Source organism: Salvelinus fontinalis, chromosome 9, assembly GCF_029448725.1.
Source record: "Salvelinus fontinalis isolate EN_2023a chromosome 9, ASM2944872v1, whole genome shotgun sequence".
In the NCBI taxonomy this organism is placed as follows: Eukaryota; Metazoa; Chordata; class Actinopteri; order Salmoniformes; family Salmonidae; genus Salvelinus; species Salvelinus fontinalis.
Window position 1 is genome coordinate 60753937 of NC_074673.1, and position 118405 is coordinate 60872341.

The 118405-nt window shown below is 41.4% G+C and overlaps 4 protein-coding genes and 1 long non-coding RNA gene across 12 annotated transcripts; 3 read left to right on the plus strand and 2 right to left on the minus strand.

Moving 5' to 3' along the window:
* Positions 1-6889: 6889 nt before the first annotated feature.
* plscr3a (phospholipid scramblase 3a) lies at positions 6890-10635 on the minus strand. 3 transcript variants are annotated; one of them, XM_055934990.1, is made up of 8 exons: positions 10400-10634; positions 10092-10168; positions 9630-9709; positions 9432-9474; positions 9092-9312; positions 8511-8672; positions 8094-8255; positions 6890-7626 (listed from the first exon to the last, which is right to left on the minus strand). In XM_055934990.1, the coding sequence occupies exons 3-8, from the start codon at positions 9684-9686 to the stop codon at positions 7567-7569; spliced, it is 705 nt and encodes a 234-aa protein (XP_055790965.1). In that variant the 5' UTR covers positions 9687-9709; positions 10092-10168; positions 10400-10634; the 3' UTR covers positions 6890-7566. The 3 variants fall into 3 exon arrangements, with proteins under 3 accessions (XP_055790965.1, XP_055790964.1, XP_055790966.1); XM_055934989.1 differs by having other exon boundaries at positions 10092-10229; XM_055934991.1 differs by lacking the exon at positions 10092-10168 and having other exon boundaries at positions 10400-10635.
* Positions 10636-16595: 5960 nt separating this feature from the next.
* Positions 16596-23430, minus strand: LOC129862902 (uncharacterized). Of its 2 annotated transcripts, XR_008760848.1 has the most exons (5): positions 20800-23430; positions 18280-18438; positions 18071-18207; positions 17451-17780; positions 16596-17237 (listed from the first exon to the last, which is right to left on the minus strand). It is a non-coding gene; the product is annotated as an uncharacterized LOC129862902 (long non-coding RNA). The 2 variants fall into 2 exon arrangements; XR_008760847.1 differs by having other exon boundaries at positions 18280-23429.
* Positions 23431-30115: 6685 nt separating this feature from the next.
* LOC129862903 (CTD nuclear envelope phosphatase 1A-like) lies at positions 30116-39347 on the plus strand. Its single transcript, XM_055934992.1, has 9 exons — positions 30116-30569; positions 30930-31135; positions 33481-33547; positions 34502-34620; positions 34799-34870; positions 35359-35475; positions 36039-36150; positions 38323-38407; positions 38531-39347. The coding sequence occupies exons 2-9, from the start codon at positions 31031-31033 to the stop codon at positions 38589-38591; spliced, it is 738 nt and encodes a 245-aa protein (XP_055790967.1). The 5' UTR covers positions 30116-30569; positions 30930-31030; the 3' UTR covers positions 38592-39347.
* Positions 39348-47487: 8140 nt separating this feature from the next.
* Positions 47488-79862, plus strand: LOC129862904 (G protein pathway suppressor 2-like). 5 transcript variants are annotated; one of them, XM_055934997.1, is made up of 13 exons: positions 47489-47628; positions 49722-49839; positions 50677-50786; positions 50878-50990; positions 51272-51351; positions 51495-51574; positions 51866-52043; positions 52351-52434; positions 52624-52700; positions 52920-53015; positions 53316-53399; positions 57094-57164; positions 62538-62625. In XM_055934997.1, the coding sequence occupies exons 2-12, from the start codon at positions 49746-49748 to the stop codon at positions 57121-57123; spliced, it is 1026 nt and encodes a 341-aa protein (XP_055790972.1). In that variant the 5' UTR covers positions 47489-47628; positions 49722-49745; the 3' UTR covers positions 57124-57164; positions 62538-62625. The 5 variants fall into 5 exon arrangements, with proteins under 5 accessions (XP_055790971.1, XP_055790972.1, XP_055790968.1 ...); XM_055934996.1 differs by lacking the exons at positions 57094-57164; positions 62538-62625 and adding an exon at positions 79606-79862 and having other exon boundaries at positions 47488-47628; XM_055934993.1 differs by lacking the exon at positions 57094-57164 and having other exon boundaries at positions 62538-63119.
* Positions 79863-81076: 1214 nt separating this feature from the next.
* On the plus strand, positions 81077-92987 carry LOC129862906 (guided entry of tail-anchored proteins factor CAMLG-like). The gene is made up of 4 exons (XM_055934999.1): positions 81077-81395; positions 87020-87492; positions 87653-87718; positions 91564-92987. The coding sequence occupies exons 1-4, from the start codon at positions 81233-81235 to the stop codon at positions 91762-91764; spliced, it is 903 nt and encodes a 300-aa protein (XP_055790974.1). The 5' UTR covers positions 81077-81232; the 3' UTR covers positions 91765-92987.
* The last annotated feature ends 25418 nt before the right edge of the window (positions 92988-118405 follow it).

Here is a 118405-nt window from a genome sequence, read left to right on the forward strand (position 1 = left end):
GGTCCAAACTTTTGACTGGAACTGTATATATATTTTTATGTATCACCGCCAGGGGGCAGCTGGAAGCAGTGTTTGCAAGCTGTGCAATAACTTAGGCTGCATGTCCACAGGGTGTCAGTTCAAGGATCTTACTTGCGGGCTACAGCGCGTCTCGTGTGAATTCTAATGTGGATAATAATAAATGGTCAATATTTGTAGGGGGTAGATTTGTTTTTTGTTTGTGAAAATATTTTTTTTTAGATCAATTGTTTTATTTTATGTTTAAGGCAAGCATTAGCCAAAATACATTAATATTTATCTCGGTACTACCTGTGTGGTCCAGTGGGTTCAGCTGGCTATGGCACACAAAAGAACAGTAGGCATGGGTTTGAATCCGTCCCACTACTGACCTTTGAATTTTGGGAGGAACTTGTACTTTTCTAGTTACTCTGTGGGCTGTACTTGTACTCCTACGGAATTTCTGAAGGAAGTAACTTACTTTTTACTCTTTTACATGTTACCAAATCATTTCATATACATATATTGATATTATTATATCGTCGCTGTCGGATGAAAACCTCCTTATCAAAATGTTGGTTTTTATTCATTTATCTATTTAAATTATTATTATTATTATTTTATTTTTATTTTTTATTTTTTTACCTGAATCTATAATATTGTAACGACCCTGGGTTTATAAGCGCAAATGTCGACTCTGCCGCTGGAGCGTGCTTTTGCGACACAGTCGATAGCGCGCTGGACTTTTGGCTAGAAGGTCGAGGGTTCGAGACCTGCTCCCTGCTGTTTCATCACATTGGTGTCAGAAGTGATCGGACCTTGCATCCACGACAGTGCTGATGATACTGTTATTTACTGTTGTGCCTCGTCTCTTACAAAAGCTTTCCAGAACTTGCAAACTGCTTTTTATACTGTTCAACATACCTTGTGTCAATTGAAGCTTATCCTCAATACTGACAAAACTAAACTAATGGTGTTTTCTAATGCAAGAAATAGACCTCTGAACCGTTCACCTATTACTACCTGTCAGGGCAAGGAGATTGAGGTTGTAACCTCATATAAATATCGTGGAATTCTAATTGATGACGGCCTCTCTTTTAAATTGCATATTCAAAAAATTGAAGCTGAAATTGGGATTTTATTTTAGGAATAAGGCCTGTTTTTCTTTTGAAGCCAGAAGGAGGCTAGTATCAGCTACATTTATGCCTTTACTAGACTATATACTAGACTGTATTTTATATATGAATGCTTCCGCTCAGTGTTTGAGATCAATTGACACTCTTTACCATGGCACTTTGAGATTTGTTTTAAACTGCAAAACCCTTACGCACCACTGCACTTTTTATACCAGGGTTTGCTGGCCTTCTCTAGTCACTCGTAGGCTCAGTCACTGGTATACGTTTATTTACAAAGCCATTTTGGGTTTACTACCTTTTTATTTGGGCATTTTTATTGTTCAGAAATGTGGTGGGTACTCTCTTCGTTTGCTGGACTTTATCCTGCTAACTGTTCCAAATGTCCGAACTGAATTTGGTAAAAGGGCTTTTATCTGCGCCATTGTCTTGGAACACCTTACAAAATACTTTTAAACTGGAAGAACTTGTCCCGATTGGTGTTTTTAAATCACTGATGAAGGATTTTGAGGCTGATTCCCTGACCTGTCAATGTTTTTAATTTGCTGTTTTTGATTTTGTTATACTCTTGTGAATTCAATGGTTTTTACTAGATTACTTGTAGTTTTTCATGTTGTCTGTCTGTAATTTTTGTAATGACTTGGTGCTGCCTATCTTGACCAGGACGCTCTTGAAAAAGAGATTTTAAATCTCAATGAGCCCTTCCTGGTTAAATAAAGGCTAAATAAATTAAATAAAAATAAAAAAGTGCGTGTGCTTGGTCGGTAAGCGCGTTCCTATAAGACGTTGAGCGCGTCCTCGCAAACTAGCGCGAGGACGCGCTCTTTGAAAGGAGGGAGTATTGTAACAACCCTGGGTTTAAGCGCGAATATCGACTCTGCTTTTGTGGCACAGTCGATAGCGCGGCGGACTTCGGGCTAGAAGGTCGAGGGTTCAAGACCTGCTTCCTGCTGTTTCATTACAGTATTGGTTCCCCTTTACGTCTGTATGAACGTTTCACAACTCCTTGACCAAAGAAATGTATTAAAAATAGCTTGTCATCAAACTCTTAAGTCCATTGGCTCTCAAAGTTGTCTGTCAAACCCAGTTGTATCTCCTCCACAATTCTTGAAGTGAAGCAAACTTCACTCCTCAAGATTTGTTTGTTCTTGGGTTCTCAGCCAGACACAATCATAGGTAAGTTGCACTTTAATTACCTTCTGCCTTTGTAATAATATATATTTCTGGAGTAAGATAAGTATTTCTAAGATATAATTCTGCTGTTGCAATTGTGTTTTGAGGACAAGTGGAAATCAATGGGCTAGGTAGCTGCTTTGTCTAACCCAGAATCGGACAGAAAAAGTTTCATATCCGTTTAGCTCCCCATATGATCTCTGTTTGTTGGCCAACAAGCCACCTTGTCACTGGCATAAAGAGTGAGCATATTAATCGGGTTTGTGTGGCAATAGGTAACTAGCTATCCCGTTAATTGGCCACTGATAAACTGGCTAGTTAGCTGCAGTGTTAACCATATAACTAACGTTAACTAGATCAACGGGTCAGTCCAGCGCAGCATCCTCCCACGCGTTGATTTTTCTCGCTCTCAATCTCTCTCTTTCTGTGTGTGTGTCTAAATGTTCTGTTTTTATGACAAGGTTTATAAGCACCTCTGTCATACAGTCAGTGTGTGATCTGAGTCAGCTTTTGTGCCATACACTAGAAATCATATATTTTTTGTCTGTTTATTTACAGTTTGTAGCGGCACAATCGAGGGGAAGGAGAATGGACCATCCAAGATAATAAAATACCCAGCAAAATGGAAAGGTGAGGTTCGGAAGAGATGGAGGGTAAATCCGGTTTTGTCAAAAATAGATTTTTATTAGCAGGTTAGGATAATTGATGTAGCAGGTTAGGAGGAGTAGGTCAAGGTTAGGAAAATGGTTAGAGTTAGCTAAAATGCAAAGAAATCTACTTTTGATGTCAATTTAATTCCATGGTGAAATGTCTCTGATTTGCATACTAGTAACATGATTGATAGTGACATTTTGGTATTGATTGTTGTGTAGACTGTCTTGTTCATTCTGAGTGAAAAATGTAACATCACACTTGGTGTAAATCTTTTTAGTATGCATTCACCATCACATGTACTTGAAATTATATAGTGAAATAAAATGTTGATGCTATTAAAATTGTAAATTATTCCTATGTCTTGAGTAAACGTATACCTTTTTATGAAATTGTGCACATTGGTATATATTAAGGCAGTTATACAATTTTATAAACATTACAATACATGTATTACAGAATTCACAACACACTAAGTGTGTGCCCTCAGGCCCATTATCCCATCATAACCACATATCTACAACGCAAAATCCATGTGTACGTGTGTGTATAGTGCGTATGTTATCATGTGTGTGTATGCATGTGTCTGTGCCTATGTGTGTTACTTCACAGCCCTCACTGTTCCATGAGGTGTATTTTTACCTGCTTTTTAAATCTGATTCTACTGCTGGCATCAGTTACCTGATGTGGAATAGAGTTCCATGTAGTCATGGCTCAATGTAGTACTGTGCGCCTCCCATAGTCTGTTCTGGACTTGGGGACTATGCATGGGTGTCCGAGCTGTGTGCTAGTATTTTAAACAGACAGCTCGGTACCTTCAGCTTTTACAAAAACAAGTAATGAGGAAGTCGATCTCTCTTCCACTTTGAGCCATGTGAGATTGACATGCACATCATTAATGTTAGCTCTCCGTGTACTTTTAAGGGCTAGACGTGCTGCCCTGTTCTGAGCCAACTGCAATTTTCCCAAGTCCCTCTTTATGGCACCTGACTGAACAGTAGTCCTGAACAGTAGTCCAGGTGCGACACAACCAGGGTCGGTAGGACCTGCCTTGTTGATAGTGTTGTTAAGAAGAAGGCAGAGCAGCGCTTTATTATGGACAGACTTCTCCCCATCTTAGCTACTGTTGTATCAATATGTTTTGACCATGGCAGTTTACAATCCAGGGTTACTCTAAGCAGTTTAGTCACTTCAACTTGCTCAATGTCCACATTATTCATTAGGAGATGTAGTTGAGGTTTAGGGTTTAGTGATTGATTTGTCCCAAATACAGTGCTTCAAGTTTTGGAAATATTTAGGACTAACTTATTCCTTGCTACCCATTCTGAAACTAACTGCAGCTCTTTGTTAAGTGTTGCAGTCATTTCAGTCGCTGTAGTAGCTGACGTGTATAGTGTTGAGTCAATCGCATACATAGACACACTGGCCTTACTCAAAGCCAGTGGCATGTTGTTAGTAAAGATTGAAAAAGCAAGGGGCCTAAACAGCTACCCTGGGCAATTCCTGCTTATACCTGGATTATGTTTGATAGGCTTCCATTAAAGAACACCCTTTGTGTTCTGTTAGACATAAAGCTTATTTTTCTCAAATGTTGTGCACTTTTGTTTACATTCCTGTTAGTGAGCATTTCTCCTTTGCCAAGATAATCCATCCACTTGACACGTGTGGCATATCACGAAGCTGATTTAACATCATGATAATTACACAAGTGCACCTTGGGCTGGGGACAACAAAAGGCCACTCTAAAATGTGCAGTTTTGTCACACAGCACAATGCCACAGATGAAAATGTCCCAGTTCTTCCGTGGCCTGCATACTCACCAGACATGTCAAACCTGGTTTAAAAAAACATATAAAGCTATTATTTACAGCACAATGCCTCTCCCCTATTTGATAGTTTGTGTGCATGTTTTGACATGTAGGCTACGTGTGCCCTTTTAAAATGTATGTAGTTCCGTTCTTGTCTATTATTGTTTCATGTTTTGTGTGGACCCCAGGAAGAGTAGCTGCTACTTTCGCAACAGCTAATGGGGATACTAATAAATTACAGATTGAGCATGTTTGGGATGTTCTGGATCGACATGTACGACAGTGTATTCCAGTTCCTACCAATATCCAGCAACTTCGCATAGACATAGAAGAGGAGTGGGACAACATTCCAGAGGCCACAATCAACAGCCTCATCAACTCTACGCGAAGGTGATGTGTTGCACTATATGAGGCAAATGGTGGTCACACCAGATACTGACTGTTTTTTTTTATTCACACCCCTTCCTTTTGATTTTAAGGTACACTATATAAAGAAAAAAGTATGTGGACACCCCTTCAGATGAGTGAATTTGGCTATTTCAGCTACACCCGTTGCTGACAGGTGTATAAAACTGAGTACACAGCCATGCAATCCCCATAGACAAACATTGGCAGTGGAATGGCCTTACTGAAGAGCTCAGTGACTTTTAACAGGGCACCGTCATAGGATGCCACCTTTACCACAAGTCCTCAGTTTGTCACATTTCTGCCCTGCTAGAGCTGCCCCGGTCAACTGCAAGTGCTGTTACTGTGAAGTGGAAACGTCTAGAAGCAACAAAGGCTCAGCCGCAAAGTGGTCACACAAGCTCGGGACCGGCGAGCGCGAAGCTCCTAATTTTTTTTGTCCTGGTTCGGGCTAGGCCCCTTAGTTCCAGTGAAGGGAAATCTTAACGCTAGAGCATGCAATGCCATTCTAGACGATTCTGTTCTTCCAGCTTTGTGGCAACAGTTTGGGGAAGGCCCTTTCCTATTTCAGCATGACAATGCTCCCAAGCACAAAGCGAAGTCCATACAGAAATTATTTGTCAAGATTGGTGTGGAAGAAATGGACTGGCCTGCACAGAGACCTAACCTCAACCTCATCGAACGCCTTTGGGATGAATTGGAACACCGACAGTGAGCCAAGCCTAATAGCCCAACATCAGTGCCCGACCTCACTAATGCTCTTGTGGCTGAATGGAAGAAAGTCCCCACAGCAATGTTCCAACATCTAGTGGAAAGCCTTCCCAGAAGAGTGGAGGCAGTTATAGCAGCAAAGGGGGAACCAACTTCATACTAATGCCCATGATTTTGGAATGAGATGTTCAACGAGCAGGTGTCCACATGCCTTTGGTCATGTAGTGTATCTGTGACCGACAGATGCATTTCTGTATTCCCAGTCATGTGAAATCCATAGATTTCTTTTCAGTTGACTGATTTCCTTATATGAACTTGTTAGGAATTTTGTTAATAATAACTAAAACAATTTCTAGATTTAGATAAAACTATAACTAATTGAACTGTGCACGCCTAGTGAAAAGAGATTTGTGCTGTGGGTTATAAAGTAAACAGAAAGGGTTGTTAAACTATGGTTGAACTGACCCAACTTGTTTAGATAAGGCAGTGAGTAACTTTTTAGGTCTTCCATTATCTTGAGTTGTCTGCTAAAGTGGTAATAAATTATAGTGAGCCTTCAGGAGAATAGATTATATTGTGTGTCGTGTGTGCGCTGGGAAGTTGGAATGAACTTTTGAACCTGTTTTATAAAGGTCAGGAGGAGGAGATTTATTCTGTAACCTATGACGTCATATCTTGTATATAAACTGTTGTTTATGGTCAAATGGTAGCGTGCTCCGAGAATAAATACTATTATCTAATTTTAAGACTGTATCCTGTCTATTTTATGTTAATAAGTATCTTACAAATTCTTATAGACAGATTGATTTTAATTAATGAGTACATTAGAGGAATTATTTAATTCCCTCAACAAACTAACTCAGTAAAATCTTTGTCTATTGCATTTATATTTTTGTTCAGTGTATCTAATAAAAATATATTCATGTTTTATTTTTGATTTTGATTTTTACAAATATTCAAATTTTTCCCACATTAACATTAGAGTATTTTGTGTAAATTGTTGACCAAAAATGACAATTAAATCCATTTTAATCACAGTTTGTAGCACAACAAAATGTGGAAAAGTAGGAGTGAAAACCTTCTGAAGGCATTGAGGAACATAGTGAAAAGATGGTAAAATGTGTTTTCGGGAAAATTTGAAACTGCCGTTTGCACAGTCAGCGTATTACTGCTGTGAGAGTGTGTTGCAGTACTTTGGAAAGCTAATGCGGAGTGCACCAACAGATTTAAATCATTTACAGAAACAGATTTCTACAAACGTAAAATATTTGTATTATTATGTTATCATCCTTGTGGTATTGAGAGATAAACATGGAAATACTTTTACTGATTGCACATAAATTATGATAATTCATACATGATAGAGTGCTTGCTTTGTTATTCAACTGATCTTGTGTCCTTTCTGTCATTCAGTGAACCCCATTCATTGCTGCTCGCAGCTATATTTGAGAATGTGCTTCATCCTTTACATCAGAGACCCAATATTATTACATGACGTTTCAATATTTTCAAAAGAAAAATCCCACACAGTGTTACAAATGTTTGAATACAGATTAATATATAGAATTAATAAAGGACATATTTGTTTTGTCTTAAATGTCATGTTATGTGATTCCTATGCATCCAATAGCCATGTCATTATAAATTATAGTATCATGTAATTTGTACATGATCAAAAACGTTCTCTCTCATCCAAATACAGAACACCGTTGATCACCGTCACCACTGCTTTCAAAGAACATGAAATCCTGTTTGGAGACAAAGAATAAAGAAAGAAAAAAAATGGATACACAATGAATAGGCATGACGGAGATCATCACACTATCATAAATACGTAATTGTTTGATTCATCTTAATGGACAGGATTTATAATGGCTTTATATTGATGCACTACAATAGGGGTGTCAGTACTGACTAATTGATTGGTTTGCCAGTAATTTTTCAGCAATGGCTGCTTCACTAGGTCACTGACACAATGATAGAGAAATTCCCTTATCGATTATAGCCTGTGTACTGTATATGCGAGCTCCTACAAAGAATTCCAATGTAGGCTATGTCTTTTTAATAATTACAAATGCCAAATGAACTTGAATCTGACTTAGCTCTATAGATATGGCTGGGTTTACACAGGCAGCCCAATTCCGATCTTTGCCAATAATGGGGCCACAGATCACAATTGGGTTGCCTGTGTAAAGTCGCAGCCTTTGTCACTTACAATAAGGATGCAGGCCCCCATCAGCACAGCCTTCATCTTGACATCCAGGTCCATGGGGAACTGGATCCCAAAGTTGTCTGAGTCAGTGAAGGCCTCCTTTATCAGCCCACTCCACTGCTTACTTATTCTCCCAATGGGCTGGTCGCTGTCCTTGCCCATCACCTGTTATAGAAACACAAAGGACTCTAATCAGGGTGATGTTCATTAGGCAGCAAATGGAAGAAAACGGATTGAAACAGTTACCTGGACTCCATTTTCCCCCGTTTTGCTACAGTGTGCCCTAATGAGGACAACCTAGGGTTTAACAGACTCAGGGCCACTTGAACACTCACAAATAGAGAGAGACCACAGTCCTCTCCCTAACAGCCAGTGATGTGCTATGCAGACATAGAGGAGTAGATGAGGTGAACTCTTCACCTCAAAATCAACATCTCCACAGCAGCTGCAGGCACAGAAAGGACCTTCAATCGTCAGGAGAGTCTCTTTGGCAGCTCCTAGGATGGACAGTTTTGGCTTGAAGGGATGCCAGTTCTGAACCACATAACCTATGGTGGTGCTAGGAGGGGATTGGACCTCCATCTAGGACAGACCAACATTCACAGATACAGAGGAAAAAAGGTCAAGGGAGAAAAATTCATTCAAACGTTAGAGTATCCTTGAAAAAGTATCTTCAATGTTATTTTCATCTTCAATTTTGCAATGATAAAATTGAGCAGACCGTCTCTGGTAGTGTGTTATAATTGTGTTATAAGTGGCAATACCACTTGCGAGCAACAGGGGAAGTAGCAGGAGGTCCCTGTTATAATAAGTGTATTATAAGCGATTTCAGGCAGCTAGGAAAGTAGCAGGTGTCTGTTATACATGTGATGTGAGTCTGTTATAGGCTGCATTATAAGCAGTTAAAATACATCTTCCAGACAGCAGAGGAAGTAGCAGGAGGTGTCTGTTGTAAGGGTGTTATAAGATGTTAATATGTGTGTTATGAACGGTTCGAATACCTCCTGCAGGCAGCAGGGCCAGAAGCAGGAGGTGCAGCGGAAGGGCTTGACCAGGTGCATGACCTCCTGGCCACTGTGGTCTTTGATCTTCATCTCAAACATGCGGTTGGGACCGCAGCAGTTCCGGGTGCAGCAGTCACTATCCTCCTTGGCCGTGTAGATTTCCTGTCCCAAACTGTTCTTGATTACATACCGGTTTTTAGTCTCAAAGGAAGTGATGGCTAGAGAGAGCGGGAGCATAGGACGAAAGGGTCATGGGGGATGCGAGAGATCGGAAGTAAATATCATGTCGGTGTAAGTACAATTAATGGCATGCTGTGTATAACATGGGCTGCCTTACCCTCCAGCAGTTCCACTTTCTGATGGATCAAGATTTGATCGAGCTGTAACAAACAGATAAAGGTAGGATTGGGTACAGAGTTCCCTACCGTGGCCAGCTCTCTCTGTCTCCTAACGAATTATCTTATCCCATAAAAGTTAACATTTTACTTTTTTGAGGTAACAGTTCCATAAACAAAATGTAAGACTATTGTCTTACCTGTGTTAGGTACTCTAGGCCAGGGGGCACTCCTGTTGCTCGAAAGTTATTTTCCATGGCGCGGTAGGATCAGTAGCGGCCTGAGCACACCCACATTAGTCAGGTGAAATGTGGTTTACAAGCTCAGTTTACAACCATAGGACTGAGCTACATGGTTAATCATTACACTACTCAGTCAATAGCACCATTCAAAGTCGCTTTCCAATTCATGTGTACTATTCCTTCATTTTACGTAAATACTATACCAAAACAAAAGATAATGGAAGATGGACTCTTTGAGAGAAGATATCCCTGATCTTACATCCACTTTTTAGGTGTCATGGCAATTTTACAGAGCTCCGCTCAAAGTATTACATACAGCATATAATAGTACTATATATATATTGTAAGAACTTACAATGGAACAACAATTTTAGAATACCAATGAACACATATCTGTGCCGGTACTGAGAATCAACTTACATCCAAATTCCTTGCTATCTGTTGCGCAGAGCTTCTGAAGGTGTTGCTCTCTGTATTGGTGTTGTTCTCTGTATGTGCTAAGTAATCGAAGCAATCAGAAGTGATGCAATCTGTGTAAGGTGTGTCTTATTGACATGACTGTGAGATGGGAAAAAGTATTTTCAGTCCAAGATCAATAGCACCCACATTGAAAGCTCTTTTTCCCCCTCTTTGATTTTTACACAAGCATATATTTACTGAAAGAGCTCAGGAGAAATGCATATACAGTATACGTGAGGTTAGAACATTTTGTAAAAGAGTACAGTTACCTGCTTGACGTATAACTCGTCAAAAGAAAAGCACCAGCCCTCTGTCGCAACAAGTGACAACTTATGTTTCTAAATTTGAATGCACCCTTTGGAAAGCATTTTCTGTAAAACACTGCCTGGGGGGGAAAAAACAAAAAGTCCCAGATTTGTGTATGTGATTTAGTGCCTATCTCAAATGACACAAAGAGCTCTTTCAAAACAAAAATACTGTCTCTCAAGACAAAACAAACAGAATTGTTTTGTCGTTGTCAAGGGGCAAAGGGATACAGTCTGTCACGGCTCCTCCTCTACATTGCAGGGGCGGTTCCTCCTGCAGGCAGAGGAGTGTCTTTAGTGATTGGAGCCACCTGGGCTCAGGGTATAAAACTGCTTCACTAGTCACTGCTCTCTCTCTCTCTGCTCCTCCAGGTATGATCCTGTTTTGTTTGTTCCTTTGTAGTTTTGCATAGTTTTCACTCAGTCATATTCACACACACAGATTCATGCACTTTACATACACCTTACATTATGATACTTCCACACCACATTCCTTTTTCTTTGTTTAAAGTTAATAGTTTGGTTTATAATAAAGAACATTTTTAATTGGCCTATACCTGTTGTTCGTGTCCCCTCATTTTTCACACAGGCTATGAGCCGGCCTGTGACAAGTCTTAAACCCAGGAACTATCTTCAGGTGTCTTTCTTTTGTTCAAATCTTCAGTCATGTCGACAGTCCATGCACTTATGACAGAATATGTCTGGCACGTTTGACTTCTTAATATTTGCGGAGGAGAGGTGTACCTATATCTCATACTGGTTGCACTCCATGGGCAGATTTGCCCAAGTCACTCAGTCAGAATAAAAGATCATCGATCACAAAAAAAACGGAAAGACAGTGAGACCAAAAAAAAGGGCTCTTGAGACCGACGCTGCTAAATTATGAACCAATTTATTTGCTAAAGGTTCTGATTCTGCTGGTCCGAGTGCTATGTCTGTGAGAAATGACAGGTTAGCTGCTGCTGCCGCTGCAGTAGAGGACAGAAGTGCAGTCGGGGTAGGAAGAAAACAGAGAAAGATACTGAGACAGATCAGTTAGGCCTAATATTTTGGTTTCATTTTGAATGAAATAGTAGGCTAATTAGAGACAGGGGGCTTCGGGGGAACGTTTAGACACTAGGCTACTTGCAATACAGCCTAACAAGTCGTTAGATTGGCTTTTATAACACATACAGTACCAGTCAAAAGTTTGGACACACCTACTCATTCAAGGGCTTTTCTTAATTTTTTTAATAACAGTGAAGACATCGACACTATGAAATAACAAAAAAAAAAGAGTGTTAAACAAAATCTAAATATATTTTACATGTGAGATTCTTCAAAGTAGCGACCCTTTGCCTTGATGATAGCTTTGCACACTTGGCATTCTCTCAACCAGCTTCACGAGGAATGCTTTTCCAACAGTCTTGAAGGAGTTCCCACACACTAGGTGACCCGTTTCAGGAAACTAGGCATATGTTGTGGGCCACTTCATACCTTAAGGGCACTCTTCGGCATTTCCTGTTTGATCGATGAGGATCCCCATGTTGCAAATGTACGGTCCCTGGTGTTATTAAAACAGGCCGACGGCCTTGGGTCGTCCCCCAGGGGCCATTTTTCGGGAAGTCATCAAATAAAGTATTTTGGACAATTGGTTTACGCTTTGTAAAATTTTTAATTTTTGGAAATGTTTGTCACGCGGAATGACGCTGGAGGGACGAAGCAGGTACGGGGGGGAGTAAACATTTCATAAACAACTGACATAGACGAGACAGGAACAGCGTCAGAAACAAATACAAAGACAGAAGACAATCAATGCAGCAGCAGGGAACAGAGCAAGGGAACAGACAAATATAAGGGAGGAAATGAACATGTGAGTTCAGGTGAGTCCAATAACGCTGATGCGAGTGACGAGGGAAGGCAGTTGTGGTTGATGGATGGCAGGAGCGTGTGATGCAGGGTAATCTTGAGCCCTCAAGCGCCAGGGGAAGGGAAGAGCGGGAGCAGACGTGACAGTTTCTGCTGTACCAGAAAATTCCACCAGATGGTGACTGGCAGCTTATTGGAAATGGACAAAACATCCTCTCGTAAATGGAAAAGACTTCGAAGACAAAACTCGGTGAGCACAGGTTTGGCCAAATGTACTTTTAGCCCAGAAAGAAGATGGTGTCGAGGCCTCAATGTTCTTTGAGTTAATACCCATTTTCGGGGATTAAAGGTCGAAATCGGTAATACGGCGCTAATTTGACCGCTTCACGTCAAAGTACATAAACCTACGGTGTAAGGAAAAATAGAACAAACCATTTATCTATCGTTATTTTACAAGAAATCGTACGACGTCCATTTGATGATGGTTAAACAAATGTGTGTTCACTTTCTCCAAAAAGTTATAGATCCAGTTGCGGCGTGATAAGGCAAATCCATTAAGGTGGGTTTCGGAGCTCTAAGTGATTTCTGGGATATTCTGTTCTGTTTCCGTTTTGCTTTGATACAAATCTCACCAGATTGGGTTTGAGGGATGATCAGGATTTCTCCCTAAGGATCAGCCCTCTAACTCCCTGACCTTGTGACGAGGTAGAGAGAGTGTTAGGGGAGTATAAGCCAATTTGAAAAAATGGTTTCAGTAGAACGTGTTGTTATTTTCTTTAATATTTGTCTTAGAATTTTGTATTAAGAATATTGGTAGAATTAATCATTTGTCATACAGTAAAGGTGACTCACCACCTAGATTTGGTCTTACGTAGCAATATGTTTTTGACATTGGATAAAAGTAGAGACTCAGAGCTACAAAATGGTATATCATACACCACATTTTTGAGGAACAATGGGAAAGTAATTCTGCTTTGAAAGTTGATTAACTTGTAAACTCACTTTTGAGAATATGGCCTTTGAATGTTTTGGTATCTGTTGAAGAGCTCTTCTTTGTCTACATTCAGCATCGTTCACACCCTCTTAAGCTTTAGCCCCACCCATCTCGTTTCACTCTCAGAGCGCAAACTTGACACTCTGGACGATAATTTGTTTACATCTGGATAACATGAAAACAGCTTAACCAGCTCTGCTGGCAACAATTTCATTACGTGTTGTATACTTTAGCTTAAGACATGTAGCTAGCTAGCTAGGTAAACAATGAACCTAGCTAGGTAAACAACGTGTAAGATAGCAAATGTTATGTAACGTTAGCTAATGAGCCAGCCAGCTAACGTTAGCTAGTTAAACAACAATGAACATAGTGCCAAATCATGCTGTTACTACCCTGCATGAATCTGCTGGGAGCTAACCATCCAGGTTCAATGTTAGCTAGCTAACATTAGGCTCTAACTAGCAAAGCAAACGGTTCAGGGATACGAAAAATAATGTCATACACATAACGTTAGCTAGGGAGCCAGCCAGCTAACGTTAGCTAGCTAGCTAACAGTACACTTTAGCTTGAAATGAAACCACTTTGTCAAAATTAGAAATGTGTAATATCTGAAAATGTAGCTAGCTAGTCTATCTTACCCGTACACATCATCATGCATGTGTACGGGTAAGATAGACTAGCTAAAAGGTAAGATAGACTACCTGTCATGGATGCCATGGTTGCCCTTAGTTTGAAGATGTAATCCGGAGATCTCTTTAGCTATCATACTCAAATTTCACTGCATTTTCAGCCCACTCATTATCTCAGCCAATCATGGGTAGTGGGAATGTTGCTGACTTTTTCTGTTGCTGTCTTGTTCAGTTGTGTTGTGACAAGGTGGGGTGTTATACAGAAGATAGCCCTATTTGGTGTAAGACCAAGTCCATATTATGGCAAGAACAGCTTAAATAAGCAAAGAGAAATGACAGTCCATCATTACTTTAAGACATGAAGGTCAGTCAATGTGGAGTTTCTTCAATTGCAGTCGCAAAAACCATCAAGTGCTATGATGAATCTGGCTCTCATGAGGACCGCCACAGGAAAGGAAGACCCAGAGTTACCTCTGCTGCAGAGGATAAGTTCATTAGAGTTACCAGCCTCAGAAATTGCAACCCAAATAAATGATTCACTGGGTTCAAGTAACAGACACATCTCAACATCAACTGTTCAGAGGGGACTGCATGAATCAGGCCTTCATGGTCGAAATTGCTGCAAAGAAACCTCCACAAAAGGACACCAATAAGAAGAAGAGACTTGCTTAGGCCAAGAAACACGAGCAATGGACATTAGACCGGTGGAAATATGTCCTTTGGTCTGATGAGTCCAAATTTTAGATTTTTGGATCCCACCACCGTGAAGCATGGAGGAGGAGGTGTGATGGTGAGGGGGAGCTTTTTGCTGGTGACACTGTCAGTGAATCTTTTAAATTCAAGGCACACTTAACCAGCATAGCTACCAAAGCATTCTGCAGTAATACGCCATCACAACTGGTTTGCGCTTATTGGGAGTATCATTCGTTTTTTGACCCAACAAACCTCCGAGCGGTGTAAGGGCTATTTGACCAAGAAGGAGAGTGATGAAGTGCTGCATCAGATGACCTGTCCTCCACAATCACCTGACCTCAACCAAATTGAGATGGTTTGGGATGAGTTGGACCGCAGGGTGAAGGAAAAGCAGCCAAGAAGTCCTCAGCATATGTGGGAACTCCTTCAAGACTGTTGGAAAAGCCTTCCAGGTGAAGCTGGTTGAGAGAATGCCAAGTGTGCAATGCTGTCGTCAAGACAAAGGGTGGCTACTTTTAAGAATCTTACATCTAAAATACATTTTGATTTGTTAACTTTTTTTGTTACTACATGTGTTATTTCATAGTTTCGATGTCTTCACTATTATTCTACCATGTAGAAAATATACAAAGTTAAGCAAAACCCTTGGTGTGTCCAAACTTTTGACTGGTACGGTATATGTACTCTGTGGTGTACTAGTGTGTTAATTTTCTCACTTAGATGGCGCTTTCAGAAGTTCACGATTATATTTTCAAAATGGGTAACATACTTTGCAGGGACACAATAATTACAAGTAAGTACACCTCGAAATACACTTCATTTTAACTATCTAAATCCTGTGTACTCATGCAGATATTACATGTACTCTGGTGTACTAGTGTGTTTATTTCTCACTTGGATTGTGCTTCCAGAAGCTTTAAAATCAGGGACAGGTTGTCAGGATGGGTAACGTCCTATATAAGTACACATTAATTACAAGTAAGTACCCCTCAAGACACACTTAATTTTAACTAGCTAAATCCTGTGTAATCCCCAATATCATTTGGGATGCTTTTAGTGATTTAGTGATTTATTTTATTAAATTTTTTTAAATAAAAATGTATTCAAATTTCTATCTTATGAAAGCTCATAAAAAAATCTTTACAAGGTAAAAAAATATATACAATTTCTTTACTTAAACAGGAATATGATCTTTTACTTTTGAAGAGAGCCAACAACTACAGGTTAAACTAAAATAAAGCATACTACTTAATGTCAAGCAAACATCTTGCAGCCCTCACAAAATGAATACATGACAAACTACATAATTTTTAAAAGGCAACGATACAAAAGGTTTAATTAGAATCAACATGATTCATGACTATTTTAAAAGCTTCTATGAAAATGTATGTAAATCAACACTTCGACTGATCCTACAGCCTTCTTAGACTCAACAACCCTGAAGCAATTATCAGCAGAAAAATAGTAACTGAAAACAGATCACCCAGAAATAAGTATCAGACACTTAAAACATTTGCGCTGAGAAAAGCACCAGGAATTGACGGCTTTCCCATGGAATTCTATTTATAATTTTGGGACAAAGTAGCGCCCCTACACAGTAAATTTCAAAGTGTTAAATCAACACTTTAAGTGTTCAATTTAACATTGTCAGCGAGTACATATGGTCCCACTCTACACAGAGTAAAAAGTACACTGATCAAAGTGTTTCATTTCTAGTGTTGATTTAACACCGAGGAGTGCAAAAAGTTAACACTGCACTACACTGGCCGGTGTTGATCAAATTTAACACTAAGAGGTAATCAACACGCTGAATGTTATAGTGACACTCACTAGTGTTGATCTAGGGTGACTCCTATTAGAGTAAAAATGTGTTTACTCTATTCAGTGTTCATTTATTTACTCTTCCCCCATGTAAATGGGAATTATATTTTGTAAAAGCACTTGGAATTTCACAATAAACTCAAGCAAAGCGGTTTCAATATTCAAATATGTTTATTATGACCAAACCATAAGTCTCAGCCCTGGCTTCAACTGTTATCAAGTGACAGTAGAATGTCAAAATAATCCCTTGCTCCATATGACATGAGCAAATTAAGAGGTTGGTTGGAAAATGCTGACATTTACATGAAAAACAAATATGTTTCTCACAACCTAATCATAAGTATCAGCCCTGGCTTACACTGTTATCAAGTGACAGTAGGGGACAATGTAGTCCAAAAAATCCCTTGCTCCATATGACATGAGCAAATCAAAAGGTTTGTGGTACATGATGTCAATTACATGAAATACCTTGCCTGGTCTTTTGCGGCCTTGTGATGAAGGAGGAATCAAAAGGAGCAGGAGAAGGATGAAGGAAAGGTTATCATCGTCTCATCCTCAACAAAGAAAAGATCCTGATTTAAAATGGTCAATTCCATCAGTGGCATTAACATTTCAGAGTTATTTGAAATATAAATGATAAATGATGATAATCTAACCCATCAGCATTCGTGTCAGCTCCCTCATCAACTGCAGAATCTGCCATTTGGATCAGCTCCTGAAGTTCAGTTCCCTGAGTGGCCTTGTTTAGCATGATGATCTTTTGCTTGAATATAGTTGGTCACCTCTCCAAAAACAGCAGCACAAAATCCTATTCAATCTGAAACAAATTAGACATTGAACAAAACATTAGTTTTGTGCAAGTCAATTTATTTCTCACAAAACATTCAATTTTAACCTCCAAAACAGAGTTTGAGTAAATCACCAGCCTACACATTAATTTAACTACTATTATGGAAGTGTTGTTTTTGTTTAAATTTACTGGCCAACCTGAATTGGCATCTAGAGATTAAAAACACAATAAAAGTCTTACCAAGCCCTTCACATCCAGAAAGCGTGGAAATTCAGTTAGGATGGTGGAGCATTTACTCGGGTCGTGGGTCATCTTCTTCCTGTACTCAAAGGTCAATCTCATCTTCTGTTTGTCTGTTTCTTCATCAGAAGAATGCTTCATAAGAGAAATGGCCTCTCTGCACCGGTCTTCACTCAGGGTAGCCAAAGTGAATGGACTGGACTCCCTCTCAGCAGCTGGCCCTCCATAGTATAGTTGAGTGGGCCGTCTCTCAGATGAAGCCAAATTCCTCCGAACGGTTTTGATTCTATACTAGAGGTACCCTTTAATATTAGGGTCGAAATATTGTTCCTTAAGAAAATGAACATGGTTACTAATCTTGAAAGAAAAAAACAAATAACCAAATCCCATTTGCTTTGGTCCCGAGTAAGCTAAATATCAGGAGTGGTTTTTTAAATCAGTATCATGCCCATCGAATTTGATACAAGAGAAATCTTCTACCAATAGCAATGGATGGTCAGCATTAGCCTAACCAATTACGTGACTGAGATACTGATAAGGAAGTCATTTTTAACATTCAGCAGATATGAGAGCAAGTAATCCTCAACAATTTTCATTATGAATCTTTACTTTAAACATACCCGTGAGAGTCTGTCATCGCCGAAACAAGAATGTTGATCATCTTTCGTCTGGTGCTGTCAATCAGGCTTTTAGTTTTGGAGTATTCCTTGATGGCAACCTCTCCACCAGGCTTTTTCTTCAGTATGCTCTCTATTAGCTGTAAAAAAAAAAACAGCAGTGAAAAATCCATTTGATGGCAAGTGAATTGAAGAATGAATTACAAACTTACATTGTTTGCTTCGTCATCAGATCTTTGATGCTTTCGTGAGGGGCTTCCATCTTCGCTCAAAATGATTGCATCAACCGACTCATGGTCTTCATTTTCGTATTTCACCTTTATTTAACCAGGTAGGCCAGTTGAGAACAAGTTCTCATTTACAACTGCGACCTTGCCAAGATAAAGCAAAGCAGTGCGACAAAAACAACAGTTACAAACAAACGTACAGTCAATAACACAATAGAAAAATCTATGTACAGTGTGTGTAAATGTAGAAGAGTAGGTAGGTAAGGCAATAAATAGGCCAAAACAATTACAATTTAGCATTAACACTGGAGTGATAGATGTGCAGATGATGATGTGCAAGTAGAGATAATGGGGTAAAAAAAGAGCAAGAAGATAATTAACAATATGGTAGTTGAGTTTGCTATTTACAGATTGGCTGTGTACAGGTACAGTGACAGGTACAGTGATCGGTTAGCTGCTCTGACAGCTGATGCTTAAGGTTAGAGGTTGATATAAGACTCCAGCTTCAGTGATTTTTGCAATTCATTCCAGTCATTGGCAGCAGAGAACTGGAAGGAAAGTCATCCCCAAAGTGTTGGCTTTAGGGAGGACCAGTGAAATATACCTGCTGGAGCACATGCTACGGGTGGGTGTTGCTATGGTGACCAGTGAGCTGAGATAAGGCAGGGCTTTACCTAGCAAAGATTTATAGATGACCTGGAGCCAGTGGGTTGGCGACGAATATGTAGCGAGGGCCAGGGTGAAGGAGAAGTTGGGGGAGGGGGACTTGGGCAAGTTTCTGCTGGGGGTGCAGAGCTGTTGGCCGGGGTAGGGGTAGCCAAGTGGAAAGCATGGCCAGCTGTAAAAAAATGCTTCTTGAAAATCTCGATTATGGTAGATTTATTGGTGGTGACAGTGTTTCCTATCCAACAGTGCAGTGGGCAGCTGGGAGGAGGTGTTCTTATTCTCCATGGACTGTTTAGTGTCCCAAAACTTTTTGGAATTAGTGCTACAGGATGCAAATTTCTGTTTGAAAAAGCTAGCCTTAGCTTTCCTAACTGCCTGTGTATATTGGTTTCTGACTTCACTGAAAGTTGCATATCGCGGGGCTATTCAATGCTAATACAGTACGCCACAGGATGTTTTTGTGCTGGTCAAGGGCAGTCAAGTCTGGGGTGAACCAAGGGCTGTATCTGTTCTTAGTTCTACGTTTTTTGAATGGGGCATGCTTATTTAAGATGGTGAGGAAAGCGTGTTAAAAAAGCAACCAGGCATCCTCTAATGACGGGATGAGGTCAATATCCTTCCAGGAAACCTGGGCCAGGTCGAATAGACAGGCCTGCTCGCTGAAGTGGAGGGAGCATTTGACAGTATTGAGGGGTGGTCGTTTGACCGCGGACTCATTACGGACGCAGGCAATGAGGCAGTGATCGCTGAGATCCTAGTTGAAGACAGCAGAGGTTTATTTAGAGGGGAAGATGGTCAGGATGATATCTAAGAGGGTTCCCATTGTTACGGATTTGGGGTTGTACCTTGTAGGTTCCTTGATAATTTGTGAGATTGAGGGCATCTAGCTTAGATTGTAGGATGTCCGGAGTTTAGGTTTAAGCATATCCCAGTTTAGGTCACCTAACAGTACGAACTCTGAAGATATATGGGGGGCAATCAATTCACATATGGTGTCCAGGGCACAGCTGGGGGCTGAGGGGGGTCTATAACAAGCGGCAACGGTGAGAGACTTGTTTCTGGAAAGGTGGAATTTTAAAAGTAGAAGCTCGAACTGTTTGGGTACAGACCTGGACAGTATGACAGAACTCTGCAGGCTAACTCTGCCCCCTTTGTCAGTTCTATCTTGTCAGAAAATGTTGTAGTTGGGGATGGAAATGTCAGGATTTTTGGTGGCCTTCCTAAGCCAGAATTCATGGCTAAAACATCAGGGCTGTCGGAGTGTGCTGAAGCAGTGAATAAAACAAACTTAGGGAGGAGGCTTCTAATGTTAACATGCATGAAACAAAGGTTTTTACAGTTACAGAAGTCAAAAAATGAGAGAGTCTGGGGAATGGGAGTGGTGCTGGGGACTGCAGGGCCTGGGTTTACCGCAACATCACCAGTGGAACAGAGGAGGAGTAGGATAAGGGTACGGCTAAAGGCTATAAGAACTGGTCGTCTAGTGCGTTCGGAACAGAGAGTAAAATAATCAGATTTCTGGGCGTGGAAGAATAGATTCAAGGCATAATGTACAGACAAGGGTATGGTAGGATGTGAGTAAAGTGGAGGTAAACCTAGGCATTGATTGACGATGAGAGAGGTTATGTCTTTAGAGGCACCAGTTAAGCCAGGTGAGGTCACCGCATGTGTGGAGGGTGGAACAAAAGGCCTATCTAAGGTATATTGGGCAGGGCTGGGGGCTCTACAGTGAAATAAGACAAAAATCACTAACCAGTAAAGCAATAGACAAGGCATATTGACATTGGGGAGCGGCATGTGTAGCCGAGTGATCATAGGGTCAAATGAGTAGCAATAGACCTTATTCAGTAGTCGCTAATACGCTATGCGAGCTGGAGACAAGGCGATTCAGACAGCTAACGGGCCGGGGCAAGCAGATGGGCCTCCAGCGACATTGCAACGGAAGAGCCTGTGGAAACCATTTCGGACGGTTACGTCAGCAGACGAGTCGTGATGGATCGGAGGGGCTCCGGGTCGGCAGTAAAGGGTCCAGGCCAATTGGCAAAAGAGCTGGTGTACCTCTTTGGCTATTCGGGAGATGGGTCTAGCTCCAGGCTAACTGGTGCTTGCTTCGGGACAGAGACGTTAGCTGGGAGCAGCCACTCGGATTACAGCTAGCTAGCTGCAATGATCTGGTGTAAAGGTTCAGAGCTTGCGGTAGGATTCTGATGCAATGGTCTGAACCACCCATCACAGAACTGGCAGAGACAGGACTCATCCAGGAAGATTCTGAAATACACAAAGATGATAATACAGGCATGTCACGTGTATGGTTATATTGAAAGTGATGCCACAAGTAACCAAGACTTGAAAACCAGCACATACTTTTAGCATCATTGTTCAGTGTGAGCTTGAGAACACCAAGATCTGTCCGTTTCACCACCTCCTCTAACACATCCCCATCAACTTCAGTTCCAGACCCATCATACGGCTTTGCCTCTGATAAACGAGTAAGTGGGATCTCAAATTTCAGGAAAGCTGCGATAAACATTAAAACAACCTACAATTACAATCGTAATGGTAAGAGTAATCAGACTGACTTGTAAATGTATGACCACAATACTTTTATTTCCAATCACAAATTAAAAGTTTACCTCTAATCAAAAAGGTTTTCAAGTGTCAGGTCAATGATCTTGACATATTTTTGTTCACCATTGAATTTCACCCTGATCAGCATGACTCGGTCTGAAAGCAGTTAATGGTATGAGATAAGGCCAAAATTGATGAAAAGGCATTACATTTGTATTTCAAATCATGACATTATATCAGGACGGCTACAAACGTTTTCACCAATACCCCTTTACTTAGCAATGCTAATTTCAAAGTATATTCTGAAAATATTGGATCATGGCCACAACTTGTCTGATATTACTTGAAGCAGGTCCCAAACTACAGCAAACAGACTATTAAATTCATATTCACTATCCCGAAATATGTGCAGCCTAATTAGGCCAGTAAAATACACTCGTAATTCCAGCTAGTCACCATATTATATTGTCATGTTCTAGGAGCAGTCTTACAAGCCCGCCAAAATCAACTGGTGATAAAGCGACTGGGAAACGAAGTTAGCTAGACTAGCTAGCTGCCGATGCAATGGTCACAATATGTATCTATAAGCATCACCCTAAAGTCAAAAATGCAGTTATAATTTGGCTAAATAAACAACTCACCTTAAATCAGATTAGTCCTCAATATATAGTAAGCAGCTGAAATAAAGAGAACAAACTAGCATGAGGCTAAAAAAGCTTGGTGCTGAAATGACACGTGCGCCCATGGAACCACCATGTGGAGCAGACTAACTGCACAGGACATCTAGCAAAGACGTGCAAAAAGTGAAACGCAAGTAACTCTAACACTAGCTGCACACAATCAAAACTGTAACTTTTTATGTTACACTGAAATCTGACAAAGTATCAAGTATTTCAATTCAAATAGCTTAACTAATTATCAGCGAAATAATTGTTTAAAAACTCACTCAAAAATGTGGATTTTGTTTATTCAACAATGGCGTCGAGAAAAGAGGAAATTTGAACGCAGAAACTGAATTTATGGGCGGCGTTGTGATGAGGTTTACATTTACTGCGTAAAGATCTACACTAATAGAGTACAATTGTATACCTTAGCAATTAGCACCAGTTATCGGCACTGACGCTAGGGTTCATTTGGCACTGCCAGTTGCTAAAATAACTATGGGAGTCGACCGCTTTTAACAGTGAATTTAACACTGGTGATTTTACTGTGTATTTACACAAATCACTCCATTCAGTGCTTCCTAGATCCATGCTCAGCAAAGCTGTCAAGGCAAAGGGTTGCTACTTTGAAGAAACTCAAATATAAAATATATTTTGATTTGTTTAACACTTTGTGGGTTACTACATGATTCCATGTGTGTTATTTCATAGTTTTGATGTCTACGTTGTAGAAAATAGTAAAAATAAAGAAAAACCCTGGAATGTGTTACGCGGAGCGGAACAGGTGAACCCAAGAGCAGACTCAGATGAGGAGACTGGGATGAGGTAACCAAGGTATTTATTGAAACACGGGGGGAAGATTGAGTTAATACAATACGCAAAAAAAACAAGATTTAGATTTAGCAATAATGGCTGTTGATGCTAAAAAGGCCTTCAACCGTCTTGAATTTCCTTTTCTATTCTAAACTTTGGAAGCGTTCAACTTTCCACCCACTGGCAATTGAACCGCTTGTAGGAAAATATAGACAGGACCCAAATGTAACAGACATCAGTATTGGTAAACATGACTATAAACTGAACTTATTTGCTAATCATCTCCGGATATACCTGACCAATATTGAAAACTCAATGCCCCGGCATCTCAATTGCTTCTCTCCCTCCTTCGGCGAGTGTTCAGGATCAGAGCCTGAACCCATGGAGCTAGGGGTCACACGCCTTCCCGCGGATACAGACGGATACAGCTGGGGCTCTGTCTGTACTGTGGCCAGGGAGGGCACAAGCACCAGCGGTGTCTGTTACTTCAGAATCTGGGATCCACTAGGTCAGAGGGACCGTCATGTGATGTTCCATCCCCTGGACCGGGAGTGAGTATTCCAGCTACTGCTCTTCCTGTTAAACTCTTTACTGACTGTCCCTCATGCCCTGTGTCTACAGCTTTAGTGGATTCCGGCGCTGCTGGGAACTTTATCGATCAGACCCATGCCTCCTCTCTCAATATTACTACCTACCCGCTCTCCTCTCCTTTTCAGGTTCAAGGTCTCGACTGTCGGCCTTTAGAATCCGGAACCATCCCACACATCACCCAACCACTCACCCTCACCGTGGAGCCCAATCACCAGGAAAACATCCCCTTCATCACCATTGCACCAGTTCAGAAGATCATCCTCGGCCTACCTTGGCTTCAACGCCATAACCTTACCATCTCATGGTCGAGAATGAGAATCACCGACTGGTCACCTGAATGGTTGCACATTTAACATTCTGGTGGAAATGTGGTAAAACGGATTTGTTTCCTACGTTACAGTCCCCGGCCACTAGGAGCACCGCCTCTGGATTAGCGGTTTCCTGTTAGCTTATGGCGGTATAAAGCTCATTGAGTGCAGTCTTAGTGCCAGCATCGGTCTGTGGTGGTATGTAGACAGCTACTAAAAATACAGAAACTCTCTAGGTAGAGTGTGCTCTACAACTTATCATGAGATACTCTACCTCAGGCGAGCAAAACCTCGACTTCCTTAGATATCATGCACCAGCTGTTATTTACAAATATACATAGACCACCACCCCTTATCTTACCAGAGGCTGCAGTTCTATCCTGTCGATACAGTGTAAAACCCGCCAGATGTATGTTGTTCATGTCATCGTTCAGCCACGACTCGGTGAAACATAAGAAATTACAGTTTTCAATGTCCCGTTGGTAGTTTATTCTTGCTCGTAGGACACCAATTTTATTTTACAATGATTGCATGTTTGCCAATAGAACGGATGGCAGTGGGGGTTTACTCGCTCGCCTTGAACTCTCAGAAGGCAGCCCGACCTCCGCCACCTTTATCTCTGTCTTCTCTTCACGCAAATGACGGATTTGAGCCTGTTCCCGGTAAAGCAGTATATCCATCACGTCAGACTCGTTAAAGGAAAAAGCTTCTACCAGTTCGTTGTGAGTAATCGCTGTTCTGATGTCCAGAAGTTATTTTCGGTCATAAGAGACGGTAACAACAACATTATGTAAATAAATAAGTTATAAACAACAACTAAATAACAGTAGGTTAGGAGCAAGTAAAACGTCAGCCATCCTCTCCAGCGAAATTTACTCAGTACTTTGTTGAAAGACCTTTAGCAGCGATTACAGCATCAAGTCTTCTTGGATATGACGCTACAAGCTTGGCACACCTGTATATAGGGAGTTTCTCCCATTGTTCTCTGCAGATCCTTTGAAGAACTGGCAGGTTGGATGGTGAGCGTTGCTGCACAGCTATTTTCACGAGATGTTCGATCGGGTTCAAGTCCGGGCCACTCAAAGATTTGTCTCAAAACCACTCCTGCGTTGTCTTGGCTGAATTTTTAGGGTCGTTGTCCTGTTGGAAGGTGAACCTTCACCCCTGTCTGAGGTCCTGAGCGCTCTGGTGCAGGTTTTCATCAAGGATTTATCTGCACTTTGCTCCGTTCATCTTTGCCTCGATCCTGACTAGTCTCCCAGTCCCTGCAGCTGAAAAACATCCCCACAGCATGATGCTGCCACCAGGTTTCCTCCAGATGTGACGCTTGGCAATCAAGCCAAAGAGTTCAATCTTGGTTTCATTAGACCAGTGAATCTTGTTTCTCATGGTCTGAGAGTCTTTAGGTGCCTGTTGGCAAACTCCAAGCAGGCTGTCAGTACAAGGACACCGGTACATCCTGGTGATAGTGGATTATGCCACCCAGTATCCCAAGGCCATTCCACTATGGGCGGCGGTATCCAAGGGTATCGCCCGGGAGCTGTTCCACCTCGTTAGCCGGGTGGGCATCCCGAACGAGATCTTGAGAGACCAAGGTACGGAGTTTATCTCCCACGTCATGAAAAAGTTGTGTGCCCTCCTGCAGATCAAGCAGATCTAGACCTCCGTGTTTCACCTGCAGACGGATAGGCTCGTCGAGCGCTTTAATAAAACGCTCAAAACAGATGCTGCGGAAGGTCATCGAGCAGGACGGGGTGAACTGGGACCCACTACTACCCCACCTAATGTTCTCAATCTGAGAAACCCCCAACCGTCCACTGGGGCTTCCCCGTTCAAACGCCTCTACGCGAGGAGGCCATGAGGCATACTGGACCTCGCAAAGGAGGTGTGGGAAGCCCAACTGACCCCGTTACGCAGCGTGGTAGAGCATGTGGAGATGATGAGGGAGCGGATAACAGCCATATGGCCCATCGTGAGGGAACATATGGAGAAGGCCCAACGCGCCTAAGCCCAGGTCTACAATCTGGGAGCCCAGCCCCGAGAAATCCAGGTGGGAGACAGGGTGCTGGTCTTAATCCCCACGGCTGAAAGTAAGTTCCTGGCAACAAGGCACGGACCATACGAGGTGGTCGAGAAGATGAGACCTGTCAATTACCGCGTACAGCAACCGGGGAGATGGAAAACTCAGATTTACCACGTAAACCTGTTAAAGTGGCACGAGAGAAAAGCCTTGGCAGTGTTATGGTCGGGACCCAGGACACCAACGGGACCAGTGGTGGTCCTGAGCAATGAGGACCTCGATTCGGCCCAGAAGCAAGAGCTCAGGGAGCTTGTTGATCGGAAACACGGCGGTGTTCTCCGAGAAGCCGGACCGCACGACCCTCATTGAACACCACATCCATACCCGGCCAGGCGAAACGGTAAGAAAGAGGCCATATTGGATTCCGGAGGCCCGAAGGAAGGCCGTGAAGCAGGAAGTGGAGGCTATGCTGAGGATGTGGGTCGTTGAAGAGTCCCACAGTGCATGGTGCAGCCCCATCGTGTTGGTTCCCAAACCGGACGGTAGCCTCCGCTTCTGTAACGATTTCCGGGGGTTGAACGACATCAGCTTGTTTGACGCATATCCCATGCAGAGGGTGGACGAGCTCATCGACCGATTGGGAAAGGCCCGGTACATCAGCACCCTTGACCTGACCAAAGGTTATTGGCAGGTACCGTTGGCAGCCTCCTCCCGGGAGAAGACGGCGTTTTCAACACCAGACGGGTTGTATCAGTATCGGGTGCTCCACGGAGCCCCGCCCATATTCCAACGGCTAATGAACAAAATACTTCGACCCCACCAGCAGTACGCAGCGGCCTATTTGGATGACATCATCATCCACAGCCAAGGTTGGGAAGAGCACTTGACGAACCTCCAGGCGGTGCTGGACGCGCTCAGACAAGCCATGTTGACCGCGAACCCTAAGAAGTGCAAACTAGGTTTCGAGGATGTGGACTACCTGGGGTATTTGATCGGACGGGGGAACGTCAAGCCCCAGGAGAGGAAGGTTCACGCGGTGCGTGACTGGCCCGTTCCACGCACCAAGACACAGGTCAAGTCCTTCCTGGGACTGGCAGGATACTGTAGCCGATTTATCAACAACTTTGCGGCTATAGCTTCCCCCCTCAGCAGGAAAAGCATGCAGAGGCTCATGGGAGAGACCTATCCTTTTCTTTTTGAATTATTATTTAATAAACACCCTTGAAACCGAGATAATCATACTCTGTCCGTGTCTGATCTGTGTAAACGTCTTGACCAAACCCCCTGGTCTGCCACAGTATGCTTAATCCATTAAACTAATGTACAGAATATACAGTGGAAGTCGGAAGTTTAGATACACCTTAGCCAAATACATTTAAACTCAGTTTCACAATTCCTGACATTTAATCAGAGTAAAAATTCCCTGTCTTAGGTCAGTTAGGATCACCACTTTATTTTAAGAATGTGAAATGTCAGAATAATAGTAGAGAGAAAGATTTATTTCAGATTTTATTTATTTCATCACATTCACAGTGGGTCAGAACTTTACATACACTCAATTAGTATTTGGTAGCATTGCCTTCAAATTGTTTAACTTGGGTCAAACATTTCAGGTAACCTCCCACATGCTTCCCACAATTTGTTGGGTGAATTTTGGTCCATTCCTCCTGACAGAGCTGGTGTAACTGAGTCAGGTTCGTAGGCGTCCTTGCTCGCACACACTTTCTCAGTTCTGCCCACATATTTTCTATAGGATTGAGGTCAGGGCTTTGTTATGGCCACTCCAATACCGTGGCTTTGTGGTCTTTAAGCCATTTTGCCACAGCTTTGGAAGTATGCTTGGGGTCATTGTCCATTTGGAAGACCCATTTGCGACCAAGCTTTACGTTGCCTCAATATATCCACATAATTTCCCTACCCCATGATGCCATCTATTTTGTGAAGTGCACCAGTCCCTCCAGCAGCAAAGCACCCCCACAACATGATGCTGCCACCCCCGTGCTTCATGGTTGGGATGGTGTTCTTCGGCTTGCAAGCTTCCCTCTTTTTCCTCAAAACATAATGATGGTCATTATGGCCAAACGGTTCTATTTTTGTTTCATCAGACCAGAGGACATTTCTCCAAAAAGTATGATCTTTGTCCCCATGTGCAGTTGCATGCAATGTGAAAAGTGTATGTAACCTTCTGACCCACTGGATTTGTGATAAGTGAAATAAACTGTCTGTAAACAATTGTTGCAAAAATTACTTGTGTCATGCACAAAGTAGATGTCCTAACCGACTTGCCAAAACTATAGTTTGTTAACAAGAAATTTATGGAGTGGTTGAAAAACGAGTTAATGACTCCATCCTAAGTGTATGTAAACGTCCGACTTCAACTGTATTATACGAAATTCCCAAATTCTATAGCATAACGGTAGAGACATGTCTTAAATGTAAAACTAACAATGACGCAATAATCCATGTCTCCTGGGAATGCTATGAAGTCCAAAAGTTATAAGCGGAGCTAAAAAGTTGGCTGTCAGAAGTATTACAATGTAAATTTACTAATAATTCGACTGTCTGCATATTTCAAGACATGGTATATGAGGATGCAGTTAGATACCGGACGGGTTGGACAATACTTTTCTCATCAATCATCTTGACAAAATGTATACTTAAATACTGGAAATCAACCAATCCTCCATTGTTAACACAATGGAAAGGTCAAATGCTTTATTATCTAAATGTTGGAAGTTTGTTGGTGACGGAGAGAAACAAAACGATGCAGTTTGAGGCCATGTGGCAGAGAGTGATGCAGGTGCTGGAGATGGGGGTGTTAGCAGGTAAATTTACATTGTAATTGTAACGGCAGCCTTCCTCCTCTTTGTTTGAAGAGGAGGTGTAGCAGGGATCGGACCAAGACGCAGCGTAGCTCGTGTTCAACATGTTTTTAATAAACAAGACGAAACTGTGAACACTTACAAAATAACAAACGTGTCAAACCGAAACAGCCCTATCTGGTGCAGAGAGACAGGAAACAACCACCCACAAACCCCAACACAAAACAAGCCACCTATATATGATTCCCAATCAGAGACAACACAAAACACCTGCCTCTGATTGAGAACCATATTAGGCCAAACATAGAAACAGACAAACTAGACACACAACATAGAATGCCCACCCAGCTCACGTCCTGACCAACACTAAAACAAGCAAAACACAAAAGAACTATGGTCAGAACGTGACAGTAATACTTCAGACAGCCAACTGTGTAGCCTTTAAGCTATGGATCATTAGATTGAGACCACACTTAATAGCCTATAATTGTACTTGATATTGTGTGCCCGGCAGAGAATCAGAGATGAGGGGTGGCATCGAGCACACATAGATATATAGCCTAATACTAATTCTAAAACACTGAGAAATATTGAAATTCCATCAATTACAAATTGCATGACCTCCCCTGGACTAGATTTTTAAAAACAAATACTAAACACTCCCTTTAACTGAAATTGAAAAAGTATGACCCACCTCATTTTCCTCCAGGTACCCATTGTGCACATTTCGATACGTCTCTAACACCTTGCCCAAACCGGCTGCGCGCGCACGCTATCGTGCATAAATTTATTTTGCCCCCCCCCCACACACACACACACACACACACCAAACGCGATCACGACACTCAGGTTAAAATATCAAAACAAACTCTGAACCAATTACATTAATTTGGGGACAGGTCGAAAAGCATTAAACATGTATGGTAATTTAGCTAGTTAACTTGCTAGCTAACGTTAATTTGTCCTATTTAGCTAGCTTGCTGTTGCTAGCTAATTTGTCCTGGGATGTAAACATTGAGTTGTTATTTTACCTGAAATGGACAAGGATCTCTACTCCGACAATTAATCCACATATAAAACGGCCAACCGAATCCTTTCTAGTCATCTCTCCTCCTTCCAGGCTTTTTCATCGTTAAAATTATATGGTGATCGCATCTAAACTTTCATTGTATTTCCACGACTACCGGCAAAACAGTTCGTCTTTCTATCACCCACGTGGGTATAACCAATGAGGAGATGGCATGTGGTTACCTGCTTCTATAAACCAATGAGGAGATGGGAGAGGCAGGACTTGCAGTGCGATCTGCGTCAGACGCTCGTTGGCGCGCGCAAGCAGCGTGGGTGCAATATTTGAATAACATGGACTTCTAAATTTATTTTGCGACGCTCGCGCACGCGACGTGTCCGGTCTGGTCAGCATGTAAGGCTTCAGCATTCTGGCTCTGTTTGAATGTGGCTTGATGGCTCGCTGTTCGTTGCATGCGATTGACTCTGGTCTTGGGGCGGTATGCAGGCTGGGATACATGGCTGCCTGTCAAGCGATGTTCAGGGCTTAAATGCCCCACGAGCTTCTGTCAACCGGCTACGAAAAAGTCACTTCCGGTCGTAACTGTTGCTGCATTCATTTTCTGGTTGGAACAAGGGAACTCGGAAATGTCCGACTTGCTAATAGTTTATAGTTATACACGTGCCGCGTTCAATCAGTTTGCAAGTTGGAATTTTCGAGTTTCCTAGTTCTGAATAGCACGTAAACGCGGCATGTATACCGTCTTGTCGAAACCACGTAGTTATGGCGGCGTGCTGTCCAGTTCCGGATTTGTTTGAAGTATGTGTTGACGGCGTCTAGTTGGGACTTTGGCATATTTCGTCAACCAACTTCAATTTGTCAACGTAGCTAAGCAAAGTTAGAACTGTATTGTTTGTATTTTATAAGGTCGTTTTCTTTTATACACTTTTCTAGCTTACCAGGGCTAGCTAAACACTACGACCGAGAACCAGCGAATGCTAGTTGCTACTCGTCAGGATTCATCGCTTTCATTTTTAATGACGGTTTAGCTAGTTTGGCTACTTTTAAAAGTCCCCCCCCCCCCCCCCCCCCCCATTCAATTTCAATCGAGTGTAGCGAAAGTATGATTTGAACTGAGCACACGATTGCTATTGGCTGGTGTCTTTATTTGACCTGCAGCTGCAGGTTCTGGAGGGAAGAGCCTGGGGTCCCGACTCAACCGGAGTCTCTCGGGCTGTACCGCTATTTGTGCCTAGAATACTGTTTGAGTGACTGTCAGAATGCTGAAGACCCGTCAGTGTTTACTTGGCATTCGCACTTTCCTCGGAGTGACGTCTAGATTATGGGGGTTTATTCTGTACATACTCAGGAAACATTTAAGGACGGTGAGTATTCTAGAACTTAATATGTAATACATTGTCCCCTACTATGGGATTTCCCTAATCAATATCACTCGGATAACCGATACTGATAGTTGGATAAACTAATAGCACACACTTGGCCCATTTGGACTTGCCAATGCTCTTGAGACGGTCCATCTGAAGCTCACACACACACACCAATATATATATATATATATTGAAAGGTATGAATGGTACTTCTACTGTACTATATGATAACTGAAATGTTGGTAATATTTCAAAGACCTCTAGGAAAACTGTCATACAGGTGTAATCCATATCCATACGGTTTGTCTTGACATGCGCTACCAGAATTTCAGTGACCCTGCGATGCATTCCTCACAATGGCCAGCAGAGAAACACTAACACTGAATCCTAACGTGGCCTGCCATGACCCATAACTGTGTTATTAGACAGTAAAAGTGATTTGTAGGCACTGCTACTATCTGACTGTGAGTATACACTTACGCCTACTGAAATGAGTTCTTTACTTCTTGGTTTTGCTCATGCTAGGAAAGCAGAGAATGCATTGCACAGGAAGAAGCTGTACTCTGACGCCTGTCATGGACAGTGTTTATGACACTGTATGAACATGGTGATGATTGGACTCGGGACTTTGGATACGGATTAGCTGTTTCAGGTGTAACTAAGCAGAGCTGGGAACTCTATACACACTCTGAAATAGTGCCATTTTTTTCATACTTGAAAATAAGAAAGGGAAGAGCAGTGGATAACCAAAACATCTGAATCTGACTACACTCTTTTACAAAAAAGTACAAATGCTGTCTTTTACAAGACCTAAACCAAGTTCTCTCATAAAATATGATAATTTTTCCTCAAATATTTTATTACCAGTTTAGCTGACAGTATTATGCCTAGTAGAAATCCTTGCTGGATAGATAGTTGTGTATTCCCTCTCTGTTGACTCACTGTAGTGTAACCTAGAGCTTCCCATCTGTTCAGGTGGGATAATGGCTCTTCAGACAAGCAAACCCCTCTCTGTTGACTCCCTGTAGTGTAACCTAGAGCTTCCCATCTGTTCAGGTGGGATAATGGCTCTTCAGACAAGCAAACCCTCTCTGTTGACTCCCTGTAGTGTAACCTAGAGCTTCCCATCTGTTCAGGTGGGATAATGGCTCTTCAGACAAGCAAACCCCTCTCTGTTGACTCACTGTAGTGTAACCTAGAGCTTCCCATCTGTTCAGGTGGGATAATGGCTCTTCAGACAAGCAAACCCCTCTCTGTTGACTCCCTGTAGTGTAACCTAGAGCTTCCCATCTGTTCAGGTGGGATAATGGCTTTTCAGACAAGCAAACCCCTCTGTTGACTCCCTGTAGTGTAACCTAGAGCTTCCCATCTGTTCAGGTGGGATAATGGCTCTTCAGACAAGCAAACCCTCTCTGTTGACTCCCTGTAGTGTAACCTAGAGCTTCCCATCTGTTCAGGTGGGATAATGGCTCTTCAGACAAGCAAACCCTCTCTGTTGACTCCCTGTAGTGTAACCTAGAGCTTTAATGGCTCTTCAGACAAACAACCCATTTGTATGACCTTTCCCTGTTTTATGTAACCACTTGACTAAGTGGGGTATTTTCTTCAACCAGACAACTATAATCAGCGTGGTAAGCTCTATTAACCACTCACTCCATTGTTCAGCTGATCCTATAACAACTTTTTGCTGCAGAACCGAACCAATCCACTGTAGTAGGAAAAAGAGAAGGCAATAGCTTGCATACTACTGACTTCACACCGTATTCACACAGCATGGTACGCTGGACATTCTGTCAATAAAGCGTGGTGACTGAGCAGGTTTTTTGTTTTTATCAGCTCTACAGTACAAGCTAAAGTGTCCTACTCTATCTGTGTGTGTGTGCACAAAGGTCTCACAAGGCTGCCTGCCTTGAAACGACCCTGTTGCGTCGCGTCTGTTTGACAGTCCCGGACAGCTGAGGATGTGTGTACATGTGTGCTTGCGTATGTGTGTTAAATATAGCCCCGGTGCAGAGGGCAAATTGAAGTGTGATTCCTGGAGGAGAACCTATGTTCCTATGTTGGAGGAATATTTGAAAGAAGTGGAGCAGTGCCCATCTGTGTTGGTGTCATTGGAACTTAATTTCACTATATGTCTGGAACCCGTTGAAATCGTAGGTAATTCCAGGTGCAAAGTAAAAATAAATAAAAAATCTATATTTGACAACTCCAGCACACGGCTATTGCTCCACAATGTATTTAACAAATGGCCTAACCTTATTGTGTTTTATAAAAACGACTTTTTGCAATTTGTCATTCTTCGGGTTCTCAATTGTGACAGTTGCTCATCTCTTCCTGTGCAGGTAATCCAGTACCAAACAGTACGTTATGACACACTACCTCTGTCGCCTGTGTTCATAAACCGACTCAGTAAGTATCCTGTTTATTTTCAACAATGCTATAATAATCATATATTTATTTTATATGGAGCTTTTTCATTATACAGATCATCTCAAAGATGCTTAAAAACAATAGTCACACCCGGCTGTGATTGGGAGTTCCATAGGGCGGCGCACAATTGGCCCAGCGTCGTCCGGGTTTGACCGGGGTAGGCCGTCATTGTAAATAAGAATTTGTTCTTAACTGACTTGCCTAGTTAAATAAAGGTGAAATACATTTTTTTTTTAATGTAGTTCTTTGGATGATAACCCGGACCTGTCTTACTGACTTTTATCAGGCCAGCCCTTGCAATCCCCAGCTTCTCTGCAGACTCAGTGGGTAGATACTCCTCAAACAACATGTTGCACCCACCTGTGTGAAGCCGGTTATCCTCTAGATTTCTATAGGGCGCCAATTATTGGGATAGTCCTCCTTGGAGTGAGAGATCCACTACAACAAGCCTCTGTGATGTCCAAGCCTGTGCTATCTCCAGTTTCATATCAAATGAAAGCTAGTTAGCCTCTGGGCAAAACTAACTCTTGCCGGTCTTATGACACCGTTGAATCGGTATATAAATAGTCCAAATTTACAAGACTAACAAAATCCAATAAAGAAAACACACAATCAAATATTTAACATTTTTAGAGGAGCTCTCTGCCTAGTCTACTTCATGGTGCCATGGCAACCACAAACTAATAATGTCTCATAAGAAGGTCAAATGTTCTTAGCCTGGTCCCAGATCTTTTGTGCTGTCTTGACAACTCTTAATGTCGCTATCATGATTGGCATGACATTGACAGTAAAAGTTGGCGTGAGGGAACAAACAGTTCTGGGACCAGGCTATGAAACCAGGGATTTATGGCTTAGGCAGAAATTGATACATTTGAGGTTACTTGTTTAGTTTTTCTCTCTGGTGTTGAATGTGATTGCGCTCTTGCTCATCAGATGCCGTTAAGAGGAAGATTCTGGTGCTGGACCTCGACGAGACCCTAATTCACTCCCACCATGATGGGGTGATGAGACCCACAGTGAGACCAGGCACTCCCCCAGACTTCATCCTAAAGGTAATGGCCTATCTGTTTGCTCTCTGACTGATTTATTAACATCACATTGTCAACACACACACCAGACTGAATAATACTCATTGTTCACTCATTAACTCCAGGAATATGTTTCCTAACCTTTTCTGCTCTCTTATTCTCATTCTCCCTCATTATTTATTTATTTCTCTCTCCTGTGAAGGTGGTAATCGACAAACATCCTGTCAGGTTTTTTGTACATAAAAGACCGCATGTGGACTTCTTCTTAGAAGTGGTGAGTGATAGTGCCTTTTGTGTCAATATCCAAATACTTATTCTTATATACTAGTAAACATGGACATGCTGTATCACAACCGACCGTGATTGGGAGTCTCATAGGGCGGCGCACAATTGGCCCGGCGTCGTCTGGGTTTGACCGGTGTAGGCTGTCATTGTAAATAAGAATTTGTTCTTAACCGACTTGCCTGGTTAAATATATATATCTATTTTTTTAAATTGTCTATGTAAATGAGTTTCATGTGTTTGTAGGTTTTCAAGAGGCTAAGGAAATTCTAAGTCTGTGTTTATTCTCTCTACCGTAGCTCTTGGGGATGAGGATACATGTGTGAAAAGTGCATTGAGCTGGCATCAATTATCAACTGGGGTTGTAGACTACAGTTCATTCATCTGTAATTGATTAATCACGTGTACCTTTTTTGAACACATTTGTCTGGTGGTTCTCTCTTGCCTGTTTGTTTGTGTGTCTGTTTGTTTCTCTCTTAGGTAAGTCAGTGGTATGAGCTGGTGGTTTTCACGGCCAGTATGGAAATCTATGGCTCAGCTGTGTCTGACAAGCTAGACAAGGACAGGGACATCCTGAAACGAAGATACTACAGACAGGTAAACAAACACGTGACACGTTCACTTCATCTCTGTACAGTTATGCACCCTGCTCAGTCTTACACTCTAAAGGGCTGGTTTCCTGGACACAGGTTAAGCTTAGTCCTAGACGAAGCACTTTCAATTCACTTTTAATTCTGTGTCCAGGAAACTGGCCCTGAATGTCTATTTGTCATTATTTAGAGCAGGGGGGTCAAATATACGGCCCGCGCCGGATCCGGCCCGCAAGCCCATTCAATCCGACCTGCGGGTGGTTTGAGAAAAAAAACCTCTGTCAATCAACATTGAAAAGACGAAAACCAAATCGAAACTGTGTAGAAATGATAATGGACCTACATTTATAGTCTCTTCACTCTGTCCAGCTTGATAACAGTCAGCAGTCAGGGAGCATCGTCATTTTCAAAAGCAATGGATAGAGGACTATGAAGACCGAATGTGGTCCGTGGGGCAACATTTGTTTGACACACCTGGTTCTCTCTAGGAAGGATGTACAGTTAGACTTGTCACTCATTTGTCAACATGTACAACTCTAGTTTATTCCTCCTTTTCTTTTCTCTGTATAGCACTGTACATTGGATCTGGGTAGTTATATTAAAGATCTTTCTGTGGTGCACAGCGATCTATCTAGTGTAGTCATCCTGGACAACTCGCCCGGGGCCTACCGCAGCCACCCTGGTAAGCAACTGCTATGATGTTATATTTACTATATGTACTATATATTTACTATGCGCCTTCAGAAAGTATTCAAAACCCTTGACCTTTCCCACATTTGTTGTTACAGCCTGAATTTGAAATAGATTACATTTTGATTTTGTGTCAATGATCTAGACACAGTACCACTTCATCTCAAAGTGGAATTTCGTTTTTTCAATTTTTTACAAATTAAGTAAAAATGAAAAGCTGAAATGTCTTAAGTCAATAATTATTAAACTCCTTTTATGGCAAGCCTAAATAATTACATGAGTACATATTTGCTTAACAAGTCATATAAGTTGCATGGACACACTCTGTGCAATAATAGTGTTTAATGTGATTTTTGAACGCCTACCCCATCTCTGTACCACACACATACAATTATCTGTAAGGTCCCTCAGTCAAGAAGTACATTTCAAGCACACATTCAACCACAAAGATCAGGGAGGGTTTCCAATGCCTCACAAAGGGCACCTATTGGTAGATGGGTGAAACTAAAAAAATATTGAATATTCCTTTGAGCATGGTGAAGTGATCAATTGCGCTTTGGACGGTGTATCAATACACCCAGTCACTACAAAGATACAGGCGTCCTTCTTAACTCAGTTGACAGAGAGGAAGGAAACCGCTCCGGGATTTCACCATGAGGCCAATGGTGATTTTAAAACCGAGTTAAATGGCTGTGATCGGGGAAAAGTGAGGATGGATCAAAAAGACGAAATCCAACGTTCCTTAGTGGTCTAGTTACAGTTTTGACTTAAATAGTCTTGAAAATCTATGGCAAAACTTGAAAATGTCAGTCTAGCAATGATTATCAACCAACTTGACAGAGCTTGAAGAATGTTTTAAATAATCATGTGCAAATATTGTACAATCCAGGTATGCAAAGCTCTTAGAGACTTACCCAAAAACAATCACAGCTGTATTTGCTGCCAAAAGTGATGATGGACGATTAGGTCTGGCTCGCAGTCAGCGTTCCAATTCATCCCCAAAAAAGGTATTCGATAGGGTTGAGGTCAGGGCGCTGTGCAGGCCAGTCAAGTTCTTCCACACTGATCTCGACAAACCATTTCTGTATGGACCTCGCTTTGTGCACGGGGACGTTGTCACGCTGAAACAGGAAAGGGCCTTCCCCAAACTGTTGCCTCAAAGTTGGAAGCATGGAATCATCTAGAATGTCATTGTATGCTGTAGAGTTAACATTTCCCTTCACTGGAACTAAGGGGCCTAGCCCACACCATGGAAAAACAGCCCCAGAACATTATTTCTCCACCAAACTTTACAGTTGGCACTATGTATCTGGGCAGGTAGCGTTCTCCGGTCGGACTGCCAGATGTTGAAGCATGATTCATCACTCCAGAGAACGCGTTTCCGCTCCTCCAGAGTCCAATGGCGACGAGCTTTACACCAGTCCAGCTGACACTTGGCATTGCACATGGTGATCTTAGGCTTGTGTGCGGCTGCTCGGCCATGGAAACCCATTTCATGAAGCTCCTGACGAACAGTTATTGTGCGGACGTTGCTTCCAGAATCAGTTTGGAACTGTAGTGAGTGTTGCAACCGAGGACAGGCGATTTGTTACACACTACGCGCTTCGCACTCAATAGTCCTGTTCTGTGAGCTTGTGTTGCCTACCACTTACAGTTGACCGGGGCAGCTCTAGCAGGGCAGACATTCGACGAACTGACTTGTTGGAAAGGTGGCATCCATCATGGTGCCATGTTGAAAGTCACTGAGCTCTTCAGTGAGGCCATTCTACTGCCAATGTTTGTCTATGGAGATTGCATGGCTGTGTGCGCGATCTTATACAACTGTCAGCAACGGATGTGTCTGAAATAGCCAAATCCGCTAATTTGAAGGGGGGTCCCCATACCTTTGTACATGTATTGTATATTCGTGTTTTTTTTTAAATCGTATCATTTTTCTTTCACTTTGACATAACAGTTGACATCCCACTTTGCAACATAACAATGTGTAAAGTCAAGGTGTGTGAATACAAGGCTCTGTACGTGTGCTGCAACTCACACAGCCAAATACACTTTAGATATATTCCCATCTACCACACTATTATTCCAAGCTAAGTTTCAAACGGGGCTTTTCTTCTGTCATCATGAATCTGCCCGGTCTCATAACATCTCCGTGTTCGCCTCGCAGACAACGCAATACCCATCAAGTCGTGGTTCAGCGACCCAAGCGACACAGCTCTTCTGAACCTGCTACCCATGCTAGACGCTCTGAGGTATGTCTCAAAGATGTTACACCTGCGATGAGCGGCCAAGACGAGCGATACCTCGTAACTCATTAGTCTGTTGTTTTCCATAGTAATGCTCCAGTTTCTCTTCCCTCTTCCTCTCAATCTCAGGTTCACCTCAGATGTCCGGTCCGTCCTCAGTCGAAACCTCCATCAGCATCGGCTGTGGTGATTCGCCATCGGCGCCAGCCTCAGCAGCTCCACTTTCCCTTTTTAGAATGCCTTCTCTGCTGGTTGTTGCTCCACCAACCCACCCCCGCTCAGCCCACATCTCCTCCCAGCTCCGTGGTGTGACCCCTTTTAAGAAGGGTGAGGACAAAGACTGGGGACCACAAATTCCCGAGGGGGAAGCTACGTATAAAGAAGGAAAACAAAAGTGGAGAGGGCAAACTTATTTTTATTTTTCCTGAATGGAAACTCTTGCCTTAAAGTCCTTGGATTGTGGGAGTGCATGTTGAGTGTGTTTGTGTAAACATGTGAGAGTATGCTTGCATTAGTCACTTTTTTTGTTGTTGATGAAATATGAAATCTTTTTAACTATTGACTATGGAAATACTGATTTTGAGACAATTAAGAAACCAGTCCTTCCTTATTTCCCGAAAAATGACTTGAATGTTGTGTAGTTAATAGAGAAGTAAGATTTTGACCCTACTTCTCCATCCACAGAGCAAAGTTAAGTTTTATTTTCATCAAGCTTTGTATTCATGAGCATGTTTTCTTCCTTGGACTTTTTCAAGCCTGATCTACTCCCGTTCTCTTTAAACCATGTACCATGTACACTTTATCCCATTTCCTTCAATGTAACTCCAACATCCTGGCCCATTGGAAAAATGTAAGCTAAGGCCTTTGGCGGGTTTCTTTCGGTCAGACATCAAATCGATCAGTTTCCAATAAATTGCTTGGCATCATGCTATTTTACTGACCTTAATTCATGATTGTTGTCATGTTTTACTTGCTTATATTTTGTGAGCTTTATTCGCTGCGTTCCATGGTGAATCTCTGAAACATACATTTGAGCCATATTAAAAATAAAAAAAAATTGGCTGACATGATCCATACGGTCTATGCATGGATCACACACAGCTGTGTTTGACTCGTGACTATTCTGCATTTATTAATTATTTAATTGATTGAATTTTCTGTCAGTGGAAATACATTTTCTGACGTACAGGTCTTTCATCCAACCTGGAGCAGGACAGCAGGGTTTGAATGGGGCAAGTGTCCAGGGGGTGTTTCCTGAAAAGGGACCCCTTCTCATTTAGTCCTGTGAACTTGCCAAAACCTGTGATATTGACCATGATTTTGCAATACGGTGTAATTGCAGACTGTTATTTGGGGCGTTTCTCGATATCAACGCCCATTAGTACCTGCCATTGGTTAGTTCCCACACTGTCCCAAACCGTTTATAAATCGAGGAAACTTATTTTTTACTTGAGTGAGTTTATTTTTACAGGGACAGTGCACATTAATCAACGTTTCAGTAAAAGTGACGGTTTTAGCCTGCCGGCTAATTTTCAACCGCAGTCCCTGGGCAAGTTATTAAAAACAATTACAATATAGACAATCATTGAGCAGTGAGCACACGCAGAGCAACATAGGACAAGCAAGACATAGCATACAGACAGAGCAACATAGGACAAGCAAGACATAGCATACAGACAGAGCAACAGGACAAGCAGGATGTAGCATACAGACAGAGCAACATAGAACAAAAGGCAGCAAGACAAAATTCATAAAAGCAACAAAGTATTTCCACACCTCACAAGCAACAGACATGGAAAGCGGCAATACACAGCTCGGGATTACATTCACAAATCTGATTGACCTTTATCCATGTCTTCATGCATTTTGTGAAAGTGTGATATGTGGTGCAGTTATGTGTGTCTGATGGCAGTGTATTCCAGACATGGGAAGCTCTCACAGAGAAAGTGGATTTACTAAAGGTGCTTTTTCTTAAAGTCACCTCTCATGGCAGACCTTGTGGATCTGCTGCTGGTTTTCTGTTTAACAAAAATACTGAGTGGAGGGGGAGCCAGGCCATTTAGGATCTTGAATACAAGACATGCGTCGGTGTATTGCACAAGATTTTCCCAACTCAGGAGCTCATGCTTTCTGAGGATGTAACAGTGATGATGGCTATTGGGCTTCCTATCAAACACTTTGAGAGCCTGTTTGTAGACAGACTGAATAGGTTTTAATGTTGTAAATCTAAAAGTAACTTGTATTACCATTGCCAACTATGTAAAATAGTCTACATAAAGCCAACACATAAAAACATTGCAGCCTGCAGGTGGAAAATATCCTGATTTTAAAAATCCTATAAATCACATTGGCTACGCATGGTCTGTGTCGTGACTTTAATTAATCCGATGACTGTTATTTATTTAATCCACTAACTATGTTTAATCGTTACTTGATTAAATTAATCATGTAACAATTAACTCATTAGGATTTGGGGCACCACAGAAAAAGTTGTTTAACGAGTTACCATCTAGCGAATTAAACTCTAGAAGATATATAAATTATACAGTGGGAATAAAAAGTATGTGAACCCTTTAGAATTACCTGGATTTCTGCATAAATTGGTCATAACATTTCGATATGATCTTCATCTAAGTCACAACAATAGACAAACACAGTCTGCTTAAACTAATAACACACAAATAATTATGAATGTTCATGTCTTTACTGAACACACCATGTAAATATTCACAGTGCAGGTTGGAAAAAGTATGTGAACATTTGGATTTAACAACAGGTTGACCCTCCTTTGGCAGCAATAACCTCAACAAAAAGTTTTCTGTAGTTGTGGATCAGACCTGCACAATGGTCAGGAGGAATTTTGGACCATTCTTCTTTACAAAACTGTTTCAGTTCCACAATATTCTTGGGATGTCTGGTGTGAACTGCTGTCTTGAGGTCATGCCACAGCATCTCAATCAGGTTGAGGTCAGGACTGACTGGGCCACTCCAGAAGGAGTATTTTCTTCTGTTCAAGCCATTCTGTTGTTGATTTACTTCTGTGTTTTGGGTCATTGTCCTGTTGCATCACCTAACTTCTGTTGAGCTTCAATTGGCAGACAGATAGCCTTACATTCTCCTGCAAAATGTCTTGATAAACTTGGGAATTCATTTTTCCAGCGACGATAGCAAGCTGTCCAGGCCGTGAGGCAGCAAAACAGCCCCAAACCATTATGCTCCCTCCACCATACTTTACAGTTGGGATGAGGTTTTGATGTTGGTGTGCTGTGCCTTTTTTTATCCACACATATTGTTGTGTGTTCCTTCCAAACAACACAACTTTAGTTTCATCTGTCCACAGAATATTTTGCCAGAGCGCTGTGGAACATCCAGGTGCTCTTTTGCGAACTTCAGACGTACTACAATGTTTTTTTTGGACAGCAGTGGCTTCTTCCATGGTGTCCTCCCATAAACACCATTGTTTAGTGTTTTTAGTATTGTAGACTCGTCAACAGAGATGTTAGCATCTTCTAGAGATTTCTGTAAGTCTTTCGCTGACACTCTAGGATTGTTCTTAACCTCATTGAGCATTCTGCGCTGCGCTCTTGCAGTCATCTTTGCCGGACGGCCACTCCTAGGGAGAGTAGCAACAGTGCTGAAATTTCTCCATTTATAGACAATTTGTCTTACCGTGGACTGACTTTTAGAGATACTTTTGTAACCCTTTCCAGCTTCACGCAAGGCAACAATTCTTAATCTTAGGTCTTTTTGTGAGTGGGTAGAGCTGCCCTGCCCCATTAAAAACAAAATCTCCAATCTCGTCTCACTACTACTCTTGACTTCAATTAGCTTTTGTATAAGTCATTAGCCTAGAGGTTCACATACTTTTTCCAACCTACACTGTGAATGTTTCAATTATTTATTCAATATAGACAAGAAAAATACAAAAAAATGGTGTGTTATTAGTTTAACCACACTGTGTTTGTCTATTGTTGTGACTTAAAAGAAGATCAGATCAAATTTTATGTAAAATTTATGCAGAAATCCAGGTATTTCCAAAGGGTTCACATACTTTTTCTTGCCACTGTATATCGATAACAATCACTTGTTAATCATTACCTCATATCAGTCTCATTCTGAACAGTCGTAACCTTCATGGATCTGCAAGAACCCCAGCCTTGCTGATTATTCAGCAAGGCTGGGATTAAACACAAATTGGTTTAATCATGTATTTACTAACTAACTAAATAACACAGAATACACATACACACTTACATGAGACAAAAGTCCCTAGTGGACTGACAAGATATGATGGCTTGTTACAACATAACATTTGAGGGGAGAGAGAGAGAGACAAAGGGAAAAAGACACATCTTACATTTGGAAACTATGCTCACAGTAACCATTTACTTTGTACACAAACCACTGCCCGTTTTTTATTTTAATTTTATTTAACAAGGCAAGTCAGTTAAGAACAAATTGTTATTTACAATGATGGCCTTTACCGGCAAAACCCGAACGATGCTGGGCCAATTGTGCGCTGCTATATGGGACTTTGGGACTCCCAATCAATGCCGGTTGTGATACAGCCTGGAACCAAACCAGGGTGTCTGTAGTGACGCCTCAAGCACTGAGATGCAGTACCTTAGACCACTGCACCACTCGGGAGCCACCATTGGGAGTAAGAAATGAATGTATTTGTGTGTCTGAATGCTGTCGTTCGTCTTCTAGCTCTGTTGAAACCTAACCTTCATGAAAGGGGGTTTTGTTGGACTTTCCTGTGTGCCACTTGTACAGGCTCTGATTATCCACCAGAGGTCACAATGTCCTTCTTAGTTGTCTGGTCTCCAATGGGCTGTTTCCTCAGAACAGCTACTTAGATGTACTAGTGATTGTCTGAGAGGATTTTCTCCTTTCTTCCTTGGGTAGATAGTCAAAGTTTCAAACTCACTTTACACGCCCAGCTGCAGACTGGCGGTGTCCTGGTCGGGTAAGTTTATTTTCTTCACTTTGTGTTGAGAGTTTCAGAGTTTCTAACCATTTCAATGTGGACCACGGTCTCATATTGTGTTGGTTCAACGTTTCAACCATTTCCCACATGTAGCTAACGCTCCACGCTTTTCTGGTCTCGTAGGTGAGGTTATCTTCTTCACCTCGTGTTGGTTCAACGTTTCAACAATTTCCCACATGTAGCTAAAGCTCCATGCTTTTCTGGTCTGGTAGGTTCATTCTCAACTCATCCTTTATACACTCTGGTAATGTTCCCATCATGCTGACATGCTCTTTGAGCTCACTTGGGCGTGGCTACTTACTGATGCAAAGCATCATCAAAAACTAGAAAACATTAGAAAACTAAAATATTGTCCCAACTATCGCCTTTAAGAAACTCATGCTAGCAAACTTGAAACATTGTATAAAATATTCTGGGCCCTCAGTGAGCTTGGGACAGACACAGCTGTAGGCTATTTGTGAAAGAGATAAAAAGTAATCAGGTATTTTATGACGTTTCCACTGGATCAGAGCATTACATTTTTCACTTTCATGCCGAGTGGTTATTGAAAGGGAGAGAGCTGGAAATATTGTTTAACTTCTCTGCGCTACGGATCCCTTTTATGGGATAATTTTCCTAAACAACCGCTAGAATTGCAGGGCGCCAAATGCAAAAATATTTATAATCATGCAATCACAAGTGAAATATACCAAAACACAGCTTAGCTTGTTGTTAATCCACCTATCGTGTCAGATTTTGAAAATATACTTTACAGTGAAAGAAATCCAAGCTTTTGTGAGTGTAGCAATCAATGCTACAACAGCTAGCCCCAAATTAGTATGGTCACGAAAGTCAGAAAAGCAATACAATTAATTGCTTACCTTAGATAATCTTCGGATGTTTGCACTCACGAGACTCCCAGTTACACAACAAATGTTCTTTTTGTTCGATAAATATGACTTTTAATCACAAAAAAACGCCATTTGGGTTGCGCGTTATGTTCAGAAAACCAAAGCCTTGTTCCGTTCGACAAATTCCAAAAAGTATCCGTAATGGTCGTAGAAACATGTCAAATGTTTTTTTATAATCAATCCTCAGGTTGTTTTTAACAAACATAATCGATAATATTTCAACCAGACCATAACCTATTCATTATTAAGAGAGCAAAGGAAAATGGAGAGCTTCTCTCGCGCGCGCAGGAACTATTCGGAGGACACCTGACTACTTTTGAAAAATCACGCTCATTTTTCAAATTTAAAGTAACAGTCAGTATCTGGTGTGGCCCACCAGCTGCATTAAGTACTGCAGTGCATCTCCTCCTCATGGACTGCACCAGATTTGCCAGTTCTTGCTGCGAGATATTATCCCACTCTTCCACCAAGGCACCTGCAAGTTACTGGACATTTCTGGGGGGATTCATTTTAATATTTTCATGGAATTTGTGGTAATTTAATTTATTTTGAAGTTTTGATAATACCTTTCCCAGAAATAGTTTTACCAGCTCTGCGCATTCTCAAATTGAAAAGGGTGAGGGAGCGCTGCTCTTCCACACTCCGACAGCACTACATCCCTGGGTATGAGTTGAGAAACATGCCTATTTTGCAATGACACAATTTAAAACCTATACGATATTTAGAACATGTTAATTATCTAAAATCTATGAAAATATTTGTAATGTTGAGCTTCGTTTTATGTATTTCATGCTGGGTTTTTGAGCTAGCGCCCAATTGACTCCTATTCACTTCTTGTGGGATTCTACAGAGAATGCACTGCATAGCCCATTGTTAACGCACGGGCAATGTACACAATGGACGTTAATACGATTCCAAGTTACAATTTATTCCTATCTCTTCAAAAGTATATCTGGCTTTAGCTACAAAAGACTACAACATGCTGATTTCTGGCTCTGGAATTGTCAAATTTGCTCTGCTTTTTTGTTGAATTTGGCAACATTCATAAGCTAACCAACCTCACACCCAACAGTATCAGGGGTGTATTCATTAGAGGACGACCGCAGCAAACATTTGCAAAACGTTTTATAACGGAAGCCGTTTACTCCCAAACGGAAAACTAGAGTTTCTATTGGACAAACTCAGGAAGGTCCCTCCAGGGAGGCTCCATATTGGTGGGCTTTATGGTTTTGTGGGCTTCATGGTATTGTGATATTTAATATTCATATGCATTGATTGTGTTTTGCACGAATGAAGTTGGTAAGAATGACTGGACGACCGTAATAAAGAAATGAGCTAAAAAAAAAAGCAAAATCTGGAAACGTTAAGTAGTTTCTGGTTGGTACGATTCATGAATAAGGATGTTGATTTGGGAGACCTCAGTGTTGAAGAGTCTGGGGATGCTTCAACTGTGATGGGAATCATGTTCCAGAATTCCCTAAATGCCCTGTTAGGGTGTAGGAGGTCAAAGTAGCGAGGATCCAGGGCTGTCGAGCAAGTTTCCTACGCAGAGGCAATGAAAATTGTTTGAGAGAGTAGAGATGAAGCTCTGGCAGTGGTGTATTGATGTCGTTTATCAGATAAAATATCCTGAAATACTAATGGTGAAGAAGGTGGATTTTGTTGCGTTTATTGCACAGGTGATTAATTGTACAGGACAAACGAATAAAAACATTGGAGAAACTGGATAACATTGTGAAAGTGGCCAAAAGGTTATTGCATCTTCAGGACACGTCTGAAACATTGCAGGGGATACTGTCGGGAGATGCTCCCCCCGTCTCAGGCCCCGGAGCCTGTGTAGGGATCTGAGAAGACATTTGAAACTGACAGTTTGTTTTTTCTTAATTTTGATGGGGATAATATGAGTATGTTTTTTCCCCTGCGTTAAAGTTACAGTTTTCACCCCATACAGTAGTTGGCATACACCAAGTCGGGAGTGTTTTGGACATTGAAGGAGCACGTTGGAGAAGAAAGACGGAGAGCGCGTTTGTTTGAAATTGAAAACTGTTGCGGTAGCTTTTGATAAAGAATAACATCAAGATGAAGCAGCTGCATTATAAATGGCATACACTGTTGAGCGCTACATCACAAGGGGTTCGTGCTGATTGTATGGAGATTGTGGCAGCCGGTTTAAATGGCGTCCCTTGAGAAGGCAAGAACAAGATGTATGTCAGGAGAAGTGCAGTATTATCATAAGGAGACGTTTACTTGGAATACGTAGGAGGAATGGAGGGAAAAAGAGAGGCAGTGGAGGTTTAAGAGAGAGGGAGGAAGAGGGTGAGCTTGAGTTGGTTAAAAATGGCGGAAGAAAGAGATGGTTTGTTAAAGAAGAATGGTAGAAAGTGTAAGCAGAGTTAGCTGAAGAGGAAGTGAATGAGGGTGAATTATCAGAGGTTGTAGGTGTGGTGGAGGCTTGTACCGAGGGTCAGGATAAAGATGAGTCTGTGACAGTAGGAGTAAAGCTTTTGGAAAAAGTGGACCCTTGCCTTTTGGCTGATCCATTTGTGGTTTCAGGGTGGGTGAAAACAGAGTTGAGTGCTGTGGAATCGGTGAAGGTATCCAGAAGTGGTCTTATGATAATTGTTTGTGTTTCTGCTGGTCAGAGGGAGAATGCGCTCCGCAATAAACGAATGGGGGCAAGAAATGTGAATTGTTTCGCTCTCAGGAAATAGGGCGCCATTGAAAGGAGTGATAACTGGGGTAGCAGTAAATGTTAAAGTTAACCAACTGAAGTGGAAGATTCCCGCAGTGTTTGTGATGCTCGTCGTTTGGTGCGACGCAGACAGGGTGGCAGAGTAGTGAAACAGAAGAGTCATTGTCTGTTCTTTTGAGTTTTGATGTTGAGTCTTTGCTAGACAAAGTGATGTTAGGATATATAACGTTATCCTGTACGAGCCTGTGGTGATGTCCCATCCTTTCAAGTTGTTGGCATGAGGTAGGACTAAATATATTTAAAGTGGAGTAGGGTGGTGTAATTTTAACTGTATTTATTTATATATTTTTTTTGTGCGTGTAGTGTTAGAGATGGGAGGGTATTTATTTATTTTTTATAGCAAAGTATAAGGGAGTTGTACTCCAGTCTAGTAGGTGGCGGCCATGCAACATATTGGATGCTAACCGCAGTTAAACCGCAAAGAAGAAGGGGTCATGTTTGCAGACCGCTACAATACCATAGAAGAAGACCCCTTTCCGGTTTGTTCAGTTTGGGTTCCTAGTGAACACACCCAACTAGTGTCAACATTGGGCTTTTATAACATTTTTTACCTGCAAACCAGCCGAACAAAGACATATTTTCTGACAAGGAAAAAGTGCGTTTTGAGAGATTCCACGCAATTGTATTGCAAGACTGCTAGATATGCGAGTATTTGTAGTTTAGCTAGCTAGCTAAACTGTCGTTGAATTATTGATGCTAAATCGGGATTTGCTTTGCAAATGTGTTTAGCTAGCTCACTATAGAGTCAGCCTTGGCGTATGCTATTTAAAAGTAGACAGATCACTGACTTTTCAAATCAATATTGCTAGTTAATGCTAAACTGCTAGTGTGAGATTACCTATAAGGTAACATATCCAGCTAGTTAACGCGTAATATTTCTAACGGGTTGTTAGACAGTGGCAGCTAACTAGCGATACAATTTAGACTAATGTATTATTGACTAACGTCATAGTTTGTCATTATTAGACTTAAATAGGGTAGATCGAGGATGTGATCATGATTTTGTGATAACTCTTAGGAAAGCGGTACAGGTAGGCCTATGTTATTACTGCAGTCCTTCCGTGGGGTGATGAAATTCACACTTTTAATAAACACGTATCTTGTACAACCACCACGCTTTCCTTAGCGCGTATGCGCTTGTGCCAATTGAATCTCAGTTTGTAGCGAACGTTGAATGCCGCCACGTCTCCAGTTAACACAAATTAGGAAAAACTCGGTCCTATGCGATACGTTTCTTTTAAAGTATTAATTCCAGCACCCCGCGGAAGGACCGCAGTTGTACAGGACAAACATAGCGGTACAGGTAAGCGTTTTCAGAATTTGACATTTTAACAAGTGACGTTACCGACAGATGGTGAGTCGTTGCAAGTAAATCGCGCGACCAGTCATCACTACTCAACTCTGCCTGGATATAAGAGAACAGAGTTGAGTGTTCCTCAGCTACCTAAATGCCTGACTTGGAAGACAACACGTCTTCTAAATTTGTCTAGTTGCAGGGAGTACGTTTGAATTGAGAAAATACTATTAAATAAATATTTTGCTCCATTTAGTAATCCAACAATGTGTACGCAGCCATCTTGTCTAATTCAAATCTTATCGTTGATCGAGACAGGTTAGTGTGATGACATGCAGCACTTTGGGGTGGTCAACCCACCTGTCTTAATCGATGAGAGAAGATTTTAAATAGACAAGATGGTGGCGTATTCATTGTTGGATTACTTCTTGGAGCGAAACCATTTTATTGAATAACCAAGCATTTTCTAAATTCAAACCCCCTGTTACTAGACACGGAAATATAGAAGATGTGTTGTCTTCCAAGTTGGGAAATGAAGTATCGCCAAGTAAAAGGTTGTTTAAGTTCTCTGCACTATTATTTACACTACTGTATGGAAGTGTTCACATATCACCGCATTTTCAGTGTAGTTACTGACATTTGAGCTAGTCAGCCATATTTTAGCTGGCTCTGGACATAGCTAGCTAACTGAATATATTATTATAATGTAGGTTATAGTTTGGGACTTTAAAGTTGTATCAGCATTTGTCAAAATGTAGTTGACAGCCTTATTCTGTTCAATGTTTGACCTTTGAATAGTACTCTAAATACCCCTAATTAATGTTAAGTTCAAAATAATACAGTATAAAAAATTGCATAAACTGTTGAAACCAAAGATGGTTCAGAACGTTAAAGCCAATTATCTCAATCAAGTTTATTTTATATAGCCCTTCATACATCAGCTAATATCTCGAAGTGCTGTACAGAGACCCAGCCTAAAACCCCAAACAGCTAGAATGCAGGTGAAGAAACACGGTGGCTAGGAAAAACTCCCTAGAAAGGCCAAAACCTAGGAAGAAACAAGGCTATGACGGGTGACCAGTCCTCTTCTGGCTGTGCCGGGTGGAGATTATAACAGAACTATGCCAAGATGTTCATAAGTGACAAGCATGGTCAAATAAATCATGGATAATTTTCAGTTGGCTTTTCATAGCCGATCATCAATCATGTTTTTGCAGATAGAACCTTGTAGTTCCAAGCTCTCGCTCCATTTCGGCTTTTGTGATCTAATTATTAAAGACTTTATCATGACAGCATGATTGAGTCATGTATTGTTGTTTGATTAATGAAGGACTGCGGTAGGTAAATGGATGTAAACATACAATGTCAGTGGTGATTCTGTTGTCTGTTCTTAGCTGGCCCCACCAATTCCTACCATCATGCCTGCTCTACTAGAGAGGCCCAAACTGTCTAATGCCATGGCACGCGCCCTGCACAAGCACATCATGCGAGAGCGAGACCGCAAGAGACAAGGTAAGAAAGAACCCTCTACCCAATGACACTGGTAGTTTGCAAACTCAAAGTTGCAGGTAACACACACTGAAATCAACTCCTGGGCAAGGCAGTTAACCCACTGTTCCCCGTATTCAGAGGGGTTGGGTTAAATGCGGAAGACACATTTCAGTTGAATGCATTCAGTTGTACAACTGACTAGGTGTTACTAATCCCTTTGGCCCGACAATCTGGGGGGGATGGTAGTGGGACCCGTAACACAATTCACGCAAATTATAATAGTGAAAACGTAAGTGAGAACAAATAACCACGACACTTAAATCTACCATCAAACTCAGGGTTTATTAGTAAACACACGGTAATGGGGGGGACCCAAGGAATGAAACAATAACCATCCAAAAACACCCCTAAGTTAGACTAGCCTATTTCAACAACAGCTAACTAACCACAAATTCAGTGGGTGGTCTGTCTGGTTACCCCCTTTTCCCACTATCAAAGAAACACTCAAACACCATAACAATACTCACAGGTAGGAACAAAGTGACATGTAGTTGCAAACCACACAATTGATCTACAGCCATATGGCATTGACAGAGAGATTGAGCTCTAGAGAACACAACTGACAGGGTTTTTAAACCAAGGGAAAGGGACTATGATTGGGTAAGGGAAAAGGAGCAGGTGTCTTCTGATTAGCGCCTAATTGATGACTGATTGGGGAATGATGATTGTCACCTGTAGGGGAGTAGGGGAGAAGGAGAGAAAAGAAACACACAGGATACACACATAATACTTGTATCCGTAACACTGGGTATCCCCCTTTCCTGTTCTGTAACCCTCTCACCCAACCTTGTGTCACAGAGGAAGAAGAAGTAGACAAAATGATGGAGCAGAAGCAGAAGGAGGAGGAAGAAAGGAAGAGAAAGAAAGAGGTGGAGGAGAGAATGTCTTTAGATGAGACGAAAGAGCAGGTGAGTTATTGAGCTCTTTAGTGCCTCACTCTCTCTTTCGGTTCCTCTTACTTAACTCCTCTTTCTTTTTGTCCCTCTCTCTCTCCCTTAGATCATGAAGATGGGGGCGAAGCTACAGGGGCTACAAGAGGAGAAACACCAGCTCTTCCTCCAGTTGAAGAAAGTGCTCCATGAGGAGGAGAAGAGACGGAGGAAAGAACAGAGGTAAAGGCTTTACCGGCTCTGGAGGTCTTAAAAAAATCACTTATCCCTAGCCTGGTGGTCCCAGATCTGCAGGGATTGTTTTGCAAACATCTATGGTTGTTGTTGAAAGCACAAACATACAGCACATACAGATCTGCGACCACCAGGCTAACACATTCCCCAGCAACCTACGTATGTTATTGGCTTTTGATATGAAAGTCAGTCCTGTTTGCTGATAAACTAGCATTAACATTGTGGTTATGGACAAGATCTTACTTTCTTTCCCCAATGTTTTCTTGTAGTGACATGACAACCCTGACATCTGCTACGTACCAGCCCAGCATGGCTATCCACTCAGGACAACATCTGCTCAGCATGCAAGGTAATTCGCACTGATTGATGTAATACAAGCGTAATTGTCTATACACACATACTGTTAGTTGTACTATGCACATTACCAGCCTCGCTCTCTCCCTCTGTGTATCTTTCTCTCCATGTTACCCTCCTCTCTATATCAATGATCAGCAGGTCAAGTGAGTCATGGCCGTTCTGCTGCTCTGCTTGGAGAACGCAGTAAACAGCTCTTCCAGTCCCCTGTCCTTCCTGTGAGTGAGCAGATTTCATAAATACTCGGGTTGCCAGTATTTGACCTCAAGCCCCTCGGTGTATGCAGCAGGCACGTGTTCCTGTTGATTATAATTAGGACTTCAGCGGCTTGAGGTCTGACGAATGGGGACCCAATATGCCCTGATTTTATAACATGTTCTATACTTAATTTAGGTTTGGCCTGAATGTAATCTACTAATAGTATATGGAATTTAGCAGACCCTTTTGTCCAAGGTGACTTATAGTGCATTGAATGTGTGTGAAAACGGGTCCTGTATGTTACTTGACAGGGGCGTCACTACCAGAGCCAGCCAGGGATGAGCTCCGTGGGCTCCGAGCATGGGCAGTATTCAGCCAGCCAGGCAGCCCATGGTCCCTACGGCCAGCTCACCCAGGCACAGCACTCCTCTCCCTTCGCCACCAGCCAACATGTCCCTGTCAGCTACGCCACCAGCTCGCAGCTCAGAGGTAACCGCTTTGGATTTTCAATGTAATTGTTATTTGAGAGACGTGTTGTCTATGTGACATTGAAAGCATACTAATAATGTGTATCTGGTAGCTTGGTCCCAGATCTTTTTGTTCTGGTTTGCCAATTCCTGTGGTCATTGTTAAGCCAAACATGTTTGACAAACAGATATGGGAGCAGTCTGTGTTGTTTTTTCCAAGGTGACCATGTTGTGGTCATTATGAGAATGAGAAGCTTATTGCGTATGCTGTCTGTGTGCGTGCTTCATTCATAAACTGCTCCTTAATGCCCCCCCCCATCCCCGTACAGGTGCCTCAGCGTTCCAGGCCATGCAGTACCTGCCTCACCAGCAGCAGGGCTACGCTGTACACAGCCACTTTACCTCTCAGCCAGGTACCTTACATCCGTGTTTCTGTGTCTAATAATGTCTATAGGTTGTTGCAGGCCTCACACTTGGGGATTGTGGCATGTTTCATGTAAGGTTTATGTGTAAGGACACTGGGATGGGTGTGCGGACTTTACTACTCTCGCGCTTCACTCAATTTTTCTCTGTTCACCATTTTATCTTTTTTTTGTCCCCAGGATTAATCCCCAGTGCTGGGATCCCTCTACAGAAGCAGCTTGAACATGCTAATCAACAGTCTGGTTTCACTGACTCTGTAAGTTCATTGGGCCCCATATAGACTGGCAAAATAGCATGGCACAGGATGATATGGTTATATAACAGTGTTTATAAACCATAGGGTTTAAACAATGCATTTAAGAGGTTGATCACAAGCAGTGTGCTGTATTTCAGTTTGTGAGCGGGTCGTCTGTGGTTAACTCACACGTAACTGGCCTTTCAATCTTTTTCTGCTGTGTTTTTGTGGTGGCTTCAGAGTACTCTACGGCCCATGCACCCTCAGACTCTTCATGCCTGTGCTGCAGGCCTTCTGCCTACCCCCTCCCTTGCAGTGCAAATCCCTGCTGCAAAGGTAAAGCCCACCCACCCTCTATACCCACCTACCCTGGGTCATGTTCATTAGGGCACACAGCAAAACGTTTTGCAATTTAAAAACCAAAATAAGTGTTTCTTATTGGAAGTGTTCAGTTAGTACCTCTCCATTTCACTCCACCTTTTTTCAGTTTTGTGCCTAATGAACACAACCCTGCTTTATGCATTGCTCTCTTCCTTCTATGGTATGAAACACACCACAGGGTTACGAAGTCAGTCAGCTTTGTTAATTCATAACCTCATGTCTTCTTTTCCTGCGCCTCCTGTTCTGTGTGAATAGTCTGGCTTGCCGTATGCCCATCCCCCCCGTCCAGCCTCTCCGGGAAGCTTTACCCATGGAACACCTCCACAGCAGGCTCACCCAGTGAGTATCCTATCAGACATCACCCACATCTTAGCAGCCCAACCCCTTATATACAGCCTTGGTGCTGCCGGATAGATCAAATGGCCAATGATAATGGCCTCGACGAAATGCAATGAATACGTCATGAAAATCAACCCCAGTTGTGTAATAATATGGTTTAGAGTGTTCATCACTATTTTAGACTAAAGCAGGGGTCTTCAACCTTTTCTTGCCCAGGCAAACCGGTGACCCATTGCTTGTCTTGTGAATACTGGCAAGGACAAGTAATCAACATGTTAAAATGAATAGATTTGGTCAATAGCTTTTCATTATTTTGATCTCCCCACATTATAATTGGAGAAGTGTAATCTCTAATATAGCCTATTAGTTAGAAAGTTAACTCCAAGCTGGGGCTAGCTGTGTTCGAATACCCATACAGTATACTATGTACTATTAGTTAATTTTAGTATACTGTAAACGAACAGTATGCTTTCAGTTTAGCGTACTAGCTCTTTGCATGTCTCCCGGAAGTTGATGCTGTTGCTAGCTAGTTAGCATAACAAATGACTAGTTAGACATTTTACGACTTCGGGTGTGTTCTTAAATTCAATCTGGAGTGTCAGAGTGCGCTCGTAAACTCAGAACGTTCTCAGATTGTCAGTTCGTAAATTCAGAGCGGTTCGCTCTCACTGGACGCTCGGGCCGAGGAGTCGGGTTGATTTGAGTGTTCTGACCTTACAAAGGCAGTCAAGCACCCAAGCTAACGTTGGCTAGCTACTTCCAGACACAAATGAGACCATTCTGAATATTTCACTCGCCCTAGCAGAGCTGGTTAGGCTCTGGTTAGTTTTCATGTTATCCAGAGCGTTTGTGGCTGTGACTGTGCTGCTGGCAACAATTTAATTATGCTTTTTTGCCTACGTTTACTGACACCGGCCATATTCAAGGAGTGTTGAGCGCTCGTAAATTCATTATTCTGCACTGTCTGGTACACTCAGATGAGAGTTTTCTAAAATTGGAGTAGATAGCCAGAGCGAATTTACAAAAGCACCCGAATGTCCATTGTGAACGCGCAACAGCACGCGCAATGACTATACCATTTAGTAAGCTAAGAATGACGGGAATAATGAAGTCAATAACGTTGGTTAGTTAGTTAGCCTATGGTTAATATACTGGCAAGTTTGATGTATAAGTAGCCAACTAACGTTAGGAAGCTAGCTAAGAACATACCAGTACATACTACTGTAATGGTACGCTATGTTGTTCATAAGGAAAGGGCCCGAAAGTGCGGAAATAGTGTCCTCTGCGTGTGTACTTCATACTTTGACAAATGTAGTACGACGTCCTAGAACTTTTGGCCTACTAACTATATCTATACTATGACCTATAAGCATACCTTGTACTCAATTCCCGTCATAAATAGTATGGTTAATGCGGTTAGTATGAGTATTCAAACACAGCTAGTCATTTTTGTAAAAAATAAATAAAATTGTATTGCATCTTTGAAAGACATACCTAATGAATACAACTTGTCGTGGAAATACTAATCAATAATGAGGAGAGACGAGGTCAATCACCAATCAGGATGTTACTTTATTCAAAACTTATTAACATCGATTCATAATGAAGCTGGTCAACGAACCACCCTAGATGATTCGTTGAGAGCCCAACGAGCGGATTTGAGCCACAGCATTTTATAGCAAAGTACATCCTCCTGAATGTTCATGACAAACAGATGCATGGAATGGGTAACAAGGTTAGGATTTGTATGAAAGATACTAATAATTCACAGCAGACAGTATCTCCTGTAAAGACTTTTCATTGTGTGGAAACCAGGGTCTGGCCCCCAAAAGAAGGTTCCCCTCATCGTTATCCATCCTCACCCTGGTACCTCCCGGCACACAAACACCAACTCATGCTATGGAATGCGGTTTTTAGGCTTTATCACCAAAGGCATGGTAAATCCACTGTCGGCATTAAGCCCCCAGAGGCCCAACTCAAGACCACGCACAGATGAGTGTTCTAAAAACCCTATTCTACTCCATAAAACAACCATTTGATGCATTAACAGTATTATAACATCATCTTGTAATTTTTCTCAACCTAAAAGTAAATGACATGGTTTTAAAATATTAATTCACACGTAGAAAACAAATAGATCATCAAACAACTTTTAACTAAAAACATATAGAAAAAAACTTCCTTGCACTAGTATTCTGCTCCTGAACAAGGCAGTTAACCCACTGTTCCTAGGCCGTCATTGAAAATAAGAATTTGTTCTTAACTGACTTGCCTAGTTAAATAAAGGTAAAATACTATTGTAAATTGGTTCATTGAGCCTTTTAACCTTGACATAAAATGATCCTTCATTGGGAATGATATAAACATGAATATTGTTAAGAAATGATCAGCAATCTAAATCAGAGTACCTTTTTTATGAGTACGAAACAAAACATCATGTTGATACTGAGCATACTTCCCTTGGTCAGCATAGTGGAAATAACTATTTCCATCTCAGAAAACTAAAATTAGCATATCTTGTTGGACCAATCCTGGTAGTGAATCCCGGTTTAAGTCAAATGTGTTGCGTTGGTGCCTAATGAACATGACCCATGACAAGCAACATGATTCCACTATTTATAAGGCAACACCTATAGATCAACTAGTTTAGGGACACTTTCAGTCTCAGGATCCGGGCATGCTAGTACACAACAATCAAAACAAACGATCCATAATACATTCATTTCTTCACTCGTAGTTATTAACATACTAATCTCAATCAGTCGGTTTTAAAAATCATTCAGTTTCCAAATCGTAATCAAAACCCAATTATCCAACCCAAATTTAGAATGACATTGCTCGTTGATTGACATTTGTCCTATCACTCAAAGTTAAAACCCTCAATTTAACACACATCAACATTGGCAGAATGTACATGTATATTAACATGCAGTATAACTTAATACTATAATTATAGGGTAATTATCATAATTATTATTACAGATCTGTATCTAAATGCATTGTTAATCTAAATGACTATACATTTAGCAGTGTGTAGACCTCAATCAACCTGATACCCCAAAATAAACCATTTTAGGACAAGTCTAAATCAATTATGGGCACTGTTGACCAACACCCCCCCCCCCCCCCCCCCTTCTTCTGGCGTCTCTTCATTGTCTTCTCCCAGATAGCTTTACAGTTCAAACTGGATGGCCCATGATGTCCCAATTTCAATATCTCACCTGGGCCGCCACCACCTTCACCACCCATTATGTCTTGTCCATTTGTCAACCAGTATACCAGCAACATAAGACCAGCTTTGGAACAGATCTCTCCCCATGCTTACTCCATGTGGACTCCTGTCACACTCCTGAGAGAAAAGGCACCGGTTGCTGGCTCGGACTCCGGTCTTTTGATAGAAATGGTGCAGACAGGGCCGCATTGAACGCCTTTGTCGCTCTTCTTCAGCCGGTTAGAGGGGGTTCACACCGTTCTAGGACAAATTATCCCTGCCATGCATCAAGAGAAGACAGATCAGAACAACAGTTTAGTTCAGTTCATTTCTGATTCAGGAAATCCAGACAAGCATTGATTATATGACAAACTATTACTTTCACCAATTATTCTTAATACAAATTTTTAAACTTGTCAGAGAATAACAACACATTTTGTTGAAACTATTTTTTCAAATTGGCTTATGCTCCCCTCATCGCAGAGCCACAGGATCGGGAAGTTAGACCTCTAACCCATCGGGAGAAATCCCAACAATCCAGCAGACCCAATCTGGTGAGATTTGTATCAAAACAGAACAAACAACACAACAATACACTCCTTCATATACAGTTAGTCGGAAGTTTACATACACCTTAGCCAAATGTATTTAAACTCAGATTTTCACAATTCCTGACATTTAATCCTAGTAGAAATTCCCTGTCTTAGGTCAGTTAGGATCACCACTATTTTAAGAATGTGAAATCTCAGAATAATAGTAGAGAGAATTATTTATTTCAGCTTTTATTTCTTTCATCACATTCCCATTGGGTCAGCAGTTTATTTACTAATTGAGTGTATTTGGTAGCATTGCCTTTAAATTGTTTATCTTGGGTCAAGCATTTCGGGTAGCCTTCCACAAGCTTCCCACTAAGTTGGGTGAATGTTGGACCATTCCTCCTGACAGGGCTGGTGTAACTGAGTCAGGTTTGCAGGCCTCCTTGCTATTGAAATGATGAAGTAAATCCTGCAAATAATCCAATTAAAATGATTTGTAGTCTTAACTTCTTACGGATCATTGGGACACTAGCGTCTCACCTCGACAACATGCGGTGAAATTGCGGAGCGCGAAATTGAAATTACAAAAACAATCTATTAAACATTCATGAAAATACAAGTGCCATATATCATTTAAAAGCTTAACTTCTTGTTTATCCAGCCGCTTTGTCAGATTTCAAAAAGGCTTTATGGCGAAAGCACACCATGCGATTATCTGAGGACAGCGCCCAGCACACAAAAGCATTACATACATTTCCAACCAAGCAGAGGCGTCACGAAAGTCAGAAATAGCGATAAAATAAATCACTTACCTTTGAAGATCTTCATCTGGTGGCAATCACAAGGGTCCCAGCTACATAACAAATGGTCCTTTTTTTCAATAAAGTCCTTCTTTATATCCCCATAAAGTTTGTTTCATTGGCGCGCTTGACTCAGTAATCCACCGGTTTCCCTCGTTCAAAATGCATACAAATGAATCCCGTAAGTTACCAATAAACTTCTTCCAAACATATCAAACAACATTCCTAATCAATCCTCAGGTACCCTAATATGTAAATAAACAACATTTAAGACTGAGAATACCGGAGATAAATAACGAAGTACGCGCCCTCACCGGAACGTACAACAAACACTACAGCCAAAATGGGAGCCCTTACTAAAACTACAAATTCTAGTTAATTTTTCAAAAAACAAGCCTAAAACTCTTTCTAAAGACTGTTGACATCTAGTGGAAGCCCTAGGAACTGCAATCGGGGAGGTCTTCCTTTTATATTCCCATTGACAGCCATAGTAATCAGGATTGAGCTGTTTTGTCCTCGGGATTTCGCCTGCCATATCAGTTCTGTTACAGTTTTGGAAACTAGAGTTTTCTATCCAATACTACCAATTCTATGCATATCCTAGCTTCTGGGACTGAGTAACAGGCAGTTTACTTTGGGCACCTCATTCATCCAAACTTCCGAACACTGCCCCCTAGCCTGAAGAAGTTAACATCTTGGCACATAATAAAGACACAATTACCAGAAATGGCATGAAAGGTCCTCCAAGTGTTTCTCCGCAGAGATTTTCACATGCGCAAAAGGGATTTGTTTACCATCATAGCAGTCAAACAAATTAAATCGACATCCACTGATGTAAAACCAGATCGTGCGCCTTGTAATAAAAGTGGATTTTATTTTCTCATGCGACATATTTAAATGACTTCATTACATCACATTCGCTCCGTAATGATAATTAGTTTGACGGAAAACCCTAAGTTAGGCTTTGTGCTACGTTGTAAGTTACGTTGATTTGCCACATTAACCTCTAACGAGCCTCTACCCCGGATCCGGGAGCACCCCCCCACCCCCCCCACACTGATTAGCATCGCTAGCATAGCGTCACAATTAAATAGTAGCATCTAAATATCATTAAATCACAAGTCCAAGACACCTAATGAAAGATACAGATCTTGTGAATAAAGCCACCATTTCAGATTTTTAAAATGTTTTACAGGGAAGACACAATATGTAAATCTATTAGCTAAACACAATTTTTTTACTCCAACAGTTTTTTCCTGCGTCAATAGCTATCACTAATTCGACTAAATAAAAATATATATATAGCCACTAACCAAGAAACAACTTCATAAGATGACAGTCTGATAACATATTTATGGTATAGCATAGTTTTTTTTTGAAAAATGTGCATTTTTCAGGTATAAATCACAGTTCTACATTGCAGCTGCAATCTGAAATAGTGCCGACGCAGCCAGAACAATTACAGAGACCAACGTCATATAACTAATTACTTATCTTAAAACATTTCAGAAAAATACACAGCGTACAGATATTGAAAGCCCAACATCTGGTGAATCCAAACAATATTTCAGATTTATTAAATGTTTTATAGCGAAAACAAAATGTAGCGCTAAATTAGCATAGCCACGCCAGCCACAACCAGCATGGCGCCCACGACCAGTTCACATGCGCGACAGATATATGAAATAACATCGTAAATTGGGTCTTACTATTGCTGATCTTTCATCAGAATGTTGATCAAGGTGTCCTTAGTCCTGATGAGTCGTTCAATCCATTCATAATGGCAACTTTCCCTCTTCATTTAGCATAGGTACTGGTCGACTGGCACGGATCTGTCCAAAGTAAAAAAAGTCACAGAACGGAACACGGCAAAACTCCCGAAAAAATTCAAATAATCTGATTAAACTATATTGAAAAAACATACATTACGATGATATGGTCACATGTATCAAACAAACTTCGAGACGGAGATAGTTTTCATCCGTAACGGCAGCAAAACAGTAGACAATCGCACCTCCAAATCGCGCGATTCAGAGAACCGGAAGTTGTCGGTCACGCCAAAGAAATAGGTCTTATTTCACGTCAGTACAAGATAAACAAAAAATGTATCCTCTGACGTCCTCTTGACACCCAGAGGAAGACGAATGAAGTGTGTTTCGGGTCATAGGTGGCGTGACCATATATAGGCAGAGCGTTGAAGCGAGCATACACATCTTGCATTCTTCTTCTTGGTCAGGGAAAGTGCTGTCAAATGACTTCTGTTTCACTCAGAGACAAAATTTAAACGGTTTTAGAAACTATAGATTGTTTTCTATCCAATGGTATTAATTATATGCATATAGTAAGAGCAATAATTGAATAAGAGGCAGTTTAATCTGTAGAGCAAATTATGCTAATGCGAAAACAGCACCCCCTGAATTCTCAAGAAGTTAATTCACTCTAACTCTATGTGAAAAGGGTTTATACGATAATTAATGCAACTTCTCTTAGACTACAAAAAAATAACACATTTTCAGGCAATATGGGCAGTTTTATTTTAAATGTAGTACTTGGACGGAGAAAACCCCATCAGCGTTTCATAGCTACATCGTTAGGGAAAGTTAACCAAAAGTGGACACAATCCAATCCAGTTTCTGAGACAATTGCCCTGACTTTGTAGACAGTTTAATAATGCTTAAAACTCATCTTCATCAAATGATCCATCAAAGGGACCAACTCATAAAATGTGTCTATTTTCCCAACTCTGACGTACGTCTACGTCTGGGTGCGCGAGTTAGCATATTATTATTGTTTAGTTCCATCATTACTTCATCAAATCTCTAGTAATCCATTATACACGCATACAATTCATCATATTTTCATATCTTCACAGAATCAATATAGAATGTTAGAAATTCTTAGGTACTCACATCAACCAATCCATTGGATCAGCAAACGTTCTCCCAGTGAAAAAAAACAGAAGTTTCCCGGACACTGCCCTACCCGGTCATGGAATCCTAGATGGTTCTCTAGCTTCCCAGAAATCACGGCAAAGTCTAGCCTCCCAGAAACTATAGACTTGCTGCTACTGTCTAAAATAACATCCCTCTCTCAATACCACTCTTGATATTCTATGATGGACGGAACCCCAAGATAACGTTATATCAAGACTTATCCAATTTTCAAGTCATCTTATTTAGCAAATTTCTATATCTTATTATCCAAATGTAAGATTAACACTTATTTCTACCCTCACGTACACTCCTATCACATTCACAGAACAGAGGTGAATGACACAGACTAGGAAAACCGGTTAGCTCTGTTTTTAGATTTCAATCCCTGTCTATATGAACATACCATACCATTATCAAAATATTGCCTAATTACTGTTTCCAAAACAAAACACACAATAGCCTCTAACAATAGTAACCTTAGGGCATACCTGTTTCTCATTTATCAAAACATTACGTTATAATTTGAACTTCACCAAGCCAGATGCCCTCGCAAGGCGTCACCTGCACTCTAGTTCCTCGTTCAATACATTAACCTCACCAGTCCTACTGTGATCAACCCATTACCACGGAACTAGACTTTTGGTAGCCCGCAAATGGCATATCCATACGCGAGCCATCTCCACCCTGGTACCGCCCGGCACACAAACACCAACTCATGCTATGGAATGCGGTCTTTAGGTCTTATCGCTAAAGGCACGGTAAATCCACTGTCGGCATTAAGCCCCCAGAGGCCCAACTTGGAAGACCACATACAGATGAGTGTTTTAAAAACCCTATTATACTCCATAAAACAACCATTTGATGCATTAACAGTAATATAACAATCTCGTAATTTCGCCCACAACAAACTACGACATACCTAATGAATAGAACACCGTATTCACACCCCTGTCTTAAAAACAGATAGTAATACTTAAACGGGCAGATCCAACTTTACCCTCTTCATGTAAAAATGAAAAACTGATATTGCGTAAACTATAGCTACTTGAATATAAAGTTTAATCCCCCCTTCTCAAATAAGCGATTTATGATGACTATTATACGATAATTGTGCCCTACTCCAAACAACATGTTTGCCAACAGCAGCTGGTTAAACCAAGGTTAACAATGGTTTGGCAAAAATTAATGTCCAAGTCAAGAAAGCTTACCAGCAGTCAGTGTCACCTGCCACGACTGGTACTCGCGGGTGCTTTATCAAAGCCTTTGTCAGATACTCCAGTGACTGTAATTAGCTCCAGTGAGTGTAATTTGCTCAATATTAGGAGTTGAGAAATAAATATGAAGATATCCCCCTTTTCTACTGTATGGTATGTAAATCAAAATCGGTTTAGTCTGCTGTTGCTAGGAATATTCATTAAAATATTGAAATAAACAAAATATTTTTTTCCACTTATTTTATATATTTTTGTGGACCCCCTGCAGTAATTGAATAACCCTGGGCTAGAGGCACCCTATTTTTGATTTGACTGACTCAAGTATATTCTCATATTATATATTCTCATGTATAGTTGGAAGTGATACTTAGAAAACTAGATTCTACTTCTATAGTATGTTGTTTCCAAATTATTTGTTCATGCTCTTTTGTTTCAATTTTACAGACAACGTTTCAGAGCTCTCCTCAACCCGCCCCACGGCATGCCTACCTCTCCCACAGCCAATCAGGACAGAGGTTCTACCACAACAAGTAAACTAGCCACACCCACCACCAGCAATTACTGAAGGGCATCATTCTCCACACAGTTTTGTCTACAACTGCTGACATAGTACATTGATGTAGTTTCTTCTGCCAAAAGACTGTACTGTCAGTACATATAAGCATGTTTCTTTTCTCCCCTATATCAGTATTTCAGTAGAATCAATCATGACATTTGTATATTCAGAACAATGGTGCTGTTTACATTGTTGATGTATTACCAAATTAAACCAATCTTAAATGCTCTGTGCTCCTCACTTTGTAGTGATAATAAAAGCCTCTTAAAATACTCTTATTTTAATCTTAACTAATTTTAAATGATTCAATGTAAACCCTTCTCAAGGTCCATGGAGAAAATGATCATTTGCAAGGAAGAACATTCCTCTTCCATTCACAAACATATTTATGGAAGCCATATTTTCCTAAACTTTTTAAATTAAAAAGTTGTTTCCAACTGAATTTCATTAAATTGTACTTGAAAACTAAACATGGAATGTTTTTTTTTTTTAATGCGGAAGCGTATGATGTGTTACATGGGAACATGTGACAAGATACATGTGGGAGGGAAGTTAATGTGTTAAATCTTTGTAAAAACGAAAGAGAAATTTGCGATTAGGGCTTGGAATAGAAACATTTAATTTTACAGAGGTCATTCACAAGATGTAAAGCATAAACAAATACTGAAGAGTCTTGAATATGTGCCAGTCTGTGGGAGAGAAGCGCGTCGGAAGTTGACTGCACTTTTTAGTGGTAAGGTGGCAAGGGAGAGTGCGAAAACAATAAGATAAGATGACCTGGTCTCTTCAGTGACTCGTCATTTTTCATTTTCAACTTAACAGAATGTAAGAGTTGGTCGAGATGGATATCAAATTATAGCCTATAGGTTTTTGGTTGCGACACCTGTTTCCTTCTGGATTTTACTCTTCAAATTGCTACAGGACGGATGAAACTGAAACCAGTGTTTTGTTTGAATGAATCAGTGAGTTGGCTTTCTTAGAGTTGAAAGCACCAGGATAGTTCTCTGTGTGTTGTATCGATTTGTGAATTATGTATAGCTGCTTTTGTAGTGGGAGTGTTATATTCAGGTTTTTCCTTTTTGTTCTTGTATATAAACTTGGGCCGTATACAGATTGTCATACCTTCATGCCGACCTTGTACCATACCAGAATATTCTGTAATACCGGCATTGTTTTTAAACCCCACTGATACTATGTAATCCGAAGATTAGCAATGCTAACAAGTACAGGTAAAATCCCATAGAGAATGCTAACTAGTTGCTAACGAGCGCATTGCAAAAAATTTCAGTTTCTGACCTAAACTACACAAGTAAATCAAAAATGCTACTCACAGTTTGTGGCACGCTACTAAATTAGCAAACCAAATGCACATTTTAGACAGTTAACCTAATAGTTATAAGATATCTTCCTAGCAAACATTTAGTAATTAGATCACCCATGGCGCATACTGCACAACAATGAGTGACTCCAGGATCCGGTCTCTCGTTAGATTGTCTATCCCGACTGATTTGTAGGGGTCCAGATTTTGCAGCTCTTTTAGAACATCAGCTGTCTGGATTTGGGTGAAGGAGAAATAGGGGAGGCTTGGCCTGGTTGCTGTGGGGGGTGCAGGGCTGTTGTTAGGGGTAGATCGATTCTTCCTTTTTAAGTCAACTCTTTTCTTTTTTACTATATTTGTCATTCCATCATGTGGCTATTGGCGAATGTTCTTTATACATTTTCCTCACAGATAACGGGGTCTTTGAGGGCGTTCCATTAGATTTACAAAAAACGGTTGCTTTCTACTTCTGAATTTTTTAAACAATATAATTGGTTACCAATGATCAAGTTCAAGTTTGTTTATTAGTCATATATACGAATGATAAGTGCCATGAAATGCTTACTTGCAGGTTCACCTCTCGACAATTCAACAACAAAAAAGTAATTAAATTCATAAAATAATACTAAAAATGGTCAATGAATAAAAATCAGAAACATTTTGCTAAATTATATTTGGGGGAAAAAACAACTACATTTTAAGTGAGAAGTAGGCATTGGTCTGAAGCTGAAAAATTAAGAAAATTCACATGAGCACCACAATGCGTGTTTTACCTCGGCCCTAGCAAGGTTTTCCAGCACATAGCTTTGACCTCCTACAGTAGCTATGTTGGTCTATTGGCTGGTCTATTGTACTTCCAACAACTTGTAGGCAGGTTGCATAGGATTCAAACCTCCTCAAACAGCCTAATTTACGCTCTTAGAGGTGCTCCCACAATAATGTGATTTGTACCACATACAAGGTAATGAATTTCATTCTTCCCACCCCACACTAAGAAATTCCCTTATTCCACTACCTTTTAAGCTTTTTAAAAATATTAAACACTATCAGACTTGATTGAGTGAGCTGTTTTGTCTGCCTGTATTTCCTTAAACCTTTTTGTTTATAATACATGTCATTGTCATCTTTGTTGGTCAGTAGGTACCCAACATAACAGGGGGTGGTATAGATGGGGGTGGTATAGATACTCACTCATATAGATATTAAGGTCTATAGAGCCTGTTTACATTCCTGATCTCTGTAACTGTTCGCTTACCTGTGTAATATTGACACAAGTTCAGAACCACTTGTTTTTGGAACATGGTCCTGTTTGATCAATTGCTGTGCAGAACAATGGACAGCTCATTACCACTATCAAATGACTTTGTAGCTTAATAAAGGGATCCTTCAAGATTTTGGCAACAAGGTCCTTTCCCCAGAGTCAGATGAACTTCTGGATACTTTCTGTGTCCATTATGAATAAAGTTGGAGGTCGTTTTGTGAGCCAACGCTAACTAGTGTTAGAGCAATGACTGGAAGTCCTTGTGTATCTACTATCATTGCCAAAATCCCGAAGTATCCCTTTAAAGTTGTATATTTGTAGTTATTTTTGCAATTAAGATGACGCTACAATAAAACGCATTTACGATAGGCCTATATCTACATATTGATGGGTTCTGAGTCCTAAACTTGAAATATTGTAAATTATCAGGCATCTTATGGAAATGAGTGCCATAGTCTGACTTCTACACCAGAAGTTAATGGTTATCTGTAGGAGGGATGTATATGGTGGAGGCAATTAAGCTTGGAATGTATTGGGTAAAGGAAAGACAATCACATGTTGGCAGGCACTGATAAGGTGGATAGATGTGGTTTAGTGAGGAATGGGGGCTGAGGTCAGGTCACATTAAGGGAGAAGGAACCGTTTATTGCCCGCATCACTTAACTTCCTACCTAGACCTGAAGATGTAATGTTTAGAGAGAAGGAGGAGACTTCAACTAAATTGGGGTATGTTTACTTATGCTGGGGGAAACATGTATTTGTCTGTTCAGCTGTCTGACCCATTGGGTGAATAAACTTGGTTTGAGCTTTTCATAGTTGTCTGTCAGGTTCTAAATAACAGGGTAAAAACTAACAATATATACAGTACCAGTCAAAATTTTGGACACCTACTCATGCAAGGGTTTTTCTTCATTTTTACTATTTTCTACATTGTAGAATAATAGTGAAGAACATCAAAACTATGAAATAACACATTTAATCATGTAGTAACCAAAAAAGTGTTAAACAAATCAAAATAGATTTTATATTTTTACTTCTTCAAAGTAGCCACCATTTGCCTAGATGACAGCTTTGCACACTCTTGGCATTCTCTCAACCAGTTTCATAAGGAATGCTTTTTCTTGAAGGAGTTCCCACATATGCTGAGCACTTGTTGGCTGCTTTTCCAACACTCTGTGGTCGAACTCATCCCAAACCATCTCAATTGGGTTGAGGTTGGGTGATTGTGGAGGCCACGTCATCTGATGCAGCCCACCATCACTCTGCTTCTTGGTCAAATAGCCCTAACACAGCCTGTTGAAAACAAATGATAGTCCCACTAAGCGCAAAACACATGGGATGGCGTATCACTGCAGAATGCTGTGGTAGCCATGCTGGTTAATTGTGCCTTGAATTCTAAATAAATCACAGGCATTATCATCAGCAAATCACACCCACACACCTCCTCCTCCATGCTTCACAGTGGGAACCACACATGCAGATATCATCCATTCACCTACTCTGCATCTCACAAAGACACAGCGGTTGGAACCAAACATCTAATATGGACTCATCAGACCAAAGGACAAATTTCCATCATTCTAATGTCCATTGCTTGTGTTTCTTGGTCCAAGCAAGTCTCTTCTTATTATTTTTGTCCTTTAGAAGTGGTTTCTTTGCAGCAATTCGACCATGAAGGCCTGATTCACGAAGTCTCCTCTGAACAGTTGGTGTTGAGATGTGTCTGTTACTTGAACTCTGTAAAGCATTTATTTGGGCTGCAATCTGAGGTGCAGTTAACTCTAATGAATGTATCCTCTGCAGCAGACATAGTGCTTGATGGTTTTAGCGAATGCACTTGAAGAAACTTTAAAAGTTCTTGACATTTTTCATATTGACTGACCTTATCTTAAAGTAATGATGGACTCTTGTTTCTCTTTGCTTATTTGAGCTGTTCTTGCCATATATGGACTTTTACCAAATAGGGCTATTTTCTGAATGCCTTGGATGACAAACGTGCCCAAAGTAAACTGCCCGTTACTCAGGCCCAGAAGCTAGGATATGCATATGCATGGTAGTATTGGATAGAAAATACTCTTAAGTTTCCAAAACTGTTACAATATTGTCTGTGAGTATAACAGAACTGATATGGCAGGTGAAAACCTGAGGAAAATCCATCCACGAAGTGGGATATTTTTGATGTGGGTACTTTTCTATTGAATGCCTATACAGTATGTATTTGGATAGGACCCAAGTTGCAGTTCCTATGGCTTCCACTAGATGTCAGTCTTTAGACATTGTTTCAGGCTTTTTTTCTGAAAAACGAGGAAGAATGAGAACATTCTTTCAGTGGACTCTAAATGAACCAGAGCTGTTTTGAGCGCGTGACCGATTGTGCGCCGTTCGTTGTTGTTCTTTTCTATTGAAGACGCTATTGTCCGGTTGAAATATTATCGGTTATTTAGACAATAGACAACCTGAGGATTAATTATAAACATCGTTTGACATGTTTCGACGAACTTTACAGGTACTATTAGGATGTTTTCGTCTGCATGTCGTGACCGCCTTTGAGCCAGTGGATTACTGAAGAAAACGCGCCAACAAAACTGAGTTTTTGCAAAACAAACATTTATTGTGTAACATGGACTCTTGTGACTGCAAACATATGAAGATTTTTTTTATTTTTTTATTTCACCTTTATTTAACCAGGTAGGCTAGTTGAGAACAAGTTCTCATTTGCAACTGCGACCTGGCCAAGATAAAGCATAGCAGTGTGAACTGACAACAACACAGAGTTACACATGGAGTAAACAATAAACAAGTCAATAACATGGTAGAAAAAAGAGAATCTATATACAATGTGTGCAAAAGGCATGAGGTAGGCAATAAATCGAATAATTACAATTTAGCAGATTAACACTGGAGTGATAAATCATCAGATGATCATGTGCAAGAAGAGATACTGGTGTGCAAAAGATCAGAAAAGTAAATAAATAAAAGCAGTATGGGGGGTGAGGTAGGTAAATTGGGTGGGTAGTTTACAGATGGACTATGTACAGCTGCAGCGATCGGTTAGCTGCTCGGATAGCAGATTTTGAAAGTTGTTGAGGGAGATAAAAGTCTCCAACTTCAGAGATTTTTGCAATTCGTTCCAGTCGCAGGTAGCAGAGAACTGGAAGGAAAGGCGTCCAAATGAGGTTTTGGCTTTAGGGATGATCAGTGAGATACACCTGCTGGAGCGCGTGCTACGGGTGAGTGTAGCCATCGTGACCAGTGAACTGAGATAAGGCGGCACTTTACCTAGCATAGCCTTGTAGATGACCTGGAGCCAGTGGGTCTGACGACGAACATGTAGCGAGGGCCAGCCGACTAGGGCATACAGGTCGCAGTGGTGGGTCGTATAAAGTGCTTTAGTAACAAAACGGATGGCACTGTGATAAACTGCATCCAGTTTGCTGAGTAGAGTATTGGAAGCTATTTTGTAGATGACATCGCCGAAGTCGAGGATCGGTAGGATAGTCAGTTTTACTAGGGTAAGTTTGGCGGCGTGAGTGAAGGAGGCTTTGTTGCGGAATAGAAAGCCGACTAGATTTGATTTTGGATTGGAGATGTTTGATATGAGTCTGGAAGGAGAGTTTGCAGTCTAGCCAGACACCTAGGTACTTATAGATGTCCACATATTCTAGGTCGGAACCGTCCAGGGTGGTGATGCTAGTCGGGCGTGCGGGTGCAGGCAGCGAACGGTTGAAAAGCATGCATTTGGTTTTACTAGCGTTTAAGAGCAGTTGGAGGCCACGGAAGGAGTGTTGTATGGCATTGAAGCTCATTTGGAGGTTAGATAGCACAGTGTCCAAGGAAGGGCCGGAAGTATACAGAATGGTGTCGTCTGCGTAGAGGTGGATCAGGGAATCGCCCGCAGCAAGAGCAACATCATTGATGTATACAGAGAAAAGAGTCGGCCCGAGAATTGAACCCTGTGGTACCCCCATAGAGACTGCCAGAGGACCGGACAACATGCCCTCCGATTTGACACACTGAACTCTGTCTGCAAAGTAGTTGGTGAACCAGGCAAGGCAGTCATTAGAAAAACCGAGGCTATTGAGTCTGCCGATAAGAATATGGTGATTGACAGAGTCGAAAGCCTTGGCCAGGTCGATGAAGACGGCTGCACAGTAATGTCTTTTATCGATGGCGGTTATGATATCGTTTAGTACCTTGAGCGTGGCTGAGGTGCACCCGTGACCGGCTCGGAAACCGGATTGCACAGCGGAGAAGGTACGGTGGGATTCGAGATGGTCAGTGATCTGTTTGTTGACTTGGCTTTCGAAGACCTTAGATAGGCAGGGCAGGATGGATATAGGTCTGTAACAGTTTGGGTCCAGGGTGTCTCCCCCTTTGAAGAGGGGGATGACCGCGGCAGCTTTCCAATCCTTGGGGATCTCAGATGATACGAAGGAGAGGTTGAACAGGCTGGTAATAGGGGGTGCGACAATGGCGGCGGACAGTTTCAGAAATAGGGGGTCCAGATTGTCAAGCCCAGCTGATTTGTATGGGTCCAGGTTTTTCAGCTCTTTCAGAACATCTGCTATCTGGATATGGGTAAAGGAGAAGCTGAGGAGGCTTGGGCGAGTAGCAGCGGGGGGGGCGGGGCTGTTGGCCAAGGTTGGAGTCGCCAGGAGGAAGGCATGGCCAGCCATTGAGAAATGTTTGTTGAAGTTTTCGATTATCACGGACTTATCAGTGGTGACCGTGTTACCTAGCCTCAGTGCAGTGGGCAGCTGGGAGGAGGTGCTCTTGTTTTCCATGGACTTTACAGTATCCCAGAACTTTTTGGAGTTATAGCTACAGGATGCAAATTTCTGCTTGAAAAAGCTGGCCTTTGCTTTCCTGACTGACTGCGTGTATTGGTTCCTGACTTCCCTGAACAGTTGCATATCGCGGGGGCTCTTCGATGCTATTGCAGTTCGCCACAGGATGTTTTTGTGCTGGTCGAGGGCTGTCAGGTCTGGAGTGAACCAAGGGCTATATCTGTTCTTGGTTATGCATTTTTTGAACAGAGCATGCTTGTCTAATATGGTAAGGAAGTAACTTTTAAAGAATGACCAGGCATCCTCAACTGACGGGATGAGGTCAATATCCTTCCAGGGTACCCGGGCCAGGTCGATTAGAAAGGCCTGCTCGCAGAAGTGTTTTAGGGAGCGTTTGACAGTGATGAGGGGTGGTCGTTTGACCGCGGACCCGTGGCGGATACAGGCAATGAGGCAGTGATCGCTGAGATCTTGATTGAAGACAGCAGAGGTGTATTTGGAGGGCAAGTTGGTCAGGATAATGTCTATTAGGGTGCCCATGTTTACGGATTTAGGGTTGTACCTGGTGGGTTCCTTGATGATTTGTGTGAGATTGAGGGCATCAAGCTTAGATTGTAGGACTGCCGGGGTGTTAAGCATATCCCAGTTTAGGTCACCTAACAGAACAAACTCTGAAGCTAGATGGGGAGCGATCAATTCACAGATGGTGTCCAGGGCACAGCTGGGAGCTGAGGGGGGTCGGTAGCAGGCGGCAACAGTGAGAGACTTATTTCTGGAGAGATTAATTTTTAAAAGTAGAAGTTCGAACTGTTTGGGCATAGACCTGGAAAGTATGACAGAACTTTGCAGGCTATCTCTGCAGTAGATTGCAACTCCTCCCCCTTTGGCAGTTCTATCTTGACGGAAAGTGTTATAGTTGGGTATGGAAATCTCCGAATTTTTGGTGGCCTTCCTAAGCCAGGATTCGGACACGGCAAGGACATCAGGGTTGGCAGAGTGTGCTAAAGCGGTGAGTAAGGCAAACTTAGGGAGGAGGCTTCTGATGTTGACATGCATGAGGCCAAGGCTTTTTCGATCACAGAAGTCAACAAATGAGGGTGACTGGGGACATGCAGGGCCTGGGTTTACCTCCACATCACCCGAGGAACAGAGGAGTAGTAGGATGAGGGTGCGGCTAAAGGCTATCAAAACTGGTCGCCTAGAGCGTTGGGGACAAGGAATAAAAGGAGCAGATTCATGGGCGTGGTAGAATAGATTCTGGGCATAATGTGCAGACCAGGGTATGGTGGGGCACGGGTACAGCGGAGGCAAGCCCAGGCACTGGGTGATGATAAGAGAGGTTGTATCTCTGGACATGCTGGTCTCAATGGGTGAGGTCACCGCATGTGTGGGGGGTGGGACAAAGGAGGTATCAGAGGTACGGAGAGTGGAACTACGGGGTCCATTGCAAACCAAAACAATGATAACTAGCCTGAACAACAGTATGCAAGGCATATTGATATTTGAGAGAGACATACAATAAAGCATAAAGTGATTGCAGGTCTTGATTGGGAGAGCTAGCTAAAACAACAGGTGAGATAACAGCAGCTAGTCAGCTAACACAGCAACAGCAGGTAAAAATGGCGACGACTAGGCAGAGAGGGTCGGATTAACTACACACAGATCCTGAGTTAAAGCACAGAGCCGTCAGATAAAACACAAATAAACAGAATGGAGTACCGTGAATTAATGGACAGTCAAGCAGGCATCAGCTATGTAGCCAAGTGATCATAGTGTCCAGAGGGCAGCCGTAGATGGAGCAGGGAGGCCTCCACTAAGCTAGCACGCGGCGTTTAAAGTTAGTAGCCCGGGGGGTGGTCTGCTCAGACGGAGGGGGTCTGCTCAGACGGAGGCCGGTTGAGGGCACAGCGGATGGGGTATTCGTCTGCAGACCAGACGTGGTCGTGTCGACAGAGAATCCAAGCCGGATGGCGATGGCGAAAGAGAGGTTGTGAATTGTAGAATTGTGTTTGCTAACTGGTGCTAGCTTCGTGGCAGTGGCGCTAGCTGCGCTAGCTGCAAGCTAGCTGTGAGGATCAGAAGTAGTGGCTCAGGGATTTACGGCAGGAATCCGGCGTTGTTGTCGAGAGACAGTCCGATGCTGGTAAATTGGTGAGTAATATCCAGGCTAATAACAGGGCTGGTGTCTGTGCAGAAGGTAAAAGCTGCTAGCAGCGGCAAAAAATAGCTAAATTAGCTTGTAGCTGATTAGCTGGTTAGCTACTGGGGGTTCTTGAAAGTGTTCCAAAGTTAAAAAAATAATAGCGATTCCGTATCACATTGGGTGAGGTAGGTTACCGGAAGGTATAATCGAATTGAAAATCGAAAAAAAATGTTAAAATATATACAAGAAATACGAAAAAATACAAACGTACACGAGAGGACTAAAGAAACACGTCTACACTGCTACGCCAAGATCATCAAAGGTAAGTGATTAATTTTATTGCTATTTCTAACTTTTGTAATTCCTTTACTTGATTGTAAAATGTTTGTATGCTTTTGTAAGCGGGGCGCTGTCCTCAGATAATCGCATGGTATTCTTTCGCCGTAAAGCCTTTTTGACATCTGACACAGCGGCTGTATTATTAACAAGAAGTTCATCTTTAAGCCGATGTATAACAATATTTCATGAATGTTTAAAATGGGTATTTCTGTATTTTGAATTTGGCGCTCTGCAATTTCACCGGATGTTGGCCAGGTGGGACGGTGCCCATAAGAAGTTAAGGGACGAAATTACACAAATTAACACCTGTTAATTGAAATGCATTCCACGTGACTACCTCATGAAGCTGGTTGAGAGAATGCCAAGAGTGTGCAAAGCTATCATCAAGCCAAAGGGTGGCTACATTGAATAATCTCAAATATAAAATATATTTTGATTTGTTTAAAAATTTTTTGGTTATTACATGATTCCATATGTGTTATTTCATAATTTTGATGTCTTCACTAATATGCGACAATGATAGTTCAAATAAAGAAAAACTGAATGAGTAGGTGTGTCCAAACTTTTGACAGGTGCTGTGTCTATATTACTTTAAGACATGAAGATCAGTCATCCGGAAAATGTCAAACTTTGAAAGTTTCTTCAAATGCCTTGTTAAAAGTTAATTTGAGGAATTTAATTATTTCGTAATGCATTTGAGCCAAACAGTTGAGTTGTGACAAGGTAGGAGGCGTAAACAGAAGATAGCCCTCTTTGGTAAAATACCAAGTCCATATTATGGCAAGAACAGCACAAATAAGCAAAAGGAAACGACAGTCCATCATTAGTTTAAGATATGAAGGTCAGTCAATAAGGATAATTTCAAGAACTTTGAAACTTTACTCAAGTGCAGTCGTAAAAACCATCAAGCACTATGATGAAACTGGCTCTCATGAAGACTGCCACAGGAAAGGAAGACCCAGAGTTACCTCTGCTGCAAAGGATAAGGTCATTAGAGTTACCAGCCTCAGAAATTGCAGCCCAAATAAATGCTTCAGAGTTCAAGTAACAGACACATCTCAACATCAACTGTTCAGAGTGGTCGAATTGCTGCTAAGAAAGGGCCTTGGTCAGGGAGGTGACCAAGAACCTGATGGTCACTGACAGAGCTCAAGATTTCCTCTTTGGAGATGGGAGAACCTTGTAGGACAACAATCTCTGTAGCACTCCACCAATCATGCCTTTATGATAGAGTGGCCAGATGGAAGCCACATGAAGGCCTGCTTGGAGCTAAAGACTCTCAGACCATGAGAAACAAGGTTCCCTGGTCTGATGAAACCAAGATTGAACTCTTTGGCCTGAATGCCAAGCGTCACGTCTGGAGGAAACCTACTGTGAAGCATGGTGGTGGCAGCATCATGCTGTGGGGATGTTTTTCACGGGCAGGGACTGGGAGACTAGTCAGGATCGAGGTAAAGATGAACGGAGCAAAGTACTGAGAGGTCCTTGATGAAAACCTGCTCAACAGGAAAACGACCCTAAGCACACAGCCTGGGCAATGCAGGAGTGGCTTCCGGATAAGTCTTTGAATGCCCTTAAGTGGCCCAGCCAGTTCCCGGACTTGAACTCGATCAAACATCTCTGGAGAGACCTGAAAATAGCTGTGCAGCAATTCCCCCCCATCCAACCTGACGGAGCTTGAGAGGATCTGTAGAGAAGAATGGGGAAAAATCCCAAGGTACAGCTGTGCCGAGCTTGTTGCGTTACACCCAAAAAAGACTCGAGGCTGTAATCGGTGCCAAAGGTGCTTCAACAAAGCACTGAGTAAAGGGTCTGAATACTTATGTAAATGTGATTTATGTTTTTTTTTTAAATAAATTTGCTTTGTAATTATGGAGTATTGTGTGTAGTTTGATGAGGGAAAAAAACGATTAAATACATTTGAGTAAGTCTGTAACGTAACATTTGAAAAAAGTCAAGGGGTCTGAATACTTTCCGAAAGCACTGTATATATAAACAATGTACAATATCAACATGCGTTTTCATAGGTAGCCCAATTCTGATTTCCCCTCCACCAATCGGTCCTCCAACCAACCACACCAGACATTTTCACCTAAGATCTTTCTCAGAGCTGATCTGATTGGTTAAACGACCAACCAGCAACAAAAATCAAAACAAAACAAACCTCCCATCCAAACGCAGCCCAACTGATATGTTCCAAGATGGCTTAGCATTCAAGAAATAAGAGAAATAAGACAGGAGTCACTTATGACAGAGCATTATTTAAAAAAAATACCAGCAATAGATAGTTTTTTTTTTATCATGTCCAAATCCCTCCCTCCCCTTCCACCCCAAATGTTCCTCAATTATTTTATTTTATTTATATCCTCATATTGAGGTTCACATCATATATATATACACACGAGTGCAAATGTAAACTCGGGTACGGGTACGGGTGGCGCAGTGGTCTAGGGCACTGCATCGCAGTGCTAGCTGCGCCACCAGAGTCTCTGGGTTCGCGCCCAGGCTCTGTCGCAGCCGGCCGCAACCGGGAGGTCCGTGGGGCGACGCACAATTGGCATAGCGTCGTCCGGGTTAGGGAGGGTTTGGCCGGTAGGGATATCCTTGTCTCAGTATGTAAAATGTAATAAAAATGTATGCACTCTACTGTAAGTCGCTCTGGATAAGAGCGTCTGCTAAATGACTAAAATGTAATGTAAATGTACATAATCAAACACTAGAATCGGTGCCAACAAAATAAAGAAAATGTTGCCGTGTCTTATAAAATAAAGTTGTGGATCCACACTGTACATTTCATTTTTTCCAAGGTGAGACTTTGCAACATGCTATTAACCCATTGATTGTAAAATGGTGGGTTTGGGATTTTCCAGTGGGTCAAAATCAGTTTTCTGGCAATCAGACAGACATTTGCCAACGTACAGTGCATTCGGAAAGTATTCAGACCACGTTACTTATTCTCCAATCAATTTCTAGAAACATCTCAAGGATGATCAATGGAAACCAGATGCACCCGAACTGAAATTCGAGTTTCATAACAAAGGGTCTGAATACTTACTCTTTTTTAGTTTAAATGCATTTGCAAACATTTCAAAAACCTGTTTTCTGCCTTGTCATTATGGGGTATTGTGTGTAGATTGATGAGAAACATGTATTTAATCTGTTTTAGTATAAGGCTGTAACGTAACAAAATGTGGGAAAAGTCAACGGGTCTGAATACTTTCCAAAGGCACTGTATTTGCTTCCGCATTTGCTATTCCAGAACTACCAGCAGTTATCCCCAAGATAGCTATAGGTGTTACAGAAATGTTACGGTTACAAATAGAATAACACAGTTACAAATAGAAATCAAACTGTATGGACATCAGAAATAGAATAAGACCAGGACTAAAAACCAACAAAATATAACTATTGTAAAATAGATTGTGTCTGTAAAATGTGTATAAGATGTATAAACTGAAGATAGAAGCCTAAGTGTTATTGTTTATTAGTTTACTCCAATTGGGGGAAGGGTGGCAGGGTTTGCAGGGAATAATAAAGGTATAAAGTGTGTGTATATATGAATGTGCATGTGTGTATGTATGTGTTTAAGTATGAATGTTTATGTATGTACACTACCGTTCAAAAGTGTGGGCTCACTTAGAAATGTCCTTGTTTTTGAAAGAAAAGCTCATTATTTGTCCATTAAAATAATAATTTCAACAAGGTACACTTTGGGGGTGACTACTAATATAGGCCACTAGATGTAGATGTCCTAACCGACTTGCCAAAACTATAGTTTGTTAGCAAGAAATGTGTGGAGTGGTTGAAAAATGAGTTATAATGACTCCAACCTAAGTGTATGTAAACTTCCGACTTCAGCTGTATATTTACCCCAAAAATATATGGGGGATTGGAAATGATGCAGACAATTACATTGATGGAAGCTACAATCTGCAATATTAAAGCTGATCCACCCCCGAGAAAAAAAATTCAAAGTAAGCATCCCAGAAGAAAAGTGCTCAAAATAGCTCACGTTAACGTTTTAAGAAACAAGGTTCATGAAATCAATAATTTGCCTGTAACAGATGACATTCATATTCTGACCATCTCTGAAACTCACTTAGATAATACAGTGGTAGCAATATGAGGTTATAACATTTACAGAAAATACAGAAATGCCAATGGTGGAGGTGTTGCTGTTTAAATTCAGAACCACATTCCTGTAAAGCTTAGAGAGGATCTCATGTTAAACACTGTTGAAGTAATATGGCTACAGGTGCATCTTTCTCACCTAAAGCCCATTCCTGTAGGAAGCTGCTATAGACCACCAAGTGCTAACAGTCAGTATCTGGATAACATGTGTGAAACGCTTGATAATGTATGTGATATCAAGAGAGAGGTATATTTTCTGGGTGATTTAAATATTGACTGGCTTTCATCAAGCTGCCCACTCAGGAAAACGCTTCTAACTGTAACCAGTGCCGGCAACCTGGTTCAGGTTATCAGTCAACCTACCAGGGTAGTTACAAACAGCACAGGAATCAAATCAACATGTATTGATCACATCTTTACAAATGTGCATACATTTGCTTGAAAGCACTATCCAGATCCATCGGATGTAGTGACCACAATATATTAGCCATATCTAGGAAAACCAAAGTTCAAAAGACTGGGCCTAATATAGTGTGTAAGAGGTCATACAATAAGTTTTGTAGTGATTCCTATGTTGTTGATGTAAAGAATATTTGTTTGTCAGTGGTGTGTAATGAGGAGCAAACAGACGCTGCACTTGACACGTTTATGAAATGTCTTATTCCAATTACTAATAAGCATGCACCCATTAAGAAAAAGAATGTTAAAACTGTTAAATCACCATGAATTGATGAGGATAAAAAAAAAAATGATGGTTGAGAGGGATGAGGCAAAAGGAATGGCAAATAAGTCTGGTGGCACATCTGCTTGGCAAACATATTGCAAATTGAAAAATCATGCGACCAAACTGAGTAAAAAGAAGATGAAACTGCACTATGAAACAAAGATAAATGACAAAGTGAAATGACATTTTTGGGGAAAAAAGGCAAACTCAGCTCCATCATTCATTGAATCACAAAACCGACTGATATTGCCAACTACTTTAATGATTTTTTCATTGGCAAACTTAGGCATGACATGCCAACAACAAACGCTGACACTACACTCCCAAGAATATCTGACCAAATTATGAAAGACAAGCATTGTCATTTTGAATTCTGTAAAGTAAGTGAAGAGGTGAACAAATTATTGATGTCTATTAACAATGACAAGCCACAGTGGTCTGCCAACTTAGATGGAAGATATAAACAATTTGCAGACGATAATACCACTCCTGTTTTGCCATATTTTCAATTTAAGTCTACTAGAAAATGTGTGTCCTCAGGCCTGGAGGGAAGCAAAAGTCATTCCACTACCTAAGAATATTAAAGCCCCCTTTACTGGCTCAAATATCCGACCAATCAGCCTGTTACCAACCCTTAGTAAACTTTTGCTTTTTGTTTTGCTTGACTATGACTATTTTACAGTATACAAATTGACGGCAGACTTTCAGCACACTTATAGGGAAGGACATCCAACATTCACCAAGCACAGCACTTACACAAATGACTGATGATTAACTGAGAGAAATTGACGATAAAAAGATTTGGAGGCTGTTTTGTTAGACTTCAGTGGTACTTTTGACATTATCAATCGTTGTCAGCTGCTGGAAAAAACGTATGTGTTATGGCTATACACTTTACTGCTATAATGTGGATAAAGAGTTACCTGTCTAACAAAACACAGAGGGTGTTCTTTATTGGAAGCCTCTCCAACATAATCCAGGTACAATAAGGAACTCCCCAGGGCAGCTGTCTAGGCCCCTTACTTTTTAAATTCTTTACTAACGACATGCCACTGGCTTTGACGACTGAGCGACTGAAATGACTGCAAAACTTAAGAGCTGCAGTCCGTTTCAGAGTGGGCGGAAAGGAATATATTAGTCCTAAAAAATGTTTTACTAAAAGTATTGTATTTGGTAAAGATCATTCACTAAACCCTAAACTTCAACTAAATCTTGTAATAAATAATGTGGAATTTGAGCAAGTTGAGGTGACTAAACTGCTTACAGTAACCCTGGATTTAAAAAATAAAATAAAGGTGGATCTTTGTTGACAGGGAAACCCATACTTTTTGTAAGGAAATCTGAAACATGTGAGCAGAACTGGGACACCACAGGACATTCACAAAGCATGTGCATTAGTGTTCCAACAGCATTGATACGGCATCTATCACATATTGGGAGTAGGAATCAGCTTCATCTTAAAACGTCTAAATGGAGTTGCATAACTTCTACGTATAAGCTTACAATGTATGAGCTGGTGTGCTGGGTTTTTAGGTGTAACAAATACATTTTCCCCGAAAGGTATCCCAGTTCAGGTCGTGCCCCAATCCCTGCATTTCACGGTTCCATACTACAGTGACACCCAATGTAGAGCATTTAACAGACAGCAGCCAATCATAAGTGGCAGAGACCATTTTAGATGTTAATGAAGGGTCTATCCATGTAAGCATTATGTGGTGGGATGTTAACGGGGCATCCCATGGTACACCATAAGCTTTTAACAAAGATCTTAACTGCAGGTAAAGGAATCATGAAAAGCCTGGAAGTGAATACATTTGTTTGAGGTCCTGGAAAGGTATTAGCCCCTTATCATTATACATGACTCGCAAGTTATGCACACCCTTATCCGCCCACAATGGGCACACAAAAGGCTTATTGTTTGTCAGCAGGTTATGTTTATGCCATATAGGAGAAGAATCACAGAACTTCTTAGTGTTGCCTATATGCTTCTCAGCGTAGTAACATACTTGTAGTGAGTTGGAAATAATTGAACATGTTTTTTGTATGCTGTTTTTATCTTGATGCCTGAAAAAACTAGATCTGTAAGTCTATGTGGTGCAACAAGTCACAGCTCGCTGTCTTGCGATCTGTCTCATGTTGTACCGATTATCAACATGGACAAGACTGAATTTTGTTGAATTGTCAACTGGTCTAAATTCTTGTTAGGAAGATGGTGCTGTTCAGAATGACATGTTTGACTGTTGATGTTCACAGGAATCTCCAAATGCCATGATGAACGAGCACCACGGATGAAGGAGGGGGAGGAAAACAGACTGCTTCTTTCTCCCACACCTTCACCAAGTCATGCAATGTTTGCTTCATGAACAATTGTTACATCTTTTGAAATAAATACAGAACTATTCCAGTAAATTCTGTTTCAAATGTTTTTTATGCTGGACGTTAGTAATTTTGCAGGTCTATAGTATAATGTATTGTTTTGAAACGTTTATTAAATATCTATTCAGTCACAACACTTGTTATTTTATGTTGACTTTTTCAATGTTTTCTAAAATGATGTATGTTTTGTACTGTTACTTTTTACATGCTGAAACAGTCTCATTATTTTTGGGCTAGACTATGATCTGTAAATGTCTACTACCATTTTTTTTAAAGTTGTTGATGAATAATTTGTTGCTACCGTCTGGTGAGGAAGTGGGAAATATGGAATACATCAGAGGAGGAAGGGAGAATTAATGAGAAATCAGAACTTGAGAAATCAGAGCTTTCAATAAGCAGGTAAATGTACAGCCTATCAATGACAAAAGAAATGGTGCAGAGATGTAGCCTTAAAATAATATTAGATATTTGCTAGCCAGCTATTCGCAAAACATTGGATTATCAACTTGAGCGATGACGTCTCAGTTTGTAGCACGTTTTCACATGGAGGTATATACACTGGAAAAAAATATAAACACAACATGTAAAGTGTTGCTCTCATGTTTCATGAGCTGAAATAAAAGATCCCAGACATTTTCCATACGCACAAAAAGCTTATTTCTCTCACATGTTGCGCACCCTGGTCCTTCTTCCGCTGCCTCCTTAACCGTTTATAAATTCCTTTTTAGAATACATATTTTAATCCAGCATTTGTGGTTTGGAAAGGAGTGACTATTGCTTTCCTTTATTTATCTAACAGATGGGGTTTTGGAAAAGTAGGTACTTTTCTCACAAACAGTTGACAGGGAAATTGTGGGGGGTTTAAGCCCCCGTCTCCAGGTGTAATCCAGGTTTAATGAACACGTAAAAATGACCATAACGAGCATTCTAATCACCTGTAAATACTCACTGGACAGGTGTAATGAATATATGTAAAAATGACCATAGCGAGCTTTCTAATCACCTGTAAATACACATTGGACAGGTGTAATGAATATATATAAAATATATGTAAAAATGACCATAACAAGCGTTCTAATCACCTGTAAATACACACTGGACAGGTGTAATGAATATACATAAAATATATATAAAAATGACCATAACGAGCGTTCTAATCACCTGTAAATACAGACTGGACAGGTGTAATGAATATATGTAAAAAATGACTATAAAAAGCGTTTTAATGACCTGTAAATGCCAACTGGACAGGTGTAAAGAACACGTGAAAAAAGCAAGTGAAAAAGGATCATTACAAATGTTAAGACGTGTTCCGTGTAAGACGATTTGAACCTTTTAGCTTTACGTAGATGATGAGATCATCAACGTGCGCACTACACAGACAATACAGGCAGGCCCCATTCTGTTGTATCCAGCTGCAGTAAAGTGCAACAATCTAAGAATTTGTCTACACGATCAGAATATTGTGTCTTGTATATGAAATAATCGTAATATTTCTGAAACCATGCAGTGTCCAGATGACACTAGTCTAAATACACCAGAAGAGAAAACCTGTCTTTCTTCTGCGCAAAGAAGAGCAGAAATTCGGAGACGAAAATTGCTCATGAATTCCGAAGACAGAATGAACAGAATTGTGGGTTTCACCAAAGCTGAAGCTGAAAACAACGGTAAGGAAAACCTAAGTGGTGGTCAAGGGTTTGCTGGCTGATGAGACAAGCAAATTGTTTAGCTTGATAGCTTATATTAGTTTGCAGCTCGCTTCAATGGACAGTCAGACCATTACTCAGCCAGCTGGCTGATAGGCGTTTTTAGATCAATCAATCACGTTTATTTATAAAGCCCTTTTTACATTGGTAGTTGTCACAAATGCTTATACAGAAACGCATCCTAAAACCCAAAAGAGCAAGCAATGCAGAAGCACAGTGGCTTAGAAAAACTCCCTCGAAAGCCAGAAATCTAAGGGACAGATCGAAATTTACTGTGAGTGTCGTAGCATGCCACCAGCATATCTCTATATCTCTGGTGTTAGGCCTAAGCTTCTCTTCCTTTATATAGGCTGTATATGTATTCAACTATTAATATCATACAGTGGACACCTAAGCCTATAGGCCAGTGTCACTTTGATTATGCCTGCACATCATGGTTCACCAGCAACTCCAAACATCTAAAGAATAAGCTACCAGCCAAACAAGCTTGTAAGAATTGTACTTAAACTCCCCCCTCATACTCATCTGTAGGTTGGGCATTTTTACGTCTCTATGTCTGTAATGTGTCTGTATCTATGTAATCGTATATATATTTACGTAAAAAATGGCGACCACAAATTAGTCCCCCGATATTTATCGTGCAATCCCGGTCACTTGAAAAAATCTTTGTGAATATATGTATTTTTTTTAACTGACAAATATAATCAATCAATCCAAACTGTGCAGTGGCCAATTGATGAATGGAAAGAGACAAAACACCAAAACGTTTAATGACATTCGGAGATTGTCAAACCAAGCCTTCGATACTGGGCAAGCCTACAAGGTAAGGAGGGATGTGGTTTCTGTTTGTCGAGATCTGATTTCCTCCAAGCTGATCATTGTCTGCAGCCAGCTCTGATTGTAGTGTAATGAAACAGGAGAGTGAGCTTGTTGGTGGGCGAAACCTCAACCTTCGGGCCTGTAGCCCTGCGTGGCTTCGACTGTGTCCCAAAAGCATGCTGGAGTGGCAAAGTTGATATTCATGTTTATAAACACAGGGTCAATACAGCAGGTATTGCTATTTGTGGTCATTAACATTATTTTGAGTTAATTCTGAGGGGGGAGGGTGTTTAATTTATTTTACAATACAAGGAGAGGCTTGTGTGATTTTTATTTATTTTTACATTGGGGAGGGGGGTGCATTTAAATGTTTTTATAACTCATTGAGTTGGACCAAATATAAAGTTTCCTTAGAAAATAGATGCGAAATTTGCCTGCTAGGGTGCGTTTCCATTTTAAATATCTTGTGTCTATAAAAACATCTGAACGTAATGAAGTCACACCTTTACATTTGTTTGTAATATATTGTCTAATAAAAATGTAGTGGTTGAAATGCTTCCATTACCAATATAGGCAAATTGCGCATGAATAAATTAGCAACAGCCTCTATGCCCTCCCATCTCTGTTTCATGTCCCTGATAGCCTGCCAAAGCCAGCATGGATAGAATACAATAACTGACTAATAAATCAAATCAAATGTTATTTGTCACTTGCACCGAATACAACAGGTGTAGACCTTACAGTGAAATGCTTACAGTTTTAAGTTAAGAAAAATTGTTAAGTACAAAAAATACAAAATAAAAGTAACATAATTAAACGGCAGCAGTAAAATAACGATAGCGAGGCTATATACAGGGGCTATACCGGTACAGAGTCAAAGTGTGGGGGGCCGGTTAGTAGAGGTAATTGAAGTAATATGTGCATGTAGGTAGAGTTAAAGTGACTATGCATAGATAATTAACAGAGAGTAGCAGCAGCATAAAAGAGGGCTCTAGGTAGCCTGTTCCCGGTAACCTGTTCAAGAGTCGTATGGCTTGGGGACAGTCCATGACTAGGGTGGCTGGAGTCTTAGGGCCTTCCTCTGACACCGCCTGGTATAGAGGAGGGTGACACACGGTTACTCCTTACCGTGTGTGGAGTAAAGGTGGTCTAGAGTTTTTTTATTTTTCCCTCTGGTTGCACATTTAACATGCTGGTAGAAATGAGGTGAAACGGATTTTGAGTTTCCCTGCATTAAAGTCCCTGGCCACTAGGAGAGCCGCCACTGGCTAAGCGTTTTCCTGTTTACTTATGGCCGTATACAGCTCATTGAGTGCAGTCTTAGTGCCAGCATCGGTTTGTGGAGGTATATAGACAACTACAAAAAATACAGAACTCTCTTGATAAATAGTGTGGTCTACAGCTTATCATGAGATACTCTACATCAGGCGAGAAAAACCTTGAGACTTCCTTAGATTTCGTGCACCAGCTGTTGTTTACAAATATACATAGACCGCCACCCCTTGTCTTACCAGAGGCTGCTGTTGTATCCTGCCGAAAAAGCTTAAAACCCACCAGCTGTATGTTATTCGTATCGTCGTTCAGCCACTACTCGGTGAAACACAAGATATTACAGTTTTTAATGTCCCGTTGGTAGGATATACATGATCATAGTTTGTCTATTTTATTATCGATTGATTGTACGTTGGCTAATAGGACCGATGGTTAAGGTGGATTACCCTCTCTTGGCGACGTATCCTTACAAGGCACCCGGACCTTCGTTCTCGATACCTCCATCTCTTTCTCCTGCGAATGACGGGGATGAGGGCCTCGTCAGGCGTCTGAAGTAAATCCTTCCCGTCCGACTCGTTAAAGAAAAAGTATCCCTCCAGTACGGGATGAGTAATCGCTGTCCTGATATCTAAAAGCTCTTTTCGGTCATAAGACACGGTGGCAGAAACATTATGTACGAAATAAGTTGAGGAAAAACATACACAATATTACAATTGGCTACGGGATCGTAAAACGGCAGCCATCTCCTTCGGCACAATTCTCTTCCAATATTTGCCATATTCTAATAATTCTCATGTTCTAACGTATCGCCACTGTCTGTGCCATGGTGAAGCTGCCACAACTGTCATATGGTGAAACTTGCACTCCTGTAGATCTGAAATAATTGGATGGTGAAACTTGCCAGCCATAAAAGCAAGGCGAAGCAATTCAACAGGCATTCTTGAAAGTCAGGACAATCCTTGTCCTGTATAGAAACATTATTCAAAAAAAAAATACATAGATTTTGCAAGCAGTAGGCATTTAGAATTAAATCTAGGTCAATGGAAATCTGCCTAATGTCTAGTAACAGGGGGTTTGTTAGAATTTATAAAATTCTGTTATTAAATAAAATAAATGTTTTGCTCCATGAAGTAATCAAACAATGTTTACGCCGCCATCTTGACAATTTCAAATCTTCTCTCATTGAGAAGGTTGATAAAAAATTGACATTACCCTGTTACAATCTACTAGCTACTATGAACCAGTGGCGTGTATTCATGGATGCCAAGGGAAGCCAGGCTTCCCCCAAAAATGTACCAAGAAAAGAACATACTAAATTATTGATCTTTTGTCTCTCAATTCACAAGAGGCTGAATGTATCTCACCAGAGAAAGCATCCGAGCGAACGAAACGACTCCCCTCTCGTACCAGTCCAAAGTTTGGACACACCTACTCATTCAAGGGTTTTTCTTTATTTTTACTGTTTTCTACATTGTAGAATAATAGTGAAGACATCAAAACTATGGAATCATGTAGTAACAAAAAAGTGTTAAGCAAATCAAAATATATTTTATATTTGAGATTATTCAAAGTAGCCACGCTTTGCTTTGATGATAGCTTTGCACACTCTTGGCATTCTCTCAACCAGCTTCATAAGGAAGTCACCTGGAATGCATTTCAATTAACAGGTGTGCCTTGTTAAAAGTTAATTTGTGGAATGTATTGCATTTGAGCCAATCAGTTGTACTTTTAAACTTTTACAGTTCTTGACATTTTCTGTATTGACTGACCTTCATGTCTTAAAGTAATGATTGACTGTCGTTTCTCTTTGCTTATCTGAGCTGTTCTTGCCAAACTATGGACTTGGTCTTTTACCAAAGAGGTCTATATTCTGTATACCACCCCTACCTTGTCACAACACAACTGATTGGCTCAAATGCATTAAGAAATTTCACAAATGAACTTTTAACAAGGTACATCTGTTAATTGAAATGCATTCCAGGTGACTACCTCATGAAGATGGTTGAGAATGCCAAGAGTGTGCAAAGCTGTCATCAAGGCAAACGGTGGCTACTTTGAAGAATCTCAAATGTATAATATTTTGATTTGTTTAACACTTTTTTGGTTACTACATGATTCAATATGTGTTATTTCATAGTAGAATAATAGTGCAGACATCAAAACTATGTAGAAATAGTACAAATAATGAAAAACCGTTGAATGAGAAGGTGTGTCCAAACTTTTGACTGGTACTGTATGTGTAGCCCAGCTATCTGATGCTGTCTGGTCAAAAAGAGTATGACATTGTTCCTGCCCATAGCATGGAATGCAAGGGAAGCCAGCAAGCATTTGGCCTCCCTTGATAAAAAAAGTATAAAATAATAGCCAATCAATGAGCTCAACTGTGAATGTTCCTGGTGCACCAAAAACACCTGTCAAGGGAAGCCAGTTTGGATTTGGATTCACACCAATCACATCAGAAGCCAAACCTTATTGACAGAAAAAACTTGAATTGTTGCGTCTTGTGTCATTGTCCTCCAGTGGGTAGTTAGCTATTATTTTATTTTTCCAAAATTAGCCATGTATGTAGATTTGGACTTGGGGTTTTACTTAGTTCTCCATACTGGCCAATGGTTATAACGGTGATTCTGATCCAACCATAAATTCATACATTGTGCCCCTGGCCTGAGAGGATGAAAGTAAAACGTGTAGCTAGGTTTAGTAGGATAATGTTAACTAGCTCGCCTGGCGCATCGTTGTCCATGAAAAGAAGTTAGGCTAGCGAGCAAGCATTTTAACCTAGGACAACAAAAACTCAAAGCTTGCTTGACCATGCTGTAGGTCATGTAACTGTTTGTTACATGCGATATGTTTTGTGGACTTTACCAGACACATGTTCTGCCCTTCTGAGCAAAAAGGCAGTACCTGCTCATTTGGTTGAAAATTAGTTAATGTCATTTTTGCTGCATTAAATACATGCTTAATCATATGGACAAGTATCCTGCCTCTATTGTGTTTGAGCAGTAACTGGATAAAGTTACTGTGAAACCAGGGTAAATAAAAGCAATTTTTCTCAATTCCACGCTATGAGTAGTCACTACCTTTTTGCTTGATAGGGCAGTGTTGCTCTCCGGTTTTGTGATTAAACGAAGGAGTGGTTAAATTTATTCTGCCACTTTCTTCTTATTGTTCTAGAGCAACCAACGCAATTATCACAAACCAGGTTGTATTATTGTATTAAGGCTTTTTTTCCTGGCTTGGCTTCCCCATTGATTTTACCCACACACCGCTATTGCTATGGACCATGATGCAGTGAGCTAGAAAATAAACCTTTGCATCAGTGTGAAATGTGCTGCAGTCATGACAATTCAGCGCTCTTCTGTATTATCTAACAAGCTTACTGATTTGCATTCAATATATCCATATATAGAATCTCTATTGTCATATCCCAGATAAATCTAGTTAGCCTAATCCATTACACTGACAACGTCATGTCAACGACCTTGTCCCAACAGGAGCGTCCAGAAGTGTTACGGCACCCGTGTTCCATCTGGACTTGGACAGGAGCAACTCGTGGTCAACATACCCCTCCCCCACGCTGTCTCCATTCCTCCCAGAGGCAGTAGGCAGCAGCCACCCCCACAGTGATCTCTCAGAGAGGAGAGGGTATCCCCTGCCAGACACCAGCGAGGTGCTGGGTGGCGGTGTGGACAAGGACGTGACACCGGGCGTCCGTCAGAGGCCACGCGGAGAGGCCCAGCTGGCGGCCGATGAGCCCAGCCGCTCTGGATCCCCACGCAGAGGGCTGCAGAAGTACCTGTCCCGCTTTGATGACGCCATGAAGCTCCGAGGCCAACTGGCCAATGAGAAACAAGCCCAGGATGCAGCCGGCTCAGACCCAGATGAGTTGGACTCCTTCAGGCTCTTCAGGCTTGTCGGCAGTGTCCTCCTTGCTCTCTTTGTCAGGGTTTTTGTCTGCAAGTATCTGGTGAGTCTGATCGGAAAAGTGTTGTCTCTTCCCTTGAGAGCTTTGATTTTGTTTAATACCACTGACTTATTCTGTTTTAGATTATGCCGCATGTATGGTAATATGAGAGTAAGGATTTGTTGAAGCAGTTCATTAACTAGGCTACTCTTCCCCTTTGCAGTCCATATTCGCACCATTCCTCACCCTCGAACTGGCCTACATGGGGTTGTACAAATATTTTCCAAAGGTAAGAGATACCGCTTGACCTTTTGGCAGTAATATATAGTGAATGGAGCACAGCTACACTACATTACCAAAAGTATGTGGACACCTGCTCATCGAACATCTCATTCCAAAATCATGGGCATTAATATGGAGTTGGTCCCCCTTTGCTGCTATAACAGCCTCCACTCTTCTGGGAAGGCTTTCCACTAGATGTTGGGACTAGAGGTCGACCGATTATGATTTTTCAACACCGATACCGACCTTTGGAGGACCAAAAAAAGCAGATACCGATTTAATCGGCCAATTTTTATATATATATATATGTAATGATGACAATTACAACAATACTGAATGAACACTTTTATTTTAACTTAATATAATACATAAATAAAATCTATTTAGTCTCAAATAAATAATGAAACATGTTCAATTTGGTTGAAATAATGCAAAAACAAAGTGTTGGAGAAGAAAGTAAAAGTGCAATATATACAATGTAAAAAAGCTAACATTTAAGTTCCTTGCTCAGAACATGAGAACATATGAAAGCTGGTGGTTCCTTTTAAAGTGAGTCTTCAATTTCCCAGTTAAGAAGTTTTAGGTTGTAGTTATTATAGGACTATTTCTCTCTATACCATTTGTATTTCATATACCTTTGACTATTGGATGTTCTTATAGGCACTATATGATTGCCAGCCTAATATTGGGAGTTGATGAAGTCATAAACAGCGCTGTGTTTCAAGCATTGCGGAGAGCTGCTGGCAAACGCAGGAAAGTGCTGTTTTAATGAATGCTTACGAGCGTACTGGTGCCTACCACCGCTCAGTCAGACTGCTCTATCAAATCATAGACTTAATTATAATGTAATAAACACACAGAAATATGAGCCTTAGGTCATTAATATGGTCAAATCCGGAAACTATCATTTCGAAAACAAAACATTTATTCTTTCAGTGAAATACGGAACCGTTCCATATTTTATCGAACGGGTGGCAACCCTAAGTCTAAATATTGCTGTTACATTGCACACCCTTCAATGTTATGTCATAATTATGTAAAATTCTGGCAAATGAATTACGGTCTTTGTTAGGAAGAAATGGTCTTCATACAGTTCGCAACGAGCCAGGCGGCCCAAACTGCTGCATATACCCTGACGCGAATGCGCTTTTGTTAAATCATCACCCGTTTGGCGAAGTCGGCTGGGATTTGATGATAAATTAACAGGCACCGCATTGATTATATGCAACACAGGACAAGCTAGTTAAACTATTAATATCATCAACCATGTGTAGTTAACTAGTGATTATGTTAAGATTGATTGTTTTTTATAAGATACGTTTAATGCTCGCTAGCAACTTACCTTTGCTCCTTGCTGCACTCGCGTAACAGGTGGTCACGCAGTCTCCTTGTGGATTGTAATGTAATCAGCCATAATCGGCATCCAAAAATGCTGAGTACCGATTTGTTATGAAAGCTTGAAATTGTCCCTAATTAATCGGCCATACCTATTAATCGGTCAACCTCTAGTTGGGACATTGCTGCAAGGACTTGCTTCCATTCAGCCACGATTAGGCCTGGCTCACAGTCGGCGTTCCAATTCATCCCATACCTCTGTGGAGGCCGCTCAAGTTCTTCCACACCGATCTTGACAGTGGACCTCGCTTCGTGCATGGCGGCATTGTCATGCTGAAACAGGAAAAGGCCTTCCCTAGTCCGAACCATGAAAAACAGCCCCAAACCATTATTCCTCCTCCACCAAACTTTACAGTTGTGACTATACATTGGGGAAGGTAGCGTTCTCCTGGCATCCGCCAAACCCAGATTCATCCGTTGGATTGCCAGATGGTGAAGCATGATTCATCACTCCAGAGAATGCGTTCCACTGCTTCAGAATCCAATGCCAGCGAGCTTTACACCACTTCAGCCGATACTTGGAATTTTAGGTTGTAGTTATTATAGGACTATTTCTCTCTATACCATTTGTATTTCATATACCTTTGACTATTGGATGTTCTTATAGGCACTATATGATTGCCAGCCTAATATTGGGAGTTGATGAAGTCATAAACAGCGCTGTGTTTCAAGCATTGCGGAGAGCTGCTGGCAAACGCAGGAAAGTGCTGTTTTAATGAATGCTTACGAGCGTACTGGTGCCTACCACCGCTCAGTCAGACTGCTCTATCAAATCATAGACTTAATTATAATGTAATAAACACACAGAAATATGAGCCTTAGGTCATTAATATGGTCAAATCCGGAAACTATCATTTCGAAAACAAAACATTTATTCTTTCAGTGAAATACGGAACCGTTCCATATTTTATCGAACGGGTGGCAACCCTAAGTCTAAATATTGCTGTTACATTGCACACCCTTCAATGTTATGTCATAATTATGTAAAATTCTGGCAAATGAATTACGGTCTTTGTTAGGAAGAAATGGTCTTCATACAGTTCGCAACGAGCCAGGCGGCCCAAACTGCTGCATATACCCTGACGCGAATGCGCTTTTGTTAAATCATCACCCGTTTGGCGAAGTCGGCTGGGATTTGATGATAAATTAACAGGCACCGCATTGATTATATGCAACACAGGACAAGCTAGTTAAACTATTAATATCATCAACCATGTGTAGTTAACTAGTGATTATGTTAAGATTGATTGTTTTTTATAAGATACGTTTAATGCTCGCTAGCAACTTACCTTTGCTCCTTGCTGCACTCGCGTAACAGGTGGTCACGCAGTCTCCTTGTGGATTGTAATGTAATCAGCCATAATCGGCATCCAAAAATGCTGAGTACCGATTTGTTATGAAAGCTTGAAATTGTCCCTAATTAATCGGCCATACCTATTAATCGGTCAACCTCTAGTTGGGACATTGCTGCAAGGACTTGCTTCCATTCAGCCACAATTAGGCCTGGCTCACAGTCGGCGTTCCAATTCATCCCATACCTCTGTGGAGGCCGCTCAAGTTCTTCCACACCGATCTTGACAGTGGACCTCGCTTCGTGCATGGCGGCATTGTCATGCTGAAACAGGAAAAGGCCTTCCCTAGTCCGAACCATGAAAAACAGCCCCAAACCATTATTCCTCCTCCACCAAACTTTACAGTTGTGACTATACATTGGGGAAGGTAGCGTTCTCCTGGCATCCGCCAAACCCAGATTCATCCGTTGGATTGCCAGATGGTGAAGCATGATTCATCACTCCAGAGAATGCGTTCCACTGCTTCAGAATCCAATGCCAGCGAGCTTTACACCACTTCAGCCGATACTTGGAATTGCGCATGGTGATTTTAGGCTGGTATGCGGCTGCTCGGCCATGGAAACACTGTTCATGAAGCTCCCAACGAACAGTTAGTGTGTTGATGTTGCTTCCAGAGGCAGTTTGGAACTCTGTAGTGAGTTTTGCAACCGAGGACAGATGATTTTTACGAGCTTCAGCAATCGGCAGTTCCTTTCTGTGAGCTTGTGTGGCCTACCACTTTGCGGCTGAGCCGTTGTTGCTCCTAGACGTTTCCACTTCACAATAACAGCACTTACAGTTGACCGGGGCAGCTTTAGAAGGGCAGAAATTTGATGAACTGACTTGGAAAGGTGGCATCCTATGACGGTGCCACGTTGAAAGTCACTGAGCTCTTCAGTAAGGCCATTCTACTGCCAATGTTTGTCTATGGAGTTTCTATTGATGTGTGCTCGATATATACACCTGTCAGCAACGGGTGTGCTGAAATAGCCGAATTCACACATTTTGAAAGGGGTGTTCACATACTTTTGTATATATAGTGTATACCAAATGGGTCAGGCATATATGGTCATAACATGTGTATTGTGCATACATACACGTGTAAAAACTTTCCGTCATCCACCAGGTTGAGAAGAAGATGCAAACCACAGTGCTGACCGCCGCGCTCCTGTTGTCTGGTATCCCTGCGGAGGTCATCAACCGCTCCATGGACACCTACAAGAAGATGGGCGACGTCTTCGCCGACCTCTGTGTCTACTTCTTTACATTCATCCTCAGTCACGAGATCCTGCTGTTGGTTGGTCCAGAAGAGGCTGAGACTCCCTGATGGACAGGAAAGTCCCTGTGCTATGGCGGTGTCACAGAGGTGGACATTATGCTGACCCCCTGATACTGATCCTTTACCTTACCTCCTTCTCCACACCATTTCCCTTCCCGAATCAGTAGAACCCATAGGGGAGAGGGGGTCGAGGTGCAATGTCCACAGGTAGATAAGGGAAGAAGACAGAAAAAACAGGTTGAACAAGGTAACATAACATTCATTTGTGTTCTGACCCTCGACTACATCTTGTCGATAGGAGCTGCTTTAAGTTACCATTTATTTTGCTCTCTACAGTGTTTATATAAGGGGTCCAGTTAGTTCGCAATTTTTGTTTTGTTTCTGGTGAATTGATTTATCTCATTTGGAAGACAGGAGATGCATTTGTCATTCAGGGTTTTCTGAATATTGCCTATGATTTTTTCACCCTTGTATGCTTAAAGACATGGTTGACTTTATCTGTACATGTCTAAACTCTTATTACATTTACCTTTTAATCTGCGCTAAGAGAAGGTTAGGGCTCCCGAGAGTGGCTCAGCGGTCTAAGGCACTGCATCTCAGTGCTAGAGGCGTCATTACAAACCCTGGTTCGATCCTGGGCTGTATCACAACCGGCCGTGATTGCGAGTCCCAAAGGGCGACGCACAATTGGCCCAGCGTCGTCCGGGTTAGGCTTTGGCCGGGGTAGGCCCGTGATTGTGAATAATAATTTGTTCTTAACTGACTTGCCTAGTTAAATAAAGGTAAAATGTAAAAAAATTAAAAGGTTTACTTAGGATTGTCTTTTTGGAAAGTGTGTGTTGTCACTGCTATTCAATGTGGGGCAGTGGGATCTTATAAGCTTGTATATATCTGTGCTGGATAACTCTGATTGTGGAAATGTCATGTATTGCTTTTCTAGCTATCCCAGCCTCACTCACTCTCTCTGTGGCATGTTACATCATCTGTTAATCCCTCATTGCATCCAAATTAATTGATTCAGTTTGAGACAGGTTTTCTATGTAACTTCATTGGTGTGATCTCTTGTTTGTCAGATTTACTTCCTTGCTTTTCATAATTTTTTGCAATTATATTTTTCTGTGTAAATGCTGTATTCATAATTTATTATTTCATGTGAAATATTGACATCGATATCAACACAAAGATACAGAGAAGCTAATGTTGCTTCTGGTAATAACCTACTGGAATGAATATGCTGTATTAAACCAATAAAACCTTGGAGCATTTCACAATTGTCTCTGGTTGATTTTAGATCAGTCAGTCATCAAACTCCTATCTCGATGCTGCTTCATTCGACCTGAGATGTAGGCTAAGTGTCCATATGTGACCTTGTTCATTTGGGTTGATATCAGTAGGCAGGTTTCCATTGACCCGGGTTTATTTGACAAACGCAATGACACAACAACAAAAAATTGCGACGTATTGAAACATTTTCAAAATATCAACAAGTTTTTATCCGTTAGACGGGTGGATTTTTCATATGTAGAACTTCCTTTGTGACAAATTATGATGGAAACAGTGTTTTTCAAATAAATCATGATTGCTGAATAATTTCGGTAATCACTGCATTTAATTTTATTCACTGCATTTAGTTATTTTTAATCCTTTTTTTATCCCCAATTTCGTAGTATACAATTGGTATTTACAGTCTTGTCTCATCACTGTAACTCCCGTACGGACTTGGGAGAGGCGAAGGTTGAGAGCCTTGCGTCCTGGATGCCAGCCGCACCAATGTGTCAGAGGAAACACCATACACCTGGCGACCGTGTCAGTGTGCATTGTGCCCAGCCCGCCACAGGAGTCGCTAGTGCGCGATGGGACAAGAACATCCCTGCCGGCCAAACCCTCCCATAATCCGGACGACGCGGGGCCAATTTTGCGCCGCCCCATGGGTCTCCCGGTTGCGGCCGGCTGCGACAGAGCCTGGTCTCGAACCAGGATCTCTAGTTGCGCAGCTAGCGCTGTCTAAGGGACAGATCGACGTTTACAAAGGGGAGGTGGTCCAAAACAATGTTTTTTGCTTTGTGGAGGATTGGGTGTTTTTTAAAGTTTAGAATAGTTTGTGGAGGTTTGGTGTGGTGTCTATTATTAAGCTTTACCTACTGCTGGCCTATGATATGAAGGCATTGCATCCCGGCACCCCAACTCATTCCATCAGTTGAACTTGAGGTGAGGAAGTTTGTTTCAGGCCTACCAGAGTTACTCCTATAATCTAACAATATAATGCTTATATTTATACAAAATATACTGATCGAAAATGTATGAATTAGCCTCTGTATGTCTATATCTGTATAGCAGACGCTGTAGCCATCTGACACAGATATGCCGGCGGCATGCATTTATTTATTTAATTTTTATTTCACCTTTATTTAACCAGGTAGGCTAGTTGAGAACAAGTTCTCATTTACAACTGCGACCTGGCCAAGATAAAGCAAAGCAGTGCGACACAAACAACAACACAGAGTTACACATGGAAGAAACAAGCGTACAGTCAGTAACACAATAGAATTTTTTTTTATCTATATACAGTGTGTGCAAATGGAATGATGTGTTAAGGCAATAAATAGGTCATAGTAGAGAAGTAATTACAATTTAGCAAATTAACACTGGAGTGATAGATGAGCAGATGGTGATGTGCAAGTAGAAATACTGGTGTGCAAAAGAGCAGAAAAGTAAATAAAAACAATATGGGGATGAGGTAGGTAGATTGGGTGGGCTATTTACAGATGGGCTATGTACAGCTGCAGTGATCGGTTAGCTGTTCAGATAGCTGATGTTTAAAGTTAGTGAGGGAAATATAAGTCTCCAGCTTCAGCGAATTTTGCAATTCATTCCAGTCATTGGCAGCAGAAAACTGGAAGGATAGGCAGCCAAAGGAGGTTTCGGCCTTGCGAATGACCAGTGAGATATACCTGCTGGAGCATGTGCTAGGGGTGGGTGTTGTTATCGTGAGCTGAGAATCTCAAATTTAAATTTGTTTAACACTTTTCACAGTAATTCAAACAGAGAGAAAACAACATAAAAACAGTAAGCCTAAATGGTAGTATAATTGCTTAATTGCTAAATGACTGTTGTTGGCCACATCTAGCTGGTAATCGAGGAGGACCAGAAGTTCCTGAAGCTGCTGCAGATCCTGGGACATTACCAGGAGAAGGGTTCAGTCGTCATCTTTGTGGACAAACAGGAGCACGCTGACGAGCTGCTAAAATATCTAATTAAGGCCTCTACCCCTGCATGCCTCTGCACAGTGGTAATGTCATGCAAACACATGAGTAGTGTTCTAGCGTCATTAGTCTGAGTCTCTGTGCCAAACGGTTCTCTGGTCAATAGTAGTGCATTATGCTGAGTATTGGGATGCATACTGTCAATCCACGGTTTGAAAGTCACCTGGCTGAGCTCATTTTTTATCTTAGACCATTCTTTTCTTATTAATTAAAGCATGTTTGTGGTGGATAATCATTTTGTCTCAGACATGTCAGGGGTTTGAACCCCTGTCCTTTGATAACAAGCTTTTGTTAATCTCTTTCCTTGTAGGTATTGACCAGTATTACAGAGGCAGCATCATCAATGACTTTCAGAACAGGGCCACTTCTGGGGCAGCCAGGGGGCTGGACATCAAGCAGCTGATCCTGGTCATCCACTACGTTCACAGGGCCGGACGCACAGGGAGAACCGGGAACAAAGTGAGTGGTGGAGTCCCGACGGCTACACTACTAGTCTATTAGTCTACACTACTAGTCCTCCTCCCAGCTGCCAATTGCACTGACGCTAGGAAACACTGTCACCACCGATAAATCTACGATAATCGATCATTTCAAAAAGTATGTTTCTACGGCTGGCCATGCTTTCCACCTGGTTATCCCCATCCCGGTCAACAGCTCTGCACCCCCCACAGCAACTTGCCCAAGCCTCCCCATTTCTCCAATCTAGATAGCTAATGTTCTGAAAGAGCTGCAAAATCTGGACCCCTGCAAATCAGCTGGGCTAGACAATCTGGACCCTCTCTTTCTAAAATGATCCGTCGCAATTGTTGCAACCCCTGTTACTAACCTGTTCAACCTCTCTTTCATATTGTCTGAGACCCCTAAAGATTGCAAAGCTGCCGCAGTCGTCCCCCTCTTCAAAGGGGGAGTCACTCTAGACCCAAACTGTTACAGACCTATATCTATCATACCCTGCCTTTCTAAAGTCTTCGAAAGCCAAGTTAACAAACAGATCACTGACCATTTCGAATCCCACCATACTTTCTCCGCTATGCAATCTGGTTTCCGAGCTGGTCATGGGTGCACCTCAGCTACGCTCAAGGTCCTAAACGATATCATAGCCGCCATCGATAAAAGACAATACTGTGCAGCCGTCTTCATCGACCTGGCCAAGGCTTTCGACTGTCAATCACCGCATTCTTATCGGCAGACTCAACAGCCTTGGTTTCTCAAATGACTGCCTCTCCTGGTTCACCAACTACTTCTCAGATAGAGTTCAGTGTGTCAAATCGGAGGGCCTGTTGTCCGGACCTCTGGCAGTCTCTATTGGGGGGGCCACAGGGTTAAATTCTTTGGCCGACTCTTTTCTCTGTATACATCAATTATGTCGCTCTTGCTGCTGGTGATTCTCTGATCCACCTCTACGCAGACGACACCATTCTGTAAACTTCTGTCCCTTCTTTGGACACTGTGTTAACTTCTTTGGGATAGGGGGCGGTATTTTGACGTCCAGATGAAAAGCGTACCCAAAGTAAACTGCCTGTTACTCAGGCCCAGAAGCTAGGATATGCATATAATTGGTAGATCTGGATAGAAAACACTCTAACGTTTCTAAAACTGTTAAAGTAATGTCTGTGAGTATAACAGAACTGAAATGGCAGGAGAAACCCCACGGACAACCCCCCCCCCAAAAAAATCATCCTACCACTGATTTCAATGGCTGGCACATTTATAATAGGGCAAAATCGTGCCCGATTGCAGTTCCTAGGGCTTCCACTAGATGTCAACAGTCTTTAGAAAGAGTTTCAGGCTGGTTTTGGAAAAATGAGCCAGAAATTGAAGTTTTTCTAGGTGTCTCCCATTTTGGCTGTAGTGTTTCCAAGCACGTAAATGAGAGCGCGTTCTTTGGTATTTTTCTCCGGTAAAGACAATAACGATTCTCCGTCTTAAATTTGATCGTTTATTTGTATATTAGGGTACCTATTGTTTGATTATAAATGTTGATTGACTTGTTTGGATAAGTTTATTGGTAACGTTTGGGATTCATTTTGTATTCATTTTGAAAGAGGGAAACCGAGTGGATTATTGACTGAAGCGCGCCAGCTAAACTGAGTTTTTATGGATATAAAGAAGGACTTGATCGAACAAAAGGACCATTTGTAATGTAACTGGGACCTTTTGGAGTGCCAACAGAATAAGATCTTCAAAGGTAAGGCATATATTATACCGCTATTTCTGACTGTCGTGTCGCAACTCCCTGGTTGAAAATGATTTGTTATGCATTTGTGTGCTGGGCGCTGTCCTCAGATAATCGCATGGTTTGCTTTCGCCGTAAAGCCTTTTTGAAATCTGACACGATGGCTGGATTAACAAGTTAAGCTTTATTTTGATATATTGCACTTGTATTTTCATGAAAATGTTATATTTCTAGTAATTTAATTTGAATTTGGCACTCTGCAATTTCACCGGAAATTGTCGAAATGGGACGCTAGCGTCCTACTGATCTGCAAGAAGTTTTAACAAACCTACAGACGAGCTTCAATGCCATACAACACTCCTTCTGTGGCCTCCAACTGCTCTTGAATGCAAGTAAAACTAAATGCATGCTCTTCAACCGATCGCTGCCCGTAGCCTCCCACCCGTCTAACATCACTACTCTGGACGGTTCTGACTTAGAATATGTGGACAACTACAAATACCTAGGTGTCTGGTTAGACTGTAAACTCTCCTTCCAGACTCACATTAAGCATCTCCAATCCAAAATCCAATCTAAAATCAGCTTCCTATTTCACAATAAAGCATCCTTCACTCATGCTGCCAAACATACCCTCGTAAAACTGACTATCCTACCAATCCTTGACTTTCGCGATGTCATTTACAAAATAGCCTCCAACACTCTACTCAGCAAACTGGATGTAGTCTATCACAATGCCATCCGTTTTGTCACCAAAGCCCCATATACTACCCACCACTGCGACCTGTATGCTCTAGTCGGCTGGCCCTCGCTTCATATTCGTCGCCAAACCCACTGGCTCCAGGTCATCTATAAGCCTTTGCTAGGTAAAGCCCCACCTTATCTCAGCTCACTGGTCACCATAGCAGCACCCAACCGTAGCACGTGCTCCAACAGGCATATTTCACTGGTCATCCCCAAAGCCATCTCCTCCTTCGCCCGCCTTTCCTTCTAGTTCTCTGCTGTCAATGATTGGAACGAATTGCAAAAATCACTGAAGCTGGAGACTCATATCTCCCTCACTAACTTTTAGCCAGCAGCATACCACCCTGCATACCACTGCTGGCTTGCTTCTGAAGCTAAGCAGGGTTGGTCCTGGTCAGTCCCTGGATGGGAGACCAGATGCTGCTGGAAGTGGTGTTGGAGGGCCAGTAGGAGGCACTCTTTCCTCTGGTCTAAAAAATATCCCAATGCCCCAGGGCAGTGATTGGGGACACTGCCCTGTGTAGGGTGCCGTCTTTCGGATGGGACGTTAAACGGGTGTCCTGACTCTCTGAGGTCATTAAAGATCCCATGGCACTTATCGTAAGAGTAGGGGTGTTAACCCCGGTGTCCTGGCTAAATTCACAATCTGGCCCTCAAACCATCATGGTCACCTAATAATCCCCAGTTTACAATTGGCTCATTCATCCCCCTCCTCTCCCCTGTAACTATTCCCCAGGTCGTTGCTGCAAATGAGAACGTGTTCTCAGTCAACTTACCTGGTAAAATAACGGTAAAATAAAATAAATAAGCATCAGCTGTCAGAGCAGCTTACCGATCATTGCACCTGTACACAGCCTATCTGTAAATAACCCACCCAGCTATTGTTATTTTTTTGGGGCTCCTTTGCACCCCAGTGTCTCTACTTGCACATTCATCTTCTACACATCTATCACTCCAGTGTTAATGCTAAATTGTAATTATTTCGCCACTGTGGCCTATTTATTGCCTTACCTCCATAATCTTACTACATTTGCACACACCTTATATAGAGTTTTCTAATGTGTTATTGACTGTACGTTTCTTTGTCCCGTGTGTAACTCTGTGTTGTTTGTGTCGCACTGCTTTGCTTTATCTTGGCCAGGTCGCAGTTGTAAATGAGAACTTGTTCTCAACGGCCTACCTGGTTAAATAAAGGTATCAGCCTACTCCATGACATCCACAGATTACAATTCTTAAGTGTTTACACACATTTTTGCACCTTAGCTTATGTTAGGGAACTGTGGGAAATCAATTCACCATTCAGCCGAGTGTGCGTATTGAACTTTCATACTGCAATGTACAGCCTTACCTAAGGAAGTCATGTACTGAAGATCCATAGGTATCAGCCTACTCGATGACACCCACAGAACACAAATGTGAAGAGTTTTCACAAATGTTAGCGTTGTCATTAGGAGAGTTATGACAACAGGACTCTGGTCTTTCACACCAGCTTGTTGTACTTACCGAGGGCAGTCATTTTAGGGTTAGTGCTATCTAGGATCCTTAGGACATCCCTATACCCTAAACCATAACCATTATAAATGTTAACTACCTGAGTGGCCATGTTACAGTTTGACTTAAATCTATGGCTAGACTTAAACATTTCCATCTAGCCACGATCTCCAACATGTTGACAGAGCTTGAAGAATTTTGCACAATCCAAGTGTGCAAAGCTCTTATAGACTCCACCAAAAAGACAGCCGTGATTGATGCCAAAGGTGTTTCTAACATACGTTGACTCAGGGCACTAAATTCTTGTGCAATTTATCTTTTTTAAATTTTTACTTTGACATTAGAGTATTTTGTGTAGATTGTTAACAAAAAATGACAATTGAATCAATTTTATTACCACTTTGTAACACAATGCAATTGAAAGAAATTCAAGGGGTCTGAATAGATGTGGAAGGCACTGTATTCCACACTATGAAGTTGGAATAATACTGTGAAATTGTGAAAATTATGATAATGCCCTTTTAGTAAGAGCTTTTTGAAAAGACTTCCTGATATTTCAGCCTGTTTTGGTTGGATGGAGTTTTGGCCTGACTGTGACATCACCAGGTGGTAAATTAGTTAAAAGACCAATTTTAAAGCGAGTCCAAACCTCTGACAATAACAGCTACAGTACCAGTCAAAAGTTTGGACACACCTACTCATTCCAGGGTTTTTCTTTATTTTTACTATTTTCTACATTGTAGAATAATAGTGATGACATCCAAAACTATGAAATAATACATGGATTTAAAAAAAAAAACTTTATTTAACTAGGTAAGTCATTTAAGAACAAATTCTTATTTACAATGATGGCCTACACCGGCCAATCCCGGACGATGCTGGGCCAAATTGTTCGCCACCCTATGGGACTCCCAATCACGGACGGTTGTGATACAGCCTGGATTCAAACCAGGGTGTCTGTAGTGACTTCTCTAGCACTGAGATGCAGTGCCTTAGACAGCTGCGCCGCTTGGTAGCCAAAATCATGTAGTTACCAAAACAGTGTTAAACAAATCAAAATATATGTCTGCCTTGATGACAGCTTTGCACACTCTTGGCATTCTCTCAACCAGACTCTGTTGGCTCTTTGATATTGTTTATGTGACGAGTCTGTAATATTGACACTGCAAAGCGCTAGCTAGTAGGTAGAACCTTTGTAAGTAAGCTTCAGTTCATATTTCAGTTCAGAAGTGCTGCAACAATGAATTGATCAGAGAGGGTATAATGGTACCCCTTTCACACCAAGAACCATGTTTTTTTTTTATATTTGAAGTTGGTTTAACCCCTGTCAGACCCATTCATACTAAACCTACGACACAGGTTGTAAGCATGCAGGGCCGTTCACGGAAAACAAAATAAAAAAGTAGGGCTGTTGCGTTGACATGATTGACTATGGGTCAGTGAACACAGGTCGACCCATACAGACAAATGGCTCACCCCAGTTCTCCATGTGTTACTAAGCAGGCCCTAAATCCATCTTGATTGCTTGTGTTTTGAATATTGAGAATGGTTAGCCGACCTGTTTGTGTGTATCACAGATCTGTGCATTAGCCAGGCTTTAAACTATTAAAAGGGCAGGCCGGTCCACTGCCTAGTGGTTGGGAATCCTTGCTGTAACCAATCATCTGTTGGCTGACAGCCTGAAGGTTCTCTTTGTTTCTCCCTTTCGGACAAGGTAGTCCGACTCACTCCCTAGGACAACCAAGTCCTGCCTCGTCTGTTGGTCAGTGTGTTTGCATTGTTTCATGACATCTTTAAAACGACTGTTCTGTAGAACATCTTATGACGTTATGACGAATGCCCTTTGTTTGAATTGTAGTGTCTGTATCAAGTCCCTCTGACCATGCAACTGAACAGGTGAAAATTGCAGACGCTGAAGATGAAGATCAAGATGGAGGCTTTGGAAGAAGAGTGGGACTTCCTCCGCAAAACTGTAAACCAGTTGCACGGTAGGATAACGTCAGTAGTCTGTTTCCATATCTGTCTTAGTTTTTGCCAACATAATTGCTGTCAAGTCAACCCAATATTGTCATTAAAGAAGACAAGGTGGCTTATATCACAGACAGTCACTGTTAATGACTGTAACCAATCATCTGTTGGCTGACATTAGCCTGAATGTAGGACAAGGGGGTCAGACTCTCTCCCTAGGACCAAGTCCTGCCTCTTCTGTCGGTAAGTTTATTTGCATTGTTTAAAGGCATCTTTAAAGTTTTGTTTTAAAGTAAGGGACAGAGAACTTTCACATACAATGAGAGTAATTGAGATGAGGATAGCTACAAGTTAGACTCTACAGCTGTGTCTCGAAAACCTTGCTAGCTGTTAAATCATTCCTCGGACAGGGATTAAGAAGTCTTCCTAAGTGTTTTGGTTTGGTTCACGCCGAATTAGGCAAATGTGACTCTGTGTCTGCGACATGAACTCAGCTAGTCATGACTGTGTAATTTCACAAAAGGGTCTGGCCCAGGTACGCAAACGCATTCATTCATGATTCAATTTTGGCAGAAGTGTTCTGTCTGTGTAGACTGCCTGATTGGCTTAGCTGCATTCATGCAGAAAGGATATAAGGTTATCTCATAGAGGTATTATAATAAGTGTGCATTCTTGCACGAGTGGGCTTGCTGAAAGAAAGAACACTCTTGTTATTCTGCATACTCAACCTTTTCACACGAGTTCCAATTAACGGTCGCCCCCAGCGTGAGTTGTTTTACGCACGGGATATTTAATCCTAGTAAAAAGTCTATCTTTAGGTCAGTTAGGATCACCACTTTATTTTAAGAATGTGAAATGTCAGAATAATAGTAGAGAGAATGATTTATTTCAGCTTTTATTTCTTTCATCACATTCCCAGTGGGCCAGAAGTTTACATACACTCAATTCGTTTTTGTTAGCATTGCCTTTAAATTGATTAACTTGGGTCAAACATTACGGGTAGCCTCCACAAGTGTCCCACAATAAGTTGGGGGAATTTTGCCCCATTCCTCGCACATGACTTTTCAGGTCTGCCCACAAATGTTCTATAGGATTGAGGTCAGGGCTTTGTGATGACCACTCCAATACATTGACTTTGTTGTCCTTAAGCCATTTTGCCACAACTTTGGAAGTATGCTTGGGGTCAATGTCAATATGGAAGACCCATTTGTGACCAAGCTTTAACTTCCTGACTGATGTCGTGAGATGTTGCTTCAATATATCCACACAATTTTCTTTCATCATGATGCCATCTATTTTGTGAAGTGCAGCAGTCACTCCTGCAGCAAAGCACCCCCACAACATGATGCTGCCACCCCCGTGCTTCACGGTTGGGATGGTGTTCTTCGGCTTGCAAGCCTCCTTCTTTTTCCTCCAAACACAACAATGGTCATTATGGCCAAGCAGTTCTGTTTTTGTTTCATCAGACCTGTTACGCCCTGGCCTTAGTTATCTTAGTTTTCTTTATTATTTTAGTTAGGTCAGGGTGTGACATGGGGGATGTTGGTGTTTTTGTCACGTCTAGGTTTTTTTTTATGTTTATGGAGCGTTGTCTAGTCTAGGTGTTTGTATGTCTATGGCTGCCTAGATTGGTTCTCAATTAGAGGCAGCTGTTTACCATTGTCTCTGATTGGGAACCATATTTAGGCAGCCATATTCATTGGGTATGTCGTGGGTGATTGTCTATGTGTAAGTTGCCTGTGTCTGCACTTGTCATTATATAGCTTCATGTTCGTTTGTTGTTTTTGTAAGTCTGTTTAAGTATTCTTCGTTTCGCTATAATAAATAGAAGAATGTATTTATATCACGCTGCGCCTTGGTCCTCCTCTCTTCATCCAAACGACGAACGTGACAAGACCAGTGGACATTTCTCCAAAAAGTACGATCTTTCTCCACATGTGCAGTTGCAAACCGTAGTCTGGCTTTTTTTATGGCGCTGTTGGAGCAGTGGCTTCTTCCTTGCTGAGCGGCCTTTCAGGTTAGGTCGATATAGGAGTCATTTTACTGTGGATACAGATACTTTTGACCTGTTTCCTCCAGCATCTTCACAAGGTCATTTACTGTTGTTCTGGGATTGATTTGCACATTTCGCACCAAAGTACGTTCATCTCTAGGAGAGAAAACGCGTCTCCTTCCTGAGCGGTATGACGGCTGCGTGGTCCCATGGTGTTTATACTTGCGTACTATTGTTTGTACAGATTAACGTGGTACCTTCAAGCGCATACTTGGAAAGTATGGCATCATACTTTCATACTTGGAAAGTATGGCCATTATAGGTATGAGGTTTCAACCGATGCGTTGAACATATAACATGAAAAGTGATGAATGTATTTGTGTTAACTAAAATCCCATTCCTATCTTTTCTAATGAGATAATAGTTTTTGATATCCTTTGCACATTATGTAGCCACTCCCCGAGTGAGGTCAGAGAGCTTGTCAGCATGACGGAATGCTGACCAAGAGTGATTTCCTTTTGAGCAAGAGTGCATAAAGGCTTGGAAGACAAATCAACCTTTAGACCAGGAAATGTGAGGCGGAGAGCTACACGTTTCAAACGGTTGAAACTTTCAACCTCAACACGAGGTGAAGGAAATTAACTCACCTACCAGACCAGGACACCGCCAGTCTGCAGCTCCGCGTGTAAAGTGATTTGGAACTTTGACTATCTACCCGAGGTGGAGAGAGGAGAACTCCCCTCTCAGACAATCACTGGTACATCTAAGTAGCTGTTCTGAGGAATGAACACCCATGGAGACCAGACAACTAAGAAGGATATTGTGACGTTTGGTGGACAATCAGAGCATATACAAGTAGGCCGTGGAAGGCCAACAACCTGCCAAAGAAGGGCTGGTTCCGACAGAGACGTAAATACATTCATGATTTCTTATTCCAAACGAGTGGCAGTTCGTGTGCAAAGTATATGATTAAGGTTGCTGTGAGAATAAATCTGAAATGTCTCGACGATAAGTTTGTATTTTTCGCTCTCTCCCCCTTCCCTCCATCTATGTTGTAACAACCCGTCATATTGCAAAAGTTCACTAGGGAACTTTGTCTCATCTAATAAGTGTGTGGGTATTCTGTGTTATTATTTAGTTAGCTAGTAAATCATATATTAAACCAATTTGTGTAGTGATGAATAATGAGCAAGGCTGGGGTTTTTGCAGATCGAAGAAGGTTACGATCGTTCAGAATGATGATATGATACGAGGTAATGACTAATATGTTGACTGTTTTATGGATGTTATAGGTAAAGACCTTAGAGTTTAATTCAGGAGATGGTAACTCTTTAAACAACTTCTTCCGTGGTGCCCCAAATCCTAATGAGTTAATTGTTACATGATTAATTTAATCGGGTAACAATTAAACATAGTTAGTGTATTAAATAAATAACAGTCATCAGATTAATGAAAGTAAAGTCACAACATTGATACTACCTTTACTTTTAATGGCTCTGTTTAAATGCATTTTTGATCATCCCATGGGGGGCAGAGAGGGAGGTGAGCGTCTGCTTCAGCTACAGCAGGGGAATCAGACGGCACCTGAGTATGACTGATGGGATTATGGGTGCCCGTCGAACCTGGTGAAGAAAAGTGCCCACCTGGCTTGGCGCGGATTCAGTTTCCTCACTGTCCGAATGTACTCTAGGTTCAGATGGTCGGTGAGGATGACAAATGGTTCCTTGGCGCACTCCAGCCAGTGTCTCCACTCTTCTAATGCCAACGTCACCGCCAGGAGCTCCCGATTGCCTGACGTCATAATTCCTCTCTGCGGGGGACAGTTTCAACAAAACTGCCCCCACGCTCACCTCAGATGCATCTACCTCAACCATAAAAGGTAGAGTGGGATCTGGGTGTTTTAGCAAGGGGCAAAGGTGAAACGCCCCTTGAGGAGATGAAAGCCCTCGTAGCTGCTGGAGACCACACCAACCTACAAGGCCCACACTTGAGGTGAGAGGGGCTGGCTCTGCTCTGAAGTTCTTGATGAAGTGGCGGTAGAAGTTGGAAAACCACAAAAACCGTTGTAACCCCTTGATGGTGGTTGAAACTGGCCATGACCTTACGGAATCTACCTTCTTGTCCTCCATCCTCCCTACAGGGTGATTTGGTAATCCAAGAAGGATACAGCTCCCTGATGGAATTGGCACTTCTTTGCCTTGACGAACAGGTGATTGCCAAGAGGCATTCCAGGACTGCTTGAACGTGGGTGATGTGATCCTCCAGGTTGGTCGAGAAGATCAGGATGTAATCGATGTATACAATCACCTGACGTCAGAGCATGTCCCTGAACACCTCGTTGACGAATGCCTGGAACACTGACGGAGCATTGGCTAAGCCAAAGGGCATAACCAAATTCTCGTAGTGACCAGACATCGTGTTGAACGCCGTCTTCCACTCATCCCCCTCCCGGATGCGGATGAGATTGTACGCACTCCGCAGGTCCAGTTCTGTGAAGAACCGGGCACCGTGGGGCTGCGCGATGGCTGACGGCACCAACGGGAGAGGGTACCAATACTTTGTGGTGATGTCATTGAGTCCTCGGTAATTGATACATGGGTGTAATCCTCCCTGCTTCTTGGCCACGAAGAAGAAACCAAACGACGAATGAGATAAGTATGTGCGGATGAAACCCTGTTGGAGTGCCTCTTAAATATAATCCTCAATGGCCTGGGTCTCAGCCACAGACAGAGGGTAGATGAGTCTGCGCGGAGGTGTAGCTCTAGGAAGAGTCTTGGTGGTTCCAAACTTCTTCCATTTAAGAATCATGGACGCCACTGTGCTCTTGGGGACTTTCAATACTGCAGACATTTTTTGGTACCCTTCCCCAGATCTGTGCCTCGACACAATCCTGTCTCGGAGGTTAACGGACAATTCCTTCGACCTCATGGCTTGTTTTATGCTCTGACATGCACTCTCAACTGTAGGACCTCATATAGACAGGTGTGTGCCTTTCCAAATCATGTCCAATCAATTGAATTGACCACAGGTAGACTTCAATAAAGTTGCAGAAACATCAAGGACGATGAATGGAAACAGGATGCACCTGAGGTCAATTTTGAGTCTCAAAGCAAAGGGTCTGAATACTTATGTAAATTAGGTATTTTTGTTATTTTACCTCTACTGGATCAGTGTCCTGAAATTGGGACAGTTGCTCCTCAATATGCGATATTTGACTAGAATGGCAGTGTAAACAAAAGCCAACTTTCCGGGACATAGACATGTCTTATATGGTCATACAGCTTAAAATGAATCTTAATCTAACTGCATAGTCCAATTTACAGTAGCTATTACAGCAAAGAATATACCATGCTGTTGTTTGAGGATAGTGCACAACAACAAAACACTTTAATCAATGCAACTGGTTTGATATATTCACCTCTGATGATATGACTATGTACTTACATTAAGGAATCTTGCTCTGATTTGTCAGCCTGAAGGTCCCAGAGATAAAATGTTGCGTATATTTGTTGGGAATTTTTTTAATTTTTATATCCTGACACGATCCATGTTGTATATAGTGTTTCGTATGAATTCCGACTCTTTCAACTTGCTACAAAACAATCTATGAAACCTAACCCGGCTAAACCTTGTGTCACCTGATCAAAATTGGTTTCTGTTTAATCCTCAGACACTCTAGAAGGCAACCAAACTTTGTTTCCTCATTCTACATTACTTATTGGCTACACAACACGTCAATTAACCCATGAAGGACAGCCATCATTACGCACCAATGAGATAAGCGGTGTTCACTTGAGTGACAGTGTCTTGGTCCAATGACCACCTATCGTTTTGAAACATAGCTAGCTAGAATGCCCTTTGTAGTACTAACGGCCATTGTCCTATAGCTGCGTGCAATGCAAGTCATTCTCCATTGAAAATCCACAAGACGCAGAACATGCTTTTTTCTACAAAGTTTTTTTAAAAACTGAAAAGTACAACATGGCTACTGAGAGTATAAACACTAAATCGTACTTCAAGAATACACATTTGGATGAGATTATTGCAGAAATTTACTGGAAAAGTGACATGAGAAGTCCTGCACGCAAGAAAGATTGGAAGGAGAAGGTACTTGTAGATGAGTAATTAAAATACGTTTTTGCTTCTCGTGCTAATCCAGTTGTTTAAATGGTTGCATATTTGTTTGAGATGTTTGAGAACATAAACTGTGTTGGAATACCCATACTAACATACTGGACACTAAATACTTAATGAATATACCACATACTATTAGTTCCTTTTCGAATACTGTAAACGAACAGTATCCTTTCAGTTGAGCGTACTAGTGATTCACCTGTCCACTGGAAGTTGATGCTGTTGCTATGTAACCTCTTGCTAGCTTGTTAGCATAACAAATCACTAGCTAGACATTTTACTATTTCTGATGTGTTTGTAAATTCAATCTGGAGTGCCAGTGTGCTCATGTAACAGTATAACTTTAGACCGTCCCCTCGCCCCGGGCGCGAACCAGGGACCTTCTGCACACATAAACAACAGTCACCCACGAAGCGTCGTTACCCATTGCTCCACAAAAGCCGGGGCCCTTGCAGAGCAAGGGGCAACACTACTTCTAGGTTTCAGAGCAAGTGACGTAACTGATTGAAACGCTATTAGCGCGTACCCGCTAACTAGCTAGCCATTTCACATCCGTTACACTCAGGGTACGCCCTGGGCGTTTGTAAATCCATAGCGTTGTCAGATTGTCCATTCGTTAATTCAGAGCGCTTTGCTCTCGGAGAGCGTCACTGGGCGCTCTGGTCGAGGAGTAGGGTTGATCCGAGCACTCTGACCTCACAAAAGCACCCAAGCTAACTGGCTATCATTGGCTACCTATTTCCAGACACAAATGAGAGAACCTCACTGACCATTTTACTTGCCAAAGCAGAGCTGGTTAGGCTTTGAAAGTGCTCTGAAATTGGAGTAGATAGCCAGAATTAACAATGTGCATTGAGAACGCACAACGACTTAGCTAAGAATGATGTGAATAATCAAGTCAATAAACGTTGAGTATAGTTAATATACTGCCTGGCAAGTTCGATGTATCAGTTGCAAACATACCAGTACAGACTCCTGTAATGCTATGCTGTTCATAAGGATAGCGTAGCTAACAAATTGTCAGCCAACGTAACTTGTTTTCAATTATTTGAAAAGTCATTACTTTATTACATTGCTCAACATTTTCTTAACATTTGTCATAATTAGTTAAAGCAATGAATTTGTATCCGCTGTCGGACTTTGGCTGCATATTTTCCGGCAGTTTCTTCAGATCTGAAAACGTTCTGAAGCTACGCCTGGGAAATAGTGTCCACTGCTTGTATTTTGTCAAATGTAGTACGACATCCGGGAACTTTTTGTCATACTAACTATATTCATACTATGACCAATAAGCATACAACATACTCAATTAATGTCTTAAATAGTACGGTTAGTATGAGTATTCAAACACAGCTATAGTGTCAGTAAGCTGCTGGCGTCAAGCTTTCTGAAATGCAGAAAGAACCCACACCACCGACACTGCCACCTGACACGCAAGCACACACACACTCTCTCCCTCTTTTTCTCACCCTATTTCTGGTGGCATGTGTGCACTCAAATCAGGGTCTAGGCATCCAGGGAGTGATTATGGTTATTCTAATTATCTAAAAAGAAGAGTCAAATTCCACGCTCCGCTCCGGAGCCCACTGTGAAAAAAATCAGGAACCGCTATTTCAGAGCAATTTCCCACTGCAATCTCAATTAAGCCCATAAATACTTCCTCCTCAGATAATTAAATCAACTCAAATGCCATTGTTTATAGGCTGCAGCCGTATCTGTAGCTCTATCCACCTTCTGACATGATGTCCCCCCCCCAAATGGCACCAGATTCCCTACATAGTGCACTACTTTTGACCAGAACCCTATGGGCCCTGGCCAAAAGTAGTGGACTATAGAGAATAGGGTACCATTTGGGACGGACAGGACAAAATAGAATTACTCAGGAGAGGAAATTGCATTTAGCCTTTAGTGTGTTGTGACCAATTTGGAGACCTACTTTTTCTCCCTCGCATGATGTAACACAATCGGTGAACTTGATCAAGTTGGTTATCAAGGAAGACATGTCCCAATTTAAGTCATCGGCATATTCCTGAAACTTGAACCCTTGGCACCAATTTGGGTTTGGAGTCAGTCTGCTTTTTCTCGACTCTCATTGGCAATAATAGAGATGATTAAATAGGCCTGCTGCCATATCACGTGTTGTCTAAACATTTCCCTCCCTGTGCTATCCAGAACGAATCTGCAGCCTGTGAGTGACAGATAGGTTGTAGGTACAGCCAACGATGTTCAGGAAGTATGGACTTCCTATGTCCTTTGTCCTTATGGATGCAACAACCGCGACACACGTCGATCCAGAATTCTAATGTGTAAAATAGACTGCATAGGTCTGCAGACCCCAAACCAATCCAAATGTAGCATGCCAGAAAATCAATTCAAACATTTAGAATCACCAATTCACCCCAAAAAAATGCCAATATTATTTTCTACCTTTGGAAAAACCCTCCTCTTTTGTGACAACTGATCAAATCAAATGTATTTGTATAGCCCTTCTTACATCAGCTGATATCTCAAAGTGCTGTACAGAAACCCTGATGCGTTCTCTCCTTCAGTGTGGAACTAAGCATTTAACTGTGTTGACAGTCATTGATCTACAAGTCATTTTGCATTCTGAACAACACTAGGGAATTTCAGTAGCCTGGTCATACTGCCCACTGTGCCCAGCTTCGCACATTGACCCACACTATGTTCCTGATATGGCTTGCGTGATATTAGGCTATATTAGTTTAGTGACAACCTATGTCATTTGCTAGGTTATTGTTATCTATGTGCTGTTGAAAATTGTGTTTTACCGGAATACAATTAAACTACCGGAGACACAACACATCTAGCTATAACTGTTGAATGGGGTTTACAATATATTTAATTTTTAATTGTTCAGGTTCACCATCAGCAATCGTTTTGGTAGTTTTGCTCTAAACAATCAGTGTATATAGTCATTTTTAGATATACTGGGTAAAGTTGATAATTTCATAACAAAGAATAACTTTTTAAGAAAGCACTGCATGGCTAAAACGGGAGGAGAAAAGAAGCTCGCTAAAAACAGCCAAGCGGTCAAAGCCATTTGATTTTGCGATGGGGATTAAATAAAACAAATTTGCTGTATATTCATTGCCTATGTCATAGCTAATTTGTGAATGATAGATATTGATACATTATTGCTCAAAAACTTTGATGGAGAATTCCGTCACTGGCAACTTTAAGGGTCATATAATGAGTCATGAAGAAGATAATACAGGGAGATGGATTATTGCTACTGGTAGACGTCAACCACAGTCAATGCATTGTTGTGAATACTTACGCTACCAACAACAAGTCAAGTAACTGTATTTTATTTAGAGACATTGAGAGGAAAATAAGTCAAATGATGTCTACATTTCCATTGGCCAAAGTAATATGGGGTGGAGATTTTAATTCAGTATTACATGATCATCTAGATAGATGGCCTCCTAAGGATAGCAATTCTGTTTGTGAGATGAGGAATATATGTCTTAGGTTAGGTTTTCTAGATATTTGGAGACATAAGAACCCAGATAAGATTATGTTTACATGGAGTACCAAAGATGTATCTATACAATCCCGTATTGATTGCTGGCTGATATCTGAAGATATGGCTGACAGGGTTGATGCAGTCTCAATTGAACCAACCACCACAGGGATTTCAATAAAGATAAATCTAAATGGTTTGTCAACAAAAAAGTGAGTTAAGGTTACTGGAAATTGAATAAGACTTTACTAGAGAATGAAGTATTTAAGAAGGAAGTAGCAAAAATGATTGCTAAATGTTGGATTCGTGCCTGTGTTATCAAATCAAGTTTCAAATCAAGTTTAAGTTATGAATACGTTTGGAAGTTACTGGGAGCTAAAGAAATTTGATATAAGGCTTTTGGCTATTTCAACGGGGAAAGACATTTTTTTGTGCCAAGAGAGAGAAAGAATATGACATCATAAATGGAATAATGGATTATACTAAAAAAAATTATCTGACTAATCCAGAATTACTGGAAAAGCAACTTTCAATATGAATCCTTTCTTAGACAATGTAGCAAACATTGCTAAGAAGATAGATAATAGTTTCAGGGATTTTTGTGATGATGAGTTATCTGAAATTGAGATAAAAGACTATTAAAAGCCTTAAGGACAATAGGTCCCCTGGAAATGATGGTTTAATAAGCGAGTTTTATAAAACATTTAATTATCATTTGATTCCTTTCATTCTTGCTATGTTCCAAGAATCAATAGAAAAAGGGTAGTTACCGGCTTCCTTAAAGCAAGGTGTAATTACTTTGATTCCCAAACCTAATAAGGATAGTCTTTGTATAGACAACTGGAGGCCCATTAGCCTGTTGAATAGAGGTTGAAACAAGGCTTACATCATATAATTGATGAAGAACAATTTGGCTTCATGCATGGTCGACACATTAGTAATGACATCAGGTTGATCTTAGATATGATTGACTATTCTTATGTTTCTTGATTTTTTATAAAGCTTTTGACACTGTAGAACATGAGTTTATATTCAAAGCAATACGGTTTTTGGGTTTGGTAACTTTTTTTGAAAGCAGTCCAAACTTGATATAGTGGTTGAACTAGCTCTGAGAAATTAGCTCACAGGACATCCTAAAGATTTTATATTGGGCGTGGCATTAGGCAGGGCTGCCCAATTAGTCCATTTTTATTTTTATTGGTTACTCAAATTATGGCTCATCATATCAAGAAAGGGAATTTTCAAGGTGTTTCAGCACCTAGCAAGGAATTTAAACTATGTCAACTGGATGATGATACCACCATATTTGTTGAGAGACAGGAATGAGGTTTCTAAAGCAGTTTCCTGTATTGAAGACATTTCCTTAGTTTCAGGTCTGTGTTTTACAGGAAGTATATGGTATCCCAATTAAAGAGAAGGTAACTTATCTTGGAATTGGTATATGCAAGGATGAAAAACAAAGGAGAAAATTAAACGTTAACCCCCTTATTGAGAGAACAAAGAATAAATTGAACCTCTGGTTACTGAGAGATATTTCATTATATGGTCGGGTTTTATTGTCCAAAGCTGAAGGGTTATCCAGATCGGTTTATGTATCGTCATCACTTGACTTGCCCCTAAAATTGTAAAGGACTTAGACAAGATTCTTTATCATTCTATTTGGAGGATCAAGCCTCACTATCTACGGAAATATATTCTCAGTAATACCCAAGAACAAGGAGGTCTTGAGGTTTTAGATTTCAATACTCTAAATAATATTTTTTAAATAAATGGGATTTTTTAAGTATGTTGAGAACCATAACAGTATTTGGAATGTCTTCCCTAAGTATTTATTTGACTCTGTTGGTGGCTTAGAATTTCTGCTGTGTAATTTTGATGTTGATAAAATCCCAGTAAAATTGTCCAAATTCCATAAGCAGGAATTTTCCCTTCACAGATAATTTCTATGGAACTACAAAGATATATGATTTAAAAATAAGTATATTTTTTCGTAACTGGTTACAAGGCACTACAGAGGGTAGTGCGAATGGCGCAGTACAGCACTGGGGCCAAGTTCTTGCCATCCAGGACCTCTGTACCAGGCGGTGTCAGAGGAAAGTACTAAAAATTGTCAAAGACTCCAGCCACCCTAGTCATAGACTGTTCTCTCTGCTACCGCACGGCAAGCGGTACCGGAGTGCCAAGTCTAGGTCCAAGAGGCTTCTAAACATATTCTTCCCCCAAGCCATAAGACTCCTGAACACCTATTCATTGTGCCAGGTTTCTGTCTCTAGGTCAGTTACTGCTTGTTTATACAGGGTTGTCTTCTGGAAACACTTTAGGAAGTAAATCGAAGCAAAGAGATGTATTCAATCCACTAATACTAAACATGTGCATTTAACATAAAAACATTTCTATATTTAGTGTTTTGATCGCTGATGAGGTTTATTTTAGCTATTGTCAGCGCCATTTTAAATTGCCATAGTAATGACTGTGTCACTGGCAGGAATTAGCAAATTGGTCTGTGGTATTGAGTTTTCGTGGGGAAAGTGAATCGAAGAGAGTGAGGTTAAGGGCGGACAACGAAGATGAAAACATCAAGTAGTAATTAAATTCAAACACTGTATGGTGCCAGGCTGTATGAATTGGCTCCAAAAATCCCTTGGTAAACTAACATCGGCTGCCAAAGGACCTCCAACTTTTGAAGGACGTGCCAGCTCAAGCTAGCAGGATCTGCAGACACCATTTCGCAGAGGCAGACTTCGCAATCAAGGGCACTTTCCATGCGGCAACCGGGAGTTTCCAAATGGAAAGGATTCATAGGCCTATGTTGAAGCCCTTTGCTTGCGCCTCAATTTGACATTTCGAGGGTTATGGTGTAGGGCTTACTGACTGACCATCATCAACATCGCTGACTTTGGAGTCAAGCAAAAGCGACTGAACGGAGGAGACGACGCGAGTCATGCAATGGAGCCTGAGGTAACGTTAACCAATCATGACTGTTGTTGACTAGTCTAGCGTTAGACACTGGACAAGTTGAAGGTAACTAGCTAATTGCGTCTGAAGTGTTTAGCTCATTTAGCTAGACTGAAGTTGACATATTTAATGCTTGCTGAAAAACGAATGTCCCTGTATTTGCCGTGTGTGTGTGTGTGTGTGTGTGTGTGTGTGTGTGTGTGTGTGTGTGTGTGCGTGTGTGGACAAAGCCTACAAGACAAGTAGCTTGTCATCGCCAACTGATATATTTGGGTTCAGTTGTCTTAACAAAACGTTTGTTTGTTTTCAGGATGACATCTTCATCCCTGAAAAGGTTTTCATCCTGGAGAAGACTGTGCAGGAGGCAGAGGAGGTACATCTGCAAATCCATGTTATTTCTAAGGCTATTGTTTAGTTCAAGTATATGCAGTGATTCTTGAATATAACTATAGCCTAATAGATGCCTTAATTGTTTTCTACCAACAGGAGAGAACGGTTAGTACAGCATGCCAAACTGACCCCTGGGTGCCAGAGTGTTCCTGTGCTGCAGTGGATAAGAGGTCCACCGGGACCATCACTAAAGAACTCGGGGCCCAGATAGATTGAGCTCACAACCATCAGTATGCAACCGAGTCCTGCCCCTATACGCCACAGATGGAGCTGACGGAGAGTGAGATCAGTGAAGACCAGAACTCGCTGTATGAAACTGAGAGCTCAGAATCACAGTCATCACAGTCCTAGCCAAGATAAACTGTCTATCACTTTGGGGGAGCGGGGTGGTGTTACGAAAATGGAGAAGGAGCAGGCCTTTCAACAGCAAATTCAAAGATGCACCCATCCATGAAGGGAATCTGAGTGGAACTTGTTTTTCCACAGATTTTTTTACCCTTTTCAATGGATGTGCTAACCTTGTCCCGGTTGGGCTGTTTCGACTCTCTCTCTCAACCTATTCATGCTCAGCTATGAAAAACCAACTGACATTTGCTACTGAGGTGTTGAACTGTTGCACCCTCTATAACCACTGTGGTTATTATTTTGATGTAAAAAGGGCTTTTGTAAAATATATTTGATTGATTGATTGTTTGCTGTGCTGGATGCTGTGTATTCACTAAAACGTCTGAGTGATGGGACTTTTTTATACAGTATCTGTAACATATGTTGGTGTGTATTTCATCTGCATCTTAACTTATTAAAGGGTCAATCAGCAGTAGAAACAATAACACAGTGACTCCCTGGTCCTTATTTGGTAAAAAGCGGAGGGATGGGGCTGGAGAAATGTAACCACTCTCAAATTCATAGACAGAGCTATCGATGCAAGGACTGACCACCCATGATATCAAAACTGTAATCCTGTTTCTATGATCTGTTTCCACTACCATGTACCCAGTTCGCTCTGGATAAAGGCGTCTGCTATATGGCATATATTATTGATTGTTGACTGCCAACGAGCTGTCCAGTGTAGTTACCATTCCTTTCCACTAGATGGCAGCCAAAGCTAGTTGAAGTCACTACTCTATCAACAGGGACAAGGGATTAGTGGGCGTTGAAAGTCAATTTATCTTCAAAGAAAGTTAATCTGGTTGCTCTTGAACCTGTTGTTATAGTGGACAAGGTAACTAATACTATTTTTTACATAAGGCGCAGGCATTAGGTCTATGTCTTAGGCTTGGCTAGATTTAAAGAAATTAACTGGTTTTCTTCAAACTTGTATTCAATGCCTTTGCTTCTGGCTATGCGTGCTTTAGGGAAGAGACGACACACGCAGGGATGAGACGATGTACACCCCGTCTAATTCTCTTTTAGGGTGAACTGGCGATAAAACTGCCAGCCTGTATGCTCTGCAAACCAAATCATAAGAAAAGTTAGTCTGATACCTAAACTAAATCACAATGTATTTATAATGAATTGGTTAGAATGAGATTTAATGAATCATGATGCTGTCTGCGATTGGAACTCCGGTCCTCTAATCTAAAGGTAAATGTGTTACCAACGCGCCAAACAGCGGTGATGATACAAATCATTATAGGATACTGATTATATATATTGAGCACCGACACATCATGGAAATTGATTATACCCCACAAGAGGTCTCTTCACAGTCCCCAAGTCCAGAACAGACTTTGGGAGGCGCACAGTACTACATACAGCCATGACAACATGGAACTCCATTCCACATCAAGTAACTGATCCAATCAATAACATTTGATTTAAGTAACAGATAATAATACACTTTATAGAACAGCGGGGACTGTGAAGCAACACAAACATAGGCACAGACACATACATACACACATACGATAACATATGCACTATACACGCTAACATATGGATGTTGTACTGTAGATACAGTTGAAGTCAGGAGTTTACATACACTTAGGTTGGAGTCGTTCAAACTCGTTTTTCAACCACTCCACAAATTTCTTGTGAACAATCTATGGTTTTGGCAAGTCGGTTAGGACATCTACTTGTGCATGACACAAGTAATTTTTCCAACAATTGTTTACAGACAGATTGTTTCACTTACTATTCACTGTATCACAATTCCAGTGGGTCAGAAGTTTACATACACTGAGTTGACTGTGCCTTTAAACAGCTTGGAAAATTCCAGAAAATTATTTCATGGCTTTAGAAGCTTCTAATAGGCAAATTGATATAATTTGAGTCAATTGGAGGTGTACCTGTGGATGTATTTCAAGGCCTACCTTCAAACTCAGTGCCTCTTTGCTTGACATCATGGGAAAATCAAAAGAAATCAGCCAAGACCTCAGAAAATAAATTGTAGACCTCCACAAGTCTGATTCATCCTTGGGAGCAATTTCCAAATGCCTGAAAGTACCACGTTCATCTGTACAAACAATAGTACGCAAGTATAAACACCATGGGACCATGCAGCCATCATACCGCTCAGGAAGGAGACATGTTCTGTCTCCTAGAGATGAATGTACTTTGGTACTAAAAGTGGAAATCATTCCCAGAACAACAGCAAAGGACCTTGTGAAGATGCTGGAAGAAACAGGTACAAAGTATCTGTATCCACAGTAAAACGAGTGCTATATTGACTATAACCTGAAAGGCCGCTCAGCAAGGAAGAAGCCACTGCTCCAAACCCGCCATAAAAAAGCCAGACTACGGTTTGCAACTGCACATGGGGACAAAGATCGTAACCTTTTGGAGAAATGTCCTCTGGTCTGATGAAACAAAAATAGAACTGTTTGGCCATAATGACCATTGTTATGTTTGGTGGAAAAAGGGGGACGCTTGCAAGCTGAAGAACACCATCCCAACCGTGAAGCACGGGGTTGGCAGCATTATGTTGTGTGGGGGCTTTGCTGCAGGAGGGACTGGTGCACTTCACAAAATATATGGCATCAGATGAAGGAAAATGATGTGGATATATTGAAGCAACATCTCAAGACATCAGTCAGGATGTTAAAGCTTGGTTACAAATGGGTCTTCCAAATGGACAACGACTCCAAGCACACTTCCAAAGTTGTGGCAAAATGGCTTAAGCACAATAAAGTCGAGGTATTGGAGTGGCCATCACAAAGCCCTGACCTCAATCCTATAGAACATTTGTGGGCAGAAATGAAAAAGCATGTGCGAGCAAGGTGGCCAACGAACCTGACTCAGTTACACCAGCTCTGTCAGGAGGAATGGGCCAAAATTCACCCAACTTATTGTGGGAAGCATGTGGGAGGTTACCAGAAACGTTTGACCGAAGTTAAACAATTTAAAGGCAATGCTACCAAATACTAATTGAGTCTATGTAAACTTCTGACCCACTGGGAATGTGATGAAAGAAATAAAAGCTGAAATAAATAATTCTCTCTACTATTATTCTGACATTTCACATTCTGTAAATGAAGTGGTGATCGTATCTGACCTAAAACAGGGAATTTTATCTGGATTAAATGTCAGAAATTGTGAGAAACTAAGTTTAAATGTAGTTGGCTAAGGTGTGTGTGAACTTCCGACTTCAACTGTAGGTAGTGAGTGGTGGAGTAGGGGCCTGAGAGCACACAGTGTTGTGAAATATGTCAATGTATTGTAATTTTTCTGGACCCCATAAAGAGTAACTGGGATCCATAATAAATAACAATACAAAGAAATTGCAGGAATATCCATCGAGGGAGCAGCAAGGGGGAGGGGGAGGATTTCTGGGGGGCATGAGGTGGACAGCAGGAGCGGGAACCTGCTTAGTGGATATTTTGCAGCCTCATGGTTTGGGAAAGGAAGCTTTTGGCCAGTGTGACAGTTTTTGCCATGATTCTCCTATATTGCCGGCATCTGAGTGATGGAAGTGTGGAGAACAGGCTGTGGCTCGTGTGACTAAAGTCCTTAATGATCTTCTTGGCCTTCCTGCGACACCTGGTGTTGTAGGTTTCCTGGAAGGCAGGGAGTGAGTACCCAAAGGTGCATTCGGCTGAGCGTACCATCCCCTGTAGAGCATTGTGGTCAGCGGCGGTGTCGTTGCCGTACCAGGC

What these genes read in the sequence shown, in the direction of transcription:
- plscr3a (XM_055934991.1), bottom strand. Translation starts at nt 9,686, where the DNA reads ATGGAAAATAACTTTCGAGCAACAGGAGTGCCCCCTGGCCTAGAGTAC. An exon ending in GGCCCTGCTGCCTGCAGGAG is followed by an intron (nt 8,673 to 9,091) that starts GTATTCGAACCG and finishes GGTCTGTCCTAG; the next exon opens with ATGGAGGTCCAATCCCCTCC. An exon ending in GTGGAGATGTTGATTTTGAG is followed by an intron (nt 8,256 to 8,510) that starts GTGAAGAGTTCA and finishes TTTCTATAACAG; the next exon opens with GTGATGGGCAAGGACAGCGA.
- LOC129862903 (XM_055934992.1), top strand. Translation starts at nt 31,031, where the DNA reads ATGCTGAAGACCCGTCAGTGTTTACTTGGCATTCGCACTTTCCTCGGA. An exon ending in TGTGTTCATAAACCGACTCA is followed by an intron (nt 33,548 to 34,501) that starts GTAAGTATCCTG and finishes CTTGCTCATCAG; the next exon opens with ATGCCGTTAAGAGGAAGATT. An exon ending in TGGACTTCTTCTTAGAAGTG is followed by an intron (nt 34,871 to 35,358) that starts GTGAGTGATAGT and finishes TTTCTCTCTTAG; the next exon opens with GTAAGTCAGTGGTATGAGCT.
- LOC129862904 (XM_055934993.1), top strand. Translation starts at nt 49,746, where the DNA reads ATGCCTGCTCTACTAGAGAGGCCCAAACTGTCTAATGCCATGGCACGC. An exon ending in CACCAGCTCGCAGCTCAGAG is followed by an intron (nt 52,044 to 52,350) that starts GTAACCGCTTTG and finishes ATCCCCGTACAG; the next exon opens with GTGCCTCAGCGTTCCAGGCC. An exon ending in CTCCACAGCAGGCTCACCCA is followed by an intron (nt 53,400 to 62,537) that starts GTGAGTATCCTA and finishes TCAATTTTACAG; the next exon opens with ACAACGTTTCAGAGCTCTCC.
- LOC129862906 (XM_055934999.1), top strand. Translation starts at nt 81,233, where the DNA reads ATGCAGTGTCCAGATGACACTAGTCTAAATACACCAGAAGAGAAAACC. An exon ending in TTTTTGTCTGCAAGTATCTG is followed by an intron (nt 87,493 to 87,652) that starts GTGAGTCTGATC and finishes TCCCCTTTGCAG; the next exon opens with TCCATATTCGCACCATTCCT. An exon ending in TGTACAAATATTTTCCAAAG is followed by an intron (nt 87,719 to 91,563) that starts GTAAGAGATACC and finishes GTCATCCACCAG; the next exon opens with GTTGAGAAGAAGATGCAAAC.